At 52.3% G+C, this 123323-nt stretch overlaps 1 protein-coding gene and 1 pseudogene across 1 annotated transcript; both read right to left on the bottom strand.

Annotated features, from left to right (window-relative positions):
• Positions 1-16961: 16961 nt before the first annotated feature.
• PGBD5 (piggyBac transposable element derived 5) lies at positions 16962-99794 on the bottom strand. The gene is made up of 7 exons (XM_036277598.1): positions 99458-99794; positions 45964-46391; positions 40033-40167; positions 28408-28588; positions 24865-25062; positions 18878-18983; positions 16962-17528 (listed from the first exon to the last, which is right to left on the bottom strand). The coding sequence occupies exons 1-7, from the start codon at positions 99792-99794 to the stop codon at positions 17333-17335; spliced, it is 1581 nt and encodes a 526-aa protein (XP_036133491.1). The 3' UTR covers positions 16962-17332.
• On the bottom strand, positions 47252-47338 carry LOC118640806 (annotated as a pseudogene).
• Positions 99795-123323: the final 23529 nt, after the last annotated feature.

Here is a 123323-nt window from a genome sequence, read left to right as displayed (position 1 = left end):
CTGTCGCCAGAACTTGCCAGACACAGTGGTTCTCTGGGGGGGCCACCCTGCTCCAAATCTCAGGGTCCCGTCGCTGCCGAGGCAGGTGCTAACCCCTTCGCAGACCACAGGTCATCGTGAGTCTGCTCAGTGCTATGGATCTTTCCAGGAGAAAGTCACGTATATGTACACAAAACAGTATCTGCCTTTCAACTGGAGCCCATACCCCGCCCTACATGTAAAAACAAAACAGAACCTTTCCTGCCCATGAGGCCGTCACCACCTCTTCTTTTTACATTTTTTTAATTTAATTTTTTTTAATGTATTGATTTGAGAGAGAGAGAAACATCAAGTTGTTGTTTCTCTTACTGATGCATCACTAGTTGCTTCTTGTATGTGCCCTGACCAGGGATCGAACCCGCAACCTTGGCGTACCGGGATGACTCTCTGACCCACTGTGCTAACTGGACAGGGCCACCTCTTCTCACTTTATCTTCCTTGGGTCCCTTTTCTAACCGTCCCGACCCCATCCCTTTGCTCCCACCTCGCAGGGTGAGCTCATCCTCCCGAGGTCAGTTTCCCTCGGCCACACCCTCGTCCGAACACCCTGTAGGCCCCTGGGGCACTTTGCTCAGCTCAGGAACCTGGACGGATGAGCTACTTGGTTCGTGCCTCTTTCTGGCCGGACCGCTGGCTCGGGGAGCACGGGACCTGGTCTGACCGATCTCTGCGAGCGGATCCCAGGGGCAGTCCAAGCCCGTTCCTCAGGTAGGCAGGTTCTCCCTCGAATGACGGGCTGGATGAATTAAAATGAGTGACAGCAGTGAACTAATTCACATTAAACAGTTAATGGAAAACAGTTTCTCTATGACCCTTAAGGGCTTGGGGGGACTTTCATCTTAAAGGAGAGGCTTAGAGCACAGAAGCCTGTTTATCCTCACACTCCTGTCGGGTGAGCTGATCCTCAGGTCGCGGAGGCCCCCAGAGGTCCTCAGGTGGGCTGCCGGCTCTGGCAAGGTTAGCTTGGACCTTTCTGGAAAGACTGCACTGTACCCTTGAACCAAAGACACCCAGAAAGAAAGACACACCCCCTGCCATGTCCTCTTGTGTCTAACCGCCCTTAGGCCGTCTCATCAACTCACCACCCGCACATCACCTGTGCAGAGATGAGACCTGCCGGTGTCAGTGACTGAGCCAAGCAGAGTGACAGATTCTAACTTCATGCTTAGTGTCGGCTGCCAGGTGACAAGCACGTTCTTTTCTCCTAATTTTAAAAAAACAGCATTTGATTGTAGCAAGAGCATTTAACATGAGCCCTACCCTCCTACCAAATTTCCAAGTGTCCAGTAGAGTGTCACCCACACAATATGATTGCCTTTGCGAGCCGACCTCCAGCGCTTACTCGTCTCATGACTGAAGCTGTGTGTGCGGGATGGTGAGTCGCCGTACCCCCCCAGCCCCTGGCAATCACCCTTGCACTCGCTGATTCTAATAATTTGACAGTTTTATGTCGCTTGGGTAAGTGGCATCCTGCAATATTTACTTTCCTGTGTTTGGCATATCTCAGCACAATGTCCTCAAGGTACATCCATATTGTCACGTATTGCAGAATGTCCTCCTTTTTTAAAGGCTGAATGTCATATTCCACTCTGTGCATCCACATTGCTTCATCCATTCACCTGTCCATGCGGGTGGTTTCCACACTCGACTGTTGTGAGCAGTGCCGCTGTGGCCAGGGGTGTGTGCTCTCTCGTCACGGTCCTGATTTGAACTCTTTGGGATAAACACTCGCAAGTGGGATTGCTGGATCGTAGGAGTTCTGTTTTTAATTTTCCCAAAGAAGACATACACCTAGCTAACTTTTTTCCCCCAGAGAGATGCAAATCAAAACCACAATGAGATATCACCTGTCACCTGTCAGGATGGAGTTTATCAAAACAGACAAGCAAAGGACAAGTGTTGGCAAGGACGTGGAGAAACGGGGACCCTCGTGCACAGCTGTGGGAATGCATGACGGCGCAGCAGCTGTGGGAAGTCTGGGCGCCCCTGTTTTCTGCACTTGACGCCCCCTGTTGGTGGAGGGTCAGCACAGCCTCTGGTTCGCCTCGGAGGCCACGCCTCTTCTAAAACCACTTGGGCATCCAGTCAGCGCTGGTCTGCCGGGTCCCTCCTGTCGTCTCCACAACGTCTGCTATACTTTGAGCATCTACTCTTGTGCTGTGAGAGTCGGGCGCATCAGCGAACCTTTATGTAGCAAGAGCCCCTTATTATAAAGGAGGGGCCCGCCCTCCACAGACAGGTAGCTGACAAAACATGTTTCAGAAGAAAGGAACATCTTATGGCTCAAGAGGTGTTTCCAGACCTGCAGAGCTGGGGGTGGGGCTGGAGGGGCTGATGTCTGTTCTGCCCCCAGCCCCTCAGATCTAGACAGAGGGGGCTCCCGGGGGCCAGCCGCCCTCTTCTGTCATCCTGCCCACCCCTCGGAGCTGTCGTCCCTTTGCCACCCCCACGTCCATCCCACTTTGGCTGGATTGTCTGTCCTTCTGCTCCATCCGGTTCCGTGCGCTTGGAGGGGGGCGGGAGGCTTCGAAGAAGAGGGAACATGGAAGAGCCCCCCCCCCCCAGGTCTCATCTTTTAGAATATGTCCTGGGCCCTGGCCGGTTTGGTTCAGCGGTTAGAGCATCGGCCTGCGGTCCGGAGAGACCCGGGTTCGGTTCCCGCTAAGGGCACGTACCTTGGTTGCAGTTTGTCCCCGGCCCTGGTTGGGTCGTGTGGGTGGCAACCACTCGATGTGTCGCTTTCACGTCAAGGTTTCTCTCTCTCTCTCTCCCTCTCACTCTATCTGAACAAAATATCGAAAAATGTCCTCGGGTGAGGATAAAAAAAAAAAAAGAGGAAACCCCTCTTAAAAAAAAAAATAGAATATGTCCTGGGTTTCCCTCGTGAAAGATGCTCCCTCCTCCACCTGGCCTTGGGGTTGGTGTTCACCGGCCCCGGGAGAGGGCCAGAGCGAGCGGGCCCTGTCTTTGCACACCGACAACTCTTCAAATCGATGTTATCTCCGTGTTCGAAGGGGACTAGCGAAGCCCACGGAAGCTGACAGCTGTGGGTACACAGCAGTCAGGCACTGACCCAGCTCTCCTCCCTGCTCAGCCCGTTCAGGGGCACCCACGCCCGGCCTTGTGACCGTCTGTTTTGGTGCATCCATGGAAAAATACACCCGGTTACAGGGGTCTTCCCGCCACCACGCACACCATGCCCGGGACAGTTCTCTTAGTTAAAGAGCCATGGTGCCCAGCCGGTGTGGCTCAGAGGATTGAGCGTCAACCCATGCACCAAGAGGTCACGGGTTCGATTCCCACTCAGGGCACATGCCCAGGTTTCGGGCTCAACCCCCAGTAGGGGGCGTGCAGGAGGCAGCCGATGGAGGTTCTCTCATTGCCTAGTTGCTGTTTCTATCGCTCTCTCCCTCTCCCTCCCTCTGTCTCTCTAAAAAATTAAAAAATCAACAAAAATATATATTTTTAAAAGAGCCATGGTTACTTTCAGGGACACAGAGACGGTGGGGGGCCTGCTGATGGAGGCCTGGGGTTAGCTCAGCCCCCCTGCAGGGCACATGGGCCGGGAGCCAGCAGGAGCAGGGGCCTCACACAGACCCGAGTTTTCCCTGCGCAGTCAGCTCTCCCAGACTGGACCTTCAATGCTGCCAACACACAAGATGCTGCAGAGCTAAGGGGGCATCTCAGAAAGACTGAGATCCAAATGGGGTGCCCCGGTCATCTTGGCAAAAAGACAGCTTTCTCTCTCTCTCTCTCTCTCTCTCTCATCTACCATCTATCATCTATTTATCTATGATAATCTATATCATCTAACATTTACCTATTATTTATGCAATTATAGCAAGCTTAACTGGGGAATTAATGTCTCATTTTCTGGCTTTTCCTTAGTTAATGGGCAACGTGCACCCTGAAAGCACCTGCAAACACGTTTGGGGGATGAGAGTAAAGCTCAGGCTGGCTCGGGGCTGCAGGGGCTGGTTCGGGGCTGCAGGGCTGGTTCGGGGCTGCAGGGGCTGGTTGGAGGCTACAGGGGCTGGTTGGAGGCTGCAGGGGCTGGTTGGGGGCTGCAGGGGCTGGTTGGAGGCTGCAGGGGCTGGTTGGGGGCTGCAGGGGCTGGTTGGGGGCTGCAGGGGCTGGTTGGGGGCTGCAGGGGCTGGTTGGGGGCTGCAGGGGCTGGTTCGGGGCTGCAGGGGCTGGTTCGGGGCTGCAGGGGCTGGTTGGGGGCTGCAGGGGCTGGTTGGAGGCTGCAGGGGCTGGTTCGGGGCTGCAGGGGCTGGTTGGGGGCTGAAGGGGCTGGTTGGAGGCTGCAGGGGCTGGTTGGAGGCTGCAGGGGCTGGTTCGGGGCTGCAGGGGCTGGCTCGGGGCTGCAGGGGCTGGTTGGGGGCTGCAGGGGCTGGTTCGGGGTTGCAGGGGCTGGTTGGGGGCTGCAGGGGCTGGTTCGGGGCTGCAGGGGCTGGTTGGGGGCTGCAGGGGCTGGTTCGGGGCTGCAGGGCTGGTTCAGGGCTACAGGGGCTGGTTGGGGGCTGCAGGGGCTGGTTGGGGGCTGCAGGGGCTGGTTGGGGGCTGCAGGGGCTGGTTCGGGGTTGCAGGGCTGGTTCAGGGCTACAGGGGCTGGTTGGGGGCTGCAGGGGCTGGCTCGGGGCTGCAGGGCCCTCCTACACCAGCACCCACCTCCCACTCGCGCACAAGCAACCGCGGGTGACTGAGAGAAGGCAGCCTGGAATCACGCTGACCCCAGGGTGCACTGGGCTGTCACTCAGCTGGCTGAGCCCTCACCTGCTGGGTGTTCACATCCCGGTTGTCATTGCCATGACTGTGGGAAGGAAGCCAACAGGTGTCCTCATTGCCAAGGCCCAGGAGGCTGCTGACTCCAGAGGGTGGAGGGCCTGAAACCTGAAGTCAGGCGCTCGGGACACAGCCCGGAGCCATTCACCGCTGGGCAGAGCTGCAGGACCAGCAGGATTCATGCCTTCCCCTCCGCAACCCCCCAGCCCCACACCCCCTCCACCGCTTAGGCTGCTCTGTGGTCTAGTCCTCTCCGGCCCTGAGCAGCTAGATCTGCAGAAACCGTCTCTCTGAGGCCACCTGTCTGTTCATCCTCAGGCACAGTCCCTGTGGTTTCCCTCAGGGCACCTCAGTCCCGACCCTCGTCAAAGCCTGTGGGGCAGGGGAGGGTCTGTCTGGCTCCCTGCTCCGAGGTGGGAGGTTGCAGGGGGCCCTCTTGACCCCTACCCCGCCCATGGGGCTTGCCCTAGCCCTCCAGTCCCTTGGATTCTGGACTTCCCTGGCTCTGAACATTGAGCACAGGCGTCTGGCCCTTGCATGGGGCCAGGTCCCTCGGGGAGGACCTAGATGCCCCAGGCTGCCTGGCCCCGTAGGCTCCTGTTGTGGCACCACCGGCCCCTGGGACGTGCAGGGGCCACCCAGCAAACCCCGAACAGCTCTCTAGAAACTGGCTTCCCCTGCTTCCCCTGCTCAGAGGCATGGGGACCCCACCCCGCAAGCCCACAGCACCCTGACCATAGAAGTCAGCCCCAACTTCAGCCTTATCTCCCTTGGCCCCATGGGTGTCCGAACCCAGCGCTGAACCCCCCAGCTCTGCAGGGCCGGGGGCTCTACCTCTCCTCGGCCTCTCAGGGCCACAGCCAGAATGGAAGCAGAAAGAACACATTTGCACTTTCTCAGAGTCCCAGCCAGAGGGCGGGGTCTGCCCGGCTCCTGCAGGTAGTGCCCTAGGGAGGGCCCTGGGAAGTGGGGGCAGGCTCTGGACGCCAGTCCCTCTAGGGCAGCGTTCTCAACCTTCCTGATGCCGCGACCCTAATGCAGCTCCTCGTGTTGTCCGTGGGCGTGTCTGCGTGTGGGCGTGTCTGCGTGTGGGCGTGTCTGCGTGTGGGCGGACCCGCCTGGAGACCGATACAGGAGCAGGGTCTCAGTTCCTAAGACCATCGGAAATATGTGTTTTCCGATGGTCTTAGGCGACCTCTGTGAAAGGGTCATTCGACCCCCAAAGGAGTCGCGGCCCACAGGTTGAGAACAACTACCCTAGAGCCTGGTCCAGGCAAGACCACGGCAGTGTGTCCTTGTTGGCCCCACACGGGGTCCCCCTTCTCCCTTCCCTGCACTCCTCAACCCCAGGGTGTGGAGCCTGCGGACACCACCCACCGCCTCTCAGAGCCTCTCAGCCCCTCCTGGGTCTGGGCAGGTGGGTCTGACTTCCACTGGCTTGGCCACTGGGGCAGGAGATGGGGGAGGAGAAAGATCTGGTGTTTACTCCCCGGGACCCCTGCAGGGTGTGCTCCAGGCTGTTCCCCTCCTCTCTTTCCCCTCTCCCTCCCTCTCCCTCCTTCCCCTCATCCAGTGATCACTTTCCTGATGCCCCTCAGCCTGGCAAGCCTCCCGGCCTCTGCTCTTTGCTTGTTCCTGTTCTTGCACATTCTCAGGCCCCATCTTTGTCTTGCTGGGCTGACCTCCGGTCCCCTGAGCCCCAGCCTCTCCCCACCACAGCTCCACCCAGCCTGTGTTCCCCCTCTTCCTCAAGGGCTCAGGCACTGCTGCTCCAGACTGGACCGGGGTGGGGCCGGCATCCCCACGTGATCCTGGTCTGCAGGCCTGAGGACCAGCTGCGCGGTCATGGAGCTGCTGGGCCAGCTCAGTCCTCAGAACCTGCTGCACTCTGTCCCTCCCGCTGCCCACCCCAGCATTTCCCAAAACCGCTTTCCCCCCTTTCCCCATAACGTTTGATGTCTTTTAAAATACCGCACACCACTTTTTGGTTTCCTGTATACTCTGCCTCCTGCTAGAATGAATGGTCCGAGAGGGCAGAGATCTGGTCTTGTCAACTGTCCCCAAGTATTTGCTAGATACCAAATGCCAAATTCAGCAAGCTCTTTCCCATTCCTGCCCCCAAGGCCTTCTGGTTTAATGGTCTTGATGATTTGCTTATTGTCCTCTCTTCACTCTAGATCAATAGAGACTTTATCAGTCTTATTTACTGCTGCATCCAACAGCCTAGAACACTGCCCAACCGGAACTCGGAACACAAGGGACTCTGGCTTGCACACCTGACGCTCATAAGGTGTAGTCTGCTGCCCTCTGCTGGTCAGACATGGGAAAGGCTCCATCTCAAAGAAGGTGGACAGATTTGGGGAAGACAGCCGATGACCCAAAAATTAGGTTTGGAAGATGATTTAGCCGAGGTTGCTAAATCGTTCTCTGCCCACTCCCGGGGCAACACTTGAAATCAGGCCAAGCTGTCTACACGCCCACTGCTTCCAGGCAAGGCAACAACCCCTGTTTTTCAAATATCCTGTTCTCTCCCTGAAGACGCTGATTCTTGCGGGCCGTGGGTCTCCTTTTAGGGCTTGATTATTCCCTCCTACTGATCTCTAGATTTTTCACCTTGTTGGATGGTGACTGCGAATACAAAGCCACCAGGCATCACACAGGCTGTCCAGGGTCAGATTGTTTAAGGGCTGGGCACCCAGGGGAGGGGGCCTGGGAGGACAGATCTCATTCCAACTTCTAGCTCCTGGGACTGAGGAAGGGGCGAGGGGGAGGGGGCCAGCCACGGCCCTAATCAGGGTGAGCCTTGACTTCTTCAGGAGCAGGGCTCCTCCCTCCGGACTGCCCACCCCTTCTCTTAGCGGAAAGTTTAACCCGGTCAGGTAGACTTCTCATTCTCTAGCCCTGTGGCATCAGCGTGGTTCTGCTGGGACAGAACCGTTCGGCTTGTTGCCCTGTGGCAAATTGCAGAGCCTTTAGCCCCAGATGAGCCAATGTTACCGGTTTGTTCCAAGAAACAAGCCCATTCGTGTTGTATAGTAATGTCTACACCTGATCTCTCTGTGTGCCCTAGAGATCTCCCATAACGGTTCCTTTAAAAACATTCTGCCCTAGTGACCGAACACGGTTCACCCCGTGTGTCTCACTGGTGCGTGAGAAAACACGGTCATTGTTCTCTACTTTTTTTTTTTTAATTTTTTTCTTTCTTTATTGATTTTAGAGAGAGAGAGGAAAGGAGAGGGAGAGAGATAGAAACATCGATGAGAGCAAACACTGATTGCCCGCCTCCTGCATGCCCCCACTGGAGATTTGGCCCACGACCTTGGCATGTGCCCTGACTGGGGATCGAACCGGAGACCTCTTGGTGCAGGGTCGATGCTCAACCCCTGAGCCACACCGGCCGGGCTGCTCTTTACTTTTTACACACTATCATCACTTTGGTCACATGAGGCATCTGTGTCCCTTCCACTGCTTGGTGGCAAAGCCCTCCTTGCTCACCCCCAGGGCCTCGGTGGTTAGGAGACTCAGTGGCTTCCTTAATGGCTGACCCTGGTCCACGTGCCCTCTGCCATCCGCTCTCAAACCGGAAGTGGCTGGGTAGTTCTGAGTGCTCCTGTGAGCCCCGAGACCCACCCCACCGAGGAAATGACGAACGTGCAGTCGATGTGAAGCAGACATTACATTTTGTTGCCATCCAGTCCCAGCGACCAAGGGTCTTTTGTCTCCTCCTGTTGAAGTCTCATCTCCCTCTTGGGTGTCTGTCCCCTCGACTCTGGTACGAGGAGTCACATCCCCGTTGGGAAGGATCACTGTGGCCTGGGAGGCCATGAAGCTTGACACCCTGCTCCAGGTGACAGGGAGGGAGGGTCACTGTCTGCATTCAGACAGGGAAGTCACCAAAGGAATGTGGGGAGGGAGGAAGGCAGGTGAGGGAGGGAGGGAAGAGAGGGCAGGAGAGGTGTTTGCAGAGAGATGTGGGAGGAAAAGCGGAGGGAAGAGAGATCAAGAGGCTGTGGAGGGAGCCAATGGTCATGAGCCCGTCTGGGTCACTAGACACTGAGCCAGGTACATCCAGTGCTCACTGAAGGCTTGGCAAGCAGAGCTGAAACCACTACAACTTTACAAGAGTGTTTGAAAATTAATTTTTGGCTCACAGAAGAACTTAAAACATTGACAGAATGTGCTATAAAATACTCTAAGTTGAAAAGCACACGGTTCTCAAAATCTTTTTATTCTCCCATGATAACGTGTAAAAAGAACACTGGAAAGTGGGATCCAATATCTCATTACACGTAAAGATTTTCGATGTTAACGAAAACCATTCCCTTTTTATGGCCTTGGAGGGTATGACCCCGAAGCCAAAGGCACACGCCATCGCTGTCATGACGGCCCTAGGACTCCATCTCTACCCCCTGGAACTACCACCTCTCTGCTTACAGGGACCTACCTTCTGACAGTGGATCCTCACCCTACTTTCATGCTTTTGATTCCAGAACCTTCTGAGGAGGGGGAGGCACATGACCGGCAGTGGTGATGCAGCAGTGGAGGGAGCTTCAAGCTGTGCAATCCAGCCTGAGGGTGGAGGCTCCCACCTGCCCCTCTAGGAGAAGAGGGAGGGAGTGGAGGAGGACCCCCCTGGGAGGCCCTCTGACTTCCCCCAGGATCACGGCAGAGTTGAGAAGGCACAGGTGTTAGACATGCCTGTAGCCCCCAGGGTCCCATTACCTGCCATCTCCCTTACCTCTGGGGGAATCCCAGTTCATCCTCTGCTATTATCACTGCTGGCACCAGACCCCAGGACGCGCTCTCTGAATGTCCTCTGTGACATCCTCCCTCCCCATCAGATCCCATGATGCTCTCCCTGAATGACCTTTGTCACATCCCCCCTTGCCGCGTCCTCCTCTAACCACGTTGTCTGACGAGGTCCGGACATGGGGAGGAAGCTTCAAGGATGCATCTTCTAGGGAGAGGACGGGGCATGGGATGGGACTACTGGTATTGCGGGAATTATACTAGGAATTGTTATTCTGATTTACCTGATGACTAACCTGGGAATAGCAAACAGAATGTTTGAAATCTTGCCGTTTCAATTAAATTCTGAAGAAACGCCAGCTTCCCCTGAAACAGTCACCACTACATGTCCTGAATGTCTTAACAATTTACTAATTCAATTAGGTAAAATATTTCCCCCGAAAGTCTCTAATAAACAAGTCATAGATGAATTGCAACAGGTAGAACTATTTCACAAAGGATTCCTGACCCTCCCTTGCCCTTCACAGGAGTAGACAATGAAAATATATTAAGAATAGTTAACAAAGATGGACTACATGTCCCTTACACTAGCTTGCCTTTCATGAAGCAGTTAGCATGCCAAGGTCTTCCCTGGTGCCTTCGGTCCAAAAAACAAGAATGTTCTATTCTATTTCAATTGAATAGATATTATAAGAAATGTTGCCCTTATCTCCTTGGAGATCTTACAAAACATAGCTGATCTAGAGAAAGAGAAAAGAAATAGGGGTTACAGCCCTAGCCGGTTTGGCTCAGCGGTTAGAGCGTCGGCCTGCGGTGCGGAGAGACCCGGGTTCGGTTCCCGCTAAGGGCACGTACCTCGGTTGCAGTTTGTCCCCGGCCCTGGTTGGTTGTGCGGGTGGCGACCACTCGATGTGTCCCTTTCACATCGATGTTTCTCTCTCTCTCTCTGTTCCTCTCTCTCCCTTCCACTCTATCTGAACAAAGAATGGAAAAATGTCCTCGGGTGAGGATGATTAAAAAAAAAAAAAAAAAAAAAAAAAAGGAATAGGGGTTACAATAAAGTTAATCAATAACCTTAGATAAAGAATCAAAAAATCATATCTGGGTGCCAATATTTTGCTGTTACAAAAATAAGTCTACCTATCATTCTGTTTCTGTCCTTTGTCTAATTGAAACTAACCTCCTGGAACTATGATACTTAACTTTCTGCTTCTGTAACCGCAAATGCTTAACCTATGCCAAAAAAGAGAGTATATAATCACAAAGAAAATTACAATAAATTGGAACAGTGTCACACTGCCTCTGAGTCGTGTAGTCACCTGTCTCCCGGAGCCTACGCCTTACCCACCTTCGGGACCTCCCGGATCCTGCTGCAGCTGGACTGCGGCACCCCCTCCCTCATCAGATCCCATGATGCTCTCCCTGACTGTCCTGTGTCACATCCTCCCTCCCCCATCAGATCCCATGATGCTCTCCCTGAATGTCCTTTGTCACATCCTCCCTCCCTCATCAGATCCCATGATGCTCTCCCTGACTGTCCTTTGTCACATCCTCCCTCCCTCATCAGATCCCATGATGCTCTCCCTGAATGTCCTTTGTCACATCCTCCCTCCCCCATCAGATCCCATGATGCTCCCCCTGACTGTCCTTTGTCACATCCTCCCTCCCCCATCAGATCCCATGATGCTCTCCCTGAATGTCCTTTGTCACGTCCTCCCTCCCCCATCAGATCCCATGATGCTCTCCCTGACTGTCCTTTGTCACATCCTCCCTCCCTCATCAGATCCCATGATGCTCTCCCTGAATGTCCTTTGTCACATCCTCCCTCCCTCATCAGATCCCATGATGCTCTCCCTGACTGTCCTGTGTCACATCCTCCCTCCCTCATCAGATCCCATGATGCTCTCCCTGACTGTCCTGTGTCACATCCTCCCTCCCTCATCAGATCCCATGATGCTCTCCCTGACTGTCCTGTGTCACATCCTCCCTCCCTCATCAGATCCCATGATGCTCTCCCTGAATGTCCTTTGTCACATCCTCCCTCCATCAGATCCCATGATGCTCTCCCTGAATGTCCTTTGTCACATCCTCCCTCCCTCATCAGATCCCATGATGCTCTCCCTGACTGTCCTGTGTCACATCCTCCCTCCCTCATCAGATCCCATGATGCTCTCCCTGAATGTCCTTTGTCACATCCTCCCTCCATCAGATCCCATGATGCTCTCCCTGACTGTCCTGTGTGACACCCTCCCTCCCTCATCAGATCCCATGATGCTCTCCCTGACTGTCCTGTGTCACATCCTCCCTCCCCCATCAGATCCCATGATGCTCTCCCTGACTGTCCTGTGTCACATCCTCCCTCCATCAGATCCCATGATGCTCTCCCTGACTGTCCTGTGTCACATCCTCCCTCCCTCATCAGATCCCATGATGCTCTCCCTGAATGTCCTTTGTCACATCCTCCCTCCATCAGATCCCATGATGCTCTCCCTGACTGTCCTGTGTGACACCCTCCCTCCCTCATCAGATCCCATGATGCTCTCCCTGACTGTCCTGTGTCACATCCTCCCTCCCCCATCAGATCCCATGATGCTCTCCCTGACTGTCCTGTGTCACATCCTCCCTCCATCAGATCCCATGATGCTCTCCCTGACTGTCCTTTGTGACATCCTCCCTCCCCCATCAGATCCCATGATGCTCTCCCTGATTGTCCTGTGTCACATCCTCCCTCCCTCATCAGATCCCATGATGCTCTCCCTGAATGTCCTGTGTGACATCCTCCCTCCCCCATCAGATCCCATGATGCTCTCCCTGACTGTCCTTTGTCACGTCCTCCCTCCCCCATCAAATCCCATGATGCTCTCCCTGAATGACCTTTGTCACATCCTCCCTCCCTCATCAGCCCCCTCCTCCCAAAGCAGTGAAGGCACACACGTGACTGTATGTCAACATTGCTGATGTAAACTGTGGAAGAAATAAAAATCACAAGGTATATGAATTAAATCATATATAGTGTTTTGACCACACTTCACATTTCAGAGCTCGGAATTCACGGTACACAACCTTTGTAACAATGTGTTACTAGCGAGCCTCGGGGTAAAATCTTGGCATGAGGGGTCAGCTTTATCTTCCCATAAAGCTGATGGGACGCAGTCATGGGACGTCCCCCTCAGGCTACATGGGTGCAGTTCCCAGTAAGTTAAAACATTTTTCCTACAGGTTCTTAACTGGAGAGTGTAAGGAAAAACAAGACAATGTCATGGCGGCAAAGACACTTTCAAATGAAATGACAATCTTCCCTGATTCTCTGACACACTTCCTTGTCACCAGTGGCTTCGACCCCTGGACAACCTTTGAGAATGAGGAAGGTGAGCAATGGGGAGGGGAGGGCACCTCTGGAGAGAGGACATCGTCTTCACAACTTGTTTCTCTTTTCATCTGCCCTGGAGCCCAGGAGCCCGGGCTTTGCTTTGCGGCTACTTCCTGCCTCTTCTTCGTTCAGATCAGAGCTACCCGCAGGGGCGTCCTGCCCAAGCCCACAGCAGGGAGTTCGGCCACATGCCACCCACGCGAACACCCCTTGGGACCTTCCTGCGCCGTGTGCTCCTGGCTTTCTGAGGCACGCTGGTCCGAGCTGGGCAGCTCTGCATGCTGGGAAATGCTCTCCCCAGAGAGCTCAAGGCTGCCTCCCAGGGGTGCCCACGTCGGGGGGACTGGGAAGACCAGAGACAGATGCCATGCTCCCTCCCCGAATGACCAGCTGCTTCGATGGACCCTGCCCTTGCCTCCAGCCCTACCGACGTCCCCTGTTGTCTGTCGGGTGAGGGCCAGGGACGGGCACATGGCCTGCATGGTCCAGGACCTAGCAGAGCATTTGCCCCATGGGGACACTGAACTTCTACTGATCAGTATGGATAAGTACTGATCAGGCAATTATCAATATGGCCATGATCAATATCAAGGCTACGGCCTAATGCTGAAATGGATAAGTGACCCCAAAACGCCTCAATCAAAACCCCAGAACCCCACAGGTCTAGATCTTAAATCCACACCTAAAAAGATGTCTGCAATTGTTCTGGCTCCGTCTTTCTAACCTACTGAAATAGTGGCACGCGCCCTCCCTCCCGTCTGCGCCTGGTTCCGCTCACCCGCTCACCGCAGGAGCTCGAGACAAAGCCGAGGTCTCTCCTGCCCCACTAACGATTTTCTTCGACTGCGATTTCTGCCAACGCCGTGGCCCTTTCTTAGTGGAAGAAGGCAGGTCACTAGGCGTTGCCTGGCGACAAGCAATCCCCCACGTGGACAGAAGACAGGCCAACGGGGTCACAAAAGGAACACGCACGTCCTGACTGCACGTCGTACTCATGACGACACTGCCCTTTGGGGGCTGAGCCTGGGGAGCCGATTGCTTTTCGTCTCCAGCTCACACGTGGCACCAGCGCTCCGAAGGCGCGTGAGCGGGACTGACCTCAGGCGGCTGGCATGTCCTGGCCAGGCCGTCTCCTTGCTTCTCGCGGGGCTCGGATCCCGTCTTTTGGGGACATGCCGCGCCAGGCTTGTCTGGTCCCTGACAAGGTGAAGGGCCCTGAATTTCAGAGGGTGTGTTGCTGGACCCGCAGCAAGGCTGACTGCCCCCTCTACCGCGTGGTGGGTGCCCTGCTCCCCGAAACTTCTCCCTCGGGGGATGGACCCTCAGCCCTGATCTGCCCACACGGGCCACACCACAGCCCCTCCAGGGCGCACACACAGTCACCTGTGTGGCAGGTAGTCAGCCCTGGGGCTGAGGGCTGAGACTGACCAGTGAAGGGGCGGAGTTTGCCTCAGCCCCACCCCCCAGAGCCCCCCAGCTCTCTCAGAGCATCCCTTTCCCCATTCCCCAGTGCGGGGTTCAGCTCGCAGGGCAATTCTGAGCACTAAATGAAATAACCAGTAGAGAGCCTGCAACCAAGCCTGGTCCAGGAGAACTCCACACACAGTAACTACTTTCCACTGGGGCCGGGCTTTGGTAAGGGCTGTCACAGGAGCGAGGGAGAGAATGAGGGAAAGGTCGAACATTCCGCCGGGGCCACTTTCCCGGTGAGCATGAGGGGATATTTGGGGGGTTCCCTTTCCTTTGGTACCCTGACAGGTAAGGCTATGCTTTTCACCATCCCCCCGACTGTTGACCAGTGCTTTGGGGGAAGGAGACAGAAATGAGCCGGTGAGTGGGCAGACTTGAGGCGAGTCTAGCTGCCATCTGGAGAACACGGGCCCCTCCCCCCAGGACGACAGCGGCCTGGGCACTGGGGACACCATGCTGGCCTCGCCCCTCCACACCTCCCTGGTGCCATCTGGCTGTCCTGGCTCAGCGCCTGCTGCAGCCCAGGACCAGTCTCCTTCCAAATGCCCTCCCACTGCGGTCACCACCGGGTCAACTTGGGCTTTATCACTTGCTCAGCCAGAAAGCACCCACCTTGGTCTAGGACAAGAACACCCGTGGGCGAGCGCGGCCCTGGGAGTTGGGATCAGAAGAGAGGTTTGGGCTCCTTCCCACAGAGCCTGCAGGAGGAGGAAACACCCTGTCAAGACATTAAACAAGGACAACCTGCCAACCCGGGAGCCAGTGTGCACAGCACTCGGAACGTGTCCGCGGCGTCAGGCCAGCCTGGTGGGCCCAGCTTACCTGGGAGGCTGCCCCGGCCCTGCTCTGTGAACCGGCACGACAGCCCGCGCTGCCTCGCAGGGGCCCGTGAAGAGCCGGTGCACGGGCAGCACCGAGACGTGGCAGTGGCCTCGTCTCTGCACCTGTTGCCACGCTGTTCAGACCGTCACCCTGCAGCAGCTGGTGAGCCACGTGGTGGACAGCACCCAGGTCGCACGTGGCCCCCCATCAGCGCATCACGGAGCTGTTCTCCCCCCACCCCAGGGCCTGTGGGGAAATGTTTCGCCATTAAACACAGACCAGAGGAGAAAGGACAGGGCTGGTGGCTCACGTCACTCACCAATGAGAGTGCACCTGCCTGAGTCCCTCCTGGAAGACGCCCCGGCTCGGAGACCCCCCAGCTGGATGGTGGGCACATGGCCACACACGATGGCCTTTCAACAAATTCACATACTAACAAAGAATCAACATCTAAATAGACTTTTATTTTTTCATTTACGTATTTGGACAGAAAAGAAAACGCCTCCGCTATCACTCGAGTCTCCCCAGGCGTCGGGAACACGTTCAGCTCAGAAACGGCGGCCCTTGTAGAAAAGCATCACAAATTAAAAATATATTTCTCCACGTGGCAAAAGTGCTTTTAACCCAGTGAAAGGAAACGGCAGAAGTGTCCTGACACACGATGTGAATCTGGCCGACGATCCGTGGCATCGAAGGACACGGAGGACAGGGACGGCGCGAGTTCGGAGCGAGAGCACGCAGAGCCCACGGCCGAGCAGAACCGTCTGCGTGTGTGAAGACGAGGGGCCACTTAAACTGGGCTGAAGGGATCATGTAACTCCAGGAACCACTCGCTGCCCGTCTGCGGGGACAGCAGACCAGTCGGCCACTGCAGCTGCCGGCTCCCATGGAGACACGGGGACCCTGGTTCAGACAGAGCCCCGATGTTCTGGTGAACAGTGGGCCCTGGCTGCCAGCTGCCTGCCGTGTCACCCTGTCCGTCCCACTGTGAGCAGGCGCCTGCCCCACGGGACCTGACACAACCAAGCTCGCAGCCCCCCCCCCCCCCACGGGGCTTGCAGGGCAAACTGCCCTTCGTGCCTGCGCAGGCGGGAGGGACAGAGCGAGGGGCACCTGCAGAGACGTTCTGCTGCTCGTTTCAGCAACGCTAGTGTTTTCCAAAATAAACAACCTGCCAAAGACAAATCTAAGGCCTGCCGGCCCGCCTGGCCCTGGGTGGGGGCAGCCACGCGTGCCCGGGGCGAGCTGCCTCCCTGGGCCTGGCGCCGGCCGGGGGCTCAGAACACGGAGCCGCGATCATGCAGGAGCCACGGCTGCGGTGAAGCCAGGGGGTGAGGGGGCGGGAAAGAAGGGACACATTTCTTTTTTACAGAAGATCTTAAGCAACAGTAAGAAAATAACCTGGAGATATATTTAAAAATAAAAAATAGCATCACACTTCACTGCGGTTGGCGGTTTGCCTTTCTGCGCTGTCCGCCAGCCCACAGGCCGGAGCAGGGCGCCCCACGCGCACGCGCACGCGCTGTGCGGCGCCGGCCGTCTCTGCTCCCAGGCCCGCTGACTGCAGCACGAGGAAGCTCCGAACACGCGCACCTAACCCATCGCGGTTACGGAGCCACTCTGCCCACGGTCGCCTGTAGGCAGGGCGTAGAAGTGACCCTGTCACAAATGTCCCTCCGTCTGTCCAAAGCAGGCATTTCTAGCAAAACATTCCCAGGCCCGTCCCTCTGGCCACAGCCTTCCCAGGTCCGTGGTGCGAAGGGCCGACTCTGCCGCAGGCCCCACGGGCGAGAGGATGCACCGCCCTGCGGAGCAGACGGGCTGGCAGCAGCCCTGGTGGCACGTGGCACGTGGCACATGGCGCCTGGGTGTGGTGCCCCGTCCTTGCACAGCGTCCCCATCAGCTGGGTGGTCACCTTCCAGGGGGAGGACGTGCTCTTCTTTGGATGGAAACCAGGTCAGCAGCCACCCCCCGACCAGGTCCGCCGGGTCCCTCCCAGGCTGCGGCCGCACCAGCGTGTCTCCGGGGCTCCGGGCGGGCAGGTCGGAACGGCAGGCTCTCTCCCTCCTCTTCCCCCTCCACCTGGTCAGTGGGCGTCAGTGGGTCGGAGGGGTGTCCTCCAGGCCCAGCAGCTCCCTCACAAGTCTCTCGCCAAACTGCGCGCGGCTGTACCTCTTCACGTGGTAGGCGTCTGACATCTTGTACAGGATGTAGGCGTTGTTGACGGCGATGCTGACGGCGAACCAGAACACCTGTTGCCAGGTCTTGTTTGGTTTGTGGGAAATGAAGTACCTGCAAGGAGAGAGGGGATCGGAAAGGCTGACCCTGCTGGGTACCCCACTCAGGAGTGACAGGCCCCCAGGCCTCGCCTCGGTTCACAGGGGGCGGGGACAGGAGTCAGGCTGGGGGTGGTCAGCTCGCTGCAGCTCGTCACAAAGGACTTTCCTTGGGACGACGTTCCCGCCACAGGGTGGGGTGGAGAGACTGAAGCCAGGAGCCAGGCCTTCTGTGGCTCAGAGAACAGGGCCGAGGGGTTCTCTGCCTTCAGGGCCCCTCCCAAAGCCTGTGTTCTGTGCACAGAGAACTGCTTCCCAAGGTCAAGTTCACCCACAGCTGCAGGCCTCTGCCACGTGCTCTCATCCCCAAGCACAGGCCTCGGCACCTCCAACTTCCCTTCGGACTGAGGACAGATGCCACCTCAGGGGGCCTTCTCTGCTCCTGAGGACAGGACAGTGGTCCTCCTGGGCCAAACCAACTGAGGACTCCTCCCTGCCTCATGTCCTCCATCAACACATCTGTCTGTTCCCTGGGTGCGAAGTGTCTGAGGGTCCTGTCCTCAACACCCCGAAAACGCCCACACAGAGCAGGCACCCAGCAGAGGACGACTCCGTAACGCGGTTCTCTGTGGTACCTGCACGGACTCAGGAGGTGCGGGACAGAAGGCACGCAGCCAAGACCAGCTCACTGGCTCCCTTCCACACCCAGCCAGGGCTTCCCAGGGGCACCAGGTCCCTGACCGTCCCTCTCCACCATGGAAAAGTCCAATTGCTGCCTGCCCTCTAAGAGGGCTGAGTAAGTGCCCAGCTGCCTTTTGGGGTGGCCCAACCCTGCACTGGGTGAGGCCCAGCACTTGTAACTTCGTGGCGCCCCGAGGCCCCAGAGCAGGTGGTTCTCAGTTCCTGCCACCAGCACAATGCGGCCGGGGGACGGCACAGGGAACCATGCTGTCCATCGGAGTGGACACAAGACAAGCCACACCTGTGCAGGCACCGCCATTGGAAGGGTTAGGTAACCAGCTGCAGACAGGCCAAGGGTGCGGATCAGGAGGGCAGTCTGGGCTGGTGAGGCACAGGGCGTAGGTGTGGACAAGCTGCTGAAACAGTGAGATTCGGGAAGGAAAGGCAACTTCGGGCAGGGCAGGGAGGTGGGGAGGGCATGAAGGGGGTAGGTGCCCAGAGGAGGGGGGACGGCCGGGGCTGAGCCTGAGAGGCCAGGACGGGCTCAGGATTTATGTCACTGCATCTTTGTTGTTTCAGTTCTGAAATTGGGGCAACAACTGACCACCCCCAACATCTGCATTCTGTGGCGGTGACACCGCAGGGCCCCCCTCCCCCCCGGGATGGAAGCGGCGAGTCACCTACTTGCTGTACTTGTCATCGTATCTGCAGATGTAGCTGAGGTGAGCAGCGAACGCCTCCACGGCCAAGGGGCAGGGGATCTCCCCGCTCCGCCTCTTGATGATCACCCCTGCGGGGAGAGAGGTCAAGCTCCCTCCAACCCTCCCGGCCTCACTGTGCCTCACCACTGTGCCTGTCCCCACCCTGCCTGTTCAGATGCAAAACAGAGAACAGAAGAGGGGAGGAAGAAGGGAGCAGGGAGGAGAAGGGGGAAGAAGGCAGGAGGAAGAGGAAGGGAGAGGAAGAGTGGAGGAGGAGGGCGAGGAACAGGGGAGATGGAGGAGGGGAGAAGAGGAAGAGGGAGAGGCAGCAGAGGCGGAGGTCAGGGAGCATCAGAAGTCACCTCCACCTGTTCTCCATCCCTTTGTCAAAGCAGAAGGTGAAATTCAAGGCTCAGAAGAACAAAGAGGTGCCCCTGCCCCCCAGGATCACCCCTGTCACGTCTCCCAGGACTTCTGGGGACCCCCGTGGTCTAAGGGATGGAAAGCACCCTTTGCACTGAGCCACTCCTGAAACTCCGCTCACACACACATGCCATCAATGCCTTTCCCTCCACCGAACACCAAGGGCACAGACTCCCAGGGGCCAACGCCCATGCCTGGCAGGATTCCTAGGTTCCCTGACAGGGCATGACAAGCAAAGGGCATCAGTGAGTCTCTCCCGGCGCTGTAGCCGAGACCGAAACCACAGCCAGACGCTCATTCCCACCAGCCCAGTGCACAAGTGTGGCTGGGATTCCCGGACCGCTCCCCGGCCCAGCCTCCCAGGCGCAATGTGACAGGCCAGTGCCTTTTGCTGGAGTTTTTTTAAAAAGGGATAGTGCAGCCCGGCCGATGTGGCTCAGTGGTTGAGCGTCGATCCATGCACCAAGAGGTCGCTGGTCCGCTTCCCGGTCAGGGCACAGGACAAATTAAAAAAAAAATTTTTGTTTTAAAAAGGGGATTAGTTCAAAAGACTAACGGTTTAGCACTACAGAAACGAACACAACTGAAGTAAAAGTGGCATGTCCCTTGCAGCACAAAGGGCTTTATCAGGGTGCCCCCACCCCATTCTCGGGGAGAGACATGTGGGAAACAAGAGTTACACAGATCTGTGCTCAGACTGAGTCCTGGGACAGACCCTTCTTCATTGCCCCAACCCCAAACACTGGTTTTTCACACTAAAGAAATACCTGGAGCCCTGGCTGGTTTGGCTCAGTGGTTAGAGTGGCGGCTTGTGGTCCAGAGAGACCCGGGTTCGGTTCCCGCTAAGGGCATGTACCTTGGTTGCAGTTTGTCCCCGGCCCTGGATGGGTTGTGCGGGTGGCAACCGCTCTGTGTGTCCCTTTCACGTCGATGTTTCTCTCTCTCTCTCCCTCCCTCCCACTCTATCTGAACAAAATATGGAAATGTCCTCAGGTGAGGATGGAAAAAAAAAAAAAAAAGAAATACCTGGAGAGTTGGTGAGAAATGGAGAAGCCTGGGCCCTGTCCCTACAGGTGCAGTCTCAGGCCATGCACGTCCTCAAAGCTCCGAGGGTCAGCCGTGCCCACACCAGAGGCCCCTCCTGGCCAGGGGCTTCTGCACTCCACGTGCCTATGGATCCCCCTCTGCTCAGAGATGTTCTGCCGTCAGGGATCCAGCCTCAAGGGCCTTCTCTGAGGCTGGGCTGTCTCTCTAACACTCTTCCTGAGGGTACCTGCTCCCGGTCCCTTACCTCAGCCAGCCCGCCCACCTCTCCCCAAGCTGCGGAGGGAAATGTCCCAGCCTCATCCTTGGGGCCCAGGCCTTGGCAGGTTGCCCATCTGCAGCTCCATTTTAATTTGCCTGACTTTCTGCCACAGCATCTTCTGGGGCTAAAGAGGTCCCCAGAGCCCATGGAGTCCACGCGGGCATGAGCAGGTCAGAGCATCCCTATAAAGAAACAAAACCGCCCTGGCCGGTTTGGCTCAGCGGTTAGAGCGTCAGCCTGCGGTCCAGAGAGACCCGGGTTCGGTTCCTGCTAAGGGCATATACTTCGGTTGCAGTTTGTCCCCGGCCCTGGTTGGTCGTGCGGTGGCAGCCACTCGATGTGTCCCTTCACGTCGATGTTTCTCTCTCTCTCTCTCTTCCTCTCTCTCCCTCCCACTCTATCTGTACAAAAAATGGAAAAATGTCCTCGGGTGAGGATAAAAAAAAAAAAAAGAAACAAAACCGCCTCTGTTCTTTTCCCAGAAGCGGAGGGCAGCTGCTGAGTCACCACAGTTCCCAGCAGGTTAGGCTCCCTCTCCAAGGACGGACCTCAGTGTGGCGAGTCCCTGGAGTCCCAGAGTCTGCAGCTTCGGTCTCAGGCTTCAGCACAGCCAGGGCAATAGCTCGGCCTGCCACTGTGCCCGTATCTCCCGCCAAGGGGGACAGGCTGCCACGCTTGCCTTCCTTCCCATCGCTGTCATTGCTTTTAACTTAATACTGAAGACTTCAGCCTAAATCTCAGAGAGCATCTTCAAAACCCAGGTCTGCACCAGTCTCCCCAGCAGTCCCCCAGTTTATAAACCAGACCACCCTCCTCCATGGTGCTACTTTGCATTCTGAGCTACTACTCCAACTGGAAAGGATAGGGTTACTGTACTGTAATCACCTCTTCTAGGCCTGAGCTTTAGACATTGGAAATGTTGACCAAAGGTTATCTGCCATCTCTTGTTTGTGCTGACATCACAACCAGTACTGACGTCCATGCAGCCGACAGGCTCCCTGGGTGGACCCCATGCGTGTACAGCTATGTGAACCTGTGTGCACAGTTGTACCCTATGTGACTACCTTTGTGCCACCCAGTAGATCTATACAACTCTGTGTCTTCAACATTCCAGCAATTCTGTCTACCACCTTCCATGGCCTTCTGTGCTTGGCTGACATTCTTCCCGCCATGCTGTGAGTCTGAATGAATGAGTCGAGACCCAACTCAGGGCCCTCTGCAGACATTCAGGGTTCCCATCAGTCTCATGGAGTCTGAACCTCCGTGAGCAGAGACTCTGGCAGGGGAATCAAAATAGGTTTCAGAAGAGAAGCCAAAGACTTAGTCGTTGATGGGGATGGCCCTTGACATGTGACAAGAGGTGATTTTGTAAAAAGCCTGCACACGCCTCCACCTCTGAAAGAAGGTCCATGCTGCTTTAGATGCTCAGGAAAGAATTCCGAAAACATTCACAACTGCTTATATGTTTGTAAAGCTGGAAATTCTGCTCACATCTCAGAAGAGTGAATATAGTCACAGTCAAAGAGAATGTAAAGCTGAGAAGCAGTGTTTGGGATCCATGAGCCTCTATCATCTTGACGACATTTAAAGTTAAGTAGGGGGAGGAAAACGTACTCAATACATGGCTCAGGCACAGGGCCGAGGCTACTGGTCAACCAACCCTTGCCACTTAGTAAAAAATACATAGTAGAAGCCCACGTGATGCCTTGCACCAAATGAATTCAAAGTAGATTACTATAAAGAGCACAACCCCCAATATACACCTGCCTGTACACACACCATGTACATACACTCACATCTGCCTATACATAGATACACCACACACATGCACTCACACCTGTGTAAACACATGTATACCACACACACTCATACTTGCATAAACACATGTACACCATGCACATACACTCACACCTGCATAAACACACGTACACCACGCAAATACACCTACACCTGTGTAAACACACGTATACCACACACACTCATACCTGCCTAAACACACATACACCACGCAAATACACTCACACCTGTGTAAACACACGTACACCATGCACATACACTCATACCTGCATAAACACACGTACACCACGCAAATACACTCACACCTGCCTTGGGACAGAGCAGGGACTTAGCCTGAGAGCAAAGAACAAGATGAAGAGTTTTGCAGAAATGAAAAATCTTTATGTTAAAAATATTAACCATAAATAAAAAGGCAAACAAATACAGAAAAATATTTGCTATAGGCATAAAATCTGTTTTCAACTCAATAAGCCAAATACCTCAAAAGTAAAATCTAAAAGAAAAGGAAGAAAAAAATCATTCAAAATTAGCCAATAAACACATGAAGAGATAGTCGACCTCACCCAGAGTCATGGCAATTTATATTTAACATTTTGTAGCGTTTTCACCCACCAGAGTGACAAATTTAGAAACAAACAAACAAAAAAAGTGCAGGTAGAGAAAGGAACGCCGGTCCCTGTCACTCATCTCAGTGGTATGCACAGCCCTCGGTGGCATCATCAAAGCCTCAAACACGCTCACACCCTGTGGGCACACATTCCACCCATGGAGGAGGCGGCCAATCGATGTTCTCTCTCATCGATGTTTCTCTCTCTCTCTCCCTCTCCCTTCCTCTATCTCTGAAATCAATAAAGAAAAAAAACTTTTTAAAGGAAATAAAACATCATGATTCTGAAGGAAAAATTTTCCATCAGAAAGGCTCTAAGCCGGGACTAGGGAAGGGACTTCCAGTGGGAGGGGCCTCCACTCTCCGTGTCAGTCGCACTCTCCTGAGCACCCTGCTCCTTCCCTCCCGCAGAGCCCTCCCGGCTGGGCCCACAGGCGCCCACACTCTGCCCACACACGCGTTCCAGGGCCTCTGAGGTGGGGCCGGTTTGTGGTGATGCTGGGGCACACTCTAGGACTGGCGACTTTATGATCCCCGAGTCCTTTAGAAAGGGAAACGAATGGAATTAAATACAAAGTTGCAGCATATTTAAAAATCAGCTCTTCTTCCCCCATCAATATCCTTACGTGTTCCCTTGATTTAAGGGTCCCAGCCCATGAGACTGGGGTCTTAGACGTTGTCCTCTGAAGTCCTGCTGCGCTCTTTCCAGCCTCCGATGCCTTCTTGCCTGTGTTACCCCGTCTCAGCAGCAGACAGTGCGGAGTCCTGGGACCCGCGTTCAGAGGCAGTCACTAACACTCACTTGGTGGGAAGCGGCTCCTACACCCTGCTCCCAAGCAGGTCCCTAAAAATGCCCTTGCCCCACACAGAGGCCTCAACCCCTAGAGAATTCCAATTCCAACTCTCGCCTTCAGCTCCCAAGGTCAATTCCAAACACTTCCTGTAAGCGCCCCTGACACAGCCCTCAGGAGTGGCGGCTCCCACTCTCTAAGCCTGCGTAAGACAAAGACTCCAAGTGCTTGAGTCCCTCAACTGTAATCGCCACCAACATGTAATGCCACCTGTGTGTCGGGGGTGAGAGATGGGAATACATGAACAACAGACATTAAACACACACACATCACACACATGCACACACCAAACACATACTCACCGTATACACTGCACACATGCACACATATGCACACACACACACACACAGAGCTGGGCTCCTTGGCAGTGTTCCTTCGGAAGTGACCAGGAAAGATGCCCTCACATGAAGGAACACAGGGACTTTTCAAATGTTATGCACAACTGTAAATATTTTTGTAAAGTGTCCCTTTGTCATTTCTATTTCCTTTACAACAGTTTAATAATGTTTAAGCTGTAGTTACTTTAAATATAGATTCCTTGCTAAATAAACCCCTTGTTACCAATGGATTTTAAATCCCAAGGAAAACTAATGACAAAACCAACTGAGCACCCAACACCCAGAGAAAGCAGTTAACTTCTAAGGTAGAAACTGGAAAGACAGAAGAGTTGATTCAGTTGATCTCTTCCTTTCTACCAGAATAGATGATTACAGAATCCTAGATGATCAAGTGATCATGCAAATGCCATTCAAACACAGCTAACTTTCAGACCCGTGTACAGCCTGGGGACCTACAGGAGGCAGCCTCAGTCCCCTACAAATCCCACCATTTGTTCCTCTTGACAGCACAACAGCAGGAGCTACAGCCACAGCTGTAGGGGAGCGGGACCCAGGGCTGCAGGCAGACAGCCTCAGACTCGCTCCCCCACATGTCTCCCTCAAACTGCTCCGCGTGCCCTTTGCCGCCCCCCACAGCCGTGCCCCCACCTTGCTGCACAGGCGAGTAGGCGTTGGTCAGGAAGCGGAAGTGCCCCTTGTTGTACCAGCAGATCAGAGACATGTTGCCCTTCATCTTGATGCGGTGCTGGCCCCGGGCGGGCGGCGTGGCCGGGTTGGTCAGCATGGACAGCGGCAGGCCGGTGCAGTCGCTCTTCCTGGAGCTGAGCAGGCCGCAGCAGTAAATCCCTGGTGGGGACAGGGACACAAAACCACACAGACGTCATCAGAGTCCCCGCTCGGGGACAGGAGGGACTGCCCATCTGAGGCTGGCGGGGACAAGGGCCCTCTAGAAGAGACTGCTGAAGTTCGGGGACTTTTCTCCCAAATGTGCTGTCTCTCGGGAACATCCACAAGTATATTTAAGATTGTATCTGAGATCTTAACATAAGCAGCGAAGCAACAGTAGCAGCTGGAGTTCTCATTGTTGGAGAGCTAGCCAATCTGGTGTGCTTGTCATCCCTTCTGCTTCTAGAAACTTCTGTACTCCCACTACCATGCCTGCATAACAGAAGAGGAACCACAGCTCCAGGGGGGCCCCAGGCTCAAGGCTGGGAGGGCAAAAAAGGGTTCCAAACTCGATCACAGTTAAGTCACCCTGACGCTGTCACCAAGACTCAACGGGCCAAGGGCCCAGCCCTGTCCTGTCTGTACCACAGAGGCGGCCGTGCCAGACGGGGCCCCCATCCCCTTGGGAGCAGAGGTAAACCCAGCAGAGGAAAGTCATCAACAATTTGCAGGAGGCCAGCGTCTTGCCTTTGAACACAAAGCGCAAAGCAAGTGGAAGGAAGAGCCACCTGAGGGAGAAGAACCTGAGCTCCGCCCCGGAGCCCCAGAAGGTTCCACGGGGGCGGGGCTCTGAGACCTAGGAACAGGAGGCCTTGAAATTCTTCCGAGCTACAGGCCTCTGGGTCCTCCCTGCTGAGGAGCCCAGTGGCCAGGTGGCCACGGATGGCCACAGTAAGTCCCTTCCTCCCAAAGCCCATGTCCTCAGTCTGGACACCTGGAGGTGACACTTCTGACCGAATACCTGGGGACAGTCTCATCCTTTATTCTCTCCTTAGCCCACTGAAGGCTGACACGGTATCCTCAGTAATAAAACATCCTGTATTCCGTCCTGTGTCACTGCATCCCCACCCCCGGCTGGAGGGCACAGGGCCGGGGGGATTCCTTTCATCCCTGAGTAGCAGCAGGGGGAGGTGGTCAGGTCCCCAAGGAGGGGGCCCTGCTGCCTGACCCTCTAGAGACAGAATGGCCTGAACTGCTCTGCTCTTCATACTTAAAAAGAAGAACCTGTTTTTAAAACAAAAGATTATCTGAACCACAACAGGGATGTTTTATTTTTATTTATTTTATTATTTAAAAAATTATTTTCTTTATTGATTTTAGAGAAAGGAAGGGAGAGGGAGAGAAACAGAGACATTGATGAGAGAGAACATCGATTGGCCGCCTCCTGCATGCCCCCCACTGGGGATCGGGCCCACAACCTGGGCATGTGCCCTGACTGGGAATCGAACCGGTGACCTCTTGGTGCATGGGTCGATGTCAACTACTGAGCCACTCTAGCTGAACTATTTACTTATTTTTAATCCTCACCTGATGATTTTTCCCCCCATTGATTTCAGAGAGAGTGAAAGGAGAGGGGGAAGGAGGGAAGGAGGGAGGGAGGGAAGGAGAGAGAGAAACATTGATGTGAGAGAGAAATATGGATTGGTTGCCTCCAGCAAGCACCCCAGCGGGGGCCAGGGATTGAACCTGCAACCCAGGTACATGCCCAGACCAAACCCGAGACCTTCCAGAACGACGTTCTAACCACTGAACCACACCAGCCAGGCAAGGATGCTTTAAATCACCTGTCCGGATTTGGTGTACAAAGCTGCCTTGTCCTACGAAGGGAATAAGAAAACCAAGTGGCAGCCGAGTCCTCATGAATCTGTCCCTTTATGAAAATAGCAATTATTTTATAAATGTCTTTTCTGGCTATTATCTTACAAAGTAAACTGTGCGCCCAGGAGGGACAGCGGACCCTCGGCTAGGACGCCCTCCTCAGTCTCGGCCTCAAATTACATGTCCTGGCAGAAAGCAGCCCAGACCGAGGAGGTCAGCGATCCTGGGGGTCGGCGCAGCCATCAGCACGGGCCGCTGCGGACGGAGAACCACCACCCTAGGTGTTGACGTTGCAGGCGAGGCCGGGAGGTCCAGGTAAAGGGCCCATAGCTTTTGGCGCCTCTAAAAATAGGCAATAAAATCTCGGAAAACCTCAAATTCCGCGTCTAATTATGTGCTTCTCACTGGAAGATTCTCCTCCAACCTCCCCCGAGTTTCCTGAGCTGGGAGCATCCTTTCCTTCCAGAGCCGAGGGCCCATGACAGGCCTGCGGTGTCCTCACCCTGCACCACGCCAGCCCCACCCCGACACACGTGTCCTGGCCGGCAGGAGCGCACAGACCGGGGCTGCCCCTCACTGCAACTGCCGAGGTCCCAGAGCTGTCAGCTCCCCATTACTAGTGGGGTTTCATTTTAAGGCCAGATGTCTGATCTGTTGCCAAGCAATAGGTCTGCAACCCGGTGGCTCCCGCAGCCGAGTGGGGGATTTTGTGTTTCTCCTGAGAGGACTAGAAACCCTCGCATGGAGCACAAGGCGAAGGCCTATGCCAGCCCTGGGCTTCCTGACTCGGCCCAGACCCTTCACTCCGGCCCCTATTTCTGCCGGAGCCCAGGGGGCTTGCCCATCTTTGCCACAAATGGACCGAGCATCTCGGCTTGCAGGGGGACCTTTTGGAGGCCGGCTGAACTGCACCTGCTTGATCCACAGGACTCCCCGCTGCACCCAACGTCTGCAGCAGCAAGTGCCCGTCACAGATGGGGTGGAGTCCTGACTCCCTAGCGCCCTGGGGAAGCTGTGCCCAGCGCTAGACAGAGCGTTTGTGCCCGCCCCCCCCCCCTGATTCCTATGCTGAAAACCCATCGCCCAGAGATGGGTAATTAGGAGATGGGGTCATTAGGTCATGGTCAATGTGCTTAGGTCATGAGTGTGCCATGCTGCATGATGGATTGGTGCCCTTGTAAGAGGCCCCACAGATCTCCCTTGAACTTCTTCCTTGTGAGGACAGAGAAGCCGCCCTCTAGGACCCAGGAAGAGGCCCTCGCCCAACCACCCCGGCACCCTGGTCTCCAGACTGTGAGAAGTAAATCCCATTGTCTGTAAGCCACCTGCCCTGTGGCCCTTCCTTACAGCAGACGGATGGACTCACACACGAACGGACTCCTTCAGGGCCGTGGCCTTAACCCACAGACACCCAGAAAGTGCCCTGCAGCCTGGGCAGGGCTTTGTGCCGACACCCCCAGACCTCAGGCTGTGATGGGACCCCTTCGGCACAGGCTCTCCGGAGCCCAGCAGGGCCCAGGCACGCGTGGGCTGGAAGGACACGTCCCTTCTCACCCCGGTCCGTGTTGGATACCATGGGCTCCCCCAGACCTCCCCCAGCACCTGCCGGGGCAGGGCCAGGTACACAGCGGCTCGCCTCCGACCAACCTTGCTTTTCGAACTCTTCAAACAGGGTCAGGCTGGTGACGCTGGGCCCCGTGAAGATGATGTAGTTTTTGCCGGCCGCGTTCCGGCACAGGCTCCTGGCCACCGCGCTGTGCAGCTGGGGCTTGTTCTTCAGCGCGTCCAGCCCGTCGGGGCCCCCGCCTTCCTTCAGGTGGACGTAAATCTTTAACAGAAACACACAGGGACAGTGAGCTCACCGCATGTCAGCCGGACCCAGCGCTTCGGGCAGCACAGGCCCCTGCTGCAACGAGTGGAAAGCCACCGGCTCCAGGGGGCACGGCCCCTCGCCCCTCACCCGCTGTGTCCGGCCGGCTCCAGGGGGCACGGCCCCTAGCCCCTCACCCGCTGTGTCCCGCCGGCGCAGGCCCAGGCCCCGCCCAAGGTCAGCTGCAGCCCGCAGCCCGGGTGGCTTGGCTCAAGCCTCTCCGGGTTGGAAAGGTCAGGTGGAGAAGGAACAGGACACACCTGTAAACCATGACCCTGGCATCTGAGGTCACCGCAACATGTCCCCAGTTCGGAAACACAGGAGTGACCTGAGTTTATAATAAATGAAAGTAAAGGCTATATTACCTGGGGGATACATTTATCCGTGACTTCCCGTTTGAATACAGCTTTTTATTCAAAGTATGGCCGCAATTATTGTCCCCATATTTTTTTTTAATATTTTTTTCTTTATGGATTTTAGAGAGAGAGGAAGGGAGAGGGAGAGACAGAAACATGGATGAGAGAGCACATCGACTGGCCGCCTCCTGCACGCCCCTCACTGTGTATCGGGTCCACAACCTGGGCATGTGCCCTGACTGGGAATCGAACCGGCGACCTCTTGGTGCCTGAGCCGACGCTCAACCATGAGCCACACTGGCCGGGCTGTCCCCATATTCTTCATGGAACCACCCACAGGCGGATCTACGCGTGTCGCAGAGACGGGACTGGGAATAAAAATTCACCTGAGGTCCTGGGACCACAAACCAGAGATGCTGGACCCAATAACCAATTTATAAACTCTGTCCCACAAACCCCGTCAAATGGGTACACACGGGATGGAAATGGCTTCCAGGGGTAAGGCCCTCCCTAGGGTTGACTGAGCCATGAAGAGCTAATCGTATGGGTATTAACTGCTGTCCTCCTGTAGGGGGCACAGTTCTCAGGCGACAGTGCTCGGGGACCACACCTGACACTGTGGCCGCGAGGCCACCTGGCTCCTCTGAGGCACAGGACCGCCGAGGGAGGACCGGCTGTGCAGAATGCCCAGAAGCCGAGACGGCACAGGGAGGCCCTGGGCGCGTCCATAGTACCGGTCCCCGGTCAAAAGACCTCGCACGCTCACTCGCAAAATACAGCGCCTGATGTTCCCGAGGAGGGGGAGGGCAGGTGACTGCAGATCTAGTTCTCAAAGCAGCTCATCTTCTGGGGCTGATCCTGTCCCAGAGACACAGCGGAGACGTCCTCAGGAGCCCAGCAGGCAGCGGCCTGACGGAGCAGAACGTCCGCAGATCCCTCGCAGGACTCACGCTGCGTGCATCTACCACCTCAGTTCCCGGAAGGAACTTTTTTGGACAGAGATGAAAACGCTGAGCAGCCGATCGTCCCTGCCTTGGGTCCCGTGGGATTCTGGCCGAGGGGGCACGTTTCCGCAGAACCATGTTCTGTCTCAGCAGAGCTCCGTCCCTGTGGCCAGCACCGTGGGTTTCTGCACCCAAGGCCAGATCTGACCCACACCCTCCTCTCCCAGATACCCTACCTGAACTCCCGCCGTGCCCACGCTGGGCACTGTGTCCCCAAATCCACCCGGGGGACAGCCAGCTTTGTCCCATGTGTCACTCAAAATGACATCCTCTACTCCAGTCCAGACGTCTCCCGTGGACGGGGGTTGTTGCTGGAGCCTCAGGCCCAGCCCTGATGCTGCCCAGGGGTGGGGGCCGCCAGGGGCACGTGCAGCCAACGCAGGTGACCCTGCACAGGATCCAAGGTCAAATGTGCAGCCAAGTTCAAAAACTGAGCTACATACAGTACAGGCTGCAACAAGATGTGACCAGCAAGAACCAACACCAGGCTCTGGCCAGTTTGGCTCAGCGGTTAGAGCGTCGGCCTGCGGTCTGGAGAGACCCGGGTTCGGTTCCCGCTAAGGGCACGTACTTCGGTTGCAGTTTGTCCCCGGCCCTGGTTGGTCGTGCGGGTGGCAGCCACTCGATGTGTCCCTTCACGTCGATGTTTCTCACTCTCTCTCCCTTCCTCTCTCTCCCTCCCATTCTATCTGTACAAAAAATGGAAAAATATCCTCGGGTGAGGATAAAAAAAGAACCAACACCAGGGCCTTGGAGACGGACAGCTGTAAGTCAGGGAACCACGGACGCCAGGAAGCGAGTGGGACCTGGGCCTGTTGACAAGAAGGGTGGTGACTGGTTCTCCTGGATGCCACACTTCACAAGGCGTTTAGGGGGTGTGGTGGGCTGGTGTAGTCTGCTCAGGCAGCCATGGCCAAGCACCGCAGGCCGGGTGGCTAGAACAACAGACACCAATTTTCTCACCATTCTGGAGGCTAGAAGTCTGGGGTCAGTGTGTCAGCAGGGCTGGCTCCTTCTGGGGCCCTCTTCTCCCTGTGTCCCCACAAAGTCCTCCCTCTGCACCTGCCCGTGTCCTAACCTCCTCTTCTTATAAGGACACCAGGCACACTGGATAAGGGCCCACTCTAAGGACTTCATTTTAACTCAATTATCTCTTTAAAGACTTTATCTCCAAATAGTTACATCCTGAGGTACTGGGGCTTAGGACTTCACCACACGAATTTGGGGGCCCAATTCAGCTGTAACGGATGGAGTCGAGCTATACCCATCAGGGGAGGAGGGGTGCAGGGTGGCCCGGGGCCTGTACTGTGGAGCGACGACCGGATCTTTCTAAGGCTGAACCGGGTGAAGGTACGAACGTGAGGAAGCTGATCCGCTCCGACCGCAGCCCTGACTGACGCACAGTTGCTGAAGCCCTGGGCAGGCGTCCTTGGGGACTGCAGGACAAGCCAGGTGGCCACACGACGGTCAGGGCGCTGGCTGTGGGCTGCGCTGGACAGCTGCTGGGGTCCCTCCCAACTCTGAATTCCCTGCCCCCTTGGTGTTTAATAATCTGGGCATGAGCTCCGGATGCGGGGTGCGGGGGCCAGCATTGCAGGGCAGTACGGCACCACACACATCGCCTTCAGATAAGCCTGGGGGAGCACTGGACGCCAGCTCAGGGTGACCTGCATCAGCAGAGTAACTGCCCGCGCACATCTAACGGCAAAGGGTCCCAGCGTGTACATTCTGAGAACACGGACTCTCTATGGATCTGACAGCTGAGAGAGAGCCCCATCATCCGAATGGTTCCAGGCCAGCACCTCAGGCTGCCTCTTCCCAGGACCATGGCCAGGCCGGGCCCAGGCGCTGAGACTGCTCTGCCCTCCCTCCGGCTGTGAGAACTCTGCGTTCATTTCACCAGAAGCTCAGGCCCCCCGACAGGGCGGAGGAGGGATGGGTGCTAGCCTCGGTGAGCTCCGTGCCCCACCCACTCTCATCAGTGCAGGCACGAACCCACGTTCCTTGGGGGGAAGGCCAGGGTTTAAGCTGACCCAGGCAGTGCCCGGCTCACTTACACGGGCACTTAGTAATACTTGGGTGTCGTCTCTGAATCGCTGTATGAAAAGTGTGGGCAGATTACCCCGTTCACCAGTCTGAGGAAGAGATCAGCTCTCAGCTCTCTCCTCAAGGACACTCATGTGACAGATGTCTTGTCCCTCAGCCAGTTCCACACGGTGACATGGACAGGGCTGAAGCTGGCCCTGGCCACTGTGCAATTCAACAGATGGGCAAGTGCCCCGCCTGGCCTAGGTTTTGACTCCACAAGCAAAATTCTCCCTTGTTGATTAATTCCTCTCTGACCCTCACTTACGGATTTCATTCACATGGGGCATAAGGGAGATCCCGAGTCAAATAAAGAAACGACTTCAGTGCACAGGCCCAAGTTCCTTCAACATAAAGGTATGTCTCACAATAAGGGCGAGCAGGCAGCTGACCCGAGAACACAACCGGACAGCGCAAACTTGGAGAAGGAACAGACGCTGGGTTCTGTCTAAGTGAGAAAAATTCTCTCCTTGGGAGGGAACACAGCCCACAGGTTAAGGCTCTGGGGTCAGAAAGGCCAGGTCAAATCCAGGGTCTGTGACTTTACAGCTGAGACATCAGCAGAGCAGCTAACCTCCTCGTGCCTCGGTTTCCTCACTGTGAAACAGACGCAGGAGCCCTGCTACCTCCTAAGCTTGCCGTGCAAATGAGCAGTGTGGAGTCTGGTGGGTAGCAGGTACCCCATCGATGCAAACCGTCCTTTTCTGAACCCCAGAAGCTGTCGAAGATCCACAAATGAGACACAAGGGAAGAGAGGAGCTTCCCGCAGCACAGGGTGCAGGGGCTGCATTCAAAGCACCCCTCAGAGACGCCCTCTGGGCTCGCCTGGGCACACTGAGTGCGTGCCCGGGGGCAGGAAGTCCCTGGGAGTTCCCATCTTGAATTTTGGTCTCTGAAGCCCAAGCCCTCCAGAGTACGTCAGTTCACGGAGCAAGGAATGAACGATGGTTGCCATTCAGAATGGTTCTGCCCCTGCTCCACGCGACAGCCACTCAACCCTCTGGAGCCTGTCTGTCTCTTTCAGCCAGAGCACCCCCATGTTCCTCATAGCTCCCCTCCCCCACCTACCTTCTCGGGGCTCTGTCTGCTGGCATCGCCCACTGGGAACCCTGGAGGCAGGCAGCCTCACCCAATACATTCAAACAGTTTTGTTGTTTTTTAGATTCATGAACCCTTTTCTTTTCTCCCCAAAGAATCTCCGGGCTCCATGTCATCATCACGCATCAATGTATCAACTGAAAGGTTGGCCAATTTCTTCCCACTGGATTCTCAACCTTTTTGACAAGGTAGAGAGAGAACAGTTCCTACAGACGACGGTCCCCTTCTGACCTCACAGAAAGGCCACAAGGTTTCCGAGATGTGCGACCTCAGTATCTCAGACCAAGGAATCCCCTCAGTTAGATGGCTGTCCCCGCAAACGGAAGCTCTGTCCTGTGTAAGCCTCCCCTTTCATCCCTCCCCAGCCCGCAGGGGAGGCGGCAGGTGGGGGAACAGGCGGCGACCTGGCTGGCTTTCCTTCTCAGACGCCCTCTGCACATGGGGTGGAGGGTGTGCTGGGGCTGGGGACAGGACCGGCAGGCCTGGGACACGGAACAAGGACTCTCGAGTGCACCCTAAGCATCTACTCTGGAAATGGCAGTGCTTATGCCCAAGAGAGAGAGAAGGCATCAGCTGTGGTCTCAGACAGCGCCAAGTATCTGCGCCCAAGGAGCAAGTACATCTCCGGATTTTTGGAGCCTCGCCGGGTAAGTGGTCCTCGGCCTGCCTGCTCGTGGCTATTACATCCCGGAGCAAAGAGCCTAAAGCTCGTGCACAGCTCGCGCAGTGCACGCCGGGTGTGCCTCCATTAGCCCTGATGGCATGCAGGGTGGAGACACACACCGCGGATCACCCGATTCTCTGGAAACGGACCCTTCAGGGGCGTCAGAGTGCTTTCCACACGGACACTCACGCCTCAGAGAATGCACTGGAGACGAGAGCCCCGCGCTGGGGGCTGTCCTCCTCCCTGACCGTGGCCCTGGGGAGCCAGCAGCCATTTCTGCTCAAGCACCTATCAGCCTTGGGACTGGGGTAAACGACTTCATCTGTGGGAGCTTCAGTCTCCCGTGTGTATAGGAAGGACAGCATGACGCTTCTCAAAGGCTGCATCGTGTAGGGCGGACGTGCCCGTGTCTGGCCTGCAGCGAGGGTCCCATCCTCCAACCCCTGCAGTCACAGTTCCTCACCGGCACATCACGTCCGGGTCTGTGCACCTTGGGGCCTTGTCTCAGCCCACAGGTGCCCCGATACAGCCCGTAACATCCCGCACACACCTCTAGAACTGCACCCGTCTCACTGTGCATGAATATTTTTCTTAATGATTTTTTAGAGAGAGGAAGAGAGAGAGAGAGAAACATCAATGAGAGAGAACGTCGATTGGCCGCCTCCTGCATGCCCTGCACTGGGGATCAGGCCCACAACCTGGGCATGTGCCCTGACCAGGAATCGAACTGGTAACCTCTTGGCGCATGGGTCGATGCTCAACCACTGAGCCACACCGGCCGGGCTGGATGAATATTTTTAATCCCTCCGTCTCTCCTACTAGAGGCAGTGAGGGTGCCATCGACCTCGGTCCTCAATGCCAAGAACACCACCTCCTCAGGGCAGTGCAATTACAAACAACCTGCACTTCGTTTTCTGTCTGCAGAGGTCTTACCTTCCCATCTATTTTGTAAACTCCTTTCTTAGACTCCAGTTCTTAAACAAACAAACCACAGAAAGCCCCCGAGGCTCAGAAAGGTGAAGCGGAAGAAGCCGCGTCCCCGCCCTCCGTTCAGTGTCCAGGGTGATCACTGGCAGCGAGCCTGAAACTCAATAGGCCGAGGAAGCCAGGTGGTGCGGGAACCCTCTGCAGTAGAAGCAGCGGAGGGAGACACACGGCAATCAATCGATCGCCCTACCTATCTGCGTAGAGGCATCTACTTTAAGGAATCGGCTCACATGATTCCGGAGGCCTAGTAAACCCAAATCTGTAGGGCTGGCCAGCAGGCTGGGGCCCAGGGAAAGGCTGATGCTGCAGTTCATGTCCAAAGGCCACCTGCTGGCAGAATTCCTCTTCTCCAGGGACCTCAGCCTTTTCCTTCTAAGCCTTCAACTGACTGGATGAGGCCCACCCACATGGGGGGGGGGGGGAATACGCTTTACTCTGTCTCCAGATGTGCTAATCTCATCTACAAACACCTTCACAGAACATCCAGGATAGTGTTTGACCAAATCACTAGGCACCATGCCAGCCAACTGGACACATGAATGAATTATCACATCCTCTGAGCCTTGATGTCAGGGGGTAAAGCCAGAATGGCCGGGCCAGGGAGGGAGGCCGAGTGGGCACTCACAGGCACCCACTGCCCCTCAGAGCTGCCTGGTGACGCAATGCCCAGGAACATGACAAGTGACTGGGCACGCTGCTGCTACCCAGAACACTGACAGACGGCAAAGGGACGGAGGGTCATGGAGCTCACACACTGTCCCGGCCACTCCTCCGTTCATACCTGGGGTCCCAGGGGCACAGCACACACAGCTGGAGACACGGCAAACCTGACCAGGGGAAGTGTGACGAGATCGGGGACACAGCTCCCACGTTCACGCGGACCGAGGCGCCAGGTGGCCCCACCTCTGAGCTCCCGGAGCACGGCCAGTGTGTCGAAGTTGCCTTCGCTCGCGAGGATTCACTATCTCTACCTCAGAGTGTGCGCCCCCGGCCGGAAGAGACGCTCCCAGCTGTCTGGGACGATGACTGTCCTGGAAATGGAGAATGGGGGTGGGTGTACGACCCTGTGAATGTACCTAATGCCACTGGAGTGGACACTTAAACATGGTTAGAGGGTAAATTGCATGTAATGTATATTTTACTGTAATAAAAAAATACAATCCTGAGGCCCATGCCCTTCCTTTCATCCCTACGACACACATACTCCGCTCCTCCCCATGCCTCATACTGGTTTACCAGATGACCAGAGACCAAGGCCCAGTCGCATGGGTGGTGACCCGCTTCACAGAGCGACGTGGATGGTCCCACTGGACTGCTCCTCGGGCCCTGAGCACGGCCGTGGACACCCTCACAAGGACTCGTTTCCAAGCATTTGGTACACGGCGAAACACCGAGACACACGTTTTGGATCCAAGGACCTTTAAGGTAAAGTAAAGGGTCCTACGGGCCAGCTCCACCTGCCTCGGGGAGACCAGCTCGCCCACCTGAGCCAGTGTCTCCGGTCAGAGACGCGAGGAGGTCTGGGGGAGACTGGGGGCAGACGGGGAAGTGCCACTTGGTGGCGGGGGGGCCTGGGGGAGACTGGGGGCAGACGGGGCAGTGCCACTTGGCGGGGGGGGGGCTGCACGAGGTCCGGCTTACACTCTGCAGTGACCAAAGCTCATCACACTGCTCCTTCTGCCTGGACACGTTTAACCCCCTGCCTCGCACACTCTCAGAAACAAAGGCTGTTAACCCCTTCGTTTCAGAATGATCCGGTTCAATTCATCTCTTCCTGCCAAATACAGTCGTCTCCTCCTATGCACGGTTTTGCTTTCTGTGGTTTCAGTTACCCATGGTCGAAAGCCGCCTAGAAATAGTAAATGAAAAATCCAGAAATGAACAAGTCATGAGTTTTAAACTTGTGCCATTCTGAGCAGTGTGATGCAGTCTCATGCCATCCCACTGGGACACGAATCGTCCCTTCACCCAGGGTCTCAACACTACGTACAGCACGTAAGATTTTCTGAGAGCCCACATCCGCAGAACTCTTATCACAGTGTGCCGTTATAACTGCTCTACTTTATTATTAGTTATTGTTGTTAATCTCTCCCAGTGCTTAATTTATAAAACAAACTTTACCATTAACATGTCTGTATAGGAAATAACAGTGTATATATAGTGTATATAGGGTTCAGGCATCCCCTGGAGGTCTCAGAACGCATCCCCCAAAGATAAGGGGGGACTACTGTACCTCCCTGTGTTTTCTCCATGAGTTAAATCACATGGGACTTGAACCACTTGCATCCAGTTCTAAGACTTCCCTGCAAATGAATTCAAGAAGCTTAAATTGATAAACATATTTGAAAACACTGGAGTTCTAAACACCATTCGTTAGCGTTATTCTGTTCATCTGGCTGGAGGCTTTCTGTCCCCATCCAGACAGCTGCTGGGGATAAACTCGCCACACCTGAGGCTCAGGTGAGTCTGATCTCCTGATCAGCTTTTCCACGGTCTCCGGGATCACTTGAAAAATCTCTAGCCAACTGGAATTTCTTTTCCTCTCTTACCCCTTGATCCAGACTCTCCAGGGGAGCTAAGCAGCACTGCAGGCCTCCTTCAGTAGGACGCAGTCCGACCAGCACATCCTTGCGTCCTGACAGAACGTAACTACCAAGCCAGGACCTGGTCTCTCCCTGCAAGGTGTCAGCTCAGCCCACGACAGGATCATGGTCAGGAGGTTACCTGGTCAGCCCTGCTAACTGCCAGCCCCCGGGTCAATTATGGCAACGGGTAATGAGCAGCCACAGAAGCCTGGTGGCATGTGATGGACTTTCTGGCTCACGGGTTTCGGGACCCCGTGATCGGACCTGGACATGCTCTCCTTGTCAGGGCGCAGCACACGCCCTTCCCACCTCCTCGTGCACACGCCTGCCTGTGTCCCGTCAGCCAGAGCAAAGCACACGCCGGCCTTAGAACAAGGAGGGCCGGCCCCTGCCCCAGCAGGTGGCCACAGTCTCCCGGAGTCTTAGCTGCTGGTCTCCTCCAGGGAAAAGTCACTGAGAAGAATGGATTGGACAAACGAAATGAAGAAGGTATTCGTGTGACGTTTACAAAGAGGAGACTAGGCGACCCTTACAGATGAAGGGACCTCACTGATGAATTTACCGTGTCCCTTCACTCTGTAAAGGACACCAAGATCCAAGCAATGCTGGGAACTGGCCAAGTTCAACAGGAAGCAGCAAGGGCAGGACTGTTGCTGGCCCCAGGATGGAGGAGGGAAGAAGCCTGGGCACAGGATGGATGAAGCCCCGCAACCTCTGCGCGCCCAAGCCTCCTCACGTGGGGACGGGGTGAACACCACCGCCCCCGCAGGCTGGCAGATTCAAGCACAGGCAGGTGTGACAGCTCCTGCCCACCCTGTGTCTCATGCCCCATGTCCTTGCCCAGGCTGCTGCCTTTCAAGCTGTCAAACCAGGATTAGGACTTGCAGAGCCAAGAAGGACATGACACTAAGACAACTGTCCCCGGCCACACTGCTCCTTGGTCACCTGGCTGCTCACAGGCACAGATGGCCTTCCTGCTCTGCTGCCTGCCATTAGCACCTTCAGCTGGACCCAGGAACTAAGAGATGAAGGGGGGGCTCCCGCTCCACCGCCACGGGACTGTGACTGCTCCTCGCGTGGCACTGTGCACAGGTGTTTGAAGGTGGCCCCAGGCGACAGCGGAAAGCCAGACTGCTTTTGACTGGGAGCTGCCAGCTCAATTCTGGCTCCTAAACACCAACCCTCAAGCTGCTGCAAACCTCCCAGAATCACCAAGTTAAGAAAGAAAAATAAACTCCGAGGTGTCAATCCAAACTTTTCATTTTATGGATAAAATTTTATAGACGTTGTAGATGTTGGGAAGAACCAATACTGAGCGAGCGCTGTGGGGCCTTGCTGGGTAACGGACATGATTCCTTAGCTGGCACTCGGCCGCTGAGTTCCACCCCTGCCGGTGGGCATGACTTCTAGCTGCTCGTCACGTTTACGGCACAAACGAAACGGTGCACAGAGCCCGCACTCGAACGTTTACCCGAAAGCCACCCAGCTCCGCCTGGCACTGTGCTGCAGGTGACAGGTACTCGGCAGTGTTTATTCAAAGAATGACTGCTCCCCAGGAGGGGTTGCATGAAGTGAGCCTGACTCCCCTGGACCCATGAAGTATCACTGCAAAGGGCACTACAGAGTGACAGGGGTCCCTGGAGACTGTGCAGGGACGGAGGGTGCAGGCTGCACACTCAGAGGGAGTCAGCTCTGGGACAGGTCACCCTGGCAAGCTCCTGATGCCTGTGTACAGGCCAACTCAGGCTGGCTGCCGGCTGGAGCCCTGGCCCAGCCCAAACTGCAGGTCCCCCAGGCCTGCAGGGGGCACAGGACCTGGTGCCTCTGAGCAGAGAGGCCCACCTAGAACACAGGCGCCTTCCTTGCAGTGGCGCTGAGTGAATGTGGTGACGACTGGCTGAGTCTTCCTGGGAAGCCCTGGGGGAGGGGCTGAAAACTGGGCCTGGGCCTGGGCCGCAGCCAGGCAAGGGCACTGAGGCAGGGTCAGCGGTGACTGATGGGAGGAGCTTGAGCGCAGCGCAGGAGAAACCAGCCCAGGCCAGGAACCCTCACTTAGGTGCCACCTCTGGCTGTCACCAGCTTCCACCTTCTCCTTCTGAGCTCTCTGTACCCTGGCTGCTCCCGGCAGCTCGGACCCTGGCACGTTTCCTGGGGCAGAGCTCGGCCACCTCTGTGAAATCCGCACCGAAGTCTGCTGGAGCGAGCAGAGCCCTGGCCCGACGAAGGCCGACGTCGCCGGCGGGCTGGTGCTGGCCCGGGAAGGAGGCATCCTCAGGACTGGAAAGCAGGACAGGGACCTGGCAGGCTGGGGCCTGGAAGTGTGCTCTCAAGAGATGGTGGTTGTCTCTTGTGACCCACTGTTTTGGTGAAGCCTCCGGCTGATGCTGTTGGGGCCTGAGCCTTGATTAGTGTTTCTGTTATTTAACCAGAGGGGCTGACTGAGTGGGAAGAACATGCAGGGGACAGTGCTGGCCACCCCCAGGGCTCCGGCGTGGAGGAGAGCAGCCCGGCCCCAGCTGGAACATTTGGGTGACACAGGGAAAAGGCAAGTGAGCGGTTCATTGGTTACCAGATGAGCCAAGGTCCCTGCCCCCCCTCGGGCCCTGTCCAGCCCAGGGCTCACCTGGATGATGAAGCCAGTGGAGGAACACTGCCTGACCCACAGGCTGAATTTCCGCTTCTTCCTCTTTCGCAGCTCCCGCTCCGTGCACGTGGCGATGAACACGGGGTCCTCGTCAATCAGGGGTTCATGTAGCACCTGCCGGGAAGTAAAAGGAGGTTCTCACGAAGGCCGAGTGAGCTCAGGGTGTCAGATTTGGGCTCAGATCTGGACCAGCCTTGGGCCAGCTGTGTGACCATGCCTAAGTCCCCTAACCTCTCTGTTCCTGAGCCTCCTCACCTGTGAAAGGGTGATATCAGTATCTGCACTGGTGTTTTGGGGAGAACTAAGTACGAAACTGGATGCAAAGCACTTAGCACAAGCCCTGACATATAACAGTTGTTTAATAAATGGAAATAATCATATTTTTAAAATAGAAGCATCTCCAGCAGGGCCCTGACCTCTCGCTGGGCACAACTGGTGGTAACCACCCACTATCAACTGCTATAAAGTTCTTTTCCTCACTGACTCAGAATTTACTTACATTTAACTTAAACCCATTGCCCTGACTTCTGCCCTGTGAGAAACAAAGAACACACAGTGTTTGTTTAGGTGTTCAAGGCAGGTCTAATGCTGGCTTGCAACCTCCTGTCCCCGTGCCGGAATGGCCCAGTTGCTTCACGCCCCAGCCTCAGGCTCTCCCCCAGGTCACTGTGTCCTGTTGACATGGGACCCCAAGGCGATTTTAAAAATCATGTCACCTATTTTAGCTTCTTTTTTTTTTATCCCCACCCGAGGACATTTTTCCATTTTTTGTACAGACAGAGTGGGAGGGAGAGGGAGGAAGAGAGAGAGAGGGAAACATCGATGTGAAAGGGACACATCGAGTGGCTGCCACCCGCACGACCAACCAGGGCCGGGGACAAACTGCAACTGAGGTACGTGCCCTTAGCGGGAACCGAACCCGGGTCTCTCCGGACCGCAGGCCGACGCTCTAACCGCTGAGCCAAACCGGCCAGGGCTATTTTAGCTTCTTGATAACATGGTGATAAGACATTTTCAGTGACAAAATAAAATAAAAAGAAATGGAATTATAAAAATAGGCTCTAGCCCAGCCAGTGTGGCTCAGTGGCTGAGCATCGACCCATGCACCAGGTTCAATTCCCAGTCAGGGCACATGCCCAGGTTGTAGGCCAAATCCCCAGTGGGGACATGCAGGACGTCAAGCGATATTCTCTCTCATTAATGTTTCTCTCTCTCTCTCTCTCTCTCTCTCTCCCCCCCCCCTTCCTTCCTATCTCTAAAAAAATCAATACAGAAAAAAAAATTTAAAAAATAGGCTCCAAGCCCTGGCCGATTTGGCTCAGCAATTAGAGTGTCAGCCTGCTGATCAATGAGTTGAGGGTTTGATTCCAGTCAAGCACGTGTACCTCGGCTGAGGTTCATCCCTGGCCCTGGTTGGGGTCATGCAGGAGGCAGCCAGTCGATCCCTCTCTCTCTTCCACTCTATCTGAAGATAAATGGAAAAATATCCTCAGGTGAGGATTAAAAGGGGGGAAAAAAAGGTTCCAAGGGGTGGTCAAAGTTTTGTTTCTTTGAGTTAAAGTTTTTTTGGGAGACTTCTGGGTAAATCTTAGGACTCTGCTACACTTCCCTCCTCCCAAAGCCGAACTAGCTTCATTATGAGTTGCTTCACCGAAATGAAGAGTGTAGGAAAGAGCAGAATTCCAAGAACCCCACTCGATGCTCTAGATCTAGCCTGGCCCCCCTGCCTGCTGTAAACAGTTTCAGTGGAACCCGCCACACTCATTCACTCACACATCGGCCGTGGCTGCTTTCGGGCCACCACGGCAGAACTGGCAAGTTGCGACGGGGACCTTATGGTCACAGTGTCAAATATATTTACTATCTGGCCACTGACAGAAAAAAGTGCACAAGCCCCTGCTCTGCATCGGTGCCTTTGCAACGTGAACAGCCAAGCTGCTGACCCAGGGAACTTACTGAAATGCGGTTCTGCTTCAGTTTGTTTGGGGCAGGGCCCCAGCTTCTGCCTTTCCGACAGGCTCCCAAGTGGTATCCGAAGCTAATACTTACTATACCCTCCCCCTCTTTCATTAACGTCGCCTGAACTCCATTAAAAACCCACAGCAGCCTGTAGTGTCCGGGCTCAGATGTGTACACCAGCGCCCTCGGCTCTTCTGCTGTTGGAAGCGGGGCTGAGCGGTCCCTGCTGCCAAGGGAGGCCTGGCCAGCTGCCTGGCCAAGGCCGCCGGGCCCTCCGCTGCGTCCTCAGCTCACTGCTCTGTTCGCTCATCAAACACTCAAGCCCCTCTGGAGCCACTCTAGCAACAGCCCAGCACCACTGGGTGGGCAGGTGGAGCGGGGGAGGGGGTGGCAGAGGCGCACTGGGCTGCCCTCTCTCACTCCCGCCCCCCAAGCCAGCGCACCTGCACCCCACCTGCACTCAGCGTGGACTCGCTGTGTATCACTGGCCCCGGCAGCACAGAAGGGCCGGCAAGCACTTCAGGTCCTCACCGTGCTGTCCTGCTCCCCTGTCTGCGGAAATGAATCCTGAGCTGGTCACTGCTAAAAGCAGCCCAGGGCGGCATGCTCTCTGAGGCCCCCAAACTCTGCCAGGAAACCACCCTCCTCCCGGCTGTGCTTCCCGAGTCCCTCTGTGTATGACAAGCTCATGTTGGGGCACAGTAGGGGAGGGACAAAGCATCCCTTTATGTACTTGCAAAATCGCTCCCCCAAAATATTCCTGTAATTAATCTGTCCCTACTTTTGAGGAAATGCGGTGTCTTCCTATTTCATATGTGTGTGTAAGCACACGTGAGTAAGCACATTCACACACACACACACATACACACACACACACACATATACACACACACACACACACACACACACACGGCTGCTTGGGTTACCATTGGATTCTAGGAGCTGTTAGATTTCTGAAGACAGTAAAAGCTCATCCCCAAGGGTCTTGTGCTGGAGTCAAGAGGCCGCAGCAGTCACAGGGCAGAGGGTGCGTGGAGTTTGCACGGTGAGCGTGCAGTGTGCCAAGGTGAAGTGCGTGTCGGCGATCAGGGTGGGGAGCAAGTCCACCCCCCGCTGACCCAGAGGACCTCACCTGACAGCAGGAGGGCCCTGCCAGGGAGCCTCGAGGCTGCGGGTGGCAGGGTCAACCTGCAGCCAACCTCTCTCCTAGACCCCGTCTCCCTGCACTGAATGTTCCCGAGCCCAGCAGGGGAAGCTGGGGCATCTGGAAAGCTCTGGGGCTCCCAGCTCTGCCAGGATCAGAAGAGGACCCTCCTCCCTAAGAGGCAGACACGTCTTAGGGGAGAGAATAGACACAGGGACCAAGCGTGACGTGGCTGATGCCGGAGGCCGAAGGGGAAAGCCCCCTGCACCGCAGGCCGTCCGGGAGGGGAGGAAGGAAGAAGAGGACATTCCCTCCAACCCACAGCCAACTGGAGAACCGGCCCCAGCACCTCGACTTTCCTCTGCCCCCAGACTCATTTTCTCCCTTCCTACCCTGTGCCGTGGCCTGGCCTGCGTGGCCAAGTGGGAGGCGTGAGCAAGGCGGGAGAACCACTCCCATCCTGCCACGTCCTCTGGCCTGTCCCCAGGCTGTGGCCTTCACTGCTCCTTTGTGGCTCCCTCTCCACGGCCCAGGGCTGACAGCGGCTTCCACTGTGGCTGGCCTGGCTCTTCATGCCCCTGGCCACCCCCTGACCCTGGTCGCACCCTGCCCACAGCCGCTGACCTCCTTTCCAGAGCGTGGTTCCTGGGGGTCCTGACCAACAACAGGGCGCGGGGCAGAAAATGCAGAGAGAAGAAAACCTCACAAATACGGGGTGAAAACAAAGCACAAAGTGACAGAAAAAGACAGGGAGAAAAAACAAACCACCAACATAACCAGAGAGCCCTGTCCCAAACTGAGCCTCATCTCAGATGCTGGCAGCCAGAATCCAGTGACCAGGGTCTCCCTGTCACCCCTCCCCCCACCCATGGAGGGGGCAGGGCTGCTCCTGGGACACCTGCCCACCCACAGTGGAGACATGTCCCCAGGGTCTGGAACTGCTGCCGGGCCCCTTAGGGCACCCACATCTGGGGCTGAAAAGGGGTGAGCTCACAAACTTCAGAATTTGCTAGTGGGACTGTCGTGTACCTGAGAGCCACCCAGACTCTCGGGGACACACGGGCGGGAGATGGCCGGGACTTCGGTCTCAGGCATCTCATACCACAGATCCAGAGGGCACAGCGGCACACACAGTGGGTGAGGTTCTCCTCGTCCAGGGGCCGAGCAACCTCAAGTTTTGGTGTGAAACACCAGGCATCCAAATGGCTGGTTCTTTGATTCTTGAGAGATACTGAGGCACAGCAAACCTACAGCCTTCTCCAGCAGCTCTTCAGGGACCTCCAGGATGACTGAGCCCAGGGTGACCAGAACACTGCTGTTTCCCTGGCACCCTGCAGACAGGTCTCTGCTTTGGCTCATCTTCAACCAACCCAATAGTCGATAAAACAAAAAAATATGTGCCAACCAGTACTTGGTCCTTAGCCTGTTACAAGGCAGGGCTTGTGTTCCCAAAAGGCCCCACCTCCTGGTAGGAAGGTAAGTGACACAATGGGGGACAAGAGAAAATGACATTTGCTGCCCTGTCAGGAGAACAGGAACGTGGACCTCGCACTGGGCTGAGCCTGCATACGGCTGCCAAGGCGGGAGGAGGGCAGCTTTCCGGGCGCCAGAGCATCACAAACACCTGCAATGACCACCTGCCCAGCGTGTGCACAGCACAGCAGGGACCCCGTGGAGGTCCTGCAAGCCTGAGCCGGGTATATCTTCCCCACCAAAACCCTGTGCCTCCCACCTGTGGGCAAGTTACAGCGTTAGGGACAGGATCGCGAAGAGAAAATCAGGAAGTCCAGGCTTGTAAGAAGGCCCTTAAAGAAGAGGCACGAAGAGCAGGTGCACTGATGGGTCGTCAAAGGTACAGATGAAACCGAAGTAAGCCCTGGCCAGTTTGGCTCAGCGGTTAGAGCGTCAGCCTGCGGTCCAGAGGGACCCGGGTTCGGTTCCCACTAAGGGCACGTCCTGGGTTGCAGTTTGTCCCCAGCCCTGGTTGGGTCGTGCAGGTGGCGACCACTCGATGTGTCCCTTTCACGTCGATGTTTCCCTCTCTCTCTCTCTCCCTCCCTCCCACTCTATCTGAACAAAAGACAAAAAAATGTCCTCAAGTGAGGATAAAAAAAAACGAAGTAAATTTCTGTCCCCACACAGAACAGGTCAAAGGGAACTGGGGTCACATGAGCCAAGAACTTCCTGAAGTTGTAGTTACAGACTCTCTAGACATGAGCTACCTCTCCAAGGGTCCTAGGTCAGGGGAGCAGCGAGGGCGACGATTCTGAAACTGTCACCTCAGCCAAACGCGCTTCCCAGGGACTCAGGAGCTGAGAGCAAGCAGGGACTTCTAGAGCCAGTTAGGGGAGCTGGGCGGTGTTGGGGCCACAACAGTGAGGCGTGGACCCCAGCACAGGAGTACTCCTGACTGCCGGACGGGCTGCAGTGCCAGCCTCATTCCCTTCGCCACCTAGTAGGTGCTGTGCCCCTTCCCCACCACCGGATGGGCACAGACTCAGAGGACAGGACAAGAAAACAGGTATTACTTGAGCAAACATAATCTGGAAAGAAAGTGTCATTAAAGGAGCGGGAGGGAGGATGGGGGGACAGAGGAGGGAAAGGGCATCTCAGCACAATTCTGAACTGTCTGTGGTCTGGGGCTGTTAATCTACAGGTCCCCTGAATTTTACGTGGGTGACCTCGAAGTGACCTCAGAGTCAAGGCAGGAAGGGGAGGATGCCCAAGGCCACCCCGGCTTCCAGCTCCCGCTGCCACTGGGCCAGGCAGGGCGAGGGGGCCTCTGGGGGCTCTGGCGCCAGCCTCACCTGGGTTTGGGAAGGCCTGAAGGCCGAGTCGAAGCCGCTCTGCAGGGAGTCGAGGAAGGGCTGGACCTTGTAGAGGCCCTGTGTGGCCTGGCTGGAGCGGAAGGCCACCACGTGGAAGTACTTGAGGATCTTCTCAAAGCGCGTCTGGCTCATGACCAGCGCCAGGCTCCTGTTGCTGTAGAAGCCGCCGCTCCAGATGCTGAGGACCGACTCGCAGTGGGAGATGCTGGTGGAGATCATGTAGCCCAGGAACGCCTTCATCTCCGCCAGCGTCACCTCGGCCCAGGCGCCGTCGCTGCCGAAGCGCTCCTGGAACTTCTTGGCGTACATGTTCGTCTGCACCACCATGTTCTTGAGGACGTTGTCGGGGACAAAGAGCTGGAAGAAGTCCATGGCGCTGGCGCTGGGGGGCATCTTTCGGGTGGGACCTGAAACAAAGACAGGACGAGCACTGATTGCTACAACCGGGCGCCCCGTCCGGGCTGGGGATGCGTTCCCACTCCCATCCCTGCGCCTCTGCCCGCGCGACACCCTTCCCTACACCCCCTCCCCCAGAAGCTCTCCTGCCCCGCCATGTTCCCAACCCCCTGCGTCCTCGCACACCACCTGGGGTGCCTCTTCACTCTGTATACACCCCTTTCTTACAAATCTGGCAAATTCAGAAATACTGATCCAAGGACTAAGGGACACGAGGGGGCGGACGCGGAGGAGACGCGGAGCTAATGGGATTCTTAGCGCAGGAGATTGGCTGTGGCCTGGTGTTTGTTGTCTGGGAAGTTAAGGTGACTCTGTAAAGACTGCTTTCACCGCCTGGGGCTGGGAAATTCCACCCAGTGTGACTGCGGTTTTATTAGGCTTTCTGTACATGGCAACTTGGAATTTATTAGTGAAGAGACCTGAACGAACTAGGTTAGATAATTCCCTCGATGCAATAAAAACCTCACCATTTTTTAAGAAATCAAATGTTTAATTTTACTTAATTGCAATTAATTCAAATTTAAATAGCCACATACAAGGGTTTAGACTGTGAATGGGCATTAAATGCATCCAAGTGTTTTGCCATTAGACACCTCCCTGCGGATGCCACCACAGGGCAGCTTTCTGACTGGCGATGTCCACGTGTCTAGTACTTTTCCTTGTCAAATGACACAGGACTGGACTAGGACTGCACAGAAGCGTAGCTTTATTATGGGAAATTGTAAAACTTCACAATTTTTAACTAATGCAGGGATAGCCTTTATAAAGATGCATATATTTATATATTCATTTATACAGTCTTTTTAATCCACGTCAGACGGGTAATGTGCCGAAGTGGGAACAAGGTTTGAGGGAGGCACACCCCACCCACCGTCACGCCTCTGAACCGCAGAGGCCTCGTTTACGTCGTCTGCAGTCCCGGCTGTCCCTGCCGGGCCGGGCATGAGCCAGGCTGGCGGCAGGCAGGGCTGCAAGAGGCTTCGCTTCTCCTGCCTCCGCGCGGTGACGTCTAACACAAGCTGCGCATGCTCTTCAGAATTTTCCTCCCCTTCCCACCAACCTTCCTCTACTACTGATCCAGCAGCCTCTGAAAACCAGGTTTTCCTCCGCAAAACTAAGGCTGACAAACGGGGACGGGAGCACAGCACAGGGAATGTAGTCACTGCTGTAATAACTATGCCCGGTGCCGGGAGGGTACTAGACTTGGGGGCTCATCTAGGTATGGAAAGGTCTAACCACTACGCTGTACATCTGAAACTAACATTGAGTGGCAACCGCGATAGAAAAATAAACAATAAAGACTGACAGTGCACACAAAACACCAAGCTTTTAGATCCAGGTAAACAGATTCGGGAGGTGGAAACCCTCAATTTGCCTTCTAGCGAACTGCAGTCTTAGACAAAGCTCTTCAGCTGTCCGGTGTAAAATGGGTCCCGTGATGCCCACTTTGCAAGTCTCGGGGGTGTGGAAGGAATGGGAAACACACGACGCACCCAGCACAGCCCCTGTGCCAGGGAGGTGCTCAAACCTGTAGCTCTCACTGAGCCACCTCAGGAGTCGACGGAGGGCCGGCTGGGGGCTTCGGAATGCTCTTACTGCCTCATCGTACGAAGAGGGAGCCGAGGCCCAGACAGCGAGGTCACCGCCATATTCCCGTTCATCAGTCATTTCTTGGAATGACACCAAGCGGTCCTGGTGCCACAGGTGCCAAACTGGCCTCAGAGGAGGCCCCAGCTGGCAGGACAGCGAGGTCAGGAAGACCGAGGGCCCCATTAGCGAGGACAGCCTGAAGCCCCTCACCTACCCTTCCCGAGAATCACTTCATTTCAGCAAAGCCCTGCAGCCTCTGGTGGGTGAAGCCATAAATTATTCAGGGGTAACTCTCAAGGAGGAGGAAAACCAGCATTTTCATTGCTAAATTGTGCTGAGTAAGCACAATGAAATGTTCTCTCCCCCAAATTATTTTAAAAGTAATTTGCCTCCCGGGCCACTTCAAAATGAATGCGCCCAGCAAACTCTGGCCTTAACGAAGAAAGTGGGAAGCAGCCGCTCGCTGTCATCTGTTTAGTTTGGATTTACAAGCACTGACCACGGCCTCTTGCAGATGCGAGTCCTAGTACTTGTGACGTGTTGGCTCAGGGGGGTCACTGGGAGAGGGAGGTGAAGGGGGGAGGGGAGAAATCTACTCAGATTTAGTCTCTATTACAGACTTAATAATATGGCCCCAGGGTGGGCAGAAATCCCAACCAAGATCAGACTCCCTTACACTTGAGTCATTGACAGAAGCACGTGAGCTTGTCCAGGTGTGGTCCCACGTGCCCTCACAAGGTCTGTGAAGATCATGTCATTCTGCAGGTGAAAAACAGGAGCTCAGACGTGGCAGGACACAACCCACGGTCACCCACTGCTAAGTGCCTTCATCCCCCTGGCCCGGAGCCAGGCCGAGTGTGTCGTGGCAACTATGACCAGCGCCCCTCCGCTCTCCCGACCGCCCCGGCTGCACAGGCGGGCACGTGGCTGCCCTGCACACAGGGTGTGGACGAGCGAGGCCAGGTGCATGGTCCTGAGGCCCCCTCCTCGGTGCACACGCTTCGCGGTGGGTGAAATGGGACTACAATGCACGGCAGGAGAAGAGCAGCTCTCTTGCAAAACAATGCAAAGGTGGCATAGAACTGGGGGCGGGGATGGGGGCAGGGTTCAGGGAGGACCTGGAGGAGGAGAGAGGGTGCCGCCAGGTTTACCCTGTCTGGGCCTGGGCTGAGGGATTCTCAGGTTCCTGGTGCACTGCCAGGTAATCTCAGTCATCATCCCTCCCTCCCCTCCTCTCTGCCCCACCCCACCACATCACGTGACTTTCCTTTAAGGCCTCATCGCCACCACCCAGATGGTTCCCTCACTTCTGAGGGCTCCCCCACTCCCTCAGGCCCAGGGTGCCGCAGCGGCGGCAGGCCCAGGGTGGCCCCGAGTGCTCGGATCCCTCCAAAAGGTCCCCACACGAGCTAGGAAACCGACCCCTCTGTTCAGTAGCAACCAGGAAAGACGTCCTGTTTACAAGGGGGTCCTAACGCAAGAGACACGAGGGGAACCACTTATCAATTTGAGGTCGTCTTGAGGAAGATGCGGTATTCCCTCCACAGTTCTCGGTGTAGCGACAGGAACAGTGATGTCGGGCTCAGAGTGGGGCTGTGCCCACAAAAGGGGCCCAAGATCCAGATTCAGGGGGGGACTCTGGGAAGCTCCCTGGAGGGACCATATGAGATGGCCTTCAGAGCGGGGTGGGTGAAGAGTCATCAGCCCCTTGAGGTGGGGCTGGGGTTACAGAATATGTCGGACAGTGAGAACATCTCACGTGAAGGCCCCTGGCTGGACCTGTGCCCTGCGTTCGGTGGACTGGGCAGGAGAGAGAGTGGCTGGAGGCATCGTGGGCACGGGCCTGGGCTGGCCGAGGACATGAGGACATGCAGGGCCAGTGAAGGACGGTGAGCACAGTGGGTTACCCTCATGCTTTGGGGTCCCTGCCACACTGGGTGTGGGGGCTGGTCCTGAAGTCAGTGAGCCCTGGCCGGGACTCCCTGGGGTGGCACAGAGGACCCTCCGCTGGCTCCCTCACCTCTGTGCACTGCGCTTGTTCCCTCCGGGTGTGCTCACCTGGGAACGAACCACAGGTGAGCCAGGTATTAGAGGTGTCCTGAACCCCAGGGGCCCGCAGCCTCCATCGTTTGTCATTCCCATGGGTACCAGGATGTAGAGAGGCTGCCTCTTAAACCAGATGTGTCCAGGTGAACCAGCCCTTTCTCCACTGTCCCTACCCCTTTGCTCCTCGACCCCAGCCCAGCTCCCCCAGTGGGTTCAACCAGAAACCAGAGCCCCACATCCTACCTGTCACACGCCCCTGCCCACCGTACCTCCACGTGGTAACACCCACTGCAGCCCTCTTGCCCGGGCGGCCACCACCCCAGGCTCAGACTCGGAAGCAGCCCCCCAAGGGCCTCCTCCCCGCAAAAGATTCACAACGACCAGACGTTTTTATAAGAATAAAACCGAGCCGCACACCCCAGCTCACTAGAGCACTCTGAGGACTCCCCTTCCCTTAAAGCAATCCACCATCCTCGGGGAGCCGCCCCCTCCAAACCCATCCTGGCCACTCCCCAGGCGGGTGAGCACAGGGCCAGGCAGAGCTGTGTGGGCCTGGGACCGCGCCAGGTTTCCATCGGTTCTGTCACTGTGGCTGTTTTACTAGGACTCACACTGGTTTCAACCGGCCTCTGCCGTCCCATCGTCTGACCCCAACTGCAGCGGAGGTCAGTCTATCCTGCCACTGTGTCCTCTGGGCTCAGCACACAGTACGTTCCACCCGCCCTTCGCCTGGGTGGCTGGAGAGTGGTGCGCGGGGAGGAAGGGCCACCGCCCACCCAGCAGAGGGGCGTCCTGGCTGAGCTCCCTGGGAAGCTCTGGTGGCAGGGACAGCAGCCCGTGTGAACGCCCGATGAAAGGCTAGGTCAGCCGGGTGCATCTGTGTCTGTGGGAGCGGAGGCCTGGCGGGGGAGGTGGCGAGGCCCGAAGGAGCGGAATCAGCTCAGAGGGCTCACCTCTGCCAGCCTGGGCTGGTTCGGCGGGGCGGGCACACCTCAGGCAGCCCCGCCCCAGGACGCTGCCCCAGGCCTCTGGAAAGCCAAGCAGGGGCGTGCCAAGTCCTGGGGTGGGAGACCCACTGTGAACCCGACCACCCGAAGCATGGGCGGCTGTGGGGGAGGGCCCGTCACAACCACCACTGGGCTTGGGCGAGCCTGTCAGGATCTCCTTTGGCCTGGCTTCCTCCATCCTTCCCGTCTGAGCTGCTGGCAACCACTTCAGAATTCCTTTGGGCCCCTCTCGTCTTCTTCCGCTTCCTGCTCCTCCCGTCCACAGGTGCTGGCTGGGCGACCTTGGGCAGGTCACACAGCCTCCTGCACGGCAGCGTCCTCACCCAGCAAAGGGAAGGAAGACCCTCCAGAGGGAGTGAACGTCGCAGGACCTCGCACACAGGCGACGGCACACTGGTGACGGCCTGTCCTGCGGCCCACTCGGCGTGAGGCCTGTGGGAGCTGCTCCCCCCACAGCCTGGAGGCAGGGCACCCGTACGCGGAGCTGACCCCCCCTTTCACCCCTTCTGGGGTGCTGACCCCCACCTTCACCCCTTCTGGAGAGCAGGGTGGCTCTGTGTGCTTTCAGGGATGGAAACATTCATTTTGCGATGAAAATGGCATTTTGCATAAACGGGTGTATTTTGGTACAAATCAGCAGCAGTTTTGTGACACAGGTGTGAACCACTTGAGAATTGGAATTAAAGGTTTAAATTTATAAAATAATTTATCTTCAGGCTAAATCAAATAGGTATAAAAATATATCAGGAATGTCCTGCATCACCACAAAAACACCCCTCTCATATGGAAAATGACATTCCATGAAAGGGTGATGAGGAAAATGGCCGAGCCCTTGCTCTCCACGCCGGCTGCGGCTGGGCTGTGCCGGCCACTCATCCCTTCTCTCGAATCCTCTTTGCCTTCCTGCAGCGGCTGATCTGCAGAACAAGCCATCTGTGTGACAACGCCTGAGGTCCCCGTTCAATGGCGGGATTCAGCCCCTGGGCCACCAGAGAGCTCCAGAGGCTGAACACGCGTAACCTCTGCCCAGAGCTAGTGACTGGGAACAAACTGGACTTGCAGCCGGACCCAGGAGCCATGGGCATGAGTCCTGGTCATGTTCCTGACACGCCTCGGGCTCAGCCCCTCCCTGTGTGGCCGGATGGGACAACTCACACTACCTCACTGGACAGCTGTGAGCGCCAAGGTTACCCTTTAGGTAATGTACCAAAATTAGGTTCAGATTAGGGGGAGTCCTCTGAACGGCACCTTCCAACAGAGCCATCAGAAATCTGGCCAGGCCCTGGCCGGTTTGGCTCAGCGGTTAGAGCATCAGCCTGCGGTCCGGAGAACCCCAGGTTTGGTTCCCGCTAAGGGCACATACCTCGGTTGCAGTTTGTCCCCGGCCCTGGTTGGTCGTGTGGGTGGCAGCCGCTCGATGTGTCCCTTTCACGTCGATGTTTTTCTTTCTCTCTTCCTCTCTCTCCCTCCTACTCTATCTGAACAAAAAGTGGAAAAATGTCCTCGGGTGAGGATAAAAAAAAAAAGAAAGAAAAGAAACCTGGCCAAGAGACTCAAGGACAGCGCCAGCGACATAACGTGTCAGCTGCGAAGTTTCCTGCTTAAAAAGGCATAATAGGAACAAGGTGTGCATGTGTGAGTGTGTGCGTGAGTGTGCACGTGTGTGTGGTTTTCCTCAAGCTAAGGCAACACGGTAGTTGGCAAAGAAGTTGGTAATTAAACAATTTTGGAATCAGGCACCTGTGTTGATGTTGTTCATGGGAAATATGGGCCCCAGAGTACATATGTAGTCCCTACAGAAAAAGACTGATTCGCTGGCTAATATAGACATTAAATCTATAGACATGACTAGATGTCACAAAGATGTGACAAAGAGCTGGTGTGCGGGGGGGGGGGGGGGGGCGTGCACACAAGCCGGACACACTAAAACGTCCAGACAGCTCACCTTCAAAAACGCTCATCCCCTCCACCCTGGCCCAGGCTCATCCACTAAGACACTGTCTCCCCCAAACCACAGATTTCTTTTCCTCAACACTGAGCTAAAATGTAGGAGAGAGGTGCCCGTTAAGGATGAGACGGAGTTACAGTGCCCCCTTATGCACAGTTTCACTTTCTTTGGTCCGAAATATTAAATAAGATACCAGAAATAAACAATTCAGTAAGTTTTGAATTGTGCACTGAGCAGTGTCATGAGATCTCCCACCATCCTGCTCTGTCCCACCCAGGACGTGAGTCATCCCTTCATCCACTGGACCCACGATGTAGACACTCCCCATCTGTTAATCACTCAGTTTCAGATTGCTGGTGACATTGTTGTTTGTGTTCAAGTCACCATGATTTCATAATGGCCCCAAAGTGCAAGAGTAGTTATGCTGGAGATTCAGATATGCCGAAGAGAAGCCATAAAGAATAGGGGGGAAAAGTATATACAGGGTTCAGTACCACCCATGGTTCCAGGCATCTACCAAGGGTCTTGGAATGTACCCCAGCAGACAAGGGGGGACAACTGCACAAGCTGGGGTTGGGGGTGGGCTGGTTCTGTCCCGGGTCCTTTTATTGTCTAAGCAGCGGTTCTCAACCTGTGAGTCACGACCCCTTTGGGGGTCGAACGACCCTTTCACAGGGGTTGCCTAAGATATAACAGTAGCAAAATGACAGGAAGTAGCAACAAAAATAATTTTATGGTTGGGGGTCAGCACAACATGAGGAACTGTATTAAAGGGTCGTGGCATCAGGAAGGTTGAGCACCCCTGGAACGGAACCTCTGCAAAGTTGCGGTTTTTCTGGGTCCAGTTCTTCAATTGTCACTTGCCTCATCTCCCTTCCAAGACTAATGAAGCAACAAGACAATGATGTAAGTATTTTGAGGAATGTATATAATTGTATAAAATTCAGAATCTCATATTATGATTCTGAAATAGTTGCTGTCCAGCAAATTTGAGGATCTGGCCGGGCTCCGGCTCCATGAGTCATGGGGAGTGTGACCTGGGCACGTACGTTACTAAGCCTCTCTATCCATGCGAGCTGTTACAAGAGAATACAGGCGGGCAGCTTGAACAACCGAAACTTACTTCTCACAGTGCGGGGGGCCGGAGGCCCGAGATTAAGGTACATGGACGGCCGACTTCGCACTGTCTTCATATTGGGGGACGGCCCAGGAGATCTCTGGGGTCTTTTTTATAGGACATGAATCCCATCATGAGGGATCCACCCCGTGACCTAATAACCTCCCAAGACCCCATCTCCGACCACCATCACTTGAGGGTTAGGCTTCAGCTTATGAATTTGGGGGAGGGGGTGAAACGTCCAGTCTCTAGCTGTTTGAACCGCGGTCTGCGTGTAGATAAAGTAAACAGAAGAGTGTGAGACCCAGAGTTGGGGTGAGGACGGAGCGGACTGATGCCCAATAACGGTGTCTAGCCACGTGCGCACAGCGTCCGCTAGTCCCTCATCGCAGGCTCTGTCCCTCTTCCCGGCGCTGGCTTGCCAGACGGCTGTCACGAAACAGCAGTCCCTGCAGCCGCAGTTCATATCCGTTTGGACACTGTCTGCTTTTCACACGAAGCTGTGTTGCTAAAGCCTCGGCTTGGGTGGAAGGGCAGCCCGGTCTGTGTCTCCACAGCGGTGTGTTTCATCTTGTTTGTGGGTAAGCACAGAGGTCTCGTCTAGCATCTCGAGGAGTGGGAGGCCTGGGCAGAGTGGGTCCCCCACACCTCACCTCTTCGGGCGCAGGGGCACAGGCAGGCTGCAGTGGGCCTGCCCGGACCTCAGGCCCTAGCCCCGGCCCCAGCCCAGGCATATTGGACTGTCTTTGTCTTCTCCTTCTTGTTTCATTACTGTCTACTGAGCACCTCAGTGCTTTTGACCTTCGCTGTGAGCGGTGGGATCTGCTGTTACCCTTCCATCCATCCATTCACTCGCTCATCCATTCACTCGCTCAGCAAGTTCTGTGGGTGCCTCCTACGGGCCAGATTCCCTTCTAGGCAGTGAAGCTGTAACAGGGAACAGAGGAGACAAAGCTCCCACCCTTGTGGACCTCACGCCGCCCCTCTGGCAGCCTCTCCTCAGGGATCACCTGCCTCTGGGAAGGCCCGGGCGTCCCGCTCCACGGCCCCGTGTTCACCCACTCTCAGGGCGCGGCCTTTTGCCCAGCACACATTTCTAAGTATTTATTTGGTCAAGAAAAACTCCCAAGCCCCTATGTATTTGGTGTGTATTTCAGCTTATTCCCTGTCTCCCTAAAGCCTTCCACCTCCTACTGAGCTTCCTCCTCACACAGCCCTCGGGGTCAGGACCTCATCACAGGGGACCGGGGGCAGCCACGGAGCCAGCGTGTGGGCGCCTCGGTGCCCAGGTGTGCCGCCTGGCACAGGGCAGCCACTGTCCAGCTGCGCTCAGCCCTGTGACCTTGAGCGCGGTCTCCAGGCGCCTGCGCTTCCCGGCAGCCACACCGTCCCAGCCCTGCTTGGCCGTCGGGAGCCAGGCGAGTGCTGATGGTCCTGCTTGAGGCGGAGAAGGTGCCCGTCGGGCACACCGGTTTTCCATCTGTCGCGTTCATCCTTGGAAGCCATTTCTGCAATCCTGTCTTAGGCTGTCAGGAATACTGGGAGCGCAGGGAAGCCAAACACACAGCCAGTGACACGGGGCCCGTCCTGACCTCTGGAAGGCCCTGGCCTCAGGCCTGAGAGAGAGTCTAAGGGGGAGCCATGTGAGGCCCCAGAGGGAGAGGGTCTGGCTCTGTCCAACCCTGCAACATGAACCCCAATGGTGGACCTCAGACGGGCAGACCTGAACCTCACTCCAGGCCAAGCCCTGCCTGAGAAGCAGCTACTACACTGGCAGCAACACCAAGGGTAAGTGTTGACATGACATAAGTAGGCCAATGATGAAAATGACGTCAAAGGAAACTGTGAAATCGCCCTCTGCTCGCCCCTGTCGTCCTGGCGTGGGTAGCTGGCCCCGTCTTACCCGTGAGTGTGTATGTGGGAGGTGAGGGGGTGTAAATGGTACCTGAATCCCTCCCTTAGAAGGACGAATTAGGACATGGCGGTGGCCCTTCCCAGCTGATTGTCAGGCAGAACCCCACCCCGACACACACACGCGCTCCTGGTGCCGTCCACCATGCCCTTCGGCAGGCCGGCCAGGCACCTGCTGAGGTGACACAGCCCAGGCCCGTGGCCCCCAGGCCGTGCTCTCCCCTTCCATCACCAGGCCCTCTGTTCACTCTGAGTGTCTGTGCTGGGACTGGGGTGGGGTGCAGCATTGCCGGTGCAGGAGGGAGTAGGAAGACACAGAGGTGTGGTGTCTAGTGGGGTCCTCATCCCCCTTCCTTCTCCCCCTGGGACGCCCGTGGCAGCCCAGACAGACAGACGGTACCCGGCCCTGTCTCAGCACAGCTGGTTCAGGAAAAACCAAGGCAGGATGGAGATGCTCATCCCTGGAGACTGATGCTACCCTGCCCCTTCCCAGGCACCCACCCACACGACGATGGGAGAGGGGAGGGAAGGCGGGAGAGGAAAGGAAGGGAAAAGAAGGGAGCTGGGGTGCAGAATGACATGCCGGGATGACGGGAAGAGGGGACAAAGTACCTTGACCCCTGCCGGCCACAGACGAATGAATGAGAAGCTTCCTCATCTTAGAATGAAAGGTGGCTGATGACAGGCCCCTGTGGGTGCAGAGGGCGTGGACGGGCGGGGCTGCGGGGGCACGGGAGGGTGTCCGCGTTCACCCAGGCCACCGCGTCAAGCCGGTGGTGGCAGCTCTGCTCTCTGCATTAGGACACTGTGGGCGCAGGCTGACCTGCGCCCCCTGGTCACTCCGTGGCCTCCAGGACAAGTGGCTTCATCAGCCTTTTTCTCCAAAGAGGAAACAAGGACCAGAGAAGGTCAACGTCACGCTTAGTGAGCTGGGGCGATTCCAGCCCCAGGCTCCCGTTCTCGGGGTCACACGCAGCCAGCGTCCAGCCCCACAAGGCGTTGCCAAGGGGAATGTTGATCAGTGAATATAAACAAATCATGTATATTTATTCTAGTAACGTGCACAGAGCACTTTTTACACGGAGGCTGTCTGCTTTATAAACGAGAACCCGACTCACTTATTGATGACAACTCTGAGGAATCTGTACTATTACTCGCCTAACTTATCCAATGAGGAAACTGAGTCACAGAGAGGTTGTGGGACTTGCCTGACGTCACACAACTAATAAGGGGCAGAACCAGAATGTACCCCAGTGGCCCAGTTCAAGTCCATGACCACCACACTGTGTACATCTTACTGGAAGATTCTCCCAGTTCCAATGCTGCCGATAACAAGACCTCACAGCCCAACACACACGGCACGAACTGATGAGGCCTCCATGGAAACGAGGCGGAGAGCCAGGAGCCCCCCCCACACACGTGTCTGCAAAGCTGGCCCCCCGTGATCTGGCCCCGCGTGTGAGCTGGAAGCTAAGCCCCTCAGTGCAGGGCTCCATAAATGCCCGTTGGCTGAAAACACTCGCGTTTGGATGCGGACCAGGGCACTCACAGGGCCCGAGTCAGAGCCCCACTCACCTCACAAGGGAGGCTGGGCCTCACCGTCTAACCCGAGGTGACCGGCGCTCCGGCTGCCTGCCAGCACCCGTCTAACCCGAGGTGACCGGCGCTCCGGCTGCCTGCCAGCACCCGTCTAACCCGAGGTGACCGGCGCTCCGGCTGCCTGCGGCGGCACCAGCTCCACAGCGGGCCGCACGCTTCTCCCCTGCAGTCTGCGTCAACACCACGGCCGCTGAGGGCCCCAGCCGGCGGCACTGTTACCTCTCCTCACTAAGCTACAAGCCGGGTGGGTTTCTCACCACAGTGCAGGCACCAGTAGGACCAGACACCTGGCATGAGACCAGCTCCAGGGCAGGAGGGGCAGGTCGGCCACTGAGTCCATCCTGGGAGCCAGCTTCTGGCCAGTGGAGACAACCAGCTGGGACCTGGATTCTAACTGATTCAGGATGTTTAAGCAACACGTACTCTTGAGAAACTGAAAACACAAAGGTGACCGCCACCTGGTCCCTGGCCATGGCTTCAGAGAACTTAAGAGCAGATCTGAGTGAGTGGTTCGTGTCCAACGGACTTGACCAAGCGGGACAAAGCCAGGTTGCTTCTTCAGGAAGGACGTCTCCGAGGCACAGTCTCCGATTCCACGAGATTCCAGCGAGGGCAGGGACACAAACCTCCATTCAGAGCCCACGTGCCCGAGCGCCACTAGGGTTCACGCATGTTGACACATTTCTTTCTTTTTTTTTTTTTTAAAAGGCACAAGGAAAGATAGAGTGAGACATACAAGGAGAGATTTTTTTTTTTTTTTTTTAATCCTCACCCGAGGACATTTTTCCATTTTTTGCACAGATAGAGTGGGAGGGAGAGAGAGAGAGAGAAACATCGACGTGAAAAGGACACATCGGCCCTGGCCAGTTTTGCTCAGTGGTTAGAGCATCGGCCTGTGGTCCAGAGAGACCCGGGTTCGGTTCCTGCTAAGGGCATGTACCTCGGTTGCAGTTTGTCCCCAGCCCTGGTTGGGTCGTGCGGGTGGCAACCACTCGATGTGTCCCTTTCACATCGATGTTTCTCTCTCTCTCTCTCCCCCCCTCCCACTCTATCTGAACAAAGGATGGAAAAAAAATGTCCTTGGGTGAGGATAAAAAAAAAAAAAAAAGAAAAGGACACATCGAGTGGCTGCCAACCACACGACCAACCAGGGCCGGGGACAAACTGCAACCGAGGTACATGCCCTTAGCGGGAACCGAACCCGGGTCTCTCTGGACCGCAGGTGGATGCTTCAACTGCTGAGCCAAACTGGCCAGGGCTGTTGACACATTTCTAAGGGAAGTTCTACACCTGAGGAAACAGGCACAGAGCTGGGACCACCTCTGAAGGCCAGAGCCTGAGTGTGAACCCACGTTGCGGCCTTCCCACGTGCTGTGCCCAATGATGGAAGCACACCGCCCAGGGCAGGGCCCGACGTGCTGGTCAGAGCTGGGACCGGAGCCCCCGGGAATGTGGAGGCTGACTGCAGCGGGAGGGGAGGACGGCGACAGGTTCCATCGTGAGGCAGCCCTGCCCAATCAAGGGCAGGGACCTGGGTCATCTGAGTGTCTCATAACAGAGTAAGTGACAGGCGGGCAGCACGGGAGAACTTCCCATGATGCACGGGCCACTGCATGTCTAATGTGGTGAGGCCAGGGAGGAGCATGCTGAAGGCGTCTGAGAGAGCAGGGGCTTGGCAGTGAGCCCACCTTCCGACAAGTCCGATCACCCGGGTCAGACTGCACTGGGACCGCGTTTCGACGGCAGCTTCACAGCTACTGGCTTTCTCTAGATTTCCCTCCTGTTAAAGGTGACCCCTGCTGGAAAGGCCAACTGCAAAGCACATCCACAACCGCTCTTGATCTTCATGCATAAAAACCAAAAACACCTAGAGTGAATGATGAAAAGTGAAAGCCACTGGGAGACAGAACACTATAAGCCACAGGTAACTATGCAAACCACCTGCCTGCCTTCGTCCTGATGCTCTTATCTGACCAAGGGCTTCCTCCGGAGAGGACCCCACACAACGCCAGGAACCCAGAATGCACCTCTCCGACAGAAACCCTTCCTGTCAGAGTGGACGCAGAAGGAAAGGCTGTTATGATTCGATACAAACCCTAATTATCCCACATCTTCCTTAGAGAGATGTTCTCTGCAATGGCCCCTGCTGGCCAAATGGCAACAGAGATGGAGTTACTTTCCACTCTTCCCATCATACCCAGTGGATTCATTTGCTGGACAAAAGCCAGTCACCAGACATGATACATGAGTCCTTTCCAGAGGTCCATGGTCAACCAAGGTGGGGGGCAAGGATGCTTCAGGGCCCCGGAACGGGTGACCCTGGTCTTCCTGCTGGCCTGGCCTTTCTCCACAGTCCATCCGCCATCCCCACCTATTACTCAAACTCTGCAGCACAGGCAGGACCTTGTTGGAGAACTGAAGTACCAGGAGATGACGCCTTCAGGTCGAACCCTTCCCGAGGGAGGTGACCGTCAAAGGCTTCCACTTCCCAAATGCCCCGGTGGCAGAGTAAGAACAGGGACCACAGCACAGAGGATGACAGTGAGTAGGGCTGAGATTCAGATTTTGGTTTTGTTCAGATGCCTACAGAAATATCACACATCTTTCAAGATCACAAAAGCAGTATGAACAGTATGATCCAAACGTAACCTAACGTTCTCAGTGTGCCTGAGAACTCACAATGACGGTAAAGACACAAGGCAAAGGCTTAGCAATGATCATTGAAGTGGCAGGATGATAGGTGAACTCCACCGTTTGCTTTATACTTTTCTGAATATGATTTCTGGAAATAATGGATCTAATTTCCTTAGAAGCAGAAAAAGAACAGCAAACGAGGTGCACTTGAGGTCCTGATGTTCTTCTAACGTTCTCTGAAGGAAGAGGTTGCTTTCACTGGCAAAACCAGAGTGGAATTAGGAACTGTCTAGTTGAGAGGCCTTTGCAGCACTGACGTCCTGTGTACTGCGGCCCGTCTGCCTCAAGTACCAACTTCTCCTCCTTCAACAGGAGGCCACAGCCTAGGAGGAGAACACAGGCGTGCAATGAGTCCAGGTCCTTCCGGAGCCCGCAGCCCCCTGTCTGAGAGCTTCCTGTCACCTGGAGATAAGGGGCGGTGATCTGAAGAGGTTTCCGAAGGCTTCACATCCATCTGCCTTCTCTGGGACTTCCCCTCCCCCTCCCCAAGTTTCTAAGAAGGAATCAGAGTAGACAAGCCAAACACCAAACTTAGGAGACTGAGAGCAGCCCAGACCTCAGGGGATGAATTTTTAATGAGACTGGAAAAAATAAAAGAATCCCATAAATGTTAATATGCTAATCAAATACTTGTTTGTGCTTTCCACGGGTTATAAATATTCCTCTTTGAAACCCGGTGTATTGTTTGTCAAGACTTGGGGAAGGAAAAGCAGCCCCGGGCAGATGCTGGCAAAATGCAAGTAAGCACCAATGGGAGGCCGAAGGCACTGATGGGCGGGGCAGGCGGCTCAATGTCAGGGAGCAGAAGCTCCACTTCTGATTGGCTGTCAGTTGGTCCTAAACCCAGAGTGCTGGTGGGCAGCTTGAAATGTCCACACTGGATTCCTTAGAGGCACTAAGGAAAAGAACTCTCCATCTCCCCAATCCCTGACATGCAAAAAAAAATAGATGGTCAGGTCAGACTTTGAGTTTTCAAAGACACAGCTCCTCTGGGCTTGTCCTTCCTGTTTCTCTCTTTTAATAGATGGAAGAACCTCACAATGAACTAGCAAAATATCCAGGAGGACGTGGGCAGACAGCAAGAAAGAGCTTCTCTCTTCCCTCTCCCAGGAGCTGTCGTGGGCACTAATGCATGAGATTAAAAAAAAAAAAATCCTCCCACGACAGCTAGTGGGTGAGATGCTGATTCTGAGGCCATAGCCTGGGTGCAACTCTGCCACTTGTTAGCTGTGTGACCTTGAGCCAGGGCGTCCTCCGAGTGCCTCGGGCTCCCTGCCTCAGGACATACCAGGATGCACTCGGAGACCATGGGCTTCCCCCACTGTGGGTGCTGTTACATCATTCTCAAGCCCGTCCACAGCCTCTTCGTTCGACACGGAGTCAGCAGAGAGCGGAGCATGTGCAGAGTGTAGGCAGAACACGGGCAGAGCGCCAACGATGTCCAGGCTGGAGCGTGCAGCTCCCTTCCTCCCAGGTCGGCACGGCTCCAGAGGAACACTTTGGAGAGGAGAAGCTTTGTGATTCTATCAGTGCACTTCGCTCAGGAGAGAATTCCCAGCCGCCGTGGAGGCTGCTCCCTGCCTCCCACCAACCTGGAGCTCATCCAGTCAGCCTGCCTTGCCTGCGCCATGCCCACTCCAGGAGACTCACGCGCTGAGGTCCAGGATGACCACAGAAAGCACAGGGACCTGCAGCCCCATTAGCAATCGGGAAAACTGAGGCCTGGTCCCCGGCGTCCCCTTGGATGGCCCTTGCCCTCTGCAGAGCTGCCCCCAGAGCGATCGTTCTCATTATTTAATGACATGTTCATGTTACTCTTGCTCAGAATTCTCATTCCAACCCCAGGGTCGATTTAAACATGCACTGCAGGGCCAGAATCTGGCACCGCACCCATTGCCCGCTGGCCAGGGTGGGCACCAGAGATGAGTGCTCAGAGCTGGGTGCTCAGACAGCGGCAGAACAGAGAGAAGGGAACAGCAGGTGGAGAGCACAGGCCCTGATCTGGCTCAACCATGGATGAGTGGCCAGATGCCAGGCAAATGACTCAGTTTCCTAATCTGCAGACTGTCAAAGGCTCTTTAAAAAACTCAGTCGTCCACAGTCCAGACGCAGGCCCTGGATTCATTGCTACTGCTCTGTTGAAAGAAGGACACAACCCCTCACTGCCAGGGCACTCCCAGATGCCTGGCACAGACCGGGTGGTCACAAATAGCAGCTACGACTACCATGAGCCAGTAAGGAAGGGCCGGCGCCTGTAGGAAGAGCCCTAATCCCAGGGAAATCTCATGAGAAGTGAGCGCAGAGCTGCTCTGCCTTTTATGTGAAGTCAGCCCTCCAGGGCCAGGGACAGCCCCTTCCTCACCAAAAGGACTTACGGCCCCCTGCAGGGGGCTGAGACCCTCAATGCACAGGGTTTGGATGCCCTTGAAGCAAATTCCTTCAGATGGGGGGACAGTAATTTATCTCCAACCGCAGAGAGGGACGAACGTCCTATGGACGACTCAGTCTTAATTCCAGGGCCATGTGCTAGGGTCTGTACCTTGCCCACGTACCTGTTTGATGGGTCAGGTCTGCCAGACCGGGCACAGCATTCTGCGAGACTGTGGGCGCGTGGGGGGTTCCCAGGCAGATGGGTCTGCAGAACCAGAGGTGAGTGTGACCCCAGCCGGGTGGTGACACACAGGAGGAATGGCAGCCACGTGGAACACTGGCATTGACGGTGCCAGGCTCCCAGAGATGCCAGGGCCCCTGGAGGCTGCCCTGCCTGGGAACAGCCCACGCACCTGCAGTCGCTCAGAACGCTGTGCCCGAAGAGGGCACGGTGCCTGGTCTGGCAGACCTGACCCATTAAACAGGTACGTGGGCAAGGTACAGACCCTCCAAGCCTAGTTCCCCATCTGTAAAATGAGATGATGAGTGTGCAACCTCAAAAGGCAGTTGTGAGAATAAAATTAATTACTGTGCAGATGGCGCAGTGTGGCGTGGAAATAGCAACCGCTAGCGTTCTCAAGGCCACGTGCTCTCTGCCGCTGGGCACAGGCCTCTCAACGTGGACGTGGTCATCAGACCAGTGAGGCCAAATCAGGATGCACCTTGGCCTCGACTCGGCGTCTACAGAGGAGACAAGAGGCATGTACAGACTAATAAGGAAAATGTGGACTTTTCATTGAGATCCCTTTCTGGCTCCTCTTCCCAAGTCCAGGTTCAGGCAGCAGAGGCTACTCAGCAAGACAACACTTCACAGATTTGAGACAAACATCAGACACACTTTCAGTTCTGGAGTGCAGAGCGACAGCAGTTATTCTGGGGACACGTTCATGCACCTCCGTTTCCAGTTACGATTTTAAACTATGGCGTGGAGAACGGCGTGTGATGCGTCTGCTCCCACCTGCCATCACCTCTGCAGACAGGACCGAGGGCCGCACGGAGGAATCTCATCGGCCCCTCCGCAGGGGTCACAGTCACAGGCCGGCAGGAGGTCCTTTCACGGATGAGGTTTGCTGGCAGTGGATGCGGAGTGTCAAGGAGATAAAACAGTGTCACCCCATCACTCATCCCTATGGTCACACCTCCACCTCTGTTCTCTCTGCATTCAAAAACCTCCCTGGAACCTCGTGCTAGTTCACACATGCTCACCTACATGCCCCAAACACGCCGAGTCCAGGAAGCAATGGCACTGGAGAGGGGCGGCCTGGGGTCAGGAGAGGGGTCTCCTGCTGTGAGTGGATCTCCATGTGGAGGTGCTTCTTCTCTTCCCTCTTCACCTGGCCTGAAACACCCTCCTGCTCCTCACCCGCCCCATGTAGACCTTGCAGACCCTGAGCATGACGACTTCCCCTGCAGCCCGTCGGATCTCGGCATGGCCAGCATGCCCCACACTGGGCAAAGACCACAGTGCCCGTGGAGGAGGAGGAGCCCACTCACAGGCCCTCACATTCCTCGAATCTTCCCAGTAGCCCCATGAGCAGTGCCCATTTTATCCAGCTTTGTAGATAAAGACACGGACGAGAGTCAACCCCCAGACAGCCATTGTCCAAGGTTCCTCGATGACACATCACAGGATGTGAAGGACCGATGGCCAAGCCTCCTGAGGGCAGCCTTCTGGTCCACACAGCCTCCCCGAGTACCAGCGGAGACCTGAAGGAACTCACCTGGCACCTCACCACCCACCACAGTCCACTCTCCATGACTTGGGACTTTTGCCCGAGCTCCAGCCACCGCTCTAGAAGAGCTGACCACTTTCACATCCACCTCTGGGGCAACACCTCCTACCCAAGATGCTCAACCCGTGCCCCTCCTGGCCTCCCTGTTGGTGACATGTACCCCATTCATTCAGTCACTCAAGTCATATCCTGGAGCCCTCCTTTCAACTCCCGCTTCTCCCTCAGTCTCAACATCTGGTGTGTTAGCAGGCCCTTCAGCCGACACCTGGCTGGCTCTCTCCAAGTCCCCTCTGCCCTGCAGCCGACACCCTGGACAGCTCTCTCCAAGTCCCCTCTGCCCTGCAGCCGACACCCTGGATGGCTCTCTCCAAGTCTCCTGCAGCCGACACCCTGGACGGCTCTCTCCAAGTCCCCTGCAGCCAACACCCTGGACAGCTCTCTCCAAGTCCCCTCTGCCCTGCAGCCGACACCCTGGACAGCTCTCTCCAAGTCCCCTCTGCCCTGCAGCCAACACCCTGGCTGGCTCTCTCCAAGTCCCCTCTGCCCTGCAGCCGACACCCTGGACAGCTCTCTCCAAGTCCCCTCTGCCCTGCAGCCGACACCTGGCTGGCTCTCTCCAAGTCCCCTCTGCCCTGCAGCCGACACCTGGCTGGCTCTCTCCAAGTCCCGTCTGCCCTTCTCACCAGGCTCCTATCTCCACCTTCACCATCACCAGCAATAATTTTATAAATATGACCCCATCATGCCAAGCCCAGCTCAAATGCCCCTTAGTGCCACACGGCCTGCAGTATAAAGGCCAAAACCCTTCATCTAGAAGGCTCTGCAGAACTGCTCTGCCACCTGTCCAGCCACTTTATGGACCTATTATCTGCACGAACTGCTCTTGTTCAACATGCATGGGTTTCAGGTCTCCTCGCTCGGCGCTGCTCACCCCCCACATCCCTCCATTCGCTCCTGCACCCGGCCGGTCAGATGCTCAGTTCCTCCGCCCCATGATCAACTCGCTCCTCCCACGATAAAAAGGCAGCTGCAGAGCGTGTCCTAAACAGTGCCAGGAGCTCTCTAAGCTCCTCTAACCTCCGTCCTGCCTTGTAAGACCTATTACTGTCCCCACTGTACAGATGAAAGAAACAAAACCAAAAGATTCAAGGACCAGCCCTAGGTTTGGCTCCCACACCTCAGTTCTTAATTACTACCTATTACACTTGATAGCAATGATCGATTTCATGTTTATCTGCTGCGCGGACTGGGCCACCCCGCAGGGCAGGGACACACAGTATTGATGCTGCGAACTCAGAGCCCAGCTCATGTTGCTCAGGGCACGGCTGCCCCAGGGCGGACAGGAGGCCAGCACCACACCGGTGGGTGTACATGCCTCCCCATGAACTAGGTCAAGTGGCCCTTCCTTATCACAGTGAAGGGTAAACAAAGCCCAGGTGGGAACGTGCCATGTGGAAGGGACGAGCAATCCTTTCATACCATTTCCTTGACTTAATTACGTGGAGAAATTAACCCTGCTGCCAGTTCCGATTTCAGACGCCAAATCAGTGACACTGGCAGAGGCCAGGAAGGAGAAAGAAGAGGCCATCCTGTCCACACCAGCTGCGGGATGGCTCCGGGGCTGCTCAGGACAGTTCTGTAAGAAAGCAGCTCAGCCCCACACCCGCACCAAGACGCCGGGCGCGACCTCTGCCGTGCAGAAGGCTGAGCTGCCGAGAGGAAGCCAGAGCTTGAGTGGGATACAGGTCAGACACTAAGGTTCCCAAGAGACGGCAGCGCGTCAGACAACCCAGGAAGGGGGTGGGGACCTCAGAAAGCCCCAGGACCACCCTGCACAGGCTGCAGGCGGGCAGGCGGTTCAGCAGGGGACGGGCCTGTGCAGTTCTAGAAGAGTGACGAGGAAAACACCTCCGTGTGCACAGTGCTCTCGTTTATAAACAGTCTCCTGCCGTTCTCACAACGAACCTCTGAACACCTGTCATTCTGCCCACCCTACAGATAAGGAAACCGGAGGCTGAGGGCTTCCCCTGAACTGTAACGCTAGGTTGGAACGAAGCCCAGGTCCTGTCCCCGAGCCCGGGGCGCGTCCTTTCTCGACTCGTCCCCCGTCAGGTTGTGACCACACTCAGCCACAGTACAGCCCTACTGCTCACGATGCTCACAGCACATGAGGTTCCTGGCAGGTGCCACGGCCTCCCCTCTGGGCATCCCTGGGAAAGGGCTGCTCGCGCCTGCTCCTTGCTGCCTCTCCTGGCACGGTGAGGTCACTGCCACCTTCCCCAACAGCCACTGCAGCGAGCGGTTCCTGGGCACACAGCCTCAGCATCTTTGCAGGGCACAGGCATTGGACTCCTGCCACCGTGGACGGGCTGTGTACCCCCAACCCAAGCAGAGGCTGGACCAGGGCAGCCAGGGTGGCCCACCCCTGCCCAGCACGCTGCACACTGGCGGGACAGAGATGCTGTGACACACTAGCACAGGGTGTCAAGAGCCTCACCCACGTGTTCCTCTGCATTGGCAGCATCCTGCCTGCCAACCTGGGGGACTCCCAGCTGCGTGAGCAGGGGGCCCTCCTGTGCCGGTGCAAATCTCTGCCATCCTTCGAGCTCAGGGCCCCCCAGAATCCCCCAGAGCCCAGCACCCATCGCCCCTCCCGCCCACCTCATTTCCCACCTCTCCTCCCTGACCCACGTTCCCTCCAAGTCCAGGCTCCAGGCTGCACCCTTCTCCCACCCGGCAGAGCTTGCACATCCGGCTCAGCTATGACCTTCTTTCTGAAACTCTTCTTACTGTCTTCACTTTAAAAAGCAATCACTCTTTCCTCTGGCTTCTCCCACACTCTGTATCTTTTTTTTCTTTTCTTTTTTTAAGAATAGTTTATTCATTTTTAGAGAGAGATAGGGAGAAGAGGAGCGAGAAACATCAATGTGAGAGTGCAACATGGATCAGCTGCCCCTACAGGGACATGGAGCCCACAGCGCCCTTGGCCAGCAATCGAACCGGAACCTCCTGGTGCATGGGACGGTGCCCAACCAGCTGAGCCACCAGCCAGGGCTCCATCCTTCTCATGCAGCCGTTAGCTTTCCCCTGCACTCCTGTTACTCACTTCGACAGTGTCGGCTTCAGTCCTGCCCAGCTCCTCCTTGTGAGCCCTCAGCTGTCACTGGGAAATGCTCAGCATCAGCCCCGCATGTTTTCAGTGCAGAATTACCCTCTGGTTGTCCCAGCAGGTGCTAGAAGCACATTCAACTCACAGCCTGTAAGTGTCCCTGAACAGACGGAAAATACTGCTGAGGGCAGACCGGGCACAGGGCTCCTTTCCTGCCAAGAAGAAGGTGAGCCTTTTCCTCCCATCAGCCCCCGCTTCAGCCACCTGAGCTGGGGGCCCAGCCGAGCACCTGGCCCAGCCATCTGGCCGCCGTGCGCATACACAGTGGTGCAGTCACGTCTCCTGAGGCTCCGGGGAGCTAGGGGTTCTTCCCCAGAGTCCACGAGCCATTTGGGGCCATCCTGCATGCTACCTTCGTTGTCCTTTATTCTAATTCTGGATCTAAACCACACTGGCTCCTTAATAAGGAACTGGATCAGGGTCGAGAGAGGTGCTTTCAGTAAGGCTAATTTATTGTTGGCTCAGAAATAATGAATCTTGAAAATGAGGTCATAAGTAAGGTCATTTCAAAACATGAACATATTTAAAGCACTTTTTTTTTTTTTTGGTCCATGCCTCTTCCTGTTTTCCATTTAGAAATTTTTAATTTTTATACAAATGACACTCTATACACACACACATATATTACTATCTGTCTGCTAGAATCTGTTTATTTAAAAAATTCAAAGTTCTTCCAATTCCATGTCCTAAAAATCCTTGCACCAAAAAAGAGAAGAAGCCCTAGCCAGTTTGGTTCGGTGGTTAGAGTGCTGACCCACGGACTGAAGGGTCGCGGGTTCAAATCCAGCCAAGGGCATACACCTGGGTTGTGGTTCGGTCCCCGGCCCCTGTCAGGGTTGTGCGGGAGGCAACCACTTGATGTGTCTCTCTCACATTGATGTCTCTCTCTCTCTCCCTCCCTCCCTTCCACTCTCTCTAAAAATCGAATGGAAAAATATCATTGGGTGAGAATTAACAACAACAACAAAAACAAGAAATGCTCCTTTCCAGAGGACCACACCGTGAGGTTCTGCTGGGCCCCTAAGGTGACAGGGCCCGACCATCCTGGCTCAATGCTACTTGTTCGGTCAGAACCAAACTCCCTCCACAAGCAGCAGTTTCGTTTGGTTTAGGAGGAAAAGCTCTATGTTACGCTGAACACGTTTTCCCAACGCGGCCTTCCTGTCCCCGGTTCCCTTCCTGCCTTTGGAACAGAATCCGGCGCTGGGACAGAACCCCACCATGCAAATTGGAACTATATTTGCAACATATTTCAAAGAGATAATATCTCCGTATGTAAATCAAGTAGGAAAACGACAACCGCTGCAAAGGGAAAACCAGCAGAGGACTCGAGCGACCGACGTGATCCAGCCACGATAAGGAACAAATTCGTGCACAAGCATGCGAGTGATCAGACACGTTAGCCACTGGTGACGAGGTACCATTTATTTTGATCGAGCTATCAGATATTTAAAAGGGGAGCTGGCAGAATGGGCGTGGGGCTGGCGGCTCTCTGCTGGTGGGGTGAGGCTGGTAGCTTTCAGCCGTCCTCTGACATGCCCCAGGCAGGCGGGTAAGGTCAACTGGAAGAAGGGTGCTCATCACAGTCTGATTACAAAAGTAAACATTTGTATAAAACCTACATATTCAAATAATAAGAGACTGGTTATCTAAATTACAACACATTTCTACAGTGGAAGGCTAGGCAGCCATTTAAATGATGTGGCTCAGTAGTTCTTAAATTCTAAAGTACGTAGCAATCCCTGGGGAATCCTTCAAAAATGCTGATTCTGGGGCCTGAGAAGGTGTATTTCCAACGAGCCCCAGGCGATGCTCCGGCTGCTGGTCCAAGGACCACACCGTGAGTAGTGAGGATAGAGATGTACAGTCACTGAAAAACACTTGTTTACTGTATGGGGAAAAACTGGGGCACAGTTATAAAAAGAGTATATGCTCATCTAAATTTTTTTAAAAATCACACACACGCCCAGATGCATACACATCGAGGTATCTGGAAAGGGAGTTCGCAAGACAGTGTTTAGCTGAGTGGTGATAAGTTCATATATTTTTCTTTCTGCTTATTTGCACTTTCCAACATTCCCCACAATAAATAAAGTCACCCCTTTGCATCTACAAGGGGTGGAGGCAGAAGCCGCCCCGACGGGCACACTGGGATGCGTGTGCCCAGGAGACAGCCTGGACGGTTGCTCCGGCCTTTCTCATCCTGCCGTCACTGCTACAGAATCTCAGTCAAGCTTCCTCTTCCAAATCCCTTCTGCATCAGGAAGGGAGGCATTTTAAGGATTAATTTCATCTTCTTGCCACATAAAAGCTGTAGGTCTAGCTCTTTAAAATACTGCTTAAATGTTCCCTTAAAAAACAAGGCAATTACTTGCCAATCCCCTGCTGGAGGAAGGAAACCTTGTAATTACCAAGCATCTGCCTCTCAATTCAAAGTCAAGGCCCCACAGCCAGCAGACACTGTGATTCAGCAAACAGGAGGGCAGAACGAGCTGGGGGAAACCCACATCCAAGTTCTGAAATGCCACGTGCGGGAGACGGAAATTTCAAGACGAGGCTGGGCATGAACATATCACAGGAGAAAATGTAAAGGAAGAAAAGAAAGCCTCTTTCGTTTGGGATGCTAGGCTGACAGACAAAACAAAAGGCAGCAATTGTAACTGTCACCTTTGCAAAGGGCAAAGCTGAGCTCAGCGACTACAACTCGTGTTTACCAGGAGGGTCCTTTCGCCGGAGTCCCTGCTGCAGCTCGGGAGGAGCGCGTGAGCCACACCGACGCGGCCCCGGCTCCGGACCAGCGCTGGCCTTTCTGGAAGCAGCTGAGAGCAACGCCGAAGCTCTACGGGGACGCGAACTAATACTCAGCCAAGTCCCTCTGCGTACAGGGAACGCGTTAGGACTGACAACACAGTTCCCGAGCATCACAAGAATGCCCGCTTGACGGAGGACACCGAGGTGAAGGGGCAGGGCGGTATAAAGCAGGGGTCCCACAGACCCGAGATCTCGCTCTGCCCTTACCAGCTGTGTGACCTTGGACGCGTAACTTCTCTCCTCAGTTCCTTCTTTCTTTGTAACAGGAGGATGACAGAACCACCTCCCAGACTCACAAAGCCGAACTGAGGGCACAGATGGCAATTTTCTAGCAGAGTGCCCAGCATATGGTGGGCGTTTGGCAGATGGACAGCACCACGAGGAGGGTTCAGACTTGGCCCAAGGACCCAGCCCCATGGGCCAGAGGCAGGACTGGAACCTGGGGCCGTGTCTCCCCGGAGTCCTGCACACAGTCACTGCACCGTGCTGTACCCAGCTGACCAAAACGTGCATCACCCAGAAGCCGTCTCCCTCCCCACCCCCTCGCCATCTGTGAAACATACATGTCACCAAACTCTCCAAGGTCAAAACAGCAAAAATACCAACATAGATTCCCTCTTTCTACTACCTTGGTTCCCTGCTTTTATTAATATGCTGTTCAGCACTAACCTGACACTGCATCTTAGTGAAACACAGGTCCTGCACGTGTCCAGTCGCCATTTCCACGTCCATGCCCTCTTTCCGCAAGGCATCCCCCAGAGACACGGGCACTCCTGTCCCCACAGCGAACCCGCTTCAAGTTGAGAAACTTTTCAGCTGCTTTACTGAACACAAGGTGTTTTCACTTGGAATGGATGGTGTCCGTACCGTTCGCCCAGCTCCATCCCCAACACTGTTTCTCCCTGAAATCACAGGGGACTGAGCCTGCCCTGCCCTCGTCACCTGGCTCGTCTGGCCCCTGGGCCCCTCCTCCCCTCACCGCCCACGCAGTGGCCACGCAGCACTTCCACGTGTGGTCTGGGAAGCCAGAGGCGGAGGCAGAGCCGAGGTGCACATGCGCCAAGCTCCGGGCAGGGATCTCAGCCGCCAAAGACCCGCTGGTGCCAGAGGCTGTCTCTACGTCGCTGTCAAATTCAGACCTCAAGTCTCTTAAGAGATGGGGGGTGGGGGGACACACACAAAGCCACGGGCCAGGTAGGTCTCACCAGCCTCCAACTGGAGGAAGATTAAGTAGACGGCCAGCATCCTCGCAGCAAAGGACCCTTAGCACCTTGCACCTGCTTTCATACCAGACTCAGCCCTGTCACCCTTCAGTGACCAACTGTCCCAGCTTGATCAGGACTGTCCTAGTGTTAGTGCTGAAAGCCCTGGGCCCTTGGACCCTCTCAGTCTCCTGAACATCAGTGCCCCTGTCGCCCTAAGGCGGTGAGCGCAGGAACCACTCCACGAGGCGGTGCCTGGGACACAAAGCCAGCGCCACGTGGCCTTCCCGGACGTGACCGCCCTGTCCAGGTCGACTACGGGCCTGGCACTCACAGCCCCTCTCTCCACTGTGGGAAATACCCCACTAGTGGAAATTCGTGAAATCTCGTCATTCGCATTTCATTCCTTTGGGTCAACACCCTGTGTCGGCCAAAAGTCAAAGTGCTTCAAAGTGCTCAGGAAGAGAAATGGATCATAAGCATGACCAACTGGGCCTCATTACGTAATCAGATCTTTTTTAAGTGTCAAGAGAAGCTTTAGCCCTGGCCAGTTTGGCTCAGCGGTTAGAGCATCAGCCTGTGGACCAGTCCCGGGTTCGGTTCCCGCCAAGGACACGTACCTCCGCTGCAGTTTGTCCCCGGCCCCGGTTGGGGTTGTGTGAGTAGCAACCAGTCAACACATCTCTCTCACGTCGGTGTTTCTCTCCCCCCTCTCTCCCTCCCGCTCTATCTGAAGATAAATGCAAACATGTCTTTGGGTAAAGATAAAAAGAGAGAGGGAAGCTTATAGTCAGGAGGGGAAGGAGAAGAAATGCCTGCACCAGGCTGAGGCGGTGCGTGGCCTGGGCCGACACAATCCTCCCATCCCAGTATCACAGGGCTGCTCCCCACCCATGGCGGCGGATGGCGGATGGCGGATGGGCTCCCCGCCAGGTCACAAGGTGCGCTCTCTCACCTCGCAGTGGCGCCGAGAGCTCCTATCTCCCCGACCTGCTTCTGCTCCCCAGATCCGCTCACTTCACTGAATACACAAAGCTGTGAAGAGCTACTCACCCTGAAATGTGGGGAACCTCCGGCCCAGCTCCCTGGTGCTCAGGGGGCTGGGGGGCCTGGAGCGCAGTCCTGACCAGCTCCGGGGACGGCCGGGCACGTGGAGTTGCCAGGCTGCAGGTTAGGGAGCAGGAGCCTTCTTCCCCACAAACTGCTTCTACTCTGAAGCCTAAAAATCATGACGGATGACCTAATATTCTCCCAATTTTATTCGGAAGAAGAATGACTCAGGTTTGGGAATTGAGGTGACTGGTTCCCAGTAACCCAACTTCAGGGGGCACAGTTTGCACGGGGTTCTCTGGGGGTGGCAGGTACCCTGGGAATAGCTACACGATGGGAGAAGACGATGCCGCCGGCAGAAGGAAATGATGCACAACGTGTCTCCGCCTGTTACCAGACACCCCCACTGTGCTTCCTGAGTCTGACGTGGTCGAGAGAGGGGCCTCGAAAATCGAAGTCATTTACAGCACCCAAATCCCCTGGCTTTCATTTAAACGCAATACTCTGGCTACCTAGGTCACCTCTCAGGGTGACCACCATCTCCCACAAGGGAAAAGCGGAGGGGAGCTGCGGCCACCTTGGCTTTGGTTGATTCCGATCACCCAGCGGGAAAGAGGGGCCTGCAAAAGGCAGGAGTGAGGGGCCTCGCACCTGCTGAGCCCTGGCCATCTCCCGTGCCCATCCCAGCCTCGCACGCTGGGAAGGCTCGGGGGACACTGGCCTGGGGCCTGGGCTGCAGCTGCAGGGAGCCGAGGCCGAGGGAGCCAGCCTCCAGCTGAGCATCATCCCCAGACATGTCTGAGCCTAATGCTCCGCATTTCAGAGCCCAGGGAAGGGAAAAGGGGTCCAGAGGAGGTGGGAGGGTGAGAAAATAAACCCATCCTTGGAGTTCACAGCTGACATCAGGCTGGGATAGTCCCATGGACATAAACGAGGCCACCCAGTGACATGGTGGACACACAGACAGCAGACTAACTCAACGCCCCTCGCTCCCTCCACCACGAGTGGCCACTGCAGGTTACACGGCCAATCCAGCTCCACGGTCATCCTCCACCTTCCAGATAAAAAAGATCGAGACACCCTCATCTGGACACCCCCAGTCCCGAGGTGGCCTTGGCTTCCTCAAGCCCACTTTCAAAGGCGCCAGCAGAGGCCACGCCCTCCACGAGCTCCTCCTGGCCCCTCACCAAGTCATCCCAGCCTGGTGTGCGTGCTCTCCTGCAGCACCTGAATAACCCACGTGTCCTGGACAGAGGTGTGTCCCTCGCTGTTTTTCTGCTGGGTTTCGATAAGGGCAAGGGAAAACCAAGTCCAAGATGGGGTGTCTCAGTCGGCATGGGGACGCAGTCTCAGAACCACTGGGCATTTCCAAAGTCCAGCCTCCCCTACCTGCCCAGCCCCGGAGCCCAGCTGACCTGCAGCTCAGCATCACAGAGGGGCTGACTCAGGGTGCGGTGTTAGCGGGGGCTCAGTGCCGACTCCACCTTCCCTGCACACGGGCTGGTTACCCGGGCTGGGCTCAGCCTGGCAGGAAGGCACCAGGGCACGTGGCCAGGACAGTGTGCCTGTGTGGGGCGGGGAGGGCTGTCAAAGCCGTTGACAGTAGACATCTGGACGGAACGACGCACACGGGCTCCTTACAACAGCTCCAAGCGAGGGTCCAAGACAGCGCCCTGACTCACTCTCTAATTTCGTTATCAAAACATTCAGGAAGGATTCAGACTCCGCTTACAGTACTATGGTTTAGTAATTTTCCAATTTTGCCCCCTTGTATTCTCCCCAGGGAAGAAGGTTTGCTCCTGCCTTCCCCACGGGGGCGTGAGAGGTTTTACAGACAGAACGTCTCACGTGGCGTCACTATAAAATGGTATGTACCGAAGGGCAGCTCTGTGTGACACGGCTATCAGCGAAAGCACAGCAGCAGCCACACAAAGGGACCGTCAGACCCCGCCCCTCCCTGTCAGCACTGGCCGGGCCAGCCCGCTTCTGCTCCTTGCACTGGGACAGCGTCCAGCACCAAACCGTGACGCCTGGGGGCCGAGTGGCCTCTGGTCATCCACAAAGCACAGCACCTGCAGTATTTTTGGTGCAATTAAGAGAATGTGCTATTTCCAAGAGAAATAAACCTCACCCTCACCATTTCTAATAGCCGATAAATAGAATGGGGCTTTACAATGATTAAGGGGCCCCAAAAGCTTCTTCGTTACACCACTGGACGAAAAGGACGCCACACACCGATGCCTTTCTTCCCGGCTCAGTGGAGGCCGAGCCTGCCCCGGGGAAGGGGCCACCGGGAGCCAGACACGGGTGTCCTGCTGGGCGCCTGCTCGTCTAATGATGTGGTTAAAAAGAGATAAAACGAACTTTTTACAGGAAGAGGCCGGATTGATGCTTCACCGCCAGATCTCAAACCCAAATGAAAACCTTACTTCCTGTGAATGGTTTCAAAGCGCCTCAGTGAGCTCCCAGCAGAACAGCCGCACCCCCAGGCTGCAGCGTGGCCCCGGGAACTGGAACGGGGGGGGGGGGGCCTAGGCTGGCGGGTGCCGGTGGGTGAGTGTGTTCCAGATTCTGGGCCCAGTGAGGACCCTTCTTGAGTGGCAGGCTTTTCAATTTCACACATCAATAGCAATTTTTAAAAGAAAAGGGAACTCACAGGATTCCAAGGTTTATTTTGCCATAAGCTCCCCTGCCCCAGAAAACCCTCAACCGTGATTTTAGTCATTTTAACATTACCATGAGTAGAAAGGACAGAATCTCAATAAAGGACACATTTAGCTTCATGAAGCCATCAACCCAGGGCCCTTATTTTTCCCCTTTTTACCGTGGAACAACAGTAACGTCACCACGGCTCGGCGGAAACGTCACCACGGACCAGCAGTGGTCTACAAGCTAACACTTGGGAAGTCCCAGACCAAGCAACAGGCCCCTTCCTGCTGGCCAGCGTGGCCTCTGGACAGTGTGAGCACACCCACATGCTGCCCGGCAGGAGCCGTGCACTCGGACCCAGCTCAGTACCGAAAACTTACCTTTCTCAGCCTCCACTCCCTTGTCTGGACACCGAGGGGGTCCCCTCCATCCAACCTAACACAGTGAATGCTGGACACCCCATTCCAGGCCCTGCCCACACGTACAAGTTCACCTTCCCCTGGCTGTACCCAGATCAGGTGTGTTCCCACTGCATGTGCTCTCCAGGTGGGGCTGACCAATAGCTGACTCTTTCAGCACAAAGGGACCATATGAGCATCAGCGCCAAACACGGTTTCTGTGTCTGCATCCCGCCTCCCGTCACATGCCCTTGCAGGTGAAGGGCTGGGCAGAGAGGAAGCGATTTCCATTCGTGTGTCTATGAGGACCTTCTGCCCAAGGGCTCCAGGCATCCCTGAGACGGCTACACCTGTGGCATCTGCGGACGGCAGCAAGATGGCAGCAAGTGACAGAAAGGAGATGAACCTCGGACTGGTCTTGGCACCCGCCTCCGGGGCCTCAGCGCTTCCTGGTGCCCATTCCACGTGGGCTGGGCTGAGAGGTGTGGGCGAGCCAGGGGCCCTGGGGACTGGCCCCAGGTGGAAGCCCTCAGATTTCTGAGAGCCTGTGGCCCGGGTTCCTGTGGCCTGCCTCCACCTGGGCCGGGCCCTCCCACTGGGGTGACTCTGTGGTCTGTCCCACCAGGTGAGAGCCCAGGGCCAGCTGAGAAGGCAGAAGGCTTTGAGGACTGGCCACCACCTGCACCTGTTTTAAGTTAAAGCTTCAAATGTCACTTTATTCCAGGCAGCTCTTTCCTGCTCCAAAGTCAGTTACAAAGCATCCAGGGCTCTGTCATCTTGCTCGCTCACGGAGCCCCTGGCCACTGCCTTCAGAACCCAGTCGGCTCCACCCTTTCATCTCACGTCCATCCTCCTCCCGGAGCTCCTTGGAAACCGTCCTTTGGCAGAGCACTGTCTCGACTGCCGACCACCAGAACCTCTGCTCCGTGGCCCCTGCGGCCCTCAGCTCCCTGGGTCCACGTGGCCCGTGTGTCCCCAGTGCCTGATGGCTCCTCGGCAGCTTCTGTCCCTTGACCACACTCCTGCTTGGGCTCTCAGCCATGGAAATCCACAAAGCCCTGACCACCCACCCTGATGTGAGGCCCACGGCAAGGCAGACAGGGGCCCTGGGGGCAACGCACCAGACCCCACAGGGCTTGGCCAGAGTCTGGAGCAGCAGCGGTAAGGGACAGGGCAAGAGGTGGCAGGTGGTTCAGTGCTCCCGGAAGGCCTGCACGCTCTGGGACCGGGCACCAGGGACTCAAAGGGCGCACACGCACACCACACGCTCACACAGACCCTTCGGCTGGACTCTGCGACGATCCCCCGCCATCGTCCCAGCTCAGGAGTCAGGGCGGGAAGCCCAGGTTTCCAGCCGCACTGATTGGCTGAGAGCTGCCATCTGGCTTTACTGACCTCCCCTTCCCTTAGTTATGTCCAGGGGACTGTTTCCCTAACTATGGACCCGAAAGCAAAAACGCCCAGTGACATTCAGATTGAAAAAGTAAAAATTTTGTAACTGGAAGTACTAACGCCTCACAAAACCAACCCTCTACAATCAAGTTGGGCTCTTACTCCCTCAAAGCAGCCATCATCAAATTCCCAGTCTATGCCGTCTCTGCTCCCAGGGCTCCGGCCCACCCCCAGTGCACTGCAGGCTGGGAAGGGAGCTCAGAAAGCACCGTTGTCAAATTCCCAGTCTATGCCGTCTCTGCTCCAGAGCTCCGGCCCACCCCCAGTGCACTGCAGGCTGGGAAGGGAGCTCAGAAAGCAGCCGTCGTCAAATTCCCAGTCTATGCCGTCTCTGCTCCAGAGCTCCGGCCCACCCCCAGTGCACTGCAGGCTGGGAAGGGAGCTCAGAAAGCAGCCGTCGTCAAATTCCCAGTCTATGCCGTCTCTGCTCCAGAGCTCCGGCCCACCCCCAGTGCACTGCAGGCTGGGAAGGGAGCTCAGAAAGCAGCCGTTGTCAAATTCCCAGTCTATGCCGTCTCTGCTCCAGAGCTCCGGCCCACCCCCAGTCCACTGCAGGCTGGGAAGGGAGCTCAGAAAGAGAAGCCATCTCCCTGGGGCCCAGCTGGCATGGAAGGCGACATGTTTATGAAGGAAGATGAATCTTCAGATGGCAAACGAAGCCAAGAAACACAGGGAACACAAGAATATTTACCAAATTCACTGCTAAGAACAATGACAAAAATAATTTTAATTATCCAAAGATGTCACTGCCATAAAAATAGCTCTAGTTTTTCAAAACCTCCTCCAGGAACACATGGGTATACCCACACGTGCAAAAGTCCATCGGGCTGCGATGAAACCGCGTCCTTCTGCAGGTGTGCCGTCCACGTGAAGAAGTCCGGCTGCTCGGGACGATCAATGGTCAGAGCTTCCGAGCCGGGTGGCGTTTTCCTGAGTGCCCTGCCTTCCGTGGAGCTTAACTGCAGGACCTGCTGGAGGGACCCGCTCCAAGGTGCGCATGGCATGGCACAGTCCCAGGTGGCAAGGGCTGAGTGGCACAAGAGCTAGGACCGCCTCATCCCAGCCCTGAGTCCAGCCCCTGCCTGGCTTTCTCCTGCCTTTGTCTTGCAGGATGGTCTGCGAGTCGCAGAAAGGGGGACCTAACAGGAATTTACTTTCTCTCGGTTCTGGAGGCTGGACGTCCAAGATCAAGGTCGACAGGGCTGGTTTCTCCCGACACCTGTCTCCTTGCTCTGTGGATGGCCATCTTCTCCCTGTGTCTTCACTGTGTAATCTTCCCTCTGTGTGTATCTGTGTCCTAACCTATATAATAATCACCTCATTTTAACCGACTTCCTTAAAGACCTGATCTCCAAATACAGTCACACTCTAAGGTTCTAGGACTTCAATATACGCATTTCGGGGGAACAGAAACAGCCCATAACAGATGGGAGGTGATATCTAGCGGAGCAGATGCTCAGGACAGGACCAGAAGCAGAGGTCTCCCCAGCAGGACAGGCCACAAGGCCTGCGAGGGCAGAGCCAGCCTCAGGCCTCTGCTTGTGGCACGACTCCACCCCGCAGCTCCCAGGGCTGGGTTTCCAAGGCTGAAGACCTTGGGCCACAGCCCTCAGCAACCACCCCTCGGGGCATGCACTGTGATACCCGGTAGGACTCGAAACCCAGCGAAACCCAGCGACGGGCCAGCATTTAGTCCCCTGGAGCAGCTCAGCTGGGAGAAGCAGAAGAGAGGGGGCAGGGTGTGGAGGGTGCTCGATCCGAGGGCGGCCCACTCAGCTCTGATGACAGAAGGCTGGCCCCGGAGCTCGGCAGAACCTTCCCGCACTAAATGAAACGGCTCCTTCAAAACGAAGTCCTGTTACTTGGCAACCCTGACAGGTTACTAAGGTGCAGGCTAAGTCTCAGGAGCTGCCGTGGTGCTTCCAGCAGGCCCTGCCCTGGTCAGGCTGGGGGCTGGCCAGGGCGTCCAGACCAATCGGCCCTCGGCTCCAGCAGAAGGGATTCCTTCTGAAGGCGGAGCCGGCAGCAGGACCCAGATGGAAAACAACTTTGTATGACACTGTCCCTCTCCTCTGACGTGCAGAGCATTAAAGCAACATTATAAACACATTGGGGTTAGTAAGTAACCAGGTTTCACACTTCCTCATTTTCTAACCTAGGGTTCCTGCTGCCTGGTGCCTCCCAACCTAGAGACCTCGGGCCTCTGGCCACATCTCTTGCCCTCTAGTCTGTGGACTTCACCTCTGCCTTGGGTCTCCCTGGTGCTTCCCCGCCCCAGCCCATCCACCCCGCACGTCTGGTGGTGCCCAGGCAGCCACTGGCACTACCGCCTACCAACCCCAAACCAGACAGGAGGGGTGACCCGGACAGAAACTTGATGTACAAGGAGCGGGGGCAGGGGACCAAGGGCTCCCAAACCGCCTTCACTGGAGGTCAGCAGGGCTCCAGCCACTGAAGCCTCTGCCCCAAGTGACGGCTGATGCAGGTGGGGTCCAGCCAAAACCTTTGAATTCTCTGATTTTCCCAGTCTTCCCTGGAAAAAAAGAAATGATCATGCCAAACATTACTAAGATTATTCTGTAAACAAAAATGTGAGCAACACATTCCACACGAACTGCTTCCAAACGACACCAACATCCACAAGTACTCATGAGTGATCACCCCAAAGGGAGCCAGAGGCGCGCACAACAAGCCCCGCAGCAACCGTCCCTGTGGCCAACCTGCTCCCCTCTGCCCTTAGGAAGGTCCGGGAAGCGACAGACGGAGACGAGGGAAAGGGACTGGCATTTACAAGGATGTGCTAAGGGTTAGCCATGATAGACTCTCCCCACCATCCCTCCCATCAAGGCTGTGAGGTTTCTAGTATCTTGTTACAGATTAGGAAACTGAGGCTCAGATTCAGTTACTTTGCCAAGTGAACTGTAGAAGCTGGGAAATCTGAGAATTCAAGGATGTGACGATCTCAACGCAGATGGGAAGTTGACTCAAAAGTCCACACTCTCAAACTTAACCCAACATGACATCAGAAACTGCCCAGACTCCCTTGGACCCCGAGCCTAATAAATTGACACTCTGGTTGGGGTAAGGTCACGGCGCCCCGCTGGGCCAAGACCAGAACTGGGGCCACTTCCTCTTGGCTCTGAGGATCTGGCCTTTTAATCTCCAGGTAGAAAGAGAGGAAAATAGGTCAAAACAATTTTAAGCTATCTTGAAAGATCAAAACTAAAAGCCTCTTATGACAGCAACAGCAACATTTTCATAGGCCCCAATTATGTAACAGTTACCCTAGCAGAGGGCACGAAACTCCCTGCCCATGGAGCTTCTTGCAACTCTCCATGGTCACAGAGTCTGGTATTCCAGAATGGGGTTCTTCGGGGAGACCCTGAATGGCTTCCTGTCTTCATCAAAGCAATCACCAGACCAAGTCCTTTACGGAAAGTTTGAAGAGCTCCTGGCTGGGTAGCTCAGTTGTTTAGAGCATTGTCCCGGTACACCAAGGCTGCGGGTTCAATCCCCAGCCAGGGCCAATACAAGAATTAAAACAAATGAATGCATCAATAAGTGGAACAACAAATTGATGTTGTTGTTGCTTGTTTTTTTCTGCCCCTCTCTTTGTTCCTTTTACTCTAAAATAAATAAATAAAAATAGAAATAAATGTTAAAAAAAAAGAGTTTGAAGAATGAAATCTCTGACCATCAACCCTAGAGGGACAGCAACCCACGCTCCACCCTTCGCTCCGCGCCCGGCGGGTCTGTGACTGAGGACGCGGGGCACTACCGCCAACGTCTGTGGGCAGGAGAGGCCTTCCTGCGAGCCAGGCACGGCCAGGCTGCTTCTCTCCGAGCCGCCAGCTGAGAAAGCGCACCAGCTGGACAGCTGGTCCACCTCGGGTCCCACCCTGATTTCTGTTCGGCTAAACCCAAAGTCTGATTCATCTGTAATGGGGATGACAACACCGATGTAGGCGTTAAATAAAATAATGCAAGTAAAGTGCTGCCCTGTCTTTTTTAGTATTGTTTTCTTTACTGATTTGAGAGAGAAAGGGAAAGGGAGAGAGAGAAACATCGATGAGAGAGAACATCGAATGGCTGCCTCCTGCATGCCCCCCACTGGGGATTTGGCCCACAACCTGGGCATGTGTCCGGACTGGGAATCGAACCCGCAACCTCTTGGTGCATGGGTCGATGCTCAACCACTGAGCCACACCGGCCGGGCGACTAAGTCTTTATTCTTTTCCCTGAGATAAAGTTTTGCATGTTTTTCTTTGGAAGAAGATGGTGACCCCAACACTGCCCTTCCCCCCACTTCTGTCCCCTCTGCCTCTCCACACAGAGACCCACAGGCGGTGGCTGGGTGCACACACTGGCTCCGGCAGAGACCCTGGCCCCGGAGCCCAGGACCAGGAGCCCTGAAGACACCTGAGGTCCTGGGAGGGCTCACAGCTGGTGCGTGAGCTCCGACCAGAAGCCCCAGCTCCAGAGGCAGAGAAACCGCCCGAGCCTGAGACAATGAGGGGTCAGCTGTGGACCCAAGGAAAGCTCTTTCTTTCTTTCATTTTTTAAATGTTTTTATTGATTTTTAGAGAAAGAAAGGGAGAGGGAGGGAGAGATAGAAACATTGATGTGAGAAACACCGATAGGCTGCCTCCTGCACGCCCCCTACTGGGGATCGAGCCCACAACACAGTCATGTGCCCTGACGGGGAATCGAACTGGGACCTCTCAGTCCATGGGACGGCACTCGATCCACCGAGCCACACCGGCTGAGCAGGAGAGCTGCTTCCTATCCCACACGCAGGCCAGCCAGCCCCTGGGGCACTCCACCAGACCCGGGCCCATGAGCCTACAGAGGGTCTTACGGTGGACAGTAAGATGGGTCGGAAGAAGCAGAACACACACCCAGAAAGAGCTACTGGAAGATACAGACACAACTTGAATTTTAATTAAAATAATAACAGCATTCAAAGAGATTCAATTGCAAATGCACAGGGGGGTAAAAGATTTCCTTTAACTAAAAAACATGATTTTCCAACTAAATAACTCTTCAAGGAGAAAAGTGAGGTCGTCACATAATGGTCCTTTTTCTTTAAATCCCAGAGAGAGGAAAGGAGACATTGATTTATTTTTTTTATTGATTTTTTAAATCCTCACTCGAGGATATTTTTTTCCCATTTATTTTCAGACAGAGTGAGGGCGAGGGAGAGAGAGAGAGAAACATCAATGCGAAAGAGATACATCAACTGGTTGCCTCCCACAAGACCCTGACCAGGGCTGGGGACCGAACCGCAACCGAGGTACGTGTCCTTGACTGGAATGGAACCCGCGACACTTTGGTCCGCGGGCCGACGCTCTAACTGTGGAGCCAAACTGGCCAGGGTAAGAAACATTGATTTAAAAGAGAAACATTCGCCCTGGCCGGTTTGGCTCAGCGGTTGGAGCGTCAGCCTGCGGTACAGAGAGACCCGGGTTCGGTTCCCGCTAAGGGCACGTACCTCGGTTGCAGTTTGTCCCCGGCACTGGTTGGTCGTGCGGGTGGCAGCCACTCGATGTGTCCCTTTCACGTCGATGTTTCTCTCTCTCTTTCTTCCTCTCTCTCCCTCCTGCTCTATCTGAACAAAAAATGGAAAAATGTCCTTGGGTGAGGATAAAAAACAAAAAACAAACAAACAAACAAAAAAGAGAAACATTGATCAACTGCCTCCTGCATATGCCCAGACCGAGGACCCAACCCTCAACCCGGGCATGTGCCTTGACTGGGAATCAAATCCGCTACCTTCTGGTGTACAGGATGACGCTCAATTGACTGAGCTCCGCTGTGCGCAGGCCACATATTAATTGCTGGACCACTAAGGTAGACGACCAAGCCCAAGAAATGACAAAGAAGAGAACAGAGTATGAAGAGATGGAACCAGGAGGCGAGACGTGAGACTTTCAGGCTATATCCTGAGATGCGAGAACAGAGGCACAGATGAAGGAGCGGCAATAAGGCCAGCCAGCTCCAGATACAAGCAATAAGACAAGACATGCAGCCCTGGCCAGCACGGCCCAGAGGATTGGGCATTGCCCCGTGCACTGAAGGTCGCTGGTTCAATTCTGGGTGGGGGCACATCCCAGGCTGGGGGCATGTAGGAGGCGGCCGATCGGTGTTGAGCCCTCACATCCATGCTTCTCTCAGTCGCTCTCTCCCCCCTCTCCCTCCCCATTCCTCTCTCTCTAGAACCATTAAAAATATTTTTAAAAAAAATAAAAGACATACACAGGCATGTTGCTAGTAAAGTTTCTGAATCTAAGGATAGAGAAAAAAAAAAAAAACAATCCTGCAAGCAGAATGAACTCATACCCAAAGAGGAAATGGGCCCAGTCTGGCCGTGGACAAGGCAGTAACACCCTCAGAGGAGCCCTGGAGGGTGAGACAACCCGAGGGTGGCTGTCCCAGGCACAAGACCATCCAGCTATCAAGATAAAAGATATCTGAGGAAAAGAATTCAGAGAATATACTACCAAGCACCATGCACTACAGCAGAGAAAAAGAGAAAAGCAAGAAAGGAAAGAAGCTAACGGACATGAACGAAGACTCCTTGGAGAGAAAACCAGTGACCAATGAGTCAGTCTTGGCCTTGGCAAGGCTGAATGGCAGATGCCTACTTCAGTGTCCTCCCTCACACTCCTGACGTGATGAGTGATCAGTGTCGTCTAATCACGCAAATTCACATCACGCCTCAGCAGTGTAACTAGCTTAGTGACACACCCGAATCATGCCACTCAGATTTGTTACTGAATCTGAGGATTCACTTTCACATACGATTAAGCTCTCCAGATGTGACAGACTGGAATAGAAACTTACATGCTTTCTATTTTGAAATTCTTTATGCATAAATGCATAATTATTATTATAAGAGTAAAACGTTGCAGTAATTAAACACTGAAATAGCTGAAAATTTTATAAACTTCTTTTTATTTCGAGAATGGTTAGGAGCTTTCAAATACTTCAATTGAGAAACAGAACGACAGTTGTGATACCGTGATTTATAACATGTTTCTGGCACACAGCCCCCCAAACCCTTGGAATTGCCTAAGTGAAGAGAGTGACCATTAGTGAGGTGACTTTCGGAAAGCACCTAAGAATGAGGGCTGGTTGCCAGGAGAACCAACCATGTGATTGAGGGTTGCACCTTTCAGTCCCACGCCCCTGACCTCTGGGAGAGGGCGGGCCGGGAGGTTGGAACCATCACCAATGGGCAATGACTTAGTCATTCATGCCTATAGAATGAAGCCTCAAAGGACAGTTCATTGGCCCTTGTTTTCCCAGAGCTGCCCCACTGGGGAACCAGAATACTCCTTGTGCCATTGGGCCTGGCTCTTAGTTCCATGAGGACAGAAGCTCCTTTGTTCAAGACCCCATCCTAGGTGTCTCTTCATCTGGCTGTGATTTGTATCCTTTAATATGCTTTGTAATAAATCAGTAATCCAGTGAGTGAGTGGGTCTCCTGAGTTCTGTGAGCTGCTCTAGCAAACTGATGGCAGAGGGGCCCCGGGACCTCTGACTCACAGCCAGCGGGTAGAAGCACAGGTAGCCACCGAACCTGCGACAGCCTCTGGGTGACGGGCAGTCCTGTAGGACGAGGCCCTTAGCCTGTGGGAACTGATGCTCTCTCTGGGTAGACAGCATCAGAATTGAGTTGAATGCCTGGACACCAAGAATTGTTTGGTGGTGGGGAAGAAAGCCTCCACACACACGACAGAACTGGGTCCAGGAGCCCTTTTCAACAGTTAATATAAGTACTGCAAATACTAAGAATATGTTATCCAAATAACTTCAGAAATAATATCCTTTAGAACTGACCATGATAAAATTTAAGTAATGATACCAGGCAAGATAATAGAGTTTAGATCATATCATAATTATAATCTTTATAGAATTATTTCATGTATTAGCTTCTCATAATATTAAACCAAATAGCCCTTAAGAATTTAATGTGGTTTTATAGTCATTTGATTTCATTCAGGCTACGAATATTTTGAAAAAAGTCCCATATGGGAATTGTCCATCTACTGAAGATAAATTAAAATCAGAAAGTCTGCCCTGGCCAGTTTGGCTCAGCAGTTAGAGCGTCGGCCCAAAGACCAATGAGTCAAGGGTTCGATTCCTCCTGGGTCGTGTGGGAGGTAGCCAGTCGATATGCCTCTATCACATCGATGTTTCTGTCTCTCTCTCCCTCCCTCCCACTCTATCTGATGATAAATAGAAAACTATCCTCAGGTGAGGAATAAAAAAATTTGTTTTTAAATCAGAAAGTCAATTCTGCCACCTTAAAACTTCAGGAACGGTAACTAATTCCCCAATCACATAAGAGAACGTCCACAATAAATCACTTTCCAACTAGACCTGAAAAATAATATACAGAGTATGAAGGAAAGAAAATGTTACAGAAAAATTTTATTTTCTTTAATCAAGCTTTAAAAATAACAGTTCCCACAAGAATGCCCTTGAAGGAGACAATTTCTTGTAGCTTTAAGTCTATGGAAACTAACGCAAAACTCAAAATGCATGTTAAAATAACTCCCATGGACTAATTACCATTTTCAGTAGTTAGAAGATGAAGAATTGTGAGTCACCAAACTATGAATCCTTGTCGCAAAGGTCCTCCTGGAAAAAGTGTTATGAAGACTCTCTCCCCTGGATGAATGTGCTCCTTCTGTTTCTTGTCCAGCAGAACATCTGGAGGTGCAGACACATCTGGAAGGCCTTCAGAGGCTGACAGCCCAGCGGCGTGCTGGATGCCTCCGTGTTTCTGCCTTTCTGGTGGGCCCGGAGAATTCTGGGAAACCCAACTGATACGTCACAAGAGTACAAGTTCCTGACATGATACAGATGCCTCCTCAGGGCAGACGCCAAGATCTATATTCATGCATTAAAATCTGAGACGCAGATAGAAATCAAGAAATGATTTGGTCATCTTCAAAGAAAAACACACTGCTCCACTGGCCCATTCCTAGCTGGTCCTCAGTTGATTGCAAGAAGTAGCAGGCGCAAGCAGAAATATTCAAGTACAACTTATAGGTAAGGGCAACATCTGACATTTACTCCAAAATATTCAAACACCATCTTTATGCTATAAACCAAGGTTTAGTTTATGGGATCATGTCAATGAAAGAGCAGCATCCCATGACCTGATCAAATCAAGTCTAAAAGAACAAAAGGTCTCTGCCTTTAAGAGCTACTATTAGGGAGGAAGGTGGACACACAGCCAGACCCCCTGCCCTTTCCTAAGCCCATCTGGGAGTGCCTCTCTGCATTTCACAGATGTGCAGTCGAGTGACTTCAGGTACAGTAAAGCCACTGACAGCAAGAGAAGTTATTATTATTCCTGTCATATAGTATCAACTTTGGGAATTTTGACACCTACAATTTTTAATAAAATATATATGGCTTTTTAAAAAAAAACAACTTCAGACTCTATCCTCACTCTATAAGTTCAGTCTACAATTGGCCTCATTCTTGCCATATGACCCAGCAATTCCACTCCTAGGTATATACCCAAGGAAAATGAAAACTATGTCCACACAAAAACTTGCACATGAAGGTTTTGGCTTTATTCACAATAGCAAAAAAGTGAAAACAACCCAAATGTTGATGAACAGATCAACTGATGGACAGATCAATAACATGCGGTATATCAATTCAAAGGAATATTATTCCGCCTTAAAAAGAAATAGAAGTTTGACACAACCACAAAGATAAACCTTTAAAAATTATGCTAACTGCCTGGGTGCAGGCTCAATCCCCTGTAGGGAGTATGCAGGAGGCAGGTGATCAATATATCCCTCTTACATCAATGTTTTTTCTCTCTCCCCCGCTCTTCCTTCCTATCTCTCCAAATATCAATAAAAAATATTTTAAAAAATTATACTAACTGAAAGAAGCCGGTCACAAAAGACCACATATTGCTTGATTTCATTTATATGTAATTTCCAGAATAGGCAAATCTATAGAGACAGAAATTAGACTAAGTGGTTGCCTAGGGCTAGAGATGATGGCTAAAGGTTTCTTATTGGGGAGATGGAAATGTTCTACAGTTGATTTTGCTGATGATTATACAAACTGTGAATATACTAAAAGCCATTAAATTGTACACATTAAATGGGTAAATTATATGGCTTGTGAATCAAATCTAAATAAAGCTGTCACCTCCAAAATGGGAAGAACTTGAATATTTATCAAGTAGAAAAATAATGAACAACTAGACCAAACCATCAAAATGGAGAGAAGAGAAAGAAAAAAAGTAAAATAAAGTGAAATGAATAAAACCATGCTTGTTTGTCATTACTTTATTTTATTTATTGATTTTAGAGAGAGAGGAAGGGAGAGGGAGAGATAGACACATCAATTGGCCGCCTCCTGCATGCCCCCCACTGGGGATCGGGCCCACAACCTGGGCATGTGCCCTGACCAGGAATCGAACCAGCGGCCTCTTGGTGCATGGGTCCATGCTCAAGCACTGAGCCTCACCGGCTGGGCTGTCATTACTTTAAATGTATACAGACTGATTTCTCTAACTAAATTAAAGAGCTTAACAGGTTGTATTAAAAATATATATCCACCCTGGCCAGTTTGGCTCAGCGGTTAGAGCGTCGGCCTGCGGTCCAGAGAGACCCGGGTTCAGTTCCTGCTAAGGGCATGTACCTCAGTTGCAGTTTGTCCCCGGCCCTGGTTGGGTTGTGCAGGTGGCAGCCACTCGATGTGTCCCTTTCACGTCGATGTTTCCCTCTCTCTCTCTCTCTCTCTCTCTCCCTCCTTCCCTCCTTCCCACTCTATCTGAACAAAATATGGAAAAATGTCCTCAGGTGAGGATAAAATATATATATATAAAGATATCCATCTATATGCTGTTCAAGACACAGTTAAAATGGCAAATAAGGATTGAAAATAATGCACCAGGGAAGGAGATATCAGGCAGATGCAAAGGAGAAAGCTGAAAAAACAAAATTAACAGAAGACAAGCTGGATTTCAGGTTGAAGGTATGAGCGAGATGAAAGAGAATATTACTGAAAGCACAGTGTTGGGGAAAATACAAAAGGGACAAGTACGTAGGTACCAGACAACACGGCAGCTAAGCATTCTTGAAAATGCAAGAACGTGGTAAAAATTCAGCTCTTCAACTGTGAATGTCTGCCAGAGAGAAAAAATAAATAAATACACAGACAATAGACAAGACACCCTACTTCCCCCAAATAAAAAACATACATTTTTTTCTTATACTCATGTATGCCACATTTATAAAGATTAATTCCATATTTGGCAACAATGAAAACCTTTAAAAAAAACCTTTCAAATTAAAGATTTAAAAGATAGTTCTTTGATCACAATCCATAAATTAGAATTAAATAATCAGGTAAGCGAAGAATCTTAACCACTCAGAAATTAGAAAATATACTCCTAGATCAAAGAATAAGTCAAGAGGGGGATTGAAGGAAATCGTGAAAGCAATGGAAAGGAGAACATTTCATACCAAAACGTATAATGTACCAGAAGTTAAACTTTGAAGATACCTTAGTGTCAAATGTTTTCACTATTAAAGATTTTTTTAAAGAAAAGAAATATTATTATTCACCTTAACCAATTAGAAAAAGAGCTCAATAAACCAACAGTTATAATAAAGATAAAATTTTAAAGTAATAAAAAGTGTAAGAGAGATAATTAAACTCAAAGCTGGTTCTTTGGGTAAACTAATAAAATAGAAAATCACTTCGTATGCCCAATTAAGGATAAGAGAGAGAGAAGGTGGAGGAGGAGGAGAGGGGAGAGGGCGTGAAAGAGAACAGATTAGGAATAAGAACAGAAATATAAAAGCAAATAAAAGAATCAATCGTAAAAACTGCGTGGAATTTTCTGTTAACAAATTTGAAAACCTAGAACAAATAGGTGATTTCCTAGGAAAACATAAATCATCCAAATGATTCAAGAAACGAAAAATCCAGAAAAAGTGCCAGGACCAGCCAGGTTCACAGCTGAGTTATATCTCACCGGTGATTCTACTGTAAAATGGCAAACAGCAATTTAAAAATAATAAGCCAATTTATTTTATGAAAACGAGCATAATTTTCATACCCAAGCCTGACAGAGATGAGATGAGGGGGAAACTATGAACAAATTTGGGTTATGATAGATCAGTTCCAGAAACTCTGAACTGATGTTAACACACAACAGAAGTCAGTCATGCATCAAAGATACATGTGAAGACCAGCTTGGGTTGATTCCAGTAACGTAAGAACAGCTCAATATCAGGAAATCAATGATATTTATTTGATCAATACATTAAATGTGAAAAAACCATAGCAATAAAAGCATTTTAATAAAAATAAAGGCATTTGATAAAAGTTCAGCAGTCATTCCTTAAAAAAAAAAAATTAAGATAGGAATGAAGGATTAGTGAAAGAGAAGAGCTTGATAGAAAAGTACATAAAATGAGCCTTTATTTGTTAAACAAGGACCGAGAATACCCCACCCATGTGCGTGTATGTACAGACTGTCTGTATGGGCACCACGCTGTCACTGCCTATGGACAGAGGCAGGTGGGGTGGTGAGGACAGAGGGAGGAAAATAAACAAACAAAAAAAAGGGTAAAACAAGGAGTGTAGTTAAAAACCACGAATGAAACAGAAAGAATATATGTACCCCCATGTTTGTAGCAGCACTATTTACAATAGCTAAGATCTGGAAACAGCCCAAGTGTCCATCAGTAGACGAATGGATCAAAAGCTGTGGTACATATACACAATGGAGTACTATGTATGTGCAGCTGTAAGAAAGAAAGATCTCCTGTCCTTTGAGACGGCATGGAGGGACCTGGAAAGTATTATCCTAAGCGAAACAAGCCAAACAGAGAGACAAGTATCATATGATCTCACTTATCTGTGGAATATAATGAACATAACAGTCTGAGGAATGGGATAGTCTCAGAGACGTGGAAGTGGGGTACAGACTGACAATCCCCAGAAGAGGGGGAGAGATAAACTACAGAACTTATATGCATGTGTGCATGAACAATGGACATGGACAACAAAGCTGGGGACAGGGCAGGGAGGGAGGGGGGAATCAGTGGGGGGAAAGGAGAAACATCTGTAACAAAATAAATTAATTAATTTTTTTAAAAAGCCACGTATGATATTAATACATGTAAATAAAATTACCAAGAAAAAAGTGCTACTTTCATTTTTAACTCCACCACCATCTGAGAAAGTTGGACCAAAGCCAGTAGAGGGGGGTGACGGATTCTCACTGTGGTCTCAGTCATCTGCCAGAGGGGCTCTCTCCCCTCTGACCTCGGTCCCAGATGAAGGCCCCTGACAGATGGGAGTGTGACGGGGTGCATCAGGAACTGGGGATGGCCAGAGAGGGTGGGAAGGCCATGTGGGTGGGTTCGGGCAATTAAACTGTGTCCAGAACACCCTGTGCCCACTGCTTCCTTGCCTTATCTCGCCTGTCCAGCTATAAGAGCAGTTTCACTGACAGGAGGCAAATTATTCATTATTCTCTAGGCTCTCTTTTCCATCATCTCCCCCCCAGGAGTCCTCTCCTGGTGGTTCAGTAAGTGGCCCACTGAGCTGAGTCCATCTCTTTGCTTCTTCTTCTGCGGCAGTGCCGGTTAGGACTCTGCTGGTAACCCTAACAACTTCCCGTCCAACGGACGACAGGGCAACCAAGAGAGTTCGTTTCCTGCCCACGTAGAGTTAGTCCACAAAAAAGAGGCCCGATTCATGAGTATCTTTGAGCCTGGTGGTGATTCAGGCACAAGGCAAGTCCTTTCATCTGGTGGCTTCAGCATCTCTGCCTGTGGCTCAGGGCAGCCTCCTGCATGGCCAGGTCTAGGAGAGGGTCCACACTTCTGTTCACCCTGCACTGCCCAGAATCCAGGCGCATCCCATGTCCTGCAAGGGGGTGATAAACGGGGTGCAGCCAGTGCCTGGATGAGAGGAAGTGGTGAATGGATTTGGAGAACCACAATGGAGCCCCTTGCACAGGACCTATTATTAATTAGTTGATCTGACCAGAATATACCATGTTCCACACTCACACTCTAAGTGTGACAGATGCTTTCATTACCCTAATCAAAAGGACCAGTCTACTCAATGTCACTTAACCCCTAGATGACTCTGTTTTCTCATGTTAAAAATAGGGATTATAGCCCTGGCTGGTTTGGCTCAGTGGTAATGTGGGCCCTCGGACCAATGAGTCTTGGGTTCGTTTCCGGCCGAGGGGGCCCGTACCTTGGTTGCAGTTCGTCCCCTGCCCTGGTCGGAGTCGTGCAGGAGGCAACCAGTAGATGTGTCTCTCTCACATTGATGTTTCTCTCTCTCTTTCCCTTTCTCTCCCTCCTTCTGACTCTACATGAAGATAAATAGAAAAATACCCTTGAGTGAAGATTAAAAAAAAATAGGGATTATACTGCTACTTAGGTCACAAGATTGTTACAAGGATTACACAGATTAGAAAGTTCTTAGAACACTATCTGGTACACAGTAAGTGATGTATACACAAGCATTCGTTAAATAAGGGGTACAGGAGCTGGCTCCCCTGCAGATGCCTAATAGATCCGTCTTGGGATCTCTAGCTACTGGGAAGTAGGCAGGCTGCAGAAACCCAAGGGTTGGAGAGTTCCCCAAGGCCAACAAGCACAGTCTTCCATCCAGGGCAGAAATTCCCGTAAAGCACACCCAGACTTGCTCAGTGCCTGCCTGGTAAGGAACCCATTCCCCTGTGAGTCACCCCACCCACTCTCCCATTACCTGGGATGCTAAAAATGCTCAGCTCCTTGCAAAACTGTCTTCATTGATGCCGAATTCCATCCCAAACATCTACTTCTTTCTGTATCCATCTATTGTTCTGTTCATTCCTTCAACAAAACTTAAGGATTTGCCCTGTTCTGTGACCAAGACACCCAAGATCTCAGCCCACCTGAGAAATGAATTAGTGTATATGGGTGCAAGAAGGGACCAGGGGGAAATTGGTGACCTTAGATTCTTGGAGACAGTGATATTTGAACTAAGACCAGACAGAAGAGCAAGGCTCTCATTCAAGTATCGGGAACATTCCAGGTGGGGGCCCAACAGGCACAGAGTCTCTGAGATAGGTCATGTAGCTAGAAGAGTGCTGATGGTAGGACAGGTGACCGGAGGTGACACAGGAGAGGAAGACTAGGACGACCAGTGGGCCTTGAAGGCTTTGAGAAGGACTCTGGAATTCTCTTTGGCTGGAACTGAGAGCCACTGAAAGGTTTTAAGCAGAGAAGTCAGTAAAAAGATACTCTTCTTCCACAGCAAATGGAGAGAGAGATGGGCTGGGGCAGAGGTGGGGGCACTGACAAGCCTGGAGGTTCCAATATCCAGCCAAGGGGTGATGCTATCTTGTTCAAGTTGGTAGCAATGGCAATGATACACGAGGTGGAAGAATTTGTGGTTCTAAACTTATGAATAAAGTGATTTATTGCACATACACCTAAATATGACCAGATATTCACACTTCTGTAATAATTTTTCCTGGAATTCACAAATAAGGGGGAAGAGGCTCTTTATACCACGTACCAGTCTAGGCAGAGTACCCATTACATTATAGGGTCGTATTGATGTGCTACTCTATTCTGTCCTCCTTTCGGCATGACTGCCTCCCGCAGGTGACACTGTACGCCTCCAATCAATAAAGGTTTTACCACATTAACTTTGGCCATCATTTTCTCTCTTCCTTCCTTAAAAAAAAAAAAAAAAAGACCCCCAATGTTCTTATTTCTCACCAAATCTGCCAAATTCCTCTCCCCAAGGAAGTTAGCATTTGCTAGGTAATTCCATGCCTGAACTTGGAGCTCACATTCCAACTATAGTTACTTGCAATGGTGACAATTACCAAAGTCAAATTTCAGGACATTTGCACTAAGAAGGCCTCAGGTAAGGGTGCTCAGTTTAGGGGTGAGTGGAGCTGCCACAGGCAAAGGTGGCATACCTTCTCGCTCCCTCCTGGCCTTGCCCAGGTTGCTCCTTGGTTTGAGATGCCCTTTGCCTTCCTCTTCATCTAATTCTTATTTGTTCTTCAGATGTAATTTAGGGGCCAGAGACCTTCCGAAACGCCACTGGGTCAGGAGATGCCCCTCTGGAATCCTATCTAAATCCATATTTACCTTGATCACAGCCTTTAAGAACCTTATCTCTTTTCCTCCATTTGTCTCTTTTGCTGGACCCCAGGGGACATGTCTTATGTATCATTTTATCCCAGCAGGGTTCAAGACGCTCACTGACTTTACACATGGCACGTGACTTGCGTTGCTGGTGGGTGGATGAACGAGAATCATTCAGCAGCGTCTGCTAAAGTGGTGGTCCGCAACTACCTGTGACTTTACTCCCCGGGGACATTTGGCAAGACCTGGGCAGATGTATGATTGCCACACCCAGGGGAAGGGGTGCTCTGGCATTCACTGGGCAGAGGCCAGGAGTGTGACTAAACATCCCGCAATGCGCAAGAGCGCCCCTCAGAAAACAACTACCCAGCGCACAAGAGTGCCCAGGCTGAAACACACACCTGCGACCCCCAATCCTGTCCTAAGCATATATGCCCAAGGAAAAGGGTGTGTGTGTCCATGAAAAACACACAGGAAGTGTGCAGCAGCTTTATCCATAAAAGCTCCATCCTGGAAACAATCCAAAAGTCCATTGACAGGAGAATAGAGTATGTATCCAATGGAATACTACACAACCATATAAAACTAAAGACTGCTACATGCAATAATATGAACGAATCTCGCAGATATGCTTATAAATAGAAAGACCAGGCCAAAATAACAGGCAAACACAATCCATGGTGATGGCAATTCAGACAGTAGTTCCCCTGGGGCGGGAGGTACTGACTGGAAAGGGGCAGGAACGGATCTTCAGGGCACTGGGCACATCCTTGATCTGGATCTGGGTGGTGCTAAATGCAGTGTCCTGTGACGTGATGTGTGCACTGGCTATGCGGTACCCTGAAGCCAGCGCTGTCCAGTGGAACACTCTCTCCTCTGAGAGCCACGCTACCTGCAGGAATCCTGCCTTTGGTTTGCCCTTTACAGGCAGGGTTTGCTAATGGGCCCCCTGGTGTGCTGTTGGCAGGAGTGTAGGCAGGTGCCTTTCGGGAAGGCTACTTTACAACTGCTATCAACCCGAAAATGTACAAAAACCTTAATTCACTTCTGTTTTGAATGCCGAGGAATATTAAAGATGTGCACAGAAACGTGAGCTTCGAGAACATTTACCGTAGCAAAATAAATCGAAATAAATAAATGCATATGTAAATAAATGGGAGAGAGGCTATAAACTCAAGGCCCACCCAAAGCAAACTGGACAGTATCACGGATTCATTAAAATTATATTTTAAAACTTAAGTGGAAAATGTTCACAATATATTAATTGTAATTAAAAAGCAGGCCACCCGACAATATGCAATCTTGAGATATATGAAGGATGAACTCAGTATGTTAACTGGAATCATTTCTGGGTAATGGGAGATTATGGGAATTCTTAACATTTTATCACTTTACTTTTTTTTTCTTATTTATTTATTTTTATCCTCACCTGAGAACATTTTTTCCATTTTTTGTTCAGATAGAGTAGAAGGGGGAGAGGGAGAGAGAGAGAGAGAGAGAGAGAGAGAGAGAGAGAGAGAGAGATCAATGTGAAAGGGACACCCGCATGACACCGTGAGCGGGAACTGAACCCGGGTCTCCCTGGACTGCAGGCTGATGCTCTAACCGCTGAGCCAAACCAGCCAGGGTTACTTTTTTTTCCTAAAGTGAACAAATATTACTTGTCAATAAGAAAAATATATATACAGTAAGGTGAATTCTAGACTTTAAAACTGAGTAGAATACTTCAGCCAACCCCAGGTTGCTGGTGCATTCAAAGCCTTATCCCTGCAGAACAGCTCTGAACCCCCATCCCAGGGGCCCAGCTCAGGGCAGCAGTGATTAGATCAGGGGCCGGATAAAAGTCTGTCTTCTGTTCCACATCCCGACTGTGGGGCTGGTTACACAAACCCACTTACGTGTTAAACCTCACAGAACTGTATGCCATCCCCCCAAAAAGTTCAAAGCAATTCCATGTATAAATAAGAAAATAAATATTTTTGACTGAAAAAAGTTCTAGGTGTTATTAAAAAGAGAGAAGGGACACCACTTTTCCCGAAGGATCAAGTCTGACTAGCTGGATAGTGATCATTAACCCGGTCATCTCATCGCCCCCAGACTGCCTATAAAGACCCATTTGTCGTTCTCTGTAAAGGCGATCACCTCCCTCTACAGAGGGCTGAGAAAGTGTGGCACAACGTGGACTGTGGTTATCATCCTCCCTCGTCATGAGCTCGGGTTTCCCCTGGCACATAGCAGACTCCTGGGAAGAGCAAAACATCTCCTCCAGGAAGCTCCCTTTGGTTTCTGTGGCCCGGCACATGTTTGATTATGATGTAGCTCTGCATAAGATTTATCTTCTTGCTCCCAAGATTTAAGATTCAAGTTCCTGAAGCCATAGAGCTAAAGGTAGGATACACCTTACACCCCTGACAGGGGTCCAGGTACCTTTGCTCATAAATCTCTTTGCAGTAGAGGGTCTCGGTGAATTCTGATTTTATGAGAGACTTTCCCCTTCTTACTTGTTAGTCATAAAGGCTTTAAACCAAATGAACCAACGAGAAGTCTAAAGATGAAACATTTAACAGTGTTGATTTTCAAAGCCATGTGTTCCTCTCCAGCTTCTCAAGGTCATCCCTCCTCACTGACTGATGACAGGGGGCTGCTGGCATAGACATGGGGCAAAACTCCTGCGAAGCCCAGCCTCTGAAAGAAAGAGCAAACAGCCCAGACCCCAGCCAGCACAGCAAGGACCCACAACGCACAACAGACAGCAGCTCTGAGCATCTGCGAATCTACCGGCTCCTTTGCCTCCTCAGAGAGAACAAATCACAAGACTGCTCAGAATAAGAAACGAAAAGGGCAGAAGCCCAAAAAGCAGCCAGGCCTGAATCTCATGCAGTTTTCAAAGAGTGAGCATGCATGCTGTCTTGGTTATTTGCAGAGTGGGCAGACGAGGCTGACAGCTTGTGGGGGCTATTTTAAGGGTATTTGTTGCAAAGTCTGGTTGGAATGCGGTCTGGGCCCTGAGCTCCAGTAAGCAGCTTCAGGTCCCAGGCTGACCCTCCATCTATACAGGGGTTAAGCGCCTGTCAGCCAACCCTGCAAGCACAGTCTTTGTATTTAAATCATCCCTAGGGAACCCACAACACAAGGCAGGGCCAGAAACTGTGGAAGGAGAGAGAAAGGTGAGAGAGAGGACCGTCTCCACCCACAACTGTTGGCCACACTTCTGGAAAGCCTGGTCCAGGAAGCTAAATACACTGGAGGTGGGGTGGGGGGACAAAAGGAAGAGGCTGGGAAGACTGGAACAGCCTGGAGAGCAGTTAGGAGTGTCAACCTTAACCAAAGAAATGCTTACCTCTCCCTTCCCCTCTTCCTTTCAGCTGGACACCAAGTGTTCCCCCCTTTCTGAATGCAAAGGCACAATGGTACACCCCCCCATGCACAGGGAATCTCTGAAAAAGGTTCGAGATCATCAGAGGGCTCCCAGACAGCAGCTATAATCTCTTGCTGATAGAAGAAACCCTACTCAGCCCAAACCAGCATAAGCAATGCAGTTACACATAAGACACAGTGACACACATGTACACATACTTATATAATAGAAGGTGGGCAGAAAGCCTGTTCCTCCTCTGATTCTATCAACAACATCGATTTCCGTTACAAATTTTCTATTATGAAGATTAATTACAGATCAAAACGCCACCTCCTTCTTGTCTCCCCATCCCACTTCACCGTCCTGGGAAGGTCTATTAATAAACTGGGCAACGAAGAAAGAAGAGAGATCCAGGCTGCATTCCTTGAAAGGGGGCGCACATTCTTTCAGAGTGTTTCAGACACAGTACTTTGATAACCCTAGCAGGCTGAACCTCTTTGCTCTCAGAGCAGCTGGGGTGCAGCTCACAGCCTCTTAATAAAAACAGCTATCTCTCTCCATGCCACTAGGCACAAGAATCTTCTCTGAGCAGCCATGTATTTCTGCATCTACTTTCAGCCCTAAAAGCCCTATTGCATTTGTTTCAGGGAATCTGAATTCATGTGTAATAAGCAAGTCATCAACCTCATCCCTCTACCTCCACCCCCAAGTTCCCTTAGGAAGAGGGTGTTGCATAGAGGAAAAGAAATTCTTAATTAGAGCTGGATTTTAAAAGTAAACTCCCACACACAACAAGAAAAATTAGGTAAAACCACTGATGTCTTTGCTTGAAGTGCCTGACTATGATTCTCAGGTTCAGGTGTGAACTCCACGGAGACCCGAAGCAAGCAGAATTTGAACCTAATACCAAACGACACATGATACTGCTCTTTGTGACCATTTAAGTGCTGCAGTCGCTACATTAAATTGCTTTGCTGCAGAGTTTCTCCCATTTATAGGTTACTAAGAAATATAATATCGCTTAAAATGCATTTCAGCACATTCATGCTCCCACACCAGCGCACTCATGAATCTTATTCCTAACTAGGCTTAACCTAACACAATTCCACTATCTTCCCCTGTAATATAGGGAGACTTATGTTCTTTCTCCCAGGCGGACATGTATTTCAAGTGAATCAAAAGCTGGATCACAGACACTTCTAGCATAAAGTCTGCCAAACCAGAGTTCAGGGTAGGTATGATTCTTAAAGAGCCAATATGGAAAACAGCTCTCCAGGGCTGGAAGACCTAACGACATTCTAGAAAATGTAGGGGGTGTAAACGGAGTATACAGAGCGATGTGACTGAAAATTCCAAAACTCAGCTAAAGCCTAAATGGAGCATGCTTTTATTGACTTGTTTATTTATTTTTAATTTAGCCACCCCCGCACAGTGGCCAGCTAAGTGGGACTTCGTAAACCCAGCTGCAGCTCAGCACATCCACATTGCAGCCTGCCTGCTGGAGGTTGGCAGACCTCTCCCTGCTGAGAGAGTCCAGACAGCCCTACCAGCCTACCAGCAGGCTGCAGCATGATGTCCAGATCCAAGTCCAGGCACCAGCCAGGGGTCCCCTGGGCCTGCGTCCTGTGTGCTATATTCCTGCCTGGTTGAACAATAGTCAGGGAGAGCCACAGAAAGAATCACATCATGCAGCATCACCTCGCTCAATGTGGTCACTCCCTCGCCCTCACACACTCCCACCCATGAAAATGGTGTGCATAATCAACGACCTGCCACAGCAGGTCACAGAGCAAGGAACAGAAGTATCAGAGGCCGGCTGGAAAAGAGAGGGCGGAGGCTGCTGAGCCTCTGCCGGGTACGTAGTGATATTTAAAAACTCAACTCCCGCTAAAGCAGGCAGTTAAAGGACCATAGAGAAGCCACATCTGCCAGCACTCCCACGACCTTCTCCAGGTAACGGGCCCTGGTCTGTGGCCACAGAGGTAAGCAGAACACTCGTGAAAGCGCCTTTTGCTGTAAGACACACACCTTAACGCCGATAAACTGGTCATTTCACTCTTTCCTGTTCTTCACAAGAGACCCTGGGTGGCATGGACAGCGAAAGTTGCTCACGTTTACTGGAGGAGACTAAAGCCTGGTGAAAACACCGTGGGTGGATGCTCCCCAGCTGCCTTTGAGCCTCAGGCCAACTGCTACCTGCCCCACCCCTGGCACCTGGCAGGGCTTGCCGGGAGTAATCAATACAAAATGACTGGCCCTATCCCAAGCCAAGTCAGGTTTTAAGAATCGCCTCAACTGGGCAAGCCTACCTCTAGCCACCCTTGAGGTGCAAGTCCACAGGTGTGCCAGGCTTCTGCTGCCGGACGCGGGGACACTCCCAGCAAGTGCGAAAGCACCCCCCACCCCCACCCCCACCCCCGCCTCACTTCCTGGCCATTACAAAGTGCTGGCCCGGGCCTCCGCTTCATCCTCTCCACCCAGGAGGAAGTCGCACCCCCTCCCACGCAGTCAGATTGACTCTCGCACTTTAAATCTCCGCTCCCGCAGCCTCATTTGGTGCCTCAAACACTCCGCTGCCATCGACCAGCCGGCCCAAGGAGCATCTGGAATTCTCCCTCCCCGGCACTCACGCCTCCCCCCGCCGAGGTGACCCGCGGCCACCCCCAGCCCCACGGGCCGCGCCTTACCGCCGGTGTCCTCGAAGCGCGGGGACGGGCGGTCCCGCAGCGTGGCGCTCCAGCCGGCGCCAGACTCGTCCTCCTCCGGCTCCTGCGCGGCGGGGACATAGGGCGGCGGCGGGGCGCCGGCGGCCCGCGGGGGCCCGGGGCGCTCGTGCTCGTCGTCCGAGGAGGCTGCCGAAGAGGAGCGCGAGGCGGCCGAGGTGCTGTAGAAGGGGTTCCCGCCGCTGTCGGGGCCCGACTCGCCGAACACGTCGTCCGAGATGTGCAGGCTCTCGTAGCGCGCGCGGGCCGCCTCGAGCAGCGCCGGCGCCCTCCTCCGCGCGCCCCCGCCGCCCTCGGCCATAGCCCCGGCCGCCGCCCGCGCGCCCGTCCCCCACAGCGCCTCCCAGCCGCACGCGCCGGGCCCCGGGCCCGCGCCGCGGCCCGCCGTCCCCCACCAGCGCAGCCGGCAGCACAGCGCCCGCCGCCCCGCGCCCGGCCGCCCCGCCGTCTTGGCCGCCTCGGGCCCCGCGCCCGGGGAAGCGCCTTCGGAGCTCAGGCGCCGCCGGCTGCGGGCCGCGGCGGGAGGCAGGGGTTGCGGCTGGGACCCGGAGCCGCCGCTGTGTCTCCTCGGCACCGACCGCGTCCCGGCGCCCTCCCCGCCGCACACCGCGCTAGCCGGCCGACCTTCCCGGGTGCGAGCCGCCAGGGGCGGGCCCCGCCCCCTCGCACCTCCGGCCCTCTGGCCAATGGGAGCCAGGCCGGGCGCGGTGGGCGGGTCCTGCGCCGGCGACACCCCACCCTCCTCGCCCGAGCGGGGCGGAGCGAGCGGCAGTGCGGGCGGGAGGGGGAGGGCCGCCGCGGCTTCGGCCAGTCCCTTCGCCTGCAGGGACAGGTCGCCTGGGACGGCTACCAGCAAGCCCCGTTGTGCCCCGCAGGGTGGGTGTGTGGGGGACGCAGCGGATTCATCCTGCTGCCCGAGCCCGCGGGCCTGCTTAGGCCCGCGGCACTGAGTCTCCGCAGTCAGCCCCTCGCGCCGGGGAGCTGTCCTCCCCGGTGGTTCTGAACCAGGCGCTGCAGTGCTGCTCCAGGTAGGCGGGGGGGCCCCGAGGCTGAGGCTGCGGCTGCTTCCCGGGGGTCGCATCCGGCTGCACCGCGTGCTTCTATAAACATAGGCTGTCTGGCTGCCGGGAATTTTGCTTTAATTAGGACCCGGCCTCGCCGGTCTATTTCTTGGGGTCAGATGCTTAACTCAGTTTCGCTTTATTACTCCTGTCATTTGAGGGTGACAGCATCTGGAGTTAGGAAGATAGCCATACCTCATCGTCTTTGACATTTGACATCTTTTAAACTCAAAATATTTATTACTTCCAAAATACAGATTACTCTAACACCAGTAACAACATCTCCTTCTCCTTCACTCATATATTTGACAAACTCATCTGTTAAAATACAACACAATCTTCCAGGTTTCAGTGCTCTGATAAACAATAAACCTAAAGGTTCCTTCAGCCGGTCCTTGGTCAGGAATGTATGACATCCTGTTGATGGCAATACATATACTCAGTCTGTCTTCTTGCTCCCCTATCCCTCCCTCAAATAATGCAATATGTCACATTGATGCAAATTGGGCCATAGATTCACTTTCACTCTGAAATAAAATAAATCCAGAGATGTGATGCATTTACAAATTCTACTGGGCATTAACTAAATAATTACACAACACAGAAAGGCATGATGCTATTTCTAGGTGTTCAAAAACGATGAAGGTGTTGAGACCATTCTGCCACCAAGGTCAATTTTATGGTCAGGCAGGCAACTTTTGCTCTCTGCCTCTCCTTTCCAAGCCCTGTTTCCTCCTTCCCAAACCAGTTCACTATATAGGCATGAGTTCATGATAATCACTGAAAGACAAGATATAAAAAGGAAGGGATTCACATAACATTGCTCTCTGTATGGATTGGCTGATAAATGAGAAATTTTTTGCAAAGCATTTTAACTCTCTTGAAAGAATTATGCCACAGAAGAAGAAAAAATAAAAACAAAAAACTGGTTTCCACCATATCTACAGCCAAAGATTTTGAAGAGGAAACATACAGGTCATCAGATTTATCACAAAGCAAAGACTGAAAGGGCAAGAAGCAATGTAAGACTTCATAGTTCGAGTACAAATTCTGCTATTAGAAATTATGTAAGACTCTAGTAAGATTTCATATTATCTATTAAAAATAATTAAGTGTGATCCAGAAGAATTAGAATCTAAGGGAAAGAATTCCTTCTTTTCTTATCCAGGTAGCCGATTGAAAAGTCAGCAGCTAAAGCAAGTGCCTGTTTCTAAAACAAAGGATTGTTTCGCTATCCATTGGAAGCACAAAACAGAGCAATAACCGTTACAAGAATGGACACAATCTTTCTTTGTCCCTAATTTACATTTGTATGGTGTTAATCTCAAGGAAACTTGGGGCCTTGTGCTTCCTAGTCTCTTAAATGCTTGTAGCTCACACAGCATGCAACATTGAGAAGAGGATTACATGGTCACAAAAGAAACAGATTGGGAAATCACATAGTTACCTCAAAGCTTGTCACATATAAATTAGATTATTATTTCAGCTTAGAATCAAGTGTTTTGCATGTTACTTTGTTTAAGCAAGTGTTTCCAACCAAGAAAAGTAAAAATATCCCAACCAAAAATATTCCAGCAAACAAGTGGCTGCTTCTCGTTGTGGAGGGAGAAAAGGAAAAGGCATAAAACAAAGTCAAAAACTTTCCATCTGCCTGACAACCTCCTACTTAAGGCTACAGTATGATTCTGCATCACCAACTTTTATAAGTAACATTATCTGTGAGGACAATTATAGAACTAATATTACACTGACATCTTTTAATTTTGAGTCATTTGAAAATATCTTCCAAATAACTTTGTAATAAAATTAAACCATTTTATATTAACATTGATATTTTTGTTTATAGTCTTCCCAAAGAGCTCCAGGTAGTAAAAGCAATTCCTTGGGTTTTGTTAAACCAGGCGTTCCTACTTTTTTGTAACTGGAGCTAAGAGCTCATTGTATCTGGGCCTCCTTATGCTAGAATGCTCCATTGTTTTATGTATGACTAAGAAAGAAAATTGCTGCCATTTAAACTATGTTTTCTTTTCACTAATTTTTTTTTTTTTTTTTTAATCCTCACCCAAGGATATTTTTCCATTTTTTGTACAGATAGAGTGGGAGGGAGAGAGAGGAAGAGAGAGAGAGAAACATCGACGTGAAGGGACACATCGAGTGGCTGCCACCCGCACGACCAACCAGGGCCGGGGACAAACTGCAACCGAGGTACGTGCCCTTAGCGGGAACCGAACCCGGGTCTCTCCAGACCGCAGGCCGACGCTCTAACCGCTGAGCCAAACCGGCCAGGGCTCTTTTCACTAATTTAATTTTAATTTCTTGCAAAAGCTCTTTGATAATTATTTAGACAGATTTTTATTGTGTATCTCTCTAAGGCACACATAAAAATAAAAACAAGTTAAAAAATTTGTTAATGTTTTCCTAAAACATCACGTTCAGAATCTCACTATTCTTATGTACTTTCTAACTGAGAGTTTTGGATGTTGGGGTTTTTCCCACAATATGTTCCTCTGAGCCGCCCAGGGCCTCTGTCATGTCACACTTCTTATAAAAGTGCTCAGAGGTCATCCAAGTTGCTGCCCCTCCATTCTGCATGGCTTGATGCTAGTGAGTTTTGTTTATTTTTACCTTACCCACGATTTTTATACTATAACCAGATTTATCTTCCTTCAAATGGTCTTCAAAGGACTGTGGCCTGGAGTGCTGAGGGGTATAGACGACCAGGCATGCCCTAGGAATAGTAAAGTAACCAAGCTGGCACAGGCTCAGGCTATGGTAGCTTCTTAGGGACTTCTACCAGCTCAGTACCAACAATAAGACAATTCCTGATGTTGGAGGTGTAAAAGGTGATGACAAAAAAAAAAAAAAACAGGGAAGAGGCATCACAGAATCAATAAAATATAGTATATTTCTTCCTGTCTGTACTTTTATAATGTTTGCTTTTGCAAATGGCCAAGCTGCTACAGAGAACAAAAATCCTAAGGTGGCACAAACAGACCTGGCCAACCCCCGACTGCAAGGGCCAGGTCAGGCTGAGGATGTCCATGTATTGCTGGATCACTGTGAATGGAGAAGGGAGAAGAGGAGTCAGGGTAGCGGCTGATTCTCCCCCATGCTGCCTCCATCACCCAAAAGATGGAGACTAGAACCAAGAAGAAGCTCCTGGAAATGAGAGGGGGAGGGGAGAAGAAAGAACCACAGCTGCTGAATCATGGCCAACATGTGAGGAAAGCGGTTGGAGGGAAATGTGCAGGGCATGGTGTGACATTTGGAGCCATATCTGACATAGGAGCCTAAGGACCCACCGTGCTCAAAATGATTTTATATGATGAATGTATCTGGGAGCCAACCCAGAGAGGCAGAGAGAGAAGAAATAGGGCAGTGGTATGGAAAACTTTTGAAAAAATCCCTTTTAGGATTGAGATGCTTTGGCATCTATACTGATTGGGTGATTGATTTATTCATTTATTCACTAATTCAACAAATATGTATCGAGTACCTATTATGTGCAAGCTCTCTTCTAAGTAATGGGAATAAATCAGAAAAAAAAAATCCTGTTTTTATAACACTTACATTCAAGTAGAGCAGTGATTTTCAACCGGTGTGCTGCAAGAATTTTTAAAACATGCAATACCTGACTATTTAGTCAGGGACACTGACCTCTTTTCCCTTAGATTGTCAATTTTTTTAAAATTGACAACAGCCAACACCACAATAGCCATTCGGTGTGAATGAATAAAAATCACAGCTTTTTTTTTTTTTTTTTTGTCAAATTGACAAAAAATATATTTTTTGGCATGCTGCAGAATTTTAGTAACTGGTTTATGTGTGCCATGAGATGAAAGGGGTTGAGAATTGCTGAAATAGAGAGGGGAGAAAAGACAAAAAAGAAATCAAATAAGTATGTGATATGTCCGTTATTGGTGAGGGGCAGAAATTGTGGTGGTGTGTGTGCGGTCAGGGGAAGTCACTTTGACGAGAAGACATTTGCTGTGGATTGGATTAGGAGAGCAAGCCGAGTGCGTTCAGGAAGAGGACGCGAGTCAAAGCCCCAGGGCAGGGCACACTCTGCTGCACTCAGCCGGCACCCGGAGCTGGGGCCGCCGAGGCCGCCAGAGCTGAGTGTAGTGGGAGATGAAATCCCAGAGGAAGTTGGGCGTTAAATCTTGTAAGACGGGATTTTGTTTTGAGTGAAACTGGAGAGCCGCTGGACAGCTCAGCGCAGAGAAGTAACGAGATCTGGCTTGTACTTGAAGTGGTGACTTGAGCTGCTGAGTGGGAAGACGCCGGAGCGGTGCGCGCGTGGAATCCAGGTGAGTTAGGACACACTGCGACAGTCCAGCCCTGGGAGAGGGTGTTTGGGCCAAGGTGGTAGTGATGGGGGTGAGGAGAACTAGTCAGATTTAGAATATATTCGGAAGGTAGGACCCCCAGGTTTTACCGAAGAATTAAACGTGGGCTGTGGGAGAAGGAAGAGACGCGTCAAGAAGGATTCCGTGGTTTCCTGCTCAGGCTGCTGCAAGAGCAGCGCTTACAGGGAAGACAAGAGCCTGGCGCTGAACGTGGTTTAACACATCTCAGTGGATCTGAAAACCGGAAGCTGAAGAGAGGAGTCTGGAGTTCAAGGACCAGGTCTGGACTGAGCTAAAATTGTGGGGCTCCTCAGTAGGTAGATGGTAGATCATGGATGAAATCACCCAGGGACTGAGTATAGTCCAGGGAGGTCTGAGGACAGGTCCTGGGGTGCACTCATGTTCCTAGAGATCAGGAAGGTGGGAAGAAACCACCCAAGGAGAGTGAGAATGTTGGAGACTAGAAACAAAGTAGAGTTTTAATTTTTTTTTTTTTTATCCTCACTGGAGGACATTTCTTCTTCTTCTTTTTTTTTTTAATCCTCACCCGAGGACATTTTTCCATATTTTGTTCAGATAGAGTTGTAGGGGAGAGAGAGAGAGAAACATCGATTTGAAAGGGACACATCGAGTGGCCAAGTCCCGCACGACCCAATGAGGGCCGGGGACAAATCGCAACCAAGGTACGTGCCCTTAGCAGGAACCGAACCTGGGTCTCTCTGGACCGCAGGCCGACGCTTTAACCGCTGAGCCAAACCGACCAGGGCCAAAGTAGAGTTTTAGAGGCTAAGAACGTATTTCAAGGGGGGAGTAACCAGTCAAATGCTGCTGAGAGATCTAGTAAAATGAGGATGGAGAATTAGCCACTGGATTTGGCAATGAGCAGGGTGGATTTCAGAGGATGGACAAGAAATGAGGGTGTCAAGCAAAGACAAATTTTGAGGAGTTTTTGAAGGAGGTGCCTGATCTAGTTTTGTTAGAGAAGAGATTTCTTAACATCAGGAGATGCTGGAATGGTTGTGGGAGAGACTCAGAGAAAGGATACAGGAGACGCTGGAGAGAGGGAACAGGTACTTAAGCAAAGCGCTGGTTGCTGGAATGGTGATGGGCTGCGATGCACAGCGGAGGGTTGCTCTTTCGCTCAGACGGGAGTGGAGGCCCCATTCAGCTGGACTTAGTGGGAGACTCTGGGTTTTTGTTCCCCATTCATTCAACTTTCTCAGAAAAGTCATCAGAAAGGCCATCAGCTGAATCTGAAGAAGGTGTTTCGTTTTTAATTCTGGCTATAGTTTGAATCACCTGGAGAATTTTAGAAGTGGACTTATAGCCAGACTCTATTTCACACAAATTAAATCAGATTCTCAGGAGGTAGGGCCTGAGCATTGGAGTGTTTTAAAGATTATCTGGGGGGGAGGGGGCATTAGCTGGTGTGGCTCAGCTGTTTGGAGCTAGTCCCATACGCCAAAAGTTGTCAGGTCTGATTTCCAGTCAGGGCACATGCCCAGGTTTCGGGTTCAATCCCCACTCAGGGCACATGCAGGAGGCAACCAAGTGACATTTCTCTCTCACATTGATCTCTCTCCCTCTCTCTCTCTCTCTCTCTCTCCCTCTTCCCCCCTCTCCTGTCTCTCTATCTTCCTTCCTCTCTCTCAAATTTTTTTTTTTTTTTATCCTCACCCGAGGACATTTTTCCGTTTTTTGTACAGATAGAGTGGGAGGGAGAGAGAGGAAGAGACAGAGAGAGAGAAACATCTATGTGAAAGGGACACATCGAGTGGCTGCCACCCGCACAACCAACCAGGGCTGGGGACAAACTGCAACCGAAGTACGTGCCCTTAGCGGGAACTGAACCCGGGTCTCTCAGGACCGCAGGCCGATGCTCTAACCGCTGAGCAAAACCGGCCAGGGCCCAAATTTTTTTTTTTAAAAAGGTGATCAGGTGATTCAAAGGTACGGCCAGAGTGGAGGATCCTTGGGTTGGAGGTCTGAGTAAAGAGGTATGAAATAGTCAAAACAGTTCTCCAGGAAGCAGACACTCAGCCAACAGAAGAAACATTTGGATTCAGGGTCTGGCACTTAATGTGAAATCTGCCAGCATAGTTGTATTTTCCTCCAACTACGCTCATTGCCCTGGGGCAGATGCGGAGTCCATAGAGGGCTGGGTTTTCCTGGAGTGGGATTTTTTTTTTTATCCTCACCCGAGGACATTTCCCCACTTTTTGTTCAGATAGAGTGGGAGGGAGAGAGGGAGAGAGAGGGAGAGAGAGAGAGAGAGAAACATTGATGTGAAAGGGACACATCGAGTGGCTGCCCCCCGCACGACCAACCAGGGCTGGGGACAAACCACAACCGAGGTACATGCCCTTAGCAGGAACCGAACCCAGGTCTCTCTGGACCGAAGGCTGACGCTCTAACCACTGAGCCAAACCAGCCAGGGCTGGAGTGGGATTTTGCCAGGTGTCTACAAAGGCAGGTGAGAGTATAAGAGTGGCCATAGTGATGGACAGGAGTCTAAGCTAGCTAAGGAAGCAAGTGAGAATTTGGAGGAAGGATTAAGGGACATTAAAGGAGGGGGTAGGTAAATGGCTTCTTATCACAGGATTTTCTTCTTCTTCTGCGTGGTTTAGGTAATTAATATCTCCATGAAAGAATTTAGTGCAGAAAGACCCCTGCAAGCTGCACAAACAACTCTGATTAGTGTTTCAACCCACCTTTTATTCCCAGGGTTTGAAATCAAATTTTTTTTTAACAAGTGAACATTGTGAGACATTTAGAGTGAAGAAAAAAAAAAACATATTGGAAGTTAGCTTTTAACATTCTAAGATAATGGGATTGTTTATGACATCAGCACGGATTCCAAGCCCTTTCCACTATTGTGTACATCTTTCTTGTACCCTTTCCCTGCCCCCTTTAAGCACACCCAACCTCCAGTCCACTCATTCATCAAAAGAAAGGGAGCTGATGTGAGTACCATCCCTAAAGTTCATTTGCCTTTAAGGGAGAAATTGCAGTGGGAGGTTGGTGTTTAACACAAAAGAATGAATCGCTCCGTGGTTGAAATGCAGGTATTCTAAGAAACACGAAGAAATGCTCCCTGCTGGAGAGAGGACCCTTTCAGCCTTCCTAAGCTTACCAACCTGTAACTGGCTCTGACACAACTCAAAGTGTAAATTGGCGTTTCAGAGTCAGAGTTTATCCAGATTACTGAACGGATGTATTGTTGCAGATTCACTGTCAAAGCCACGTCTGTCCCCCAGCTTCCTTACAATGCGAGTGACCAAAGGCTGGTTCTTCTAAGGCTGTCTGTGGAAGGCCGGGCACCAGTAAACCCACGTAGCAAACCTGAGCCACCCCCTAAGTGGCACACACTCTGCTCTCTCATTGTAGGAGAAAGAAAAGAGAAACGCTCTTATTGGGGCTTCCATCAAATTTACTGCTCCCTCCAACCATTCCTCTGCCTTCATCTGCAGCATTTTTTAATAAGCATAATGTTGACATTAATAATGCCCTTAGTTACAACGAGCAACTCAATTAGAAAAAGCTAATTTTTCCTTCTAATTATTAAAGCAGAAGAGCCTACAGGTTAGAACATTTTCAATAAGCTCGAAGCAAAAAGGATTTTTCACGTCACTCTGATTAGGTCAGTAGAGAGACCCCTTTCCAAGTAGTTTTTAGTTTTTAGAGATACCATTGGGTTCTTTATAGAAGGCTAAGAAATGGGGGCCCATAAAAATGATGATCACCTTTTATGGATGCCTTGTGAGTTCCAGGAACTGTGCTAAATGGTTTACCTGGAGCATCTAATTTAATCCTCACAACAAACACTGCGAGGTCAGTATTCTCATTATCCTCATTTTATGGGTGATTAAGCTGGTGTTTAGAATTAGACCCCAGGCAGTTTCACCCCAGGCTGACCCTTAATGACGGCCACCTGTAGTCTTTGACTGTCGCCTGCTCCCCACACCACTCCCATTTAGGGACAGTCAGCAGTGCCTAAGCCACAGTGGCTGTGCTGGGGGGTGCCTGCTGGCTGTAATCATGTATTTCCAGGGTGGAAGGGCTGCCTCATATGTTCGCCCTCGGCTCTTTCCCCTGTATCCCTCCTTGAAGCCGGCAGTATTGTTAGGCCAGAGATGAGTTAAGTTTCGGGGGCCACACGCAGTTTACTATGCCATCCATATTTCTTTCAGAAAACCTAAAGAGCATTCACTTGGAGACAGGAAAGATGATGGGGGATGCTAAGAGGGACTCCTGGAAATGTTTCTGGACCAAAAATGATCGCCAGCCCTGTGTTACTCTTAGAGTCATTTTGCTGATTCTCAACATGTATTAATTTGTCCTAAGATTACTTGGCCCCTCATAATAATCAAAAGTTCTCAGGTTGCACCCAGCTGGTGTGGCTCACTGGTTGAGCATCAACCCATGTACCAAGAGATCATGCACCAAGAGGTCACCAGTTCGGTTCCTGGTCAGGGCACATGCCCTGGTTGTGGGCCCGATCCCCAGTGTGGGGCATGCAGGTGGCGGCCAATTGATGTTCTCTCTCATCAATGTTTCTCTCTCTCTCCTTCTCCCTCTCCCTTTCTCTCTCTCTCTCTCAAAAAAAAAATCAATAAAGAAAAATTATTTTCTAAAAAAATTCCCAAGTTGGGTCAACATGTTACCCCATTGGCTATAATTCTGCAGTTTGAATGTATTTATCCTGAGAATGCCATTAAAAGGGGACAAGTGACGAGTGGGCAGGAAGGTGTCAGGTGGGAGGGAGCCTACACATTTGTAGAAAGGAGAAGCCAGAGCTCCCTGTAGACAAGAATGTCTCAGGAGTGCCCACACCCTTCCACAGTTCAGAGACCTCTGCACTCAGAATCCTGCCCAGCCATGTCCACCTGGCTGCTTCCTCCTTTGGGCTACAGGACTCTTTCTAGAGCCCTTTGTTTGGCCCAAGAAGAGAGACCAGTCAAGACTTCTCATTCTTTCAACTTCTGCTGTTGTCTCCCTGGCCAAAGAGACTCAGCCATCCTCTTGGGCTGCTAGCCTCAGGCAAGAGGCCACATACTGGGTATATAACTCTAGGTAGGTCATTGGACTTCACTAACTTTATTTGTAACATCCGAAAGGTGGGAATGTTGTGAGCATTAATTAAGAGCATGTTTAATTGTTATCATGGAGTTGAGGAAAACCTCTTACATGCAATGAAGTCCATCTTACCAAAATAGAGAGCAAATCAGTATTTTAAATAATATCTGTATTTTATACTTCTATATGTAAATACAGAGATAAATGTATATATAGCATAGAAATATAGTTAATATATTTATATTTATCTCAAGATGCAGTATTGCCCTTCTGAGCAGAGGGTTTTTGCAGAGACTTGCCACATGGTCCAATTGAAAGACCAGCCTTGTACTGATTTATAAGGGAAATCCTGGGGAGGAGAAGGGGGTTGAAAAAGAACGAGAAAAAACAGTCAACATTGAAAAAGCATCATCCCACCACTGCTCTAAAGCAACTGGACATGTTCCTTCAGGTTTTTTTAAAAAGGATTTTTAGACAGAGAGGCAGGGAGAGGGAGAGAGCCAGGAAAACATCATGTGAGAACATAACATCCACGGCTGCCTCCTGCGTGCCCCCTGCCAGGGATCAAGTGGGAAACCCAGACATGTGCCCTGACAGGGAATCGAACCAGCGACCCTTTGGTGAACAGGCCGATTCCCAAACAACTAAGTCACACAGGCCAGGGCATTCCTTCTGTTTTGACTCTAGTCTCCAAAGCTGGATGGTCCTTGGGGAGAGGGAATGAACAGGCAAGGTGGGCTTCCAGATGGACAACCCTTGCAGTGGCTTAGGGGCCCACCTCACAAGGACCCCCAAAGGCCCGAACCCCAGAAGGCTCCACCTCCTGAAGGTCCCGCCCCCAGAAGTTTCCATTACTAGATTTAATGTTCTGCTGTCACTGTCTTGAAATTATCAGTACTTTTACTTTTGAACTTGGTTTTGTGAGTGAAGTGGTTGGAACAACGGGGCGTGTGCAGGAGCAGAGGGGACAGCCCAGGCGCATGTGCACTGTCCCCCCCTCCTGGTTCGCACAGTGTCCGCCCTGCCTGGTGAGCACAGTGTTCACCTGCACACGCCACCTGAGGGTTCCAGTGAGACTCAAGGTGAGCATTTTACACTCTGACTAAGTGAACAAGAATACACTTTCCCTGCAAAGCAGAATTTGCTTTGAACACAGAGAGAGGGCAGTGGTCTTGTGCGAACAACCGGGAACCCTGTCATATCCTTTTTCATCCTGTTACCTCCCCGTGTCAGCCATTTATGCTGAAAATGGGGGCCTAGGAGGAGAGGGAAAGAGGAAGCAACCTTTGTTCCCGCCCTTGGAGTGAGTTCTTATTCATCAGTAAGCCAAGGTTGGAGGGTTGGGAGAATAAGTGTGTATCAAAGAATAGAATAAAAACGGTTGAACTAGTGTCAGGCTGGTGTGGCTCAGTAGTTGAGGACTGACCCAGGCACCACGAAGTTGCTGGTTCAATTCCGGTCAGGACACATGCCCAGGTTGTGGGCCTGATCCCCAGTGGGGGGCCTGCAGGAGGCAACCAATCATGAGAAAACATCGATGTTTCTATCTCTCTCTCCCTCTCTCTCTCTAACATCAATAAAGGGAAAAAAATTGAACAAACAAAAAAAATCACTGTTGAGCTAGTTTTGTGCAGGGTTGCCACTGTTCTGGTGAGAACAAAATACATACGCATGTACCAGCTTGAAGTATGAACTGTCTAATTTCGGTGAGTCTATATACAAATTAGTTTAACTAGCATTGCCTGGTACAAAGATGAGCAGTAAAATTCGTGTTAATAATTAAACTTAAAAAAATTTTTTTTACACAGAATGACATTAAATAACAAGTAAAAAACACCATCCATGACAAGTCAAGAGAGAGCAACTTGAAGAAAGGAATGAACACGCTATTTTTGTACCTTTAACAATGCTTTTTTTCATGCTCTTTGAACAAAGGGCCCTATATTTTCATTTTGCACTGGCCCTGAAAATTATGTTACCAGCCCTGGGAACAACTGTGTAGTGTTTCGATGGCAAATGTCATGAGCCTCCTGTCCTGACACAGTAGCATCACACAAACCCCAGACTGAAATAAAATGTTAAGGTAAAGGAGGCTCCTCAAGTTGAAAGAGACCATTTCTGAAACACAGGTGTATATGTCTGCTTGGGGTGCCATGACCAAGTACCACAGACTGGGTGGCTTAGACAACAGACATTTATTTCCCACGGTTCTGGAAGTCCACGGTCAAGATGTCAGCAGGGGTGGTTCCCCTGCTGAGACCTCTCTCCTTGGCTCACAAATGGCGACTTCTCCTTCTGTTTGCCGTCCTCTGGAAGGAACAAGCGGAGTTGTATAGAAGTCCACTCATCATAATCAAAGCAAACCCCACGGCTCCATAATTTGGGATTTGGCCATCTTATGTTCAGTGGCAACAAAAACCTGCCTAGAGCTTTTCTTTTGTTCTAGAAGAAAATTAACAGGAAGGAGAATTGAGCATTTAGACATCTTGCTGGTGTTTGTTTTTAATCACATTCTACTCCGTTGTCCAAATCTAATGAAGCCCTTCCTAGAGGAGAGATGGTGTTAATTACATGTCGCTGGCCTCGATGTGCCTTTTTTATTATTATTACCATTCGTGTTATTTTTAGAGAGGAGAGAGAAGCTTTGTCATAGTCAGCTCAGGCTGCTATGTCAGAAATACCATAGACTGGGTGACTTAAACAGCAAACATCTATTTCTCACAGTTCAGGAAGCTGGGAAAGCTAAGATCAAGCCCTGACAGATACCATGTCTGTTTGTCAGCCTGCTTCCTGGTTCACTGTCATTGGCCATCTCCATTGTCACATGGCTGAAGGGATGAAGGAGCTTGCGAGGGCTCCACCCTCACGATCTAATCGCTGCCCCAAGGCTCCACCTCCTAATATTGTCACTTTGGGCATTAGGTTTCAACACAGGAAACCTACTTTGGGAGGATACAGTCTACAGTAGGCTTCATTGAGCATCTTCTATGTCTAAGGCAGTATTAATTGGCACAATTAACCATTTTCCCCACATCCTTTGGACAAAGAATATTTCTGTACTTTGTCTTCCTTGAGAACTTTCTCCAGGAGAGATGCTGAAAAGTTCAGAAAGGCTGAATCATTCTTCACAGAGAGCAGAATTCATTCTAAAACAGGTTAATCTCGGACATCCAGGCAAAGAGACTTAGCTTTAAAGTCACTTCAAATTATGAGTTTTGTTTTTATGAGTAATACTACTGTGATATCAATAGAAAAGCTTTACGTATAGAGGACTGCTGAGCACCTGAGCCTCGTTATCTCACGATCCACACAACAGCCAGCTGAGGGTCGCTCTATTTCAGGTGAGCACTAAGCCTTGGTGAGAAGTCACACAACCTTCCGAAGGCCACATTGCCACTGAGGGGCCAGCTGGTGTCTCTACCCACTTTGATTCCAGAGCCTGTGTTTGCAAACATGGGCGGCACTAGCTGTTCAGTACCTGGGGCTGCTGATGGAGGCAGACGTAGGGCACCCCTTTCTCTTAAAGTAATTCCAACGCAGCCTGTAGCAACCACCTGGGTTAGGATGAGACCCGCTGCCGAGGGCGTACTTCAGGGAGCAGGTGTGGGGTGAAGGGGATCTAATGCTCACAGATGGACAGAGGGAAATGGGACTTAGGAAAACAGCAGGTCCTTTGGAGAGTGACCTCCAAACATCTGTCATTTGTACCTCTCTGTCTCAAAAAAAAAGCACTGAGCACTAGCAGGTTTGGCTCCGCGGTTAGAATGCTGGCCTGTGGACCAAGGAGTCTCGGGTTCGATTCTGGTCAAGGGCACATACCTCAGTTGCAGTTCAGTCCCTGGCCCTGGTCAGGGTCATGTGGGAGGCAACCAGTCGATGTCTCTCTCTCTCTCTCTCTCTCTCTCTCTCTCGGTGATGCTTCTCCCTCCCTCCCTCCTACTCTATCTGAAGATAAATGGAAAAATAGCCTCAGATAAGGATTTAAAAAAACAACAACAAACTTTTGGGAACATACCACCATGTGAGCATTTTGTTTATGTATGCATATTTATTTATAAATTATAGACTTGAACACTGCACTAAATTACTATGTTCATTATAAATGACATACAAAGATCATTTTTTAAAATGACAGGAAAATCAAATAGAAATTAAACTTCTAATATTTTCTTCCCTCACCTCACTGGACTACCCTTCAAACCTCCCCCAGGAGAACACTTTTGAAAAGAGAGATAGAGCACTTTGATTTTTACCATTAGCTCCCAGGACTAATTTCTAATGTGGGAAAACAGAGATGGTTTTTAAAGAAACACATCAGAGGACTGGGGAACGGAAGCACGCTCCTGGTCCGCCGACCCGCCTGCGGTCTCCAGAGTCTGAAGCTCCAGCCCCGGGACCAGACGTCTCGGCCCAGACTCGCCAGCCCAGAGCTTTAAAATCAGATTTCACTTAAATCAATATCATCACAAAATGCTTTTAGCCATTAGTGCTCCGAAAAGTCACAGTAAATATTCGCAGGCTCCTTCCAGGTTAACAAAACAAAGCTGATAAACCAGCCGTTAGGGGAAAATATGTGATTTGACTTCACTGGGAGGAGCGAGTAGAATCCCAGCTTATGACAAGATACATTTTAAGACCTGTTCGTCACCCAAAGGACTTAAGGTAGAAAGAAAAACAAGCAGGTGTCTTGACCCCAAACTGCCTGCATTTTAGAATTTGAGCCAGCAAATTCCGGTGGGAAGCAGAAGGTGTGGGGGCTGGACCCCTTGGGAATGAGAAGATGACGAGGAGAGAAAGGGCCTTACTCTCCTGTAAGCCTGGCAGTGAGCTGATGAGGTAGGTTAGGCAGATGTCTGGACACCCGAAAAAGTCAGGGAAGGGTCTTCTAAGTCACCCTGCTGCCATCTTGTCAGCCTCTCGCGTGCAAGGCCCTCTGTTGACAGGATGTCAAAGGAACTCCTGTACGAATCTGGCTGCTGGCTACCATGTCCAGGTTGCACATCCCCACAGCCAAGAGGATGCCCTTAACATCACAGACATCTTTATGACCTGCCAAAGTTTAAAAAACACATGTTATTCATTTGTTGACTCCAAGGATGGACAATTTGTTGCTGATTATGACAGTTTTTGAAATTGTCTCTTTTATTAAAATTAGTACGTTGAAAGTTTTCCGAAAGATGACAACAATGTGCCTCCTTCAGCAGGGCAGTCCACAGCGCACCCTGTGTATCGGCTTTGCAATGGAGCCCAGCGTTTGCAGGGTATACATATTTCTCGGTGCAAACACTTTGCCAATACTCACATGGAAACCACTCCCAAACCTGGTCCAGGTTGCTAACAAAACCTTCACCATCACTGATAAGGCATAACAAAGAGTTTTTCTGCAAACAGGACAAGGTTGGGGAAGAAATTAAATGAACCCTGCAATTTGGAGCTGGTGTCACAGGCTCTGCAGAGGTGCTGGACGCCCAGGGAAAGGCCCGACTGCAGAGGCAGCTGGCTTGGCAGAGCTAGTAAACAGAGTGCAGGGAAGCTCCTAAAATTCCTGCTGTGGGACTAGCGACGCCGAGCTTATATAGACTACGGAGAAGACCGAGAACAGCATCAGATCAAATCCCTTGTTTAAAATGACATAAGCAGCGCTACCCTGTTCTTAACATGAGGATCTTGCTTGTAAAAATGGCCTCCTGTGTCTATAGCACCCTACCAAGAAGTTGATGCATGTAAACACCAAGAGTGTAAGTAGAGTTCCCCTTGGCAATCTTTTGATCCCATGGTGTCACCCCCTCCTCTGAAGATTTATCAGGAACCAGAAGCGTCGACAGCAGCTTCAGTTTTGTCAGCTCCACGTGTCTACCCCTTTCGGTGAGTATAATTGCAGGAAATTGCCTTAATTTATTGAAAACGTCTGTCTGCATTTTCTCCAGTACATCCATTTATTACTGTGTTATATTGTGAATGCAATATTGTGTGCAGACCCTTCGTGTTGCAGAATACAGAGTGTGTGTTACTTAACAGCATATTAATTGCCGGTGATTAGGAAGCCATGTTTTAAGCATTTTAATCCCTTCATGTGTTTGTTACTTACGTGTAGGCTTTTCACTGTGTTGTAGTTCTGTCTTCGTAAGTCGGTTAGGGATTTTCTGTTGACATATAATGTATAATAAATTTTCCCTTTGAAAATAATGGGGAAAATATTACTCTTTCTTGTTGTTCAGAACATCTGAGATTCAAGAATGAATCAACTCATGTTAAGTGGGAGCTGTCTGTGTATTATTCTACATTGATTGTTCGCTAAAGACCTCTTCTGCCCAATTTCTAAAATAAACTGTTCCTGGGCAAAGAGCTGATTTTCTGACCGTATCTTAGAATTAAACAGAATAGGTCAGTGATAACAGACACTGGCTAAATTTGATCTTTTTTTTTTTTTTCCCTTCATTGATTTTAGACAGAGGAAGGGAGAGGGAGAGAGCGAAACATTAATGAGAGAGAGCATCAACTGCCCGCCTCCTGCATGCCCCCCACTGGGGATCAGGCCCACAACCTGAGCATGTGTCCTGGGAATTGAACTGGTGACCTCCTGGTGCATGTGTTGACGCTCAACCACCGAGCCACACCAGCCTGGCCTAAATTTGATCTTTTGAAGGTGATTTGTTGTTTCTATCTTCTCATATTTGTTTGATAAAAACAGAATGGCAGCCCTGGCCAGTTTGGTTCAGTGGTTAAAGCGTCGGCCTGAGGTCCAGACAGACCCAGGTTTGGTTCCCGTTAAGAGCATGTACCTCAGTTGCAGTTTTTCCTCCGCCCCAGTTGGGGTCGTGTGGGTGGCAACCACTCGATGTGTCTCTCTCTCATTGATGTTTCTCTCTCTCTCTCCCTCCCTCCCACTCTATCTGAACAAAAAAATGGAAAAATGTCCTCGGGTGAGGATAAAAAATAATAATAAAATAAAAATAAAAACAGAATGGCATTTTAATTTCCAACTTATATCTATAAGTGCTTTCGTTGTGACACAAAATATTTTTAATAGCTAATATTAATTGATCATTAATGAGCCACAAAGTATTATATAGAACTGGGTTAGAACTTACTTCAAAATGGTGTGCTAATTGTGTTATAGCAGTTACTTTTAAGGATGTGTAAACCACCTACTTGTTATATCTATATTACTTTATATTACTTGATACTTTAAAATTTTATTACATATCACTTTAAAATTTTACATATTCTAGGTTAAAAATACCACAAAACACAAAGACTGAGTCTAGTGAAAAGTAATTTGAGCTGGGAATACAAAACTAGGCTACAAATGTGCGTAGGAAACATAGTAGATTAAAGGAAGATACTTAAAACCTATTCTGGGCCGTTCTACATTCCTTCTTTGTACTTTATTAATTTTTACTTTGGAACAACCAAAAACTCAGATAATGAGGAACTTTCTTCCTAAACCATTTGAGAGTTCATTCATAAGCTGGATGACCATCACTCCTGAATACGTCAGTATGTATTTGTCACAAAATAGATATTCCCCCACCTCACCACAACATACAGGTCAAGATCAGGACATTTGCATTATACTTCATCCAAAGGCCCCATTCAGGAGACTCAGGCTGACAGCTGCGTGATTCCCACCACGAGTTACTGGGACAATTGGCAGGACATGAGGAGAGTTATTGAATATAAAATAATTCGTAAGTTAAGGTTACCAGACTATAAAATAATTACACTCACGATCTTGCTTTTGTGGCAACACAGTTTATTTTAAAAGACAGAAGGACTGCCCTGGCCGGTTTAACTCAGTGGTTAGAGCGTTGGCCCGCGGACCAGAGAGGCCCGGGTTCGGTTCCTGCTAAGGGGGTGTACCTCCGTTGCAGTTTGTCCCCGGCCCCAGTTGGGGTCGTGTGGGTGGCAACCAGTCAATGTGTCTCTCTCACGTCGATGTTTCTCTCTCTCTCTCTTCCTCCCTCTCTTCCTTCTGCTCTATCTGAAAATAAATTTAAAAATGTCCTTGGGTGAGGATAAAAAAAAATAAAAATAAAAGACAGAAGGCCTAAAACGTCACAAGACAAGTAGTCAAATCAAGCAATGATTTCTGAGAAAACAAGAAATTGGGACAAGTAAGCAATGAAACTATTGTGGCAATGTCACCATGAATGCAAGATGTTGAGTGTAGTTACTTTATAGTCTGGTGACCCTGAGTTTCTAATTATTTGTGAAGAAATATTTCATTTTCTATAATTTTATATTCAATACTAATTGAATTTGCAAAATTCAAGCAGATTGACTTTCTTTTGGTAATTGTTATTATTGAGAAACAAATAATTTCATAATTACAGATTTTTACTTAAGAAGAGTCACTTCTAATTCCCTGTAAGATGTCATGGGAGCCCATACCAATCAGTGTCCTGGGTGACCACTGCCAGCTCCTAGGTATTGTGACCTTCACAGGACAGAGGGGCCCTCACTGAACCTCTTAGTGCCTTTAGGTTTGGAGGGGACTGTAATTTGACCCTAGTTTCACTTTTTTCTCAGATTGGAGAGGTTTCTCTCACCCCCTATAACCTAGAAAATTACTACTTAACACGTGGGCCGTGGATTTATGTGCTTCTCCTGGGTTTCGCCATGACTTGTAAGCCAAGTTGGAGGCCTTGGTCTCTGTTCCTAAAAGACTATTCTTAGCAATTACATGACAACATATTTGAAATGTTCTCCAGGCCAGGGCTATGGCCTGTTTGGCTTTGTTGTCTCCATAGCAGATGTCTGGGTTAACTGTGGATTTCGGTTATGGGACATACTTACACTAAAGAATTATTTGTTCATGTTGAATTTAACTAAGCATACTGTTGTTGTTTTGCTGCTGGTTTGTTTGTTGCTCTTGTTGTTTGTTGGCAACCCTAGCTCCAAGGTCCTGGTGGCAGGAAGGCTTTGGAAACTGCTGGTGAGCCCAGTGGATTCGTAGAGAGCCTGCCTGAGAGATGAGCTGAAGGGATACAGGGATGCCAGAAAGCAGTTGTCCACAACTCTAACAGCAGGCCTCCTTCAGACAGAACCTCGCTTACGTCAGTTTGGAAAAAACACGTTGTTCTCTTTAGGCCTTAGCTTCTTCGTGTACACAATCAGGGGGTTGGGACACCAAGTCTACAAAAACTGCAGGCCTCTCTCCAAAAACATGCATATACATAAAAATCAGGTAGTTTCAGAAGGTCACACCTCTGCTTGGATGTCTTCCTTGGACCTCAGTCTGGACACCAAAGACTAGATGATCTCCATGGACCCTTCCAGCAATAAGAGGTCATCATTCTGTGTCTTTCATCCTGCTAAAGGAATGATAAACCAATGTGCAAAGCAGAGAACCATGAAGCACCTTGCACGTGCTATCTTGGAACATTTTTGCCAGATGACATCAAAAGATTTCACTAATGTTACCTATAAGTTCCCATGTATCTGCCCACCTGATAGGTCAGGGAGGTTCTCTGCTTGTTATTTATATGAGGAAACTGAGTCATAGAAGTAGGACTTTTCAGGATTTCAGGAGAATTCTCTAAGCATCATATCTTGTTAGTCCCCCTTCTTCCATCTCTTTTGAAGGGAGATGAGACCTAAGAAAGATGAGATTCTCTGATATGGTGGGTTCAGAGAGTCTGGGAGGATCAACATAGCTGAGACACCCAACATCATCGTGAAGCCTGGAGGAAGTACTTACTGGGACCCGCAGCAAGAGGGAGTAGGTTGTGTGATGTTATCATACAAATAATTGCACACAATAGTTGCCATTTACTGAGCACTTGCTCTGAAGGCAATGTGCCAGGAACTATATCCGTTCCTTCATTCAGTCCCCAGGAAAACTCTATGAGGTCAGTATTATCACCCCCATTATATAAAAGAGACTTAGAAAGAACAGCAGGCTGCAGGCCGCAGAGGTTTTGTGATATTCACTGTAACCCATAACTACCCCGTGTGGCACTGATGGGATGGAGACAAAGTAGGGTCCTGCATCACTGTTCCTTAATCCCTATAAGATCCCATGGTACCAGATCCCGAGGCAAACCTGGAGGGAGAAGGCAGATCCCGGGGATGTGGCTGCAAGTCTCCTGGGCCTGCTGGTGCAGGTGGGAGGGCAACCCGCCATCAGGGCTAGGGAAGGGGTGATATTTAGCATTAGCTGCTTCTCGTTTCCAGGGGCTCACAGTCTGCTCCCAGCTGGTTACCCAGGGTGAAGGAGACGTTGAGCTGTCCCAGGTGGGTGGTCACCCTAGAGAGATGAGCAGGGACTTCCTGAGCAGGGCTGCAGAGAGGATCAGAATCTCTGAGGGTGGAACCGTGTTTGTCACCATGTGACCTCCAAAGCCAAATTATTAGGACACCTCTGGTCAACCTGGCAATCGGATTCTGAATTGTCACTGGTCTTCCCACCTGATAGCATCTTCAGGTCCTCAGATTTGGCCCTGAAGTCCTCAGATCTGCCTGCCCCCCATAGCCTCCTGGGGTTCCACGCTGTCATCCTGCTGCTAACCTGGCTGTGTCCCGATGCCCTCAGGGAAATGAGTTAAGGGAGCCACAGCAAAGCTTTGCAACCCCATGGAGTCAGTCCCGGGAGTAAACTCAGCTCCAGCTTCAGAGCGACAGGCACAGACTCTGTCATTGTACAGGTCGATCGTGCAAATTAGACAATAATCACCTTCATTTTCTATGGTGCTAAAATGCCAACACCAACCACATACATAACCTTTAGCAGACATTTACTTTGAGAATCGCGATGACAGTTGTTAAAGGCTTTTGTCAATGAGCAGCTGCTATCATCCACTGATTAAAAACCACACATCTGGCCCTGGCCGGTTTGGCTCAGCAGTTAGAGCCTCGGCCTGCGGTCCAGAGAGACCCAGGTTCAGTTTCCGCTAAGAGCGTGTACCTTGGTTGCAGTTTGTCCCTGGCCCTGGTTGGTCATGTGGGTGGCAGCCACTTGATGTGTCCCTTTCACGTCGATGTCTCTCCCCCACACACACACTCTATCTGAACAAAAAAATGGAAAAAAATGTCCTCGGGTGAGGATAAAAAAAAACCACCATACATCTAAAGTTTTGGGAACAGACTTCAGAAGTGACTTTTAACCTCGTTGTTATCTAAATTGATTCAGTTTGGCCTAGTTTTGCTTTGTGCAAGGTCAAAAAAAGGGAGGAGTGGGGACATCTGTAATACTCTCAAAAATATAGTTTTTTTAAAAAAATAAAAAAGCACTTGTGGTCTTATGGACTGAATTTTTTAATTTCTAAAGGACAGAGGCATGCTCAGAAAATTTCTAGTGGGCAGAAAAAAGCCCAAACCTCGAATTAGCTGGAGCAGAGCAATCAAGATGGAGAACTTTTATTTTCAATAGCAAGACAAAGAATGAACATTTTTGAAACACTATTTTGTGTCAGATACTAAGATGCTGAACATATTATATTCCTGTTTTACTAAATCCTGATGAGAGTTCTACTGGGCCAGCATTCCTCATCCAGCCTGTGAGTAAACAGTCTGAGTTTCCCCAGCTAGTAAATGACATTCTGTTTCACTAGATCCTGCTGCTTCCCAAGAGAAAAGAACACTTCTCCAATTCTTTTTGACTAATATTTAAAAAAAAAACAATTTTTTAAAAAAATTGAGGTATAAACTATATGCCACAAGAGTCACATCTTAAGTGATACATTTGATGAGTTTCGGCGCCCAAACTAAACTGACAGCAAACACTCCCCATAATCCTAGGAAGCCCTCTCCCCCCACCACCAGTCAATGCCAGTGTACCCCGGGTAAGCACTGCTCTGAGTTCTGTCCACAGACTCGCTTTGCCCAGTCTTCAGAGTCATGTAAGATGAAATCGTACATTTCATTACCTTTCCTTTTGTGTCTGGCTTCTTTCACACATGTACACTGCTTTTTGTATCAGTTAGTACATTGTTGCTTTTCATTGCTGAATACTGTTCCATTTAAGGGATACACCGTGACTTATTTATCCATTGTCCTCTTGATAAACTTTTGGGTTGTTTCTAGTTTTTGGCTACTAAGAATAAGGTTATGCCCTGGCCGGTTTGGCTCAGCAGTTAGAGCATCGGCTTGTGGTCCAGAGAGGCGCAGGCTCGGTTCCCGCTAAGGGCATGTACCTCGGTTGCAGTTTGTCCCCAGCCCTGGTTGGGTCGTGCGGTGGCAGCTGCTTGATGTGTCCTTTCACATCGATGTTTCTCTCTCTCTCTCTCTTATTCTGAACACTCTTGTATAAGACTGTTTTTTGTTATTGTTGTTAGTCCTCCCTGGAGGATATTTTTTCATTGATTTTTTTTTTTTTTTTTTTTTTAGGTAAGAGTGGAAGGGATTGAGTGGGGAGCGGGGTGGGAGGGAGAGAAACATCCATATGAAAGAGATACATTGATGGTTGTCTCCCACATGACCCTGACCAGGGCTGGGGACTGAACCTGCAACCCAGGCACATGCCCTTGACTGGGCAAACCCGAGACCCTTCGGTCCTTGAGAACCAACCACTACCAGCGGTTCTCAACTTGTGGCTCACGACCCCTTTGGGGGTGTCAAACGACCCTTTCACAGGGGTTGCCTAAGACATAACAGTAGCAAAATCACAGTTACGAAGTAGCAACAAAAATAATTTTGTGGTTGAGGGTCACCACAACATGAGGAATTGTATTAAAGGGTTGCAGCATCAGGAAAGTTGAGAACCACTTAGTGACTAAGCCAAACTAGCCAGGGCAAGACTCTTTTTTTGGATATATATTTTCTTTTTTTTTTATCCTCACCCGGGGACATTTTTCCATTTTTTGTTCAGATAGAGTGGGAGGGAGAGAGAGGAAGAAAGAGAGAGAGAGAGAAACATCGACATGAAAGGGACACATCGAGTGGCTGCCACTCACACAACCCCAACTGGGTCCGGGGACAAACTGCAACCGAGGTATGTGCCCTTAGCGGGAACCAAACCGGGATCTCTCTGGACCGCAGGCCAATGCTCTAACCGCTGAGCCAAACCGGCCAGGGCTGTTTTCATTTCTTTTAGATAAATACCTAGAGGTGGAATTACTGGCTTATAGAGTCAATGTCTGTTTAACTTTTTAAAGAACTACCAACATATCTCCAAATTGCTGTGTTCTTCACTATATATTAAGACCCATTCAGGCCCTGGCCAGTGGTTAGAGCATCGGCTCACGGACCTAAGAATTGCGGGTTTGATTCCTGGTCAAGGGCACATACCTGGTTGCAGGTTCGATCCCTAGTCCCTGTTGAGGTCCTTTGATATGTCTCTCCCACATCGATGTTTTTCTCTCTCTCCCTCCCTCCCTTTCACTCCATCTAAAAATCAATGGA

The sequence above is a fragment of the Molossus molossus genome, unplaced genomic scaffold (assembly GCF_014108415.1).
Source record: "Molossus molossus isolate mMolMol1 unplaced genomic scaffold, mMolMol1.p scaffold_m16_p_23, whole genome shotgun sequence".
In the NCBI taxonomy this organism is placed as follows: domain Eukaryota; kingdom Metazoa; phylum Chordata; class Mammalia; order Chiroptera; family Molossidae; genus Molossus; species Molossus molossus.
Note: the sequence above shows the minus strand (reverse complement) of the source record. Positions and strands in the feature narration are given on the sequence as shown.

What these genes read in the sequence shown, in the direction of transcription:
- PGBD5 (XM_036277598.1), bottom strand. Translation starts at nt 99,794, where the DNA reads ATGGCCGAGGGCGGCGGGGGCGCGCGGAGGAGGGCGCCGGCGCTGCTC. An exon ending in CCACTGGCTTCATCATCCAG is followed by an intron (nt 28,589 to 40,032) that starts GTGAGCCCTGGG and finishes TTTCTGTTAAAG; the next exon opens with ATTTACGTCCACCTGAAGGA. An exon ending in TACGATGACAAGTACAGCAA is followed by an intron (nt 17,529 to 18,877) that starts GTAGGTGACTCG and finishes CTCTCCTTGCAG; the next exon opens with GTACTTCATTTCCCACAAAC.